This window comes from Callospermophilus lateralis, chromosome 1, assembly GCF_048772815.1.
Source record: "Callospermophilus lateralis isolate mCalLat2 chromosome 1, mCalLat2.hap1, whole genome shotgun sequence".
Lineage (NCBI taxonomy): Eukaryota > Metazoa > Chordata > Mammalia > Rodentia > Sciuridae > Callospermophilus > Callospermophilus lateralis.
The window spans coordinates 210566299-210687419 of NC_135305.1; the positions used below are offsets into that span (position 1 = coordinate 210566299).

Genomic DNA, 121121 nt, shown 5'->3' on the forward strand with positions numbered 1-121121 from the left:
TCCAAAGCATAGCACATGCCCCGTGGAAATCTATTAGTCCACGTTCTGTTGCTATAACAAAGTGCTCAAAGCCGGTAATATAGGTGGAGAGGTTTATTGGCTCATGATTCCTAGAGGATCCAAACAGCATGGTACCAAGGAGTGAGGGCCCCTTGGTGCATCACAACATGGCGGGGAAGAGCACTATGCAGAAGGGAACAAGAGTATGCCGTGGCCTCACTTTGTGACAATCCACTCTCTCAACTCACTCACTCCTTGAGACCTAAAGTAATGCCTTCCAAGGGTGCTGCCTCTCCTAGGCCCACCTGGGAGACGAGCCACACCTCACAACACCATCACACGGGGAACCAAGCCAGAATGCGAAGCTATGTGGGGCACACTCAGACCCTATCCAAACCACAGTGATTGCCCTACTTGGCAAAGGTGAAGGGATTTTGAAAGTATTCTTGCAAATATATACGAGTTGGTTTTGAGTTGATCAGAAGAGAGACTACTCTGGGTGGGCTTGGCCTAAAAAGGACATATTTAGAAGATAATCTGGAGATCAGAGACTAAAAGGGGCATGGAGGAGCGACCTGCTGGTGCCCAGGAAGGAACTAGCTGTTTGGCCGCCTGCCCATGGAGAAGGGCAGCTCTAGGAGCCTGAGGTCCAAGTTCTGCGGCACCAAGGAGCTCGATTCTGCCAACCACCTGAATGAACTTGGATACAGACTTTGAGCGTCCCCACGAAAACCCAGTTCCACTGACACCTTGTGAGTCACTGAACACAGAACCCGTTCAGGCCAGGCCTGTACTCTGACCTGAGAAGTTATGAGATAATAGATGGATGTTATTTGAAGCTGCTAAATTCATGGCCATTTGTTATGCAGCAATAGAAAGCTAATATACTGTGAGGTGTCCTCATGAAAAATGTCTACCCTGGTACAAGGGGGTATCGGTAGAAGTCCTTTCATCATAACAAATGTCCACTCTGGTGGGAAATGATAAATGTTGAGGCTGTGAATGTGTGGAAGTAGGGGGTTGGGAAATGAGAAACATTACCTAGAGCTGCTTAAAAAATAAATAAAGTCTATTTTTTAAAAATGTTCACCTTGAAGCCAGGCACAGTGGTGCAGGCCTGTAATCCCAGTGTCTCAGGAGGCTGAGGCAGGAGGATTGAGTTTGAATCCAGCCTCTGCAACTTAGCAAGGCCCTGTCTCAAAAGGGGAGGAGAGGCTGGGGATGTGGCTCAGTGGTTAAGGCCCCCTGGGTTCAATCTTCATTTTTTTTAACTGCTCCCTCCATTCTAAAGGTGGGGATCAAATAACTATGTTGTCATGGATGTTGGGGAGTTGGGAGACCTCATATCAGCTAGTCTTCTCTGAACCACAGTGAATGTCAAACTTCCATAGCAGCCAGCCAGAGTCTGTTGAATGAAAACTACTGCAAAAAATTATATATGTGTGTGTGTGTGTGTGTGTGCGCGCGCGCACGCACTCATGTGTGTGAGATATACAGGTGTATGCATATACAGAGGAATATATGTGCAGTTTGTGTATGTATGTGTATATATGCACACATATGTGTGTGTGTGTGCATATAAAAACAACCATTTGGAGTAGCACTTATTATTACAGCCACATGCTGCATGATGACATTTGAGTCCAGGATGGATCACATGTACCACAGTGATCCCCAAAGGTTGTATGGCCTAGTGACATCAGAGCTGTCGTTTGCATAAACATGCTATGATGTTCGCAGAGAACGCACTCACCTAACAACGCGTCTCAGAGTGTGCTCCTGTTGTCCAGTGAGACGTGATTGTGTTTACTGCGGAGCGGTTGCTTCTCACTGAACCCATCAGTGTTGAGATGGACACAGAAATTCTAAACCAGAAGTTGCAGAGAGATCTCACTGTGTTAAGCACCCACTTAGTTTCTGCAGGGAGTTAACACCTGAGGTACAGACACGTTGGCAAAGAGTCACTTTCCCCACTAAGGGTCCCCTCATAAGCTAAGTGTGTTCCTTAGTCAAATGGAGATGGTGAGGCGAACCTAAATTAGTGATTCCAACACTTGAAAAGCTGCTCCTAAGGTATGAACTCAGCCTAGTGCCCATGATGCATGTCGACAAAGAAAATGTGGTATACATGCACAACAGAGTATCATTCAGCCATAAAGAAGGATGAAATTCTTTTATTTGTGTGGAGATGGGGGGAACTGGAGGACATCGCGTTAAGTGAACCAAGCCAAACAGGAAGTCAAGGGCTGCATATTCTCTCTCATGTATCGAAGTTAAAAGAATAAAATAAATGTGCTGAGTGCAGTGCAGGGTTACTAGAGGTCAGGAAGGTTGGATGGAGAGGGTGGTTATGGGAGGCCGAATTTGATTCCTGCACACTATATTCCTGTATTGCAATATCCCACTGAACACCAATAATATGTACAATTAATACATGTTAATAAAAATAAAATCGAATTTTTAAAAACCTAAAAAGAAAGCTGATGCCCAATGCACCTGAGCATACATTTTAAGATCACCGTTTAGATATTTTAAAATGGAAGTGGATGTCAACATTCACAGAACTGCCAAAGCCCGACTTGGAACCCTGGTTTGGAAAACAAATGAACATTATAGTCAATAGAGTCTTGTCCACTCAAAAGCCTCATTTTGGGGGCTGTAGCTTGTCACTCTGTGGCATAGCACCCGCTGGGCAGCTGTGAGGCCTGCACCCACCCTGTTCAGCCCCCACAAGAAAAGCCTCACCCTCTAAGGTGCTCTTACTGAAGCATCTAGAATCCAGTGGAGGGGAGAAGGAGCAGCAAGCACCACAAAGGCTTGGACTCCTCCTTATAGCAAAGGCTTCAGAAGCAAGCAGGGCTTTCTGGAAGACTGTGGGCAAAGAGGAAAGATCCATTTGAGTGAAATGGCATCAGTTCAGCTGCTGAACCTGCACAGGCAGATGGTCCAAAAGCAAAGCAGAGAGATGTCAACAGCTCTCGCTCGCTCGCCTGTGCTCTCTCTCTCTCTCTCTCTCTCTCTCTCTCTCTCTCTCTGCCTGCTTCCAAGAGCCTCCAGTTTTCAAGATAAAAAAAGCATCTTTATCCTAGAGCTTGGGAGCCAGGGAATAGGGCTGGAAGAGTATAACCTGTTAACATGTTTATTACTTTAATGCAGCTTGAGTCCTGGAGTCAGCTCATGAACTTAGAGACAGGCCAAACGTGCCTCTAGATATAAATTTGAGCCAATTGCCAATTTTTAAAAGCGGGAACATTTTGCATAAAAGCCTCGATTTCTGGCTTTCAGAAAAGAAGATCTAACAATGGGGGGGGGGCTGCTTTTGCCATGGCCATTCTGGGCTACAGTCGGGGTGCTCATGCCCACCTGTGAAAGGATGTGTGTCTCCATGTTCCCAGGCTGTTGTTCCCTGATGTACACTCAGGTGTGTGGGAACCATCACTGACCAGCCCTCGTGGGCATTTGAGTGTGCCCCATGGAGGAGACACATCATGCTTCCAAGACTAAAGCAGGAGACGTGGTCCAATAGGACTGGGAAGGAAGGCTCCTGAATCTCATTTCTCAGAGCTTTTGTACAACAGGCTTGTGACTTGAAGCAAACCATGGTTACCTCTGCAAGGCTCAGTTTCCTCGCTTGTAAAACAGAGACAGCAGTTCCTGCCCTCCCTAAGGTATCAACCGTGATGAGGATCAGACGACAGCCTCTGTTGCTGCGTGGACTGTAAAGCTCTGTGGTCCACGTCAGTCTCACATTCTTCCATCCCTCCTTTACCTGGCCCTAGCATCCCAGTTTCCCTCCCAGGAATACCGTCTTCCGTTCTCAGTCGACACTGTGGAGTAGCCATTCTCTCCACCCTCATCTCTGTTCAGTTCAAGCCAGCCAATCGGAGCACTGCATTCTCCCGGAGCTCGTGATTGGTTCAAGGAGGAGTGTTGAGCCAACTGAAGCCACCAGAGCCGGGGCTAGGACTTAGGTGCAAACTCCAGGGACAGGGGAGTTGTCGTTTCTACTGAACTTGGAGAAGGCAGCGTGTTTGTTGCTAACCTGCGGGTGGCAGGTATGAGGCTGGAACCGAAGAAGGAGGAAAGAAGGATGGAAAGATGGAAAAGGTGAGGCCTGGTCTCACAATCGGAGGCCTTGGGTCCACAGGTACAGCAGCAATGCGGTTTTTGCTTCAGCCAGATCAAGTGGAGCCAACTCATTGGAACCTCACGCTCCGTGGGGGGTTTCACACCAACAGGCAGACTTGTGAATGTTTGTTTGATCTGGATTTGTTTCCCTGGGCTGACTTGGATGTCAAGTCCTGGGGTGTTTCTGCAGCTGCAGCCAGCTCTTCTCTCTGCCTGGACTTGACCATCCACACTGCCTTCTTGAAGTTCTTGAGGGGATCCTCCTGGGAGGCTCTTGATGAAGGACAGTGGAAACGCTCTCGGATGAGATAGCCATGTCTCGTGGGGGCAATAAAGCCATTGGAGGTGGGGACGATTCTGTTTACCACTGCATGGACAAACTGGACAGCCAGCAGGGTGCCTGGGGGATCAAAGGCAGGGCACAAATAAGAAATCCGAGGTGCAGAGGCCAATACTACACATTCCAGCGTTGGCTGCATGGCTGCCATGCTCCTTACTAGCTTAGACGGGACATTTAGCCTCTTACTTCATTTGCAAAATGGGAATTGGATAACAGAACCCATCTGCCAAGAGGAATTTTGAATAATGCATGTCAGGTATTTACCATAGGTCTTTGGCCCAGAACAAGCTTGGCCAATATTATTGTTGGAGGAGTAGAAAGAAAGGTTACGAAAGGTTATGAGGATGGGCTTTTAAGGTCACAGACCTCAGCCCTCAGCGTCTGAGCCATGTGTGACTTTTTGCCAGGCATCTTTGCTACAGTGTGTTGGAACTACAATGTATCAGATGACAGTGTGTTAGGTTGCAATGTTCTCAGATGACAGTGTTCCACTATAATATATCAGATGACATTGTATTAGACTCTACATGATCTTGGTTCAGCCACTTACTTGTTTTTTTTTTTTTTCAAAAATTTTTTTGTAGTCGTAGCTGGACAGAATGCCTTCATTTGCTTATTTTTATGTGGTGCTCAGGATCGAACCCAGTGCCTCACATGTGCTAAGGCAAGCGCTCTGCCACTGAGCCACAACCCCAACCCTTACTTGTTTTTTTGGTCTCTAACCCTGCTGAATCTCAGCATCTTTATTTGTCAAACAAGATTAGCGATGACACTGGCATGCCTACTGATGTCATAGGGAGATATCTCTGTAGGAGAGCCTTCTCTATAGGAGACTGCATAAGAAAGTGACAAAGGTGAGCACTGGAACCAGGCACAGTGGTGCACACCTGTAATCCCAGCAGTTCTGGAGGCTGAGGTCAGAGGATCATGAGTTCAAAGCCAGCCTCAGCAACTCAGTGAGACCTTGTCTCAAAAAAAAAAAAAAGAACATTAAAAAAGGGCTGGAGATGTGGCTGAGTGGTTGAATGGCCCCGGATTCAATCCCTGAGACAAAAAAAAATGAGGACTGGAATCAGGAGAGCCAAGTTGAAGCTGCTGCCTTCCTGTTGCCCACTGTATCACTCAGCCTCTCAAAGCCTCCGTTTTTGCTTGGAAAATGGGAGTGACTGCTGAGAGAACTCACTCTCTTGGGAACAGTCTCTAATTCATAGTGAATGCTAACTTGTGACTATGACCTTGGTGTAATAAAGAAAAGGTCAAAAGACACTGGGGTTTTCAAAGTGTATGGTCTTAAAATAGGTTGTCCCTGACACTTATAAAAATTGGGGCAAGAGAATGAACGAATCCAGGTCCTCTTCCTGTAAGACACAATATATAAGCATTGCAAAGCTAGCAAATAAACTAATAAAAATCTACTCTGCTCTCCTACATAGGAGATGGTACCTTAAGAACCACCTGGAAGGTCAGAGTTCATTGCTGGGAGGTGACAGCCTGGGAGAGCCAGCCCCCTAGTGTGTGGCTTGGCCCTCTTGTCTTCCCATCCACAGCTCCATCCACCCCTGAGGGGCCTCACATGAATCCCTCACCCCAGCTCTGACACAAACTCCATCCACACCTCCCCAAGGCCACCTCCCAAGCATAGGTGTGCAAACACGGGGGGCACAGTCCATCCCCAGAGGATGCCTGCCAGGCAGGAGGACAGTGCACACGCTCTAAAGAGGGGTCAAGTCCATTCAGAGCATGAATCTGACACATCCCCTTGGCCTGTGGACACCTCCCTAAGTTGAGGGACCCAGCTGGAGAAGGCCCCGAGCAAGGGCTCCAAGACCCAGGTGCTGAGCCAAGGCCCTTTCTGTCCAGATCAAAGTTCAGTCCTTCCCTGAGAGCAAAATAACTCACCATCCAGCACGCTCCAGACAATTACGGAGCGGTCCTTCAAGCCCACGTACACAAACTTGTCGTCCTTGGAGAAGCAAGCGCACTGGACTCCTCTGCAGAAGGAACTCTGTGGAAAACAGACCGTGCGATCCTGACTCCAGACTGAAACACAGCCAGGAGGCCGACCCCACAGAGCCAGGCTCTGAAGCCCTCCTCAGGAAATGGACCAAAGGGAAACCTGAAGAGATGGGGTGGGGGCAGGTTTCCCCAGGACCAAGCCCGTCCTCGTTGACAATGGATTCAGTGGTTATGCATTGAGTGGTTATCTCCATTCTGCATTGGAGACTGAATTATAAGATTGAGTTTCTTAAGTGGCCTTGCTTATACAAGTGTTAACTATGATCATGTTCAATTAAAATCTATGGCAAAAAAACATTCCCGGTTCCCAGGTTAGATCTTAGAATAAGAAGAGGGAATTACACATTGAGCATTCCTAATCCAAAAATCCCAAATCTGAAGTACTTAAAAATCTGAAAACTTTTTGAGACTTGACATGAAGTCACAAGGTATATGTGAAACAAATTAATTTCTTGCTTAAACTTGGGTCCCATGCCCAAGAGATCTCACTGTAAATATGCAAATATTCTAATATCTGATAAAACCCCAAAATCCAAAATACTTCCCATCCCAAGTGTGTTGGACAAGGGACACTCAACTTCTATTCCTCCTGATTACAGAGTTTTTTGACATCCCCTTAAACCCTGTTCACAAGGAAAGTGTCTCTCTCCCTTATGGCACCCTAATCCCCGCCCTTGACAGTGGCACCTGTATGCCCTTTTTAAATGACAGCTCTTTACCAATTCTCTAAAGCCAAGACCTGGTGTGAATGTGGTGGGGCAGGTCACGCACCGTGTAGCTCATCTTGAACGTCCACTTGCAGGCCTCCAGTTCCCAGAGACACAGCAAGGCTTCCTCAGACCCGCTGACCGCCAGCTGTTCCTGGTGGCTGACCTCCACGCAGGTGACTCGGCTCTTGTGGGCCTCCAAAGGGAACACCTTGGAATTTGCACACTCGTACAGAAACAGGTCGCCATTGGTCATGCCGTAGACCACACGGTAATCAGTCAAAACAGTCACACAGGCTATGGTCTCAGGCAGCTGGGTATAAAAGGTGTATGTTGGCCCATCGATGACGGGGCAGGGGTCTCCAGGGCTGATGTCCAGCACCAGGACAATGTTGTCATAGGCAATGGCCAGACGGTCCTCGTTCTTGCTCAAGGACATGCAGTTGATGGCCTTGCGGGCCTCTGGAGGGGGGATGCACATCACGTCCTGCCGGGAATTCAGGGGGAACACAAGGACAATTCCCGAAACAAGGCCCGTGAAGAGCAGCTGGGCTTGCTCGGCGACCTCCAGGCACTTGACCTCGTTGGAAGTGTCCAGGGAATCTTGCTCCTCACCTGCCACAGGGAGAGGACCACACTGAGAATGGATCGTGGAGGCACGGCTTCCCTGGTTTTCTTAATTTTTTAAGGATTTTAAAACTCGTTACCCATAATCTTCAACGTGGGGACAGCAAGCTTCCCTGACTCTGTCTTGCTCTTCAACAATGGGAGGTTTTTACAATGCCAAGGGCATCGTCTCCCTGTCCTGCCGCACACTGTCGGGTTTCCTACAGCCCTCAGAACACGATGCAAGCCACAGTCTCTGAGGCTCACGGGACCACCCGGATTTGACCCCAAACTTGTCCTTTACAAACTTATGGAAAGAGCCAGACCCTTCCCCTGTAGCTCAAAAGCAGCTGTAGACAGTAAATGTTCAAGTGTGGGTGTCCAAGCCAGGGCGGGACGTTTGTGGACTCCTGCCCCATCCCACACCCCTCTCCATTTATCGTGTCCTGCTTCGCCCCTTAACCAGCAGATGACCACCTTGAGAACAGTCGCCTTGTCTGACTTGACCTCTGCCAACCCCTCCCTCACCTGCCCATCGATGCTCGAAGGCCGTTTGCCAAATCAAAGAAAGAATGAACTTGAGAATGAACGAGGGTCAGAATTCCTCTCTGTATTGCTTCCTCATTAACAAGGAAGGGTCACACCTCCGCCCCTCCAGTGGGGAGGTGGGAGGTACTGTTGATAATGGCCTCAGAGACCCCTGCTCCAGCCAGTCCCCCCGGACCTAGAGGTGCCTGCAGTTTCATTTTTTCTACTGAGAATTGGCATCTCATGAAGGCAGCCACTTATGTGAAGATGTCTGCGGGGTCTGTCCCCTCCCAGGACAGCCCATAGTTAATGACTGTCGGATAGAGGGGCCCAAAAGCCTGGTGCCCTTGCCTAGAGGTAGAAAATCCTGTGGTCACTATCAACTAAAGTTGGTGTCCTTCCCCCACCAAATTCAGACGTGGAAACTGCCCCCCAATGTGCTGGTATTTGGAAGTAGAAATGACTAGGTCACAGGGTGAAGCCCTGGAATGGGATCAGTGCCCCTGGAAGAAGAGATACAAAAGCCTGCTCTCTCACGCTGGCCTCTGCCATGGGACGGTGCGAGAAAATGGCCACCTGCAAAGCCCCATCCGACACAGATTTGCTGGCACCTTGATGGCGGACTTCCTGGCCTCCAGAACCGTGAGCTGTAAATGTCTGCGTCTGAGCCCCCAGATCAAGGTGATTTGTTAGAGCTGCCTACCTAAGATGGGGGAGGGGGGTCTTCAGTTCTTACCCACAGAAATGATCACATCGTATCCTACAAACCTTCTGCCACGTCCCAGATGGTGACTTTGTTTTTGTCCCCGATTTTGGGGAAGTAGATGTAGCTTCCGTTGTGGGACACTGCAGTGAGCCCCGTGCGGTCCAGGAAGGGAGCCGAGGCCCGGGGCCTCTGCGTGCAGGTGAGGTCCCAGACTTTGAAGGATGAGGACTGCTGGGAGGCGGAGGCCACCAGGGCCCCTCCGCGGACCAGCAGACTCACGGGGGCTCCCACACCTTCCAGGACGTCCAGCAGGGTCCCCTGCTCTGACAGACTCCACACCTGAGCACAGAGAACAGGGAGGCAACGTTTTCCTCACGCCACCAGATCAGGAACATCCTTAGGCCCACTGTCCACCCAAGTTAAAAAAGGTCTTGGTCTGGGGATGTGGCTCCAGCGGTAGCGCACTCGCCTGGCATGCGTGTGGCCTGGGTTGCATCCTCAGCACCACATACAACAAAGATGTTGTGTCTGCCAAAGACTAAAAAATAAATATTAAAAAATTCCCTCTCTCTCTCTCTCTCTCTCTCTCTCTCTCTCTCTTAAAAAAAAAAAAAAAAAAAAGTCCCATCTCCCCAGCCCCCAAGCCCCCCGAACCTCACCAACAATCACAGCAGTTCTCAAAGGGTGTTCTGGGGAACTCCCAGAGGGGTGCCTCCGAGACCTTTTCAGAGGGTCTTCAAGGATCAAAATCATTTTCATAATAATTCTAAGATATTATGGATCTTTTCTGCTCCCTTCCTTTTTACAAACAAACTCGGGAATTTTCCAGAAGCTGTGTGACACTTGACATCACAACAAATGTAAGAATGCAGAGTCGAAGATGGGGATCCAGGCTGTCTTCCACTTCGCCAAGTGTTCAGGAGGTTGGAGAAAAACGGGAGACCGCCACACTCCCCATGAATATGCACACATACGGGCGTGGAAGTGTGTCACCATGCGAGCATGTCATGCTGATGCACTCCTGGCTGCATGTTTATGTATCGCCTCCTCCTTCACTTTTAAGAGGGTAAATATGAAGAGATCCCAAATGCAAGGAGGGATCCCAGGTTGAATCCCGGATGGAAAAGGGACTTTTGAGGGGAAACTGGTGAAATCAGATCAGAGTTTGCGGCTCAGGTGATAGGACTGTCCTGGCGCTGGTCTCTTGGTCTTGAGAAATGGCGAAACGCATGAAGGTGAGGCTTTGCGTGCACACTGGGGACTCTAAGGTCATTCCACAGGACATGGTTCATATGTCTGGTGAGCCTCAGCGCGCACACACACACCCACAGTGCTGTGGCTGGTCCCCAGGGCTTCATGTTTGGAAGCTTGGGGCCTTTAAGAGGTGGGGCCTAGCGGAGGTGCCTGTCATGGAGGCACCATCCTCCAGTGAGAAAAGAGGAAGTAGTTCTCAGGGGACCCTCATGATGCCGTCTGCCATGATATGACACAGCCTGGCAGACCTCCCAGAGTTGAGGGTCTTTAAAACGGAAAGCTAAATAGACCTCTGTGTGTGTGTGCGCGCATGCTACATAAATGCACACAAAATACCCCTAAACAACTACCCCAGGGCCCTTTTAAACATTTTTTTTTTTTTTTTTTAAGAAAACAGGGTTTCACTGTTGCCCAGGTTGGCCTCAGACATGGGATCGCCTAACTCGGCCTCCTGAGTACCTGATATTACAGGCATGTCCATGCACCCGGCTATGACCTCTTTTTTTAAATAAAGGATCTCGCATCAGCAGTTTCATTATAGCAACAGAAAATGCAACTGTAAAATATGCATATATATATATAAAATTCTACATAAACAAAAGCTCTCTGAGGTGCTTCATGACCTTTAAGAATGTCAGGAGGGGCCAGTGCAGTGGCGTGTGCCTGGAATCCTGGCCACTTGAGGCTGAAGCAGGAGGATTGCAAATTCAAGGCAGCCTCAGCAATTTAGTGAGATCCTGTCTCAATATCTCAAAAGGGGATGGGAATGTGGCTTAGTGGCAGAGCACCCCTGGGTTCAATCCCCAGTATGCCTAAATCAATAAACAAATAAATAAATAAAGAGGGCTTGCTGAGGGTGGCAGCACACACCTGTAATCCCAGTGGCTCAGGAGGCTGAGGCAGGAGGATGGGGGGTTCCAAGCCAACTGGAGCACAAAGTGAGGCACTAAGCAACTCAGTGAGACCCTGTCTCTAAATAAAATACAAAATAGGGCTGGAGATGTGGCTCAGTGGTTGAGTGCCCCTGAGTTCAATCCCTGATACCCAAAAAATAAATAAAAAATAAACAGTGCCTGAATCAAGGGATTGGAAAACTGATACGTGGCCACATGCTCTTCTCACCAGCCTCAACAACTTTGAACTCATTGAGAATTTTTCTTTGCTGCAACCCTGGTCTACCCTGAAAGACAAAGTTTTTTAGGTCTAATTAGGAAATGTACCTCCTCCGTTGGGTTTGTAGTAGTTCCCACCCAGGTCTGCTATTGGGGCCCAGCAGACACCTCCACACCCTCCCAATGAACTGCCCTATTTTGCCCAAACTCATGTTTGTAGGTTTCCTGTTGTGCAGACAAAAGATTCCTAAAGAATCACATTTTTTTTTACTCCAGAGGAAGAAATGGGGATGCGGTTCTGGATCCCCCCTCACCTGAATGAGTGCATCCCGGGACCCAGTGACAATCAGGTTGTTCTCAGCTCCAAAAACAGCTGTCTCTACCACGTCCTCATGTTCCAAGTCGTTGGCCATGAAACGGTGAAAGCCTTGTGAGTCGGCCAAGAATATTCGCACGGATCTTCCAAAGCCTGAAACGGCAGGGGCCGGGTTACACGTCTATGGTGGAGCTTGAGACCAGCAACAGAGACGTGGTGGAGCACCTCCTGCCTGGCAGCGGGGGTCCACGGTCCGCCTGGGTCCTCAGGGAGCGCAAAGCTTGGCAAAGAGCAGCCCTTGGTAAACAGGAGGGTGGGAGGGAGGAGGGAGACGGGGGAAGAGAGGAGGAGGAAGGAAGGAAGAGCTGAGACCCCTCCAGGGTCTGTGAGTCTAGACGGCTTGGTCCCAGGGTGTGCTGTTGGGAGGTGGAGGAGCCTTTGGGATGTGGGGGCCTGGCGGGAGGCCCCCGGTCAGTGGGAGCAGAGCCCCTGGAGGGGACAGGAGTCTCTGACCCGTCCTCTCTCTCTCTGTTTTCTTCCTGGATCATGAGTCAGTGGGTTACTGGGCCACCTGCTCCCTGCTGTGACCATCTGGGGTCCCCACTACAGGCCCAAAGCAATGAGGCCTCCAGAACTCTGAGCTCAAAGAACCTTTTCTCTTTATAAGTTCATCAGCTCAGGTATTTTATAATAATAACGTGGAAGCTGGTTAGTAGAAGAGGGGAGGGAGAAGGGAAAGAGGGACGGGGCTTACAGGTTGTTGTGAGGACACCAGGGGCAGGGAAGATGGCAGAGACCCGCCCAGAGGGGAGGTCAGTGTGAAGACAGAGGCCAGGACCGAACCGAGGGCGTTACAAGTCGAAGGGAATCTTTTGGCAGAAGCTGAAAGGACCATCCCTCTCCCCGCCCCCCCCCCCCCCCCCCCCCGGGTTTCAGGAGGGGGCAGGGCTCTGCCAAGGCCTCGGTTTGGACTCTGGCCTCCAGAACCACGAGGGAAGCTCTTTCTATTGCTTTAAGTCCCCAGTTTGTGTGGTGGGTTAGCACAGCTCAGGACGTTTGGCCTGGCCTTGGAGGGTCAGGAAGTGGAAGCCCCTGGAGACGGGGAGGTCAGGGGAGGCCCAGGAGGCAGCAGAGGCCGGGGTCGGCTGAGGGCAGCGCGGAGGCTGGGGGGACTGAAGAGGGTGAAGGGGGAGAGGGCACTGCAGGGCCACAGGGAACGAGCAGAACAGGAGCCTGGGGACCTGGATCCACACGTTTTTACTAGTTCATCTACGTAATCGCTGAGGATGCTTCCCCTGGACCTTGTTCCACCCGACGTGCAGAGCCCACTGAGGCTGCTGTGCGTTACCTGGCAGCCCACCCAGGGGCAGGGCGGTGGGCCAAGGCCAGATGGGAGGCCCCTTTTTGCTCACTGAGTGGGGGGTGTGCCCCACGGCTGGAAGAGTAACACCACTGTGTGTGTGTGTGTGTGTGTGTGTGTGTGTGAACACCTCCTTACTTTACAAAAAGAGTTCTGTTCCCGAACACTGTGGGTCCCAGAGTGAGCTGCTCATTCCCAGGGTCACTATCATGGATCTTATTCCAGGGGGCACCTGGCACCATCCCAGAAATTACTGCCTATAGAGTACGAAGGCCACCAGTTAATTCTTCCAGGTGACCAGAAACATAATATCGTGGGTAAGTAAATAGATATTCTGATGCAAGTCCCCATCACGTTTGAGAACATGGAGTTAAACCAGATCGTGGGCTCAAATCCCAGCCCCTCTGTGTGACCTCAGGCAAGTTACTTAACCTCTCTGGGCTTCAGTTTCCTCATCTGGAAATGGGAATAATGAAAGTGCCATCTTCCCGGAGCTATTGTTGGAGAGTAGAGGAGTAGATCACTCAGGCCGGGTTCTGAGCAGCCCTCAGCACCCTACGCATTAGCCACTGTTATCATGGCGGTGACTCTCGCGCTGAGGGTGGGCCTCACCGAGCCGTGCCAGCCTCTTGAGGACCCAGGACAAGCCAAGTCAGCAGGAAGGCGGAGTCAGCGCCCCACTCACCCCCTGCACAGCCTCTGTGAAGTTGTGGGGGTTTGTCTGTTTGGTGGAAGGCAAAGGCTCCCGCAGAAGAGCGTTATAAGAAACTTGCGCATCAGATTAGTGACCCCGAGGGCGTGTGTACCTATCCTGGGAGGTGAGGGTCAACCAGCGCCCTGAGCTGCCCACACCCTGCCCAGCAGATCCGGCCTTTGCCCAGCTCCAGGCTCTTGGAATGCTGCCTGGTAGGAGCGGTCTTTTTGTTTTTCTTTGTGCTGAACACTGACCCGCATCCCCAGACCTGCTCATTATCATTTTTTAAAATTTTGAAACAGGGGCTTGCTAAGTTGCTGAGGCTGGTTTGAACTTGCAATCCTCCCGCCTCAGCTTCCTGAGTTGCCGGGGTTACAGGTGTGCACCACCACGCCCGGCATGAGTGGTCTTTCTGTACCTGGGGGATCGGTGTCACATTAGACAGTTACAAAGTGACTTCTGGTGGGAGCTTTAGACAGGTGGCATCAGCTTGACCTTGGGAAGGTCGGAGACTAAGGTCAGCCATGCAGACGACCAGCTCCGCCCGTGTGACCAACAGGGCCTTGGTGAACCCCCGGTCAGCAGGACAGCAGCATACTGACTGCACCTCGCTGCTGAGAGAAGCGAGACAGGCCACCAGGAGAGAACTCGTGTCCAGTGTTTCCTGGGCTCTGCCCTGAGACCTCTTCTCTTTGCTGATTTTAGTCTGAATCCTTTTGCTGCCATTAACTATAACTGTGTGTGTGATAGGTTTTGCCTTTCCTGAATTCTGTGAGATGTGGAGTTTCATGGAACTGAACACAGTTTTGGGGACCCTACATTGCACTCCTATTCATAATCCTTAAAAGGGACCCTTGTCTTATCTTTGCTAAATTGGGCTGGTTTTGAGAACAAGAGACTGGTTTCCAAAACTGTGAATGGGGAATTGCCCAAGTTCCATCCACTCATTGGCTGCTGGAAGGAGCCAGACCTGAAGCCCAGTTGAAAGCCTTTCTAGGTGATTAAGGTCCTTGGTGCTTTGGCCTCAATCCTGATTCTATTTTGTGCCTCCAGCTCTGATATTCTTTCTTCTTTCCTTTCTACTTCCTGTGATGCAGTTTACACTTAAGCCACCAACAGTTCTTTTGAGAAGAGGAGAGAAGATATGTATCAATCAATCATCGGTCAGTCTATAATCAGTCAGTCTGCTGATCTGTACTGTCCAAATCAGTTCCCGTCAGTCAGAGGTGGCTGTTACTGTGGTTGGTGGGAATCAAGATATCCCATAAGTGGGAAATACACACCAGATTTCAAAAACCTAGTTATTTAAAAGTGAACAAAAAAAAGAATGTGAACTATCCCATTACTGATTTTCACATTGATTCCCTGCTAAGTCTTTGGGTTACTGGGTTAGGTAAGATATATGATTAACATGAATGCCACCTATTTCTTTTTTACCTCCTGTAAGAGGGTTTCTAGAACATTCACCATCATAAACATGGCCTGCATTACTGGTTGGGGCTGGCCCGTGTCTTTGGCCCCCAGAAATGTCAGGCTGTGGTGGTCATAGGATTCAGCCACAAAAATAATTACTTGTCATTCGTGACAATATGGGTGGCTCAGCACGGGTGGACAATCTTTCTTTTTATTAATTTTCTGGTAGTTGTAGATGGACAGCATGCTTTTATTTTGTTTATTTTTTTAATGCAAAGCTAAGGATTGAACCCAGTGCCTTGCACATGCTAGGCAAGTGCTCTGCCGCTGAGCTACAGCCCCAGCCCCGTGGGTGGACATTCAGCAGGCGCAGAAAGACAACTGCTGCAGATTCTCATCACGTGTGGAAGCGAGGAAGTCGGTCTCCTGGGAGTGCAGCGTGGAACAGTGTTGCTCAGGGCTGGGAAGGGAAGGGAAGGGGCAGGGGGCTGGACAGCAGGTACCAAAGCCATTCAGAGAGGAGGAATTCGCCCCTGTCTCCTACAGTGCACTGGGGTGACTACAGTGTTTAATAATTTATTACATATTTTATAAGAGAATTAGAAAAGATAGCTGAAGATTCCTGGCACTAAGGAATCATCAATGTTCAAGGAGATGGAGATGAAATTCCCCTGATTTGACCATTACCCACTGTATACATAACCGGATTCTCACAGTGTGCCCCATAGTATGTGCCATTATTATATGTCATTAAATTTTTTTTTTAAGATTGGGCTGTGGGCCAGGGGTTGTGGCTCAGTGGTAGAGTGCTTGCTGTGTGAGGCACTGGGTTCCATTCTCAGCACCACATATGAATAAATGAATAAAATAAAGGTCCATCAACACTAAAAAATATTGAAAAAAAAAAAAGACTGGGCTGTGGAGCATCCGTTGGTCCCCTCTACCGGGAGTCCTCCTTGACGTCCCTGGAGAAAGGCAGGGACCCTGTGACATGCTCCCCAGACCCTGATTCTCGCCTTGTCAAAACACCAATCCCAATGGCTTTCAATGACCCGATGTCCTTCCTGGAGGCTGCCAGACCCTAACCCCGGGGATTGCACGGACGGGCTCAGCTCTGGGCACAAAAGCATCGCCATCTTCTGCTGTCCCTTGGTGCGCTCGGCCACTGTGGTTGTCCCGCAGGGATGCCTACTCCTGAAGCCTAAAGCCATTAGGAGATTCCCAGGACCCGGGCATCCAGGGCAGCTCAGGGCCTGTTTTTGTGTGGTCCTTGAGCCAAGGACAGTTTCTACATTTTCAAATGGGTTGAAAGAGATGAAAGTATAACTCGGATTTCAGGGCAGATGAGACTGATATGGAATTTCAAAGCCAGTGTCCGTGAACTCATGCGGGCACAAGACCACGTGGGCTGCACAAAGTGCCCAAACTGGCTCTTGTGCCCTAGAGGCAGACTAGAGCCTTGCGACACTCGGCTCTTGGTGGCCCTTTGCTAAAGCCTGCTGACCTCTGACTTAGGGATCTTCCCTGTCCCCAAGCCCTCCCCACTTCCCACCCAGTTTTGAACGTCTCCCTCAACACTTGAAAATGAAAGTCAAACGCTACCTGCAGCAAGAAGGGACTCGTCTTCAGAGACCACCAGGAATCCCACAGCTTCTGGAAGCTTCTCCAGCAAACTGTCTCCTCCAGGGGAAACCTGTCCAGAGCCAAGGACAAAGGTCAAGCACTTCCCCGGAGCTTGGATTTGACCCAGGGCCGTGATGCTGAGCAGATCCTCAACCCCTGGCCCCCCAGCTGCCCCTTATTAAGTGGGAGACGCAGCCAGGGGGAGGAGGGCGTGGAGTCACCCTGCCACAGCGGCCATGGTGCGGACGCCGTCAGAACCGCTCAGGGACCCAGGGAACATTCCAGCACCATTTGCTACCCTTGCAGGAGCTCTGGAGATCTCAGATAAGACAAGCATTGGTGGGGACGGGCAGGTGAGGCAGCACACTCCCGGAGCTGGGGAGCCTGAGGCAGGAGGATCCTGGGTTCAAAGCCAGTTTCAGCAAAAGCAAGGCCCTAAGCAACTCAGCGAGACCCCATCTCTAAGTAAAATACAAAATAGGGAGGGGATGTGGCTCAGTGCGCGTGCCCCAGTCCCCCCTGCACCCCCCAAAAAAAGATAAGACACAGGTTGGAGCCAGAGGAAGCCATGTGGTGTGGACACGGTTTGAGTGTGTCCCCGGGGCTCATGCGTCGGCTCCTGGGGTGGTGGTGCTGGGAGACGGTGAGTGGGGCCTGGGGGCAGCCTTAGGTCAGTGGGGGCGTGGCCTCCGCCAAAGTCTGGGAATGGCCTGGTGGGCCCCAGGGTCCATGTATTGAGATTCGGTCCCCAGGGTGAAGTATTAAGAGTGGAAACTCGACTTGACTTGGGGTCTTTGAGGGGTGACTGGAGTTAGATAAGGTCATTATGGTGGGACCCTCATAACTGAATCCCAGTGGCTTTATGAGGAGAGGGAGAGAGATCACACACAGACACACCTGCACACACACACACACACACACACACACGCAAGCTCCCCGGCACTGACGACAGACCCTGCTAGCAGAAGGCCATCACTAGCTGATGCCTTACAAACTAGACCTCAAGAACCATGAGCACAAATAAACCCCTTTTCCTTACAACCTCCCCAGTCTGTGGTATCATGTTATAGAAACAGAAAAGGGACTAACATACCCTCACAAGGTGTTGTGGGACCTCAGACACCACTCTTTCCCTTTCTGTCTGTCGATGCAATCTCTTCCTCTCCCTTGCATTCCTGCCAGGATGCCATTCCATGGGTCACCTGACCTTGGACTTTCAGCCTCTAAAACTCTAAGCCAAGTAAACTTATCTTCTTTATCAAGTTCCCGGCTTCAGGTGTACCAGTACAGTAACTAACCACACACTCTCCATTTCTGAAGGGAAAGGTTTATTCCTCAATCCTGATATTCATCCCAAATCCGGCTACCGATTTTGAGCACCTGACCCACAACAGGTCCCAGATTGAAAGCTTTACGTTCATTATCTTGGACAGATGGGCTGCACAGATAACCCTAAAAGTGAGTCATTTGCACCAGTTCAATATTGTAAAGATAAGTTGTTCAATCTGTATTTAGTACAGGCAGGACCAAGTGAATTTCTTCTTCATGATTGCTATTGCTTATTTTTTTTAGGTGATAATCCTCCTCCTCCTCCTCTTCCTCCTCCTCCTCCTCCTCCTCCTCCTCCTCCTCCCCCTCCTCCTTCTTTTTGGTGCCAGGAATGGGAGCCGGGGCCTGCGCATGCTAAGCACTCCCCTCGACCACTGAGCTAGATGATTCAACAATGATACTGTTTAAGATTCTAAAACCAAGAACTGCCTGGAATGTGTCCCCCGTGGTCCCCCTGCCCAGGGCTGACTGCTGTCCATACGAGTTTTAATGGTCACTTGCATAATAACTGCCCACCTCAGGTCCTGGACATAAGCTGCCCTTTTTCTATACCATGTGTCTGGGCAGCGGTCCTCCACGGGTGACTGTGCCCCAGGCAACACTGGTCGGGGCCTGAGGACATCTTTGGCTGTTAGGATTGAGGATACTCTGCACTGGGCGAGTAGGGGTCAGGGATGATGCTCCATGTCCTACAAGGTCAGGGCAAACCCCAGAGTAGAGAGTGGACAGTCCCTAGACGTCAAGAATCTCAGGTCCAGAAAGCCTCGCTCTGGGAAGCTGGGCACAGCCGCCGGAGCACAGGGCCAGAAACTCTCCCCAGGGGTGCGGCTTTAGCAAATGGCTTCTCTGCGCCTCAGTTTACCTCGCTGTTACCAACGACAATAGCAACTGCATCGTGATGCTGTTTTCAGGGTTAGATAACGTTACAGACATGGAGTCCTCAGAGAGTGAGCGCCCCACGAGAATTTGTTATTTCCACGAAGGCACCTCTAGCCCAGAGCTCGGCAAACTTTTTCTGGAACAAGCCAGAAAGTAAATATGTTTAGCTTTGTGGGCCGTGCAGTCCCAGCCCTGTCACTGAAACCCAAGACTCCCATGGACAACATTTAAAAGAATGGCCATGGCTGTGGGCTAGTCCAACTTTTTCTGTGGCTTAGCTCGAGGCCCTCACCAGAAGCTGAGCAGATGCTGACACCATGCTCTTGAACTTGCCTGTCTCTAGAACTGTGAGCCAAAATAAACCTTTTTTCTCTATAAAGTTCCTATCCTCAGGCATTTTACTAGAGCAATGCAAAGTTTCCCAAGACAGGGCTCTTATGTTTCTACAGTTCATCCCCTGTCTAGCATGGCACCTGTGCTTCTCCATTACATCTCCTTATGTGACTTGCTTTTGCAATCGCATCTAGGTCCCCATAATGGTTTTCTGCCTTTCTGAAAGCTTCTTGTTGGAAACAGGTACAACGTCATAGCTGGGGGCTCTTCCCCTCCCAGCTTACGGAGCATGTTGGTCCATACATAAATGTCCATGGGAGCATCTGTCCACCATGTGGAGCTGGGGGATAGCATTCAGCTGCTGGCCTGTCAGAGAGGATGCCTACCAACGGCTCCTGGAAGGACCCAACTCTGACCATTGCCACATCACCCAGGCCCTGGGAAACACCCACAGAGGTTTCCTGAACTGTGATGAATCAAGAAGCTGCATGTCACACAGAAAAAGCACAAGGCAAGGTCATTCTCCCACCTCTGGAGTGTCTTGATACTCTTGAGGTGAACAGATGCCGGCATCATGAGCAGCAAAGTGACTTACCAAAGAGATGGAGCCGTCGCTGAACCCAGTGACCACCTTGCCTTGCGTCTGGACCGAGACGGCACAGGTGGGGGTCTCCTCTTTGATGCTGGACAAACGGTGCTTCCCCTGCAGGCTCCCGGTGGCCGAGTTCCACAGAGTGACCTCGCCGCCCCTGGACACGGTCAGCAGCCTGGTCTGGGAAGGCAGCACGGCCGTGCTCACCCAGGGATCGGCGCCGTCTCCCAGGATGCGGAAAACCAGCTCCGCCGTTTCTAAACTCCAAGCGTTGATCTAAGGGAACAGTGAACAGGACAGCCGTCCAGCAGCGCCCCCGCTGCGCCTCCAGACGCAAATCAGACCATTGTTTCTACCCCACTTTTCCCTCCCTCCTTCCCTCTCCTCCCTCCCCGCTTCCTTCCTTCCTTTCTCTCCTTCCTGTCTTTCTTCCTGAGCTGCCCTGGCTGGCCTTGAACCCTTGATTTAAGCCCCTTCCTGCCTCTGCTCCCAGTAGCTGGGACTCGGGCACAGCCACCACGTGAGACGAGAGCCATTCCTTTCTGTGGTTCATGCTTTCTATTTCATAATATTTCATAATATTTCTATTATGGATCTTGTGTCGGATCTTGGGAAAACAAAAGGACACATGTGGACAACTGACGGACTCCCAATAGAGTCAGAGCTGAGCTGATAGTGATCATCAATATTAATGTCTTGACTGTGACCTACTTACTCTTGTTATAGAAGATGTGGTCAATAGGGAGGCTGGGTGGGGGGTTAGGGGACGCTCGCCTCGACGCAGCTCTTCCCTAAACCCAAAATTGTTCCAGAATTTAAAAGTTTTAAACACAGAAAAAATGTCAGCAGGGCCCCAGGCATTGACATACCTGTTCATTATAAGTGATCATTGAATAAAGCAGCTTAAAACTCAATTTAACTTCCTCAAAAGTGTCCTTTTAATGGGCATTAATCATCTGATTATTAAACTTTTGATGTTCATTCCACCTCCAAAGTATGTATTAAAGAATTAAAGGGTGAGCCAGGCATGGTGCCTGTGCCTGGAGTCCCAGGTACTTAGGAGACTGAGGTAGGAGGATCTCTTGTCCCAGCCACTCAGGAACCTGAAGAAGGACTGCTTGAACCCCAGGAGGCAGAAACCAACCTGGACAGTATAGTGAGACCCCATCTCCAAAAAAAAAAAAAAAAAAAAAAGACAGACACAATGGTGTGCATGTATGAGGAGCTCCAGTGGGAGTTAAAGACTATACACACACATAAAGTTATTCGGTTATTTGTAAGGGCAAAGAAATGGAAACAACCTCTATGTCCAACAATAAAAGATTAAATGAATTACATGGAGTCACATAATGGAATCTTACCCAACTGCAAAGCACATGGTTTTGAAGAATGTTTAGTTATTGGCAAATACTCAGGGGCTTATAAAATAGTAAGTGGGAAAACAGTTTCATAAAACTGCATATCTGGTTTAATCCAATTTCACTTTATACATGTGCCCACACAGAAAAACTCATACGCCCACACACACTGCACAAAGCAGAATCACATGATGTTAACAGTGATTATCTTTGGGGTTACTTCTTTATACTTTACGGTGTTTTCCAAACTTTTGCTAATCCCAAAGATGATTTTTATAATCAATTTTGGGATGAATTTTTCTCAAAGACTTAAACACTCCCTCTCTACTAAAAATATAATTTTAAATTTTTATTAGCCACTTTAAAAAGGTCAAAAGAAACAGGTGAGATCAATTTTTAAAGTGTATTTCACCTAACCTGGCACATCCAAATGTTAGCAGTTGAAGGTGTAATTGCTATAAAATTATGATGGCAATAGTTTATACTATTTTTATCATACTAAGTCTCTGAAATTCAGCAGGTGAGAACAGCCACATTTCAAGTGTTCCCACAGCCCTATCTGCCCCGGGACTCCTGCACTGGACAGGACAGTTCATAAGCACCAATACTCCTGGTAACAACTACCAATTGCTAATGTAATATAGTAATTAATAGATACCAATCACCAATACTATAATGCCTGTGCACATAGCATGTTCACTGTATTTGGTAAATAAGTTATCTAGAGATGATTTTAAATATGCACAGGTTAGATGCAAACACTACACCATTTTATATAAGAGACTTGAGCACCTGTGAATTTTGAAATCTGAAAAAGTCCTGAAACCAATCCCCCTGGATACCAAAGGATGAGTTTACAGGTTTTTTTCCCTTGCTTTAGTTACTGAGCTTTTATCCACTCTGCTATTGGGTGTCTCCATTCATAAAGCATGGATCACAGGGTTGTGACTAACATAATGGAAGGACATAGTGCAGCATGCATCGTTTTCAGATTTACATGAACATTGCTAAGAGAGATCATAAAACTACCTCAATAAATTTGAAAGGATTCACATCATAGAAAAGAATCTAAGTAGAAAAAAATAACAGAACACTATCTGGAAACCCCAGAATTTTGGGGAAACTGACCGCACACTTTTCTAGAGCATATGGGTCAAGCAAGAACTCAAAAGTGAAATCTGGAAGCATTTTGAGCTGAACGTAAATGAAAACACAACATATTAAAAGTGTGGGTCGGGGCATAGTGATGTGCACTGGTAATGCCAGTCTCTTGGGAGACTGAGGCAGCAGAATCATGAGATTTGCCAACCTGGCAAGACAGTGAGACAAGTGTTAATGGGATGCAGATAAAGCTGTACTTAGAGGGAGACATATAGCCTTAACATATTCTATTAGAAAAGATGGAAAGCCACAAATGTTAAGAGAAAAATACTCTCGATATCATTTGGAACTTCCTCTGATGCCTTTTCAAGTGGTGTGTCCCCGTTTGCACCCCCCCCCCCATATCAGAGAGCCCTTCCATATGGGAAGAGCCTACTCTATCAGCCTTCCTTTACAAACAGGGCCGGTGCTCATTACCTTGGAGCCAGAGGTTGAATACATGATTTTATTTGTCTCATCCACATGAAGGTTCCAGATCTGGGGTTCAGTGGAATTTTTTGAGCCTCCATCCCAAATGGTAAATTTCTCCTGGCCAGAAAGTAAGTTCCACACGCGCAGAGTGTGGTCCTTAGAGGCAGAGATGGCAAGAATCCCTTCTGCAAAAACTTTAACACACCTCACCTCTCCTGCAGCAGAATGTGAAGGGAGGGTCTGTTAGCCAGAAACATTGTGTCCTTATAACCATCAAAGTAGCCGCCAGTTTGTAAATACCCTGCTTTACCAAAGAAAAAATGGATGGCTTTGAACCAATCCAAACTGAAATTAATGGATGGCAACTGAACAAAATTAAGAGTGACAAAATGGGTTGGGATTCAATCAATTGTCCCAGATGTTGAATTTGTAATAAGCAGAGACAATTGAATTTTACAAAGGTTCAGCATTCAGAGACTATTTAAAATTGATAAACATGCTTTAAGAATAGTGTACAATTCTTGAGAATTCTTGAATTCTCCTGTAATTTTTATAATCTTAGAAAGACACATCCCAAACAAAACATAAAATTTTGAAGAAATAAAAGGAAGAAACTGACCAATTGATTACCTGAATATGTAAAGCTTCAGGAATATAAAATGTAGTTGAAAGACAAGTGACAGATGGGAAAAAATATTTACAACATAAAACTGACTAATAGACTTTCCTTAATAAACAAAGAGTTCTTACAAATAATCAAGAACTAATGCAAATGATCTACTCACAACTTGGACAAAGAAAATAAATAGGATTTTTACAGAAATAGTGCTGGTAAACAATAAACATTTGAAAATCATGTTTGGCTTCACAAAAAAAATGCAAACAAAATTCCAATATGTCCTAATTACCTACCATATTGGTAAAAATTCTAAAGATTGATCATCTGAATGTGGCAAACTGATACAAGAAATCAACTAATTCCTCAGTTGGCTGATAAAGTAGAAGTTGGTATTACTTTGTATCCATTTGTTTATTCTTGTGGTGCTAGAGATTGAACTCAAGACCTCACACATGCTAGGCAAGGAAGAACCTTTTAAAGTAACATCTCTTTCTTTTTTAAAGAGTAACATTTCTTTCTTTTTTAAAAAAAATATTTACTTTTTAGGTGTAGTTGGACACAGTATCCTTATTTTATGTATTTATTTTTACGTGGTGCTGAGGATTGAACCTAGGGCCTCCTGTCACCTGTGAGGCGACTGCTCTACTGCTGAGCCCAGCCCCAGCCCAGTGACGTTTCTTTCTATGAACCCTCACATTAGCCTACTCTTGGCCGATGCCATCTAACACGGGCCTATTGTAAAATGAAGTGTTGAATGTCACATGTAACGTATTGAATACTGGACTGAAAAATGAAAAACATTAGTTTTATGGGCAGGTTCTGTGCTGGGGATGGAATTCAACCATCATTGTTGAAAAGTCACAAGTCAAACTTACATAAGCCAGGGACATCTGTGTATGATGTGGACCAATTTAACGGATCAGAGATCCGTCACCAGACGTCGAATCCCTGAGGCCTTGATCTTGGACTTCCCAGGCTCCAGAATCGTGAGAAATAAATTCCTGTTGTGTCTAAGTTACCCAGACGGCGGCATTTTGTTATAGAAGCCCAGAGAGATGAAGATAATGAGCTTTGGGGAACAATGAGCTATTTTTGCTGCCTTTAAGCGTCATAAGTGTAAAGATTCCATGGCCTACGGCAGCGTCGTTCCTGATCACCAAGGATTGAAACGATGCAGACTGATGAACGGAGAAGCAAACTGTGGTCGGTTCTCAGGATGGAGTACTACTCAGCAGTTATCGGGCTGGGGCTGGGGCTCAGTGACAGAGGGCTTCCCTAGCCTGGATTCCATCCCCAGCTCAGAAAATGATAAGAAGTGAAAAAGCCAGGTTGAGAGTGTGTTCACCTTGGGTTTTTTGCATTCATTTTGATTTTTCACGAATACCATATTAGAAAGGTGTTCGCCGTGGAGCTGTGGACGGTGAACGTGTGCCTAGCCTGGGGGAGGAGGCCTGGGTTCCACTCAGATCAGCCTTGCTCCGTCTCCCTTTAGCACCTAGGACAGGGCCTGGCACAAGGGACGTGGGACCAAGCTCAGTCAAGGATTCAGTGAGCGAATCGCGTGTGGAAGACACAAGCAGAATGGAAACCTCATTTAGGATCTGCTGTGGTCTGGAGGCCCCTCTCCCCAAATTTGTCTGTTGGAAACTTAGCCCCAAAGCAGTAGTGGGGCAGGTGGAACCTTCCAGAGGGGAGCGGGTCATGGGGGCTCTGATCCTCTAAAGGGTTGGGTCAGTTAGAACACGGGAGGCGGGCTCCCTCTTCCTTTGGCTCTCTGACCACGTGATGCAGTGAGAAGACCCTCACCAGAGGGGCCCCTGGGCCCTGGACTCCCCAGCCTCCATAGCCACGAGCCATTTACAATTTACCCAGTCCGTGGAGCCCTGCTATGGCAGCAGAAATGAACCAAGGCAGGCTCTGAGGTGGACACAGAAAGACCACAATTCTTTACCCTCGGTGCTCCAGACCCTTGACGAGGTGACTTTGCGGGTCCTCCCATCCGGAGAGGGAGCCCATGTTCCTACCCCCGACTCTGGATGGTTCTTGACGGAGCACCACCTCCATGTCTGGAACTCGGATATTGTGAGCTCCATTTTGCTTTCTGGAAACCCTGCCTTTGCTAGACCTTGGCTGCAGGAGGATGAGGCCCACACAGAGCAGCGTTGAGCCATCCCGGTTGAGGACACCCTGAACCAGCCAATTGACTTCCAATGCATGAACCAGTCTGGCTGGCACCAGAGGAACTTCCCACAGAGCCCAGTCTGAATTACCGACCCACAGAAGATGAGCTGAAGAAGCAGCGTATCTGTCACTGTGTATTGTGAAGCTTTGTTACGCAGCTCTGGCTGCCTGATGCAGGAAATGAGATCAGCTTTAATATAGAGAAGTGAACCTGTGGGGAGGTTGCTGTGGGACACGAGGAAGATGCTGACCACACCCCACCCTTGCTGAGCCTCACCTGTGTGTCCTGTTAGAATGTGGACCACTTGCTGCTCCTCCATGTCCCACACAGCCACGAGGCCATCCTGGGTGCCGACCACCAACAACTTCTCTTCCAGGCTCCACGCCATGGCGGTGATACCTGCAGCCATGCAAAAGAGACAGTGATGGCCTCAGGGCCCATGTCCAGGTGCCCAGCCAGGGGATCCTCTAGAGAGCCCCCACTTCACAGTTAGGAAAAACCGAGGCACAGACAGATTCGGCCCCTTGTCCAGAGTCACATGGGAGGAGGCAGCAGAGCCAGGGTTCTGTAGCTGGGGGCGTCAGGTGCCAGACCAAGGGGCTTGCTGTGACTTTGTGTTGCCGTTGGTAAGAGGAAGGACTAAACCCAGCCTGTCCTTGGTGGTTCTCACCCAGGGTGATTCCATCCCCCAGGGGACAGTGAGTGATGTCTGGAGACATATGGGGATGTCACCCCTGGGAACAAAGGTGCTATTGACATCTGGTGAGTGGGGATCTGCTCGACACCCTAGGACACAATGGGGTCCCCAAGTCGTGGAGTGCCTTGAGGCTCTGTGATGCAGCCAGCTGCGGGCTTTTCCCTGGAAGCTTGAACCTGGGCAGAGCTGGAACATCGCCAGGCCCTGATAAAAGTGTCCAGGTTCCTGTCCAGGCCTTAAAGTTGGGACTATCAAAGTGCTAGTCAATAAGACAAGAGCAGAAATGATAGTTTCTGCCTCCAGGTCATTCTACTTTATTTAAGTCACTGTTATTTTGGTCTCTGTCACAACGTGTGAACCTGTATCCTGACAAGGGCACAGTCTATCCCACTAAACCAACTTCAGCCTCGGACTCCTCAGCCCAGCACTCTAGTGGCCGCCCTGAAGGATTCCTCCACGTGTCCCACTCAGCATCCCAGGACGCCTCTTTTGGAAACAAGGGCCTGGGAAGTGTGACTTTCTCTACCGAGTCCTGGGGTACCGAAAGAGCCTGGTTGGTAACAGCCCGGCGTCTGACCCCTGAGCTGATAGAGATGTCACAGTGAGAACAAGGAATCAATCGTAGGTGAGCAGATAGAAGGAAGACAGCGGAGACGGGTGGGTGAGCAGAGCGCAGGTCCGTGGATGAGGCGTGGTGAGTGGAGAGGTGGGGGCAGGAGAGGAAGAGTCAGGTCATAGGTGGCCTGCAAGCTGACATGGGACAGGGTGTGGCTGGTGGGGGCAGGTGAAGATGGCAGAGGAGGGGTCGGGTGGACAGACAGATGAGTTCGTGGGTAGGAGGGCAGGATCAGAGGTGGCTTGGGGAGGGTGGGTGGAAGGGAAGATGGAGGGCAGGTGGGCGGTGGGTGGACAGGAAGGTTGGTGGGGAGATGGGAGGGAGGAAGGATGCATGGACAAATGGAAGAACCAAGGATAAGGAGTCAATGACCTGCCCTGGGTCCTCTTCTCCGGTGACCCTCTGGGGCCGCCTGCAGTTCTGTCAGCCTCTGGGGGCCACCAGGCACCCATCCCTAGCCCCCAGGCTTCCCAGCACAAGCCTGGGAACTGCAGCCGCTCAGGGCAGTGGCACCAGGCTCTCTGGGAGGGGACCTTGGAGGCACCCTCTGGCAGCGGGCTCATTAGCAGCACTTACACCAGTAATCTCCAGCCGCAGGGGACAGAAGCCGAGCCGGCAGGAGATGGCCAGGACTTGCGCTGATAGCGCCCACGGGGCTCCCGATGGGCAGCAGGCGCAGCCCCAGCACCTGCCGCCTGCCTGGTGGAAGGCAGGGGCCTGGCGGGATTTGCTATGCTGGGGACACTCACCTTTGTGACAGCCCGTGAGGGCTGCCCGCAGGGGTCCCCCCGGGGGCTGGAGGAATCCTGCAAGGGGCACCAGCACAGGATGCGGGCACACCCGGAACCAGCTCTGGGCCTGCTGGCACAGCTGCCCCACCAGCGCGGGGTGGGACGCGGCGAAGAAGTGGAGTCTGGCCAGGAGTTCGGTGTACAGGACGCTCCTGTCTGCAAGAGGGGGTGCGTGGAGGTCGGGTGGGGCCGCCCGTCCACCCCAGGCTCCGCCCCTCCAGCCCAGGCCCCGCCCCTCCAGCCCCAGGCCCCACCCCTCCACTCCAGGCCCCGCCCCTCCAGCCCCAGGCCCCACCCTCCAACCCCAGGCCCCGCCCCTCCAGGCCCAGGCCCCGCCCCTCCAGGCCCACCCCATGGGTTAGACCTCAGTTGCGATTTGCCATTTTCTCTGGGTTTCTTTTTGTTGTCAATGAACACCCATCCATCCACCCACTCACCCATCCACCCACCCACCCACCCATCCATCCACCCACCCACCCATCCATCCATCCATCCACCCACCCATCCATCCACCCACCCATCCATCCATCCACCCACCCATCCATCCATCCATCCATCCATCCATCCGCGGTGCTGAGACTTGAACCCAGGGCCCCACACGTGCTGGGCAAGCGCTCTACCACTGAGCCCAGCCCAGCCTCTGGGTTTCTTTTGGTCTCCCCACCACCCTAGCCCTCAGCTTCCCAGAACAAAGACAGCCTCTGCCTTGTCCGTGGCTGTGTTTGAAAAGCCCAGAACAACGCAGGCCCCAGGGTAGGGCACAGTGCTCCTCAACTTACTGTGGGGCCTCACCCTTGAAACCCATCGTAAGTGGAAAATGCAAGTGGGAAGCGCGGGGAGCCCACCACACCCCTGAACACCCCGCTCAGCACACCGTGGGGACCCCGTTTCTCCCCGCGGGACCGCGGGGCGGCTATAGAGCAGTATTATGAGAGGATCAAGCCGCTGCTCAATGACTGGAAAAAAAGATTGAGATTCAAAGTGTGAAGTAGGGTGTCTGCGGGTGTGCGTCAAGATCGCACCACCTAGAATCAAACCAGCACAAGTAGGGGACCGTCTGGAGGCCAGGGGGTCCTGTACCAGGCTGGACGACTGAGAACGGCAGTACTGCACCCCCTCACAGCTGTGGGGACAGCAGCCTGAGATCAGGGGTTGCATGGCAACGCCCCTCCACGGGCTCCAAGGGAGGATCCTTCTTGCCGGCTGTCACTGTCTGGTGGCTCCAGGGGCTTCTTGGCTGTAGCTACATGACAGTCACTTGTCCAGCGATTAGCAGACACATATATCCTTTGTGGGGTGGGCTGATTTTCCTGCCTGCTACACACAAGTACTATCATTATTATTCCAGATTTATAAAGGAGGAAATTGAGGTACAAAGAGGTTCAGTGACTTGCACAAGGTCACACAGACAGTAAGAGGAAGAAATCTGACCCCTAAGAGTTTGATTCCAATGCCCTTAGTAACAAAGACCAGGTGCTAGGTGGGATATGCTGAGTGAGTCACCCAAGGTTTTAGGTGTTGAAATTGATGCCGACTGTGAGGTATTACAGAAAACAGAATCTGACCGTGTTGTTTAGAGGTGGGGCCTTTGGCAAATGACTTGGATTAAATAATGCCATCAGTGGGAGAGCCCCATGGTTCAAGAGGGAGGAGAGCCAGAGAACACATCCCATTCCCTGTCTCTCCCCATGTGATGCTCTGAACCACTCCAGGATTCTGCCAGCAAGAAGGCCATCAACGGGCTGGGGATGTGGCTCAAGCGGTAGCGCGCTCGCCTGGCATGCGTGCGGCCCGGGTTCGATCCTCAGCACCACATACAGACAAAGATGTTGTGTCCGCCGATAACTAAAAAATAAATAAATATTAAAAATTCTCTCTCTTTAAAAAAAAAAAAAAGGCCATCGACCTTGGACCAGAACTATGAACCAAGACAAACCTCTTTTCTTTATAAAGTGGCCTGTTTCAAGTATTTACAGTAACAACAACAAAGACTAATATACCAGATATGCTGAAGTTAGATTGTTCATTCTGAGCCTGTCGTTGGCACTTTCTGAGCATGGAGCCTGGGAAAATGACAAGAATTCCTTGGGCTTTGGCATGCTGGTGGTTCCATGGGTGGAATGGGGGACAGATCTGGGACCAGAAGTGAATGTGCCATTTACTGCAGATGCAAAATTTAACGTACAGCCAATCAGCTCAACTATCAAGATAATACTGCCTTAATTCATTTAAAAAAATCAAAATCAATGGTCCTCAAACCTGTGATTAGCAAAATAGTAACTTCCAATAAGATCAGAGCAGGGGCTATACAGGAAATCTCTAACTTCTACTCAATTTTCCTTTAAACCTAAAAATGCTAAATAAATACATAAATAAAGTCTACTGAAACACACACAGGATCATAAGCGACTCTGTTAGACCCTGAGGTAAAAGGGGGCAATCAGGATGGACGGTCTTGGGGTTATTCAGATGGGTATCCCTGTCCCCACCTTGTGGAGCGTTCAGGGTTGTCCTACAGCGCCCCCTGGTGGTGACAGTTATTCCTACACCTGTAGAGGGTGAGCCACAGGTTGTCAAGGGGTTTGCAAAGATCTTGCTGGGATTTGGACTTTTAAATCTTCCCTTGGACTAGGAAGTCACCCCAGGGAGGCTTACAGTTCCTGGGGAGCACCTCTTACATTGTCATTCTTTTTAGACAGTTCCCTGTGCTGTTCCATGGGAGAGAGAAAAAGTGGTAAGTGAGCCGGGACAGATCTTAACCATCCCTGGACCTCAAAAGGAGCTGGCTCTGCACCTGGGATGTCAGTAGAGGTTGCATGGTGCACGAGACAGGTGCAACCAAGCGCACAGACAGCTTCTGTTTAATTCTGCATTTTTCTGATGATGAGAACCCTGGCCAGGTGCAGCAATGCCTCATCCAAGATCTTTCACATCAGCAATATTGATGCTCTCCTGGGACAGTGACAGAACCCTGATGGCACCGCAGGGACAGGCTCTGCATGAATGGACTCACATGCCCTTCCACAAAGCCCTAGGTGGGACGACTGATGAGCATTCTCGTTTTGCATATGGGAAAATGGAGGACTGACCAGGAGGTAAATGCAAGAGCACTTCCGTAAGTGGCAGAGCCAAGATTTCAACTGACACCATGGGGTCCGAAATCCATGTTCTATGGCCAGGTCTGGCCTATGGGACAGGGGTGGAAATGTGGCAGTGAGCAAAGGAATGATGCCGTTATTCTCATTAAGCACAGAGTCCGGCATGGCAGATATGATGCAAAAGAAAACCATTAGCAAGGATAAGTAAGAGTGAGACAGGTGTGGTGGTGCACGCCTGTAATCCCAGATTCTTGGGAGGCTGAGGCAGGAGGATTGCCAGCCTCACCGATTTAGCAAGGCCCTCAGCAATTAGCAAGATCCTGTCTCAAGAGAAAGAAAGAAAGAAAGAAAGAAAGGAAGGAAGGAAGGAAGGAAGGAGAGAGAGAGAGAGAGAGAGAGAGAGAGCGAGTGCATGAAGACAGATGGAAACAGGGCAGTGGTTGAAAATGCAGAGGCCCCGGAAAAAGGAGGGTGTCAAGCTGGCAAATCCCAAGCAGGACCCCCAGGATGTCATGTGCTATGGCCAGGCTTGGTCATTCCCAGCACTGTCTGGAGAGAAGCAAACAACTCAAGGACTTTCACAGACCAAGACGAACAGCTCTGCAAGGGAGTCCCAGGCCACCACTCATCCATCCCCAGGCCACCATGGAGAGGCGCTTTGGATATGGGGACTTAAACCCCTGTAACCCCCTCCTTCCTCCACACACTCCCTCCACAATTTATCACCCGTTGTTAAATTGGTATAGAAGTCCCTGGATCTCGCCACATCTTTGGGTTTTTTCCTCTTTTCTGTGAAGTTTTCATGCACATGCAGTTAATATTTGTATGTCGTTTCTCCTGCTCAGCTTTTGTTAGTTTAATTCCCAGGCCCCCAGGTACTGAATATCCAAGGGTAGAAGGAAAGTTGTTCTTGTTTGATGGTAAAATGGTACATCCCTGGGGCTCAGTGGTGGAGCGTTCACCTGGCACACATGAGGCCCTGGGTTCCATCCTCAGCACCACAGAAAAATAAATAAATAAAATAAAGGTAGTGTGTCCATCAACAATTAAAAAAAGTACAGTCCCTGTGAGAAGTGGTGCACAATTCCTCAAAAAGTTAAACAGAATCACCCTAAGATCCAGCAAATCCACTTCTGGGAACAAACTCAAAAGGGTGGAAGGCAGGGTCTCAAAGAGATATTCATGCATTTGTCACTTGACAAGTTCAGCATACTCACGGCTGCCCGAGATCGAAGGAAGCCAAGCAACCACCTCGGACAGATGCATGGATACACAAAATGCAGAGGGCACACGATGGGTGTGATTCAACCAGAAAAAGAAGGAAATCCTGACTCAGGCTACCGTGTAGATGAACCCCGAGAACATGCGCTCAGTGACGTCACTCAGGGAGGGGACTAGGCCATGGCCACACCGTAGTGTGAGGTGCACCTCGTCTTGGACACTAAGCAGGTCCAGCCAGGCTGGCCCTTGGCTGGGAGCAGGAAAGGACAGTGCCTGATCCACTCACGGGAGGGCCCCGGAGTCATTGAAGCCACACAGACAGGATGTGAAATGGTGGGTGCCCCAGGGCTGGGAGGAGCCTGGGGAGCCCGAGTCTCCTGGAGACGGAGTTTCAGCTTGGGAAGTGAAAGAAAAGTGCAGATGGTGGCGGAGTTGGTCAGACACACGCGCGGACTCCTAACGCCACCAAACCGAACACTTAAAAATGGTTAAGGTGGAAAAATTTGCTACATATATTTTGCCTATGTTTTTTTGATGTTTATTTTTTAGTTGTAGTTGGACACAATACCATTATTTTATTTACTTATCTTTATGTGATGCTGATGACCAAACCCAGGGCCTTGCACGAGCTAGGCATGCGCTCTACCACTGAGCCACAATCTCAGCCCTGGCTATAATTTTTTAAAAAATGGTGCTTAGCGTGTGTGAGGTTCTGGCTTTAATACCACAGCACTAAAAACATTAAATTAATTTCAAAATGAAACTTGAAAAACACACAAACAAAACAGCATCACAGGCAGAGCAACAGGATTTAGAGAGATTCTCCAAGGTCTGGGGAAGGGTCGGAAAAATGCAGCCTGAGGTCCAGACCCAGGCCGATTCAGCAGTTAAGAACAGTTTTTGTAGATCCCTGTGTTGCTATGCAACCGATGACAAGAAACCATGAGCCCCAATAAAGCACAACGTTGTTCCCCAAAAAAAACAATTCACATCTTTCTCATTTTCGTAATTTTCTCTGAGTTAATCATTGTCCTTGACGGCTGTTATCATATTTTGAATTTCACCAATGAAAAATCTGTGGGGATCTTTTTTTCTCTTTTTAAGAACAGACATGCCAGGCCGGGAACAGACCCCCAGCCGGGCAGCTGGACTCACCCATGCCTCGGAGCTCCAGGGCAGGGCGGCAGAGCTGGAGGGCCTCTCGGACCAGGCCGACCTCGGGGGAGTCCACGTGAGGGGCACACATGTCAAAGTCATCCAGCAGGCTCTCGATGCCCCCAGAGACGCCGCGGCAGCAGATCCAGCTCATGCTACCTGTGGGGAGGCGCGGACAGCGTGGGAAGCACGCAGCTCCCGCCGGCTCCCCGGAGGGGGAGAGGCCCCTCTGCGTCTCTCCCGGGGGCTCTCAAGCTCAGCAGCACTGGCACCGGGGGCTGGACCACCCTCCTGGGTGGTGGGCAAGTGTGCACGGGCTACAGAGCACAACCCTGGCCTCCACCCCCAGATGCCAGCAGCATCTCTACCCTCAAATGTGACTAATGTCACCCTCAATGCGTCTCCTGAGGGGCAGAAAGCCCCTGGTTCAGAATGAACAAGTGAGTGGTAATGCGTGGACAGACTGGTGGAGACAGAAACACGGATAGATAGTGGACCTGTCTTGGCAGGTGGATGGAGAGATCCACAGAAAGATGGACGGATGGATAGATGGACAGAAAATACAGAGATGGTTGGCTGGCTAGTTGGATGGGATGGATAGAGAGGGGTAAGGGGACGAGTGGAGGGAGCCAGGGATGTGCAGAAAGACGATTCAGAAAGATGGCTGACTGGCTGGCGAGACAGATGGAGAGATAGATGACGTTTTTGTGATGCTGGGGATTAAAGTCAGGGCCCCACCCATGCTAGGCAGGTGTTCAACTAATGATCCACATCCCCACTGCCAGCCAGACAGGCAGACAGGCAGAAAGATGGACAGATAGACATAAAAGAATGGATTGGTGGCCTGGCGCAGTGGTGCATGCCTGGAATCCCAGCAGCTCAGGAGGCTGAGGCAGGGGGATCGCAAGTTCAAGGCCAGCCTCAGCATCTTAGTGAGGCCCAAAGCAACTTAGCCAGACCCTGTCTCTAAATAAAATAAATAAATAAAAAGGGCTGGGGTCTCGGCTCAGTGTAAAGCACCTGAGTTCAGTATAAAAAGAAGAGATGCTGGTTGGACGGACACATGCACACCTGGGTGGATGGACAGACAGACCGACGGGTCTCTCATGCTAGGGTATGTTTTCTCACCCTCCGCCTATCAGCGCTGGGAGCAGTCATCCTCTGTGGTGGGGGTGTCCTGTGCACTGCGCAGTGTGGAGGGGCAGCCCCGGGTCACTAGGTTTGAGCAGCACCCCGACACACAGACACATGTGACAACTGTGGACCTCTGCAGAAATGTCCGGGACCCCAGAGTGCCGAAGCCCCCTGCTGCAGAACCTCTGCAGGGTCTCTGCCCTGCCCTCTGCCCCTCCCAGAAGGTAGGCGCCTGGCAGAGCAGCGGGGACCTGCGGTCCCCCGGCCTTACCCAGCACCTCCTGCTTCAGCTCCTCCAGACGCCCCGAGTGCAGCAGGTGGTAGGGCAGCTCCTTCAGCTTCCGCTGGTTTGCCACCGTGTCCGAGAACCACAGGGGCTGCGGGGCCACCTGGCGGAGGAGAAGAGAGGCTGGCAGCTGGCGCCTGGGTGCAAGGTCACTCATTCACTCCACAAACACGGGCCAGGACAGGCACCAGATGGGGCTGGGGCGGGGGCACAGAGATAGCCCACAGCCCCCCACAAACAGGGCTGGGGCAAAGGGAGGGACCTGGGCTCAGCAATCCAAGCCCCAGGGAGGCAGCCCTTCCTGAGAGAATAAGGTTTCCTGAAGATGCGGGCATCCGACCTGGGCCTTCGAAAATGGGTCGGAAAACAATGGCATTATTGGGAGCCACGGCCAGGCCTGCAGACTGGGGAGGGAGGAAACCTTGGAAGGCTCCCCGGAGGAAGAGGTTTTTGGGCTGAGCCTTGAGATGGCGGAGAAGCAAAAACAGGGCATGACATCCATGCTAAGGATGCCCAGGCTCCTGCTCCGGACATGAGGGAGAAGACCAGAGGAAAAGCACAGAGGAACGGCCACGGCAGGTCTTCCCGGGCGTGGGCACGGGGAGGTTTTTATTCTCGACTTCAAGAGTCTCTGTGCTTCAATAATTGCAAGGTACTCTTGTCACTAGAAAAATCACATAAGCGGGCTGGGGATGTGGCTCAAGCGGTAGCGCGCTCGCCTGGCATGCGTGTGGCCCGGGTTCGATCCTCAGCATCACATACAAACAAAGATGTTGTGTCCGCCAAAAACTGAAAAATAAATATTAAAATTCTCTTTTTTTTCTCTCTCTCTCTTTAAAAAAAAATCACATAAGCATTATTTTTTTTTAAGTGCCTGATACACTTAGGAACCTCGTGACTGGAAATAAGATTGTATGGAAAATATCTAATCCCCAAGAAACAGATGGACAGACAGACAAGAAAAAAAAAATAGCCGCAGTGGTCTCTCGTGTCCATGGGAGATTGGCTCCAGGACCCCATGGATACCACAATCCAAGGATACCAAGTCCCTTAACAGAAAATGGCAGAGAACCTACTGAGTCATCTCTAGACGATGTAGAACACTGGGTTTAAATTCCACGCACACAGTTGTCACTCTGAATTGTTCAGGGAATAGTGACAAGAATATGAAGTCTGCAGTCCACATGGTCAATACAGGTGCCTTTTTTTGGAATTTTTATGGTACTGGAAATTGAGCCAGAATCACTCTACCTCTGAGCTACTTCCTCAACTCTTCTTTTTAAATGATTTATTTTGAAGCTGGGTGGGGTGGCACATACCTGTAATCCCAGTGGCTTGAGAGGCAGAGGCAGGAGGATCGCAAGTTCAAAGCCAGCCTCAGCAACTTAGTGAGGCCCTAAGCAACTTAGCAAGACCCTGTCTCTAAATAGGATAAAAAAGGGGCTGGGGATGTGGCTCAGAGGTTAGACTCCCCTGGAGTCAATCCCTGGTACCAAAAATAAAGAAGTGAGTGATATATTTGGAGACAGGGCCTTGCTAAGTGGCCCATATTTTCAAATATGTTTAAACTGTGATCGGTCGAACCTACAGACGGAGAACCAGGCTGCGGATTGAGGGCGGGGAGAACGGTTAGGCTTCAGGAGGTCAGTCCCAGGGGGTGAGTGTAAACCCTGAGATGCCAGGACTTGGGCAGTATTAAATGTGGGGGTTCCCCCTTTGGAAAGTTGGGCTGGGTCGTTTCTCCGTCATCCGCTGCTCCTTGCTCCCCAAATTATGGAGGAGGCAGCTCGCATGGGGAGGGAGGAGAGGTCGTCGGGAGGGCCTGCGAGTGGGAAGGACGGGGCGGGGGGAGTCCAGCAGGCACGGCCAGGCGGTGGGGGCAGGCCTGTCACCTCACCTTGCGGTCCAGGTTCAGGGGCTTCCCTACAGGCGGCAGGGTGATGAGCTTCTTGGTGCCCTGGCTCCAGGCCCCTGAGAAGAAGTCGGCCAGGACGCGGTGCCTCTTGGCTTTCTCAGGCCCAGACAGGTAGCGCACCCAGACCACCTCAGCCAGCTGTCTGCAGGGAGGGACACAGGCTGACGGCCCCGAGGGCACAGCAGGCTCAGAGGCAGCCGCCAGTCTTCCAGGAGCCGCTTCCAAATGCCAGTCCGTCCCACTCCAGCCTTGGGTGCGTGCAGGGTCTGCTGCCTGCCTGCCAGATGCCTTGCTCAGTGCGTATCTGTAAATGGGCCATCTTGTTTTCCCTTAAATAAATGTGCTTTTAAAAGAAGCCTCAGGGTTAATAGGGTTAAAAATAAAATAATAAATTATCACATACCCAACAAGCCCACGGTTGGGTATGGACCCCAAACCGAGTTCAGACAGAAACTCGAACAGCAGGCACAGTGGCACCTGTCTATGGTCCCAGCCACTTGGGAGGCTGGGGCAGGAGGATCGCTTGAGCCCAGGAGTTCAAGGTCAGGACAGTCTGGGCAACATGACGAGATTCTGTCTCAAAAACGTAAAATATTTAGACAAGCACACATGTTCCCTAAGCACTGTCTGCGATAGTTAAAAAGTGGAAAGAAATTGCTGTCCGTCAGCAGGTGGCCGGGTTGACAGAGTGGTGCAGCCACACAGGGAACGTCACCCGGTCATAAAAAGGAGGAAGCGCTGACACAGGCCACAGCGTGGACGAGCTTTGAAAACATGACACTGAGTGACAGAAGCCGGGCACAGTGTGTGGCTCCATGGACATGACATGTCCAGAACAGGTGAATCCAGAAAGACAGAGCCAGACCAGTGGCTGCCAGGGGCTGAGGGGGCAGTGGGAGGGACTGCAGGTGGGGACAGGGGTCACCTTTTGTTTTTTTCCCTTTGGTGGGGGGATTGAACCCAGGCGCCCTTTCCCACTGAGCCACATCCCCAGCCATTTTTTATGTTTTATTCAGAGACAGGGTCTCACTGAGTTGCTTAGGGCCTTGCAGTTGCTGAGGCTGGTTTTGAACTCATGATCCTCCTGCTTCAGCCTCCCAGGCTGCTGGAATTACAGGAGTGTGCCACGGTGCCTGGCTCTGGGGGTCTCCTTCTGGTGTGATGGAAATAATCCAGAAGGACATGGAGGCGATGGCTGGCAGCATAGGGAGTGCACGAAACACCACCGAATCGTGCCTTGTAAACGGCGAATTGTATGTTCTGTGGGTTTCATCTCAATTTAAAAAACGAGGGGCTGGGGGCACAGCTCAGAGGTAGAGCACTTGCCTGCCATGCTGGACGCCTGGCTTCCATCCCCAGCACTTTACCAACCACAAAATAAAAGAGAGGAGGAGGAGGAGGAGGAGGAGGTGGAGGAGGAGGAGGAGGAGGAGGAGGAGGAGGAGGGCAGCGGCAGGAGGTTAGGTGTGTTAGAGGCCCTGGGGTGGGGGCCCTGGAATTCTGAGCTAATTCCCTGGGAGTGGGAGGTCAAGAAGGAGCTGGTCACTGAGTCCTGTTTTAGAGACCCCAACCAGACGGTGTCACTGGACCTACCTGTGGGCGATGGCCAGGAGCGTGAGGCCGTCCACGGGTCTCCGGGCCAGGCAGTGGCCCAGGTCCCGACGAAGCCGCACCCACAGCAGGGGGGGGAAGCGCAGCAGCTCCTTGCTGGGGGGGGTCCAGTCCCGGTACACCACCTGCAGCACCTCATCGTCCAAGGACAAGACGTCTTTCAGCTCCGCCTCCGAGAGACCGTGCCTGTGGGGAGGCCAGACAGGCTTGGATCACCTGGGACTTCTGCACCGAGGACGAGGGAGGCAGGCGCCCCGGCTCGGCGCCCCCACAGGCCCGGGATCAGCATTCGGGATGCCCGGCAGGCACAAGGCCCCTGGGGCTGACCCACCTAGTAACGGGTTTTCTGATCTCTCCCTGCACATCTGCGGAGCGTGGACCATCTGCCCTGCTCGGGGCAGCCTGAGACCCAGCCCAGGGAGGGAGGAAGCGGAAACTCAGGAATTAACTCAGGAAACAACTGCTCCCGTTCCAACCCACCCTGGTCTTCCCTGGCCTAAGAAAAGGCCAGTGTCACCGTTTGGATCTGGAATGTCCTCTAAAGTGCCACGTTGAGGGCTTGCAGCAACCTGGGGGGGCCTCGTGGGAGCTCCGGCCTCATCCGTGGACTAACCCACTGGTGGATTCCTACTTTGGTGGCGTTACTGGGAGGTGGTGCTTAGTAGGAGGACGAGGTCACCAGGGGCGAGCTCTGGAAGGCACATCCTGTCCCCACCGTTCCTCCTTCATGGCCGCCACTACACCCTTCCGCCCTCACCTCAGGGCCAGAGCAACAGAGCCAGCGGACCCCACACCGGAGCCTCTGGGACCAGGAGCCAGCCTTCCCTCCTCCACGTTGTCCCGGGATGAAGGCTAACTGATCCACCGAGTTAGAGGCAGGGCCATCTTTAAGTGGGCTGAGAAGATGAGTTCGGGGGCTAGGACGAGAGCAGGTTGTTCCAAGTGACAGACGAGAGCGACTGCAGGATCTGTCAGAAGTCTCATCAGCGATGGAAACAATCGAATGGGGGTCATCTCGGAGCAGGGGACAGGAGGCAGTGTTTTCTGTTTCCACTACAAGGTGTGGGGATCGTCCACTAAGGGTCAGCACATTGGTTCAACAACCACTGATGGAGCACCAGCTGTGTTGGAGGCATTGATCTCCCAGGGACAGAGAGTTAGACACTTGTGGTAACCCATTTTCTGTGGCCAATAACATGACACCACAGACTGAGTACCTTGTTTTTAAAAAAGAAAGAGGCTTGTCTTGGCTCATGGTTCTTGTCCAAGGTCAAGGGGCCACCTCCTGGGATGGTTTTGTTTTGTTTTTGTGGTTCTGAAGATTGAACCCAGGGACACTGTATCACTGAGCTACATCCCCAGCCCTTTTAATTATAAGAAAGGGCCTTGCTAAGTCACGGAGACTGGCCTTGAACTTGCGATCCTTTGGCCTCCACCTCCTGAGAAGCTGGGATTAAAGGTGTGCACCACTGTGGCAGAGCCCTGAGGGGCTGGAGACAGGGGGTGTGCCTGCTGGTCCCGTTCTCTCTCCTAAGAAGGCCCCACCCTGACGACCTGGCTAATCCTAACCACCTCCCAAAGGCCCACTCTGAACACCAGAGTCAGGTGAAACTTCCAGTCTTCTAATTCTGCACGGCGGGATCAATTTCAATACGGGAATCCCCGGGGACCCGCCAGCCGTATCCACACTAGAGCAGAGCCTGCCTTGGTCTCTCTGGGCTGTAGCAGAAACACTGTAGACTTGGGGCCTAAACCACAAACACTCTTTCTCATAGTTCTGGAAGCTGGCAAGGCCAAGACCAAGATGCCGCAGACCTGGTGTCTGGTAGGGACCGGCTTTCTGGCTCATGAATGACATCTTTTTGCTGTGTTCTCACATGGCAGAAGGAGCCAGCAGCTCTCTGGGGCCAATGTTATAAAAGCACTAATCCAGTTCCTGACCCGGTCACCTCTCAAAGGCTCCGTCTCCTAATCCCATGTCCTGGGGGTAGAACTCCACTGGTGAATTTGGGGGAGACCCAGACATTCAGACCATGCAGCTTCCCGGGGTGCAGGGAGCCAGGCGGGAAACACGCACCAGGCAGCCGGGCACTGTGGCCATTCCTGCCCTCCTAGGTCCTGAGGAGGCGCGGGGCAGGAGGATCAGAGGTTTGAAGCCATCGTGGGCAACTTAGTGAGACCCTGTCTCAAAGGAAAGTGTCAAAAAAGGGGCTGAGGGCGGAGCATTTGCTGAGCAAGCCCCTTGCCCAATCCCCAGCAGCACAAAATCAAAAGGAAACCAACCAACAAAACTATAGAGAGCTTGAGAAGCTCCAGGCACCAGGAGGAGGACTGTCAAGTCCAGTGAGCCACAGGCAGGGTGAGGGGCAGAGGGGCCCAGCCGGGCTGGGGTGGGAGGGAGGAGGGCAGGAGCAGGCCTCAGGTCACAGCGCTCCAGGCCAGGGACAGGCGGCAGAGCTGCAGGACCTTGGGAAGGGGCTTAGATCCTTTTCTAAAAGTGCCGGAGGTCCCCGCGTGCTTCTCCAGGGCAGACGCTCCATCTGGTGGGTGGTCTGAAGTTCTTACTTTTAAGTGGTCAAGTCGAAACGTGCGCATGCGCATTCCCAGCTAAAGTGGGCGGGACCCAGCTGTTGGCGGGTTTCACGAGGAATCCCAGATGAAGGGTGAGCAGGCGCCCACGGCGGGTTTCAGCCAGGGAAAGATGCGGGCTGCGACCTGGGTGAACCTCGAAAACGTGAGGCTGGGTGACAGAAGCCAGAGGCCCAGGCCACCCGGCACAGGACTCCGTTTGTGTGAAATGTCCAGAGCAGGATCCAGCCCAGGACGCAGACCAGGGCCTGGGGTGATGGGAAAGCAGAGTGATTGCCCAATAGGCGTGGACTTTGTCCTTTTGGGGATGGAATGTTCTGGATCTAGGTGGAGGTGGCAGTTGCAGGACACCGAATGTGCTCAGTGGCACTGAGGTGTTCACTCTTAATGGTTAATTTTCAGTTATGTGAATTTTTCTTTAATTACAAAGAATTAAAACCAACTTCCCCTCCTGCTGAATGCAATGAGGATTCCTGCGTCAGGGACAGGACTGGACTGGGATCCAGGCTTCAAACTCAGCAGGGCAGGGAATGCAAGGCTGAGCCTGGCCCTGGACTCCCTGCAGCTGCCCTAGGGGGTGTGCACCCCCACATCCATGGCCCCTTCCCAGGGGAGGGAGCAGGGCACCAGGGGAGGGCGTGCCCTGACCACAGCTTTCCTCAGCTCTGTGCTGTTGACATTGGGGGCCAGATCACTCTTCAAGGTGGACATCCTGTGCACCATAGGAAGCTTCTGCATGCCTGGCCTCCCCCACCAGGTGCCAGTAGCATGGTAGATAGACAGGAAGATAGACAGATAGATAGGTAGACAGACAGACAGACAGGAAGATAGATAGATACATGGATAGACAGACAGACAGGAAGATAGATAGAATGGTCTACATTTGGGATCTTAAATGTTCCCCCAAGAGCCACGTGTTAATGGCGTGATGCTTTGGGAAGTGGTGGAACTCTAGAGGAGGGGCTGTTGGGAGGTCCTGGAGTCGCCTGGGCATACGCAGCCCTTCACTCGCCTTCTCCCCCCACCACGAGGTGGGCAGCTGTGCTCTGCTTCGAGGGCTGCCTCACCACAGGCCCCAAACAACACAGCCGACTGGTCGTGGACTAGACTTCCAACCATATAAGCCCAAATAAACCTTTCTTCTTCTGTCTTTCATCTTTGAGCACCTCAGGTATTTTGTTACAGTGATGAAAAGCCAACTGACACAGATACACACAGACATAGATAAATACAGACAGAATTGCTAGAAAGACTGACAGATGGTCTCTAACATGGTCGCTCATGGGTCCTCACTCTCTATACTGACAACATTTGGGCTGGATCTTTCTCTGTGGTGGGGCTGTCCTGTGGACCATAGGGTATTGAGCAACTTGCTGGCCTCCACCTACCATGTACCAGGAGTATGATAGACAGACAGGCAGATGGACAGATAGATAGACTGATAGATGGAAGGATGGATGAACAGACAGATGGATAGATGAATACATAAATAGAGATAGAGATCATAGATGGATAGAGAGACAGAGATGGGACACACACACACACACACACATATACATACACAAACTCTCTGTGGCGGGGCGTGTTCCTGAGCACTGCAGAATGCCGACCAGCATCCCTGGCCTCCTCCCCAACACTCTGGAGCACCTCCTCCTCTGGGTGTGCAGGACAACTGGAAATGTCTGCACTTTCCCTCGGTGAGCACCTCTGGTTTGGAGCTACCTCGCGTCTGCCCGTGAGCCTCAACCATCCTGCCCCACCAACCCGTGTGAAAACATGACACTTTCAGGGAACTGCAGGTACCCAAATCATCTCCCTGACAGTCACCTTTCATATATCGCCTCCCCACCAGCCCTGGGAGGGGGATCCTACACCCCATGAAATGCCCGGCTTTCCTGATTGGACCAGTCATGGGGCCAAATAGGCCAACTATTTCTGTCCCCCTTGGATTTTGGCATTGGGACGCAAAGATCAAGCCACTGAGATGATGTCAGGTCCATGCAGCCACCTGAAGCTCAAGGCAAGCAGAAGTTCTAAGGGAGAGAAAGGAAGATTCTAGAAGAGGAGCCAATGTCCACAGAGGACCCCAAGGGTGAATGGGCAAGAAATTAATACTCATGACTTTCTGGCTTCCATGGGAGCCCTGCTTCCTCCGTGTAGACTCCGCAGCGTGGCCTGAGGGGCACCCTCTACCTGGGAACGTTCCCGTCTTGTCCACTTGTAGAGTTCAGTGCAGCCATGACATCTCCCCCAACATGAAATCTGGTGTAGCCCTGGGATCAGCTGCAGGTGGCTTTGGGTCCCCCCACCTTCCCCTTGGAATAAAGCCCTTAGTTCTCAACACTGGCATGGAGGGGGGCGGGGGTTCAGTTTCTGGTGAACAAATTAAAGACCCCCACCAAATCGAGGAACTGTGGCAATGAAGAAAGACCTAGAATAGCAAAGACTGAGCGAGAGAAAACTGCCCGAGGAACGAGCGGAGCCACGCGGTCCAGGCGGTGCACTGGGACGTCTGGCCGGCCAGCCCGGCCGAGCTGCTTTGTTGCTCGGTGTCTCTGCTGACTGGCCTGACCCGGCCTCCAGGGGACGAGCTGGGTGCCCGGGTGCTTGTGGGGAGCACCCTCCACTCCGCAGCTCCTGGCCTCCGACTCCCGCCCACACCTGGGCTCTCGGAGCAGGGTGACGCAGGGTGCTGCTGGGAGCCACAGCCCTGAGCACCTCATGGGCAGAGCCACCATCTAAACAGTCCTTCACACAACGTGGTGATTTGACACGTGTGGGCTTTGGGTCATGGTCACCACGACCAAATAACCAGCCCTGGTGGAGCTTCCAGTGTGTGTGTGTGTGTGTGTGTGTGTGTGTGTGTGAGAGAGAGAGAGAGAGAGAAAGAGAGAGAGACTTAAGTTCTGCCCTCAGCAAATTCCAAGCCAACAGCACAGTATCATTGACTGCCGTCACCATGCTGAACATCACAACATCAGATTCTCGTTCTCAGAACTGAGTCTCTCTTTTTCAATTGAACACAGAGGCACTGTACCACTGAGTCACAGCCCCATCCCTGTTTAACACAGTTGCAGAGGCTGGCCTCAAACTTGAAATCCTCCTGCCTCAGCCTCCCCAGTAACTGGGATGACAGGCAGGCACCACCACAGCTGGTCCGATCCATCTTATGTCAGAAAGTTGACACCCTCTGACCAACATCTCATTATTCACCCACGCCCACCCCCACCAAGCTCCCGGCACCCACCACTCTTCTCTCTGCTTCTTTAAGCTTGATTTTTTTTTTCTTTCTTTGACCCTACAAACACATTGGGATTGGACTCTCCTTTTTGCCTGTGGTTGGTTCCGGTGCTACGAGCCTGGAATTAATCTTAGACACCTCCTTGTGGTCGAGTCTTTGGAAAAGTGTGTTTTAAAAGTTTTTTCCTGAAACCTCTCTGTGTACGTCTGCTTCATTACAGAGGGGGACATTGCAAAGTCTCAGGAGGAAAACCAACCAACCAACCCTCCCAAGAAAGGCTGAGCCTCGCCCAGGTTTGGCTGGAGGTGTCCCCATCAGGCCGCCCGGGAGGCTGGCGCCACAGGCTCCCAGCGGAGGTGTGATCCTGGGTTTGCAGCGTGGCCAGGGAGCTCGGGAGAAACGGCTTCCCGGGATCAGAGTCTAATTCAATGGCAGAGCCCGGGAGGGCGGAAGGCTGACTGCAAATAACAGGCCTGGACTCTTCAAGCAAAGACAGAAGAATGTTCCAGAAGAGAGGCTTCAGCAGACCGAACGTTGGTCTCCTCTAAACCCCATGTTGAAATGCTAACCCAGCGGGAATGAGACTGGAGCCTGGTGGAAAAGACCCCGAGCTCTCTCCCGCCCTTTTGCCACCTGAGGACACAGGAAGTCAGGGCCATGCTGGTGGCCCGCCTCGGACTTCCAGCCTCTAGAACAGGGAAAAATGCAACCGTCCCTCAGGACCCACAGTGATGGTGTCCAGACCCCCAAGACACCAAAATACGCAGGTGCCCAGTCCCTTCTAGAACAGGGCACAGCGTTTGCACAGCCTCCGTCATCTCCCTCAGTGACTTAGGAAACCTGAGGCCAGTGCGCTGGGCTCAGCTGCCACACTGGCCAGGACGCCACGGCAGGACAAGGTCCGCACAGTCGGCCGGACGCGTCCTTCTGAACACCTGCCGCTGGCGTTAACCAGAGACACGGAACCCACGGCACAGAGAGCTGGCGGTTCCTTTGTTAGGACAGGCCACTCAGCCTGTGACACTTCAGTACAGCAGCCTGAACAGACCAACAGAGAACAAAGAGTCCCAACACCTAAATGGGATTCTGGGTCAGGGTGGGAGAGGGACAGCAAGGAAGGACATTATGGGGACCCTTGGCAAGTTTGGATTGTGAAGTGCGTACTGAACATCATCGTGTCCACACTGATTGCTTAACTTCAGAACCGTCCCGTGGCAATGTGGGATTCTGACTGCCTTTGTTCTTGGGAATTGTGTGAATCATTCAGGAGGAAAACATTCAGGGAAAATTACGTATGTGTGAGTGACAGACCGCAGACAGATGACAGATGACAGGAGGATGCTAGAAAGATTAACAGATTGATACAGGATGGAAAGATGACAGCTAGGTAGATAGAGGAGGGAAAGATACAGCTTATGTAGCCAATTGATGCAAACCGGTGATTCTGGGGGACTGTTCTTGACCAAGGCCTATTCTGCCTATGGGGACACCTGCCAATGTGCTGAGATACTTTGGGGTGTCACAGCATGTGGTACCACCAACACCTGGGAGCTTGCTCAGTAAATGCAAGGCACGGGGGAGCCTCCCCTGCAAAGAACGGGGGGCTCCATGTCAGAGCACCGAGGCCGAGAAACCTGGTGTCTAGGAATTCTTTGCGCTATTCTTGTCATCATCGATAAATCTGAAGTTATTTTAAAGTAAGAATTTTACAAAATAAATGCTATAGGCAGATCCATAGAGACAGAAAGATGAGTGCTGACAGGGACTGGGGAAGGGACACGGGGAGTGACTGCTAACAGGGACAGGGTGTCTTTTGTGGGTGATGGAAATGTTTTGGTGACATTTGTATACCATTGGGAATGCGTTAAAAACCACTGAACTGTATTCAATTTCCTGAGTCCAAAGGCACAGCTCGGGAGGAGGATGAGTCCTGGAGTACTGCTCCCCAGCAGGATGAGAACGCTTAACAATATTGTGTCGTGTAAATGAGAACAGCTACAAGAGAGGATTTTGAATGTTCTCACCACGAAGAAATGATCAACATTCGAGATGACAGACAGCCTAAGTATTCTGAGTTGGTCATTATACAGGTAGTGAAAGGTCACACTGAGACCAAAAATGGGTGCAATGATTGTCTGTCAGTTACAAAATTAATTAAATTTGGGGGTTACTGGGGATTGAACCCAGAAGCGTTCTACCACTGAGCTATATGCCCAGTCCCTCAGCCCTGTTTTCACATTTTATTTTGAGACAGGGTCTCACTCAGTTGCTGAGGCTGGCCTTGAACTTGGGATCTTCCCACCTCAGTCTCCCAAGTTGCTGGACTTCAGGCGTGCCCACCACCCTTGGCTAGAAATTAATTTAAAAATTTTAAAGATTTTTAAAAGAAATAATTTACATTGTGTGAATTGTACTGGGCTGAAGAGTGTCCCCTCAGGGTCTGTGCCCACCAAAAGCCTGGGAATGTGAGCTGACTTTAAAAAGCCTCGCTGCCCTCTTTGGAGGTAACCAAGATACAACGACACTGTGCTGAACCAGGGTGGGCCTTAACCCAGGGCATGGTGTCCCCCCAGGGAGGAGGAGGCTGTGTGGACAGAGACAGAGACCGGAGCGTCCCACCCACAGGCGAGGGAGCCAGGCTCGGCTGCATCACCAGAATCAGGGAAGAAGGCATCCGGCAGGCCCACCCCAGAGTCCCTGGAGGGAGCACGGCCCCACCCACGTGGACTTCCAGCCTCCAGAACCATGGGAGAATGACTCCATCATGCCAAGCCCCCCAGCTGCAGCTTCTACAGCAGCCCAAGAAACCAACGATGAATTAGATCTCAATTTTAAAAAGAGCTGAAGGGCTGGGGTGCAGCTCTGGGCGCAGCATGTGCTGAGCCCGCCCGAGGCCCTGGGGTCCAGCCCAGCCCACCGCGACCCCGACCACTCGTAACAAGACAATAAAGCCACACGGCTGGGCCTTACCGGGAAGACACGATGTAACCCAGCACGTGGGCCACCAGGAGCTGCCCGTGCGTCTGCTCCAGGCGGGCACAGAGCTGGTGTGTCGCCTCCTCGGCGGTGGAGGCCAAGGGCGCGGGCACGGTGAAGGAGGCCCATTTCCGGGCCTCCTCAAAAGCCAGCCTCAGCCGCCCTGGGTGGCCGCAGTCTGGAAGGCTGGCCCAGAGCAGGTCCCTCTGCGTGGGGCTCAGGGTCCTCCTTGCTGCCACCAACAGGAGCTGGATCATTTCTTGTCCTTGGTTCCCAGAGAGGGGCCTCACCTCCCAGTAGGCCTCCGGGTCAGGGACTGTCCTCCGCACGGTGTCCAGAGCCCCCCGCTGCCCCGAGCAAGCTGAGAGGATGAGGTGCACCTTCGGGGGACACCTGAGAGGCAGCCAGGGGATCCTCCGGGAGCCTCGGACAGAGTCCAGGTCGTCCACGGAGTCCAGCAGCAGCACCAGGGACTCGAAGTTCCTGCGGGAGACGGTGTGGAGGAGGCCGAGCAGGAGCTGGGCCACCCTGGCCTGGGCCTCCAGGACCTGGGAGGGCGGTGGGGGCAGCCCGAAAGCCAGGCACACTTGGAAGCAGAGGCTCTTCAGGAGGCTGCGGGCGTCTGAGCTCATCTGCGACGTCCCCAGCAGCCGCAGGACCGTCACCGTCTTGTGGCCGAGCAGCCCGGGCATCTGCTCAGCCAGCTTGCACATCAGGGCAGACTTCCCGACGCCCGGGGGGCCGAAGAGGACCACGGGGCCGTGGGGCTGGCTGTCGTCTCGTCTGAGCCGCTGCCCGAGCTGAGCCAGCAGCTCCCGACGGCCACAGAAGGTCCCGGTGGCCTCTGCGCTCTGCCAGAGGTGGTGGCGGATCTCCTGGTAGAGCCAGGCCAGGTCCTGCCTGGCCAGCTCCAGCTCCCGGAGATGCTCGAGGACCTGGTGGTCAGCCCTGGCCACAAGCTGCTCTCCCAGCTCCCGGAGGTAGCGGGCGTGAGCCTTGCTCTTGGGGTTCACCAGGTCTCGGCTCCACGGCAGGCGGTGGGTCTTGAGGACCCCGGGGTGCGTGTCAGCGACGCGCCCCTTGAGGTCCCTCAGAAGGTTCTGGGCGTCCGTGTCCAGGCAGCCGTCTGGGAGCCGGTCCACCATCTTGAGGGCGCAGTCCTCCAGGATGTGCTTGTTGAGGTCCTGGATCTCCCGAAGGAAGACAGTGGCGCCCCGCTCCCCGGCCGCTGAGCCCAGCAGGCCCCGCTCCATCTCCCACTCGATGACTGCAAAGCAGAGGGGTAGAAAGGCCGGTCAGCACGGTCACCCGCTGGCCCGCAGGGGGTCCCTGGGTCCCGGGTTCAAGTTCAGCATGTGGCGGAGCTACCTGGGCATCTTCCCCAAACCCGCAGGGCAGGACCCACCTCCAGAAGTTCTGATTCAGAACTCACGGGGGCCTGTGGGTCTGCACGTCCAACAAGCCTGCAGGTGACCGCGGTCCAGGACCAGCATTGATTTAGCCACCATTATTAATCAGCTGACCTCTGCAGCAGGCAGCGCATGTGGAAAAGCAGCCCATCATCAAATAATTCAAAAGTCAGCCCCGAGTCCCCACAGCACCCAGCTATCCAGCAGTTCCACTCCTAGGACTCTGCCCCGAACTGAAAACAGATATTCAACAAACACTCACACACCCTTAATCACAGCAGCCCAAAGGGGAAGACAGTCTAAACGTACAGCCATGGATAAAGTGATGTGGTTCAGCCACACGGTGGAATATTGTACAGCCATGAAAAGGAGTGAAGTACTGACACCTGCTGCAAGGCAAAGGAACCCTAGAAATGTGATGCCAGACGCAGAGGCCACAGGGTGTGTGGTCTCTCTGAGTCCAGGGTCCAGACCTGGCAGACCCATAGAGCTGGAAAGTGGATCAGTGGCTGACAAGCACAGGAAGAGGGCAGTGCAGAGCGACTGCTAAAGGGGATGGGGTCTCCTTTCAGGGGGATGAAAATATTCTGGCTGCACAACATTGTGAATGTACTTAATGCCACCAAATAGTTCCCTTTCCAAAGGTGAATGCTTACACTATGTGAACTCAGCTCAATTAAAAAAAAAAAAAAATCCAGTGTGTCTGTTTCAGGTGCCTCCTTCACATATTCGATCAACAAACATTGATTGTGCTTCTACTTGTGCCGGCCTCTGCTCTCCACGCTGGGAACACAGCGTGGAACTGCCCTGGCAAAGTGGACATTCCTGTCTAAATGAATAAATGGCAGCATAAACGGACAGACAGCTGGTGGAGAAACAGCTGGTCTTTCCCAACTGAGAAGGACAAGTGGGTATTTGAAGCTACAGGAAAAGTGTGTGTGTGTGTGTGTGTGTGTGTGTGTGTGCGCGCGCGCGCATCTGCAAAAGCTGGGGAGCTGGAGGAAGAGTTTCTAATGAGACTGGCTTCCGTGGGGAGACAGCAGTTCATTCTGTTCTAAGAGCAAGGATCGGTGCCTTTAAGCATAAAGGGCCAGAGAGTAAGTGTCCGAGGCCCCCACAGGCCAGGTGGTCTCGGTCACCAGGGCAGACCCTGCTGCCAGGGCACGAGTGCAAACAGACAGCGTGCGGACGAAGGCACCTGGGCACGTGCCAGCAAAGCTGCATTGACAAAACCAGGCAGCTGACGGAGCTGGCCGCAGGACCACATTTTCCAGGCCCGGGGCCCACCCTGACTTCCTTGGAGGCTGTTGTTTTGAAGGAGTCCGGCGGGAGGAGTTATTTTTGAAGCTGCTCTGGGCTCAGCAGAGGCTCCCAGTTCTCCGCTGCTGAAGGCCCCGGGCCCTGGGGACCGGAGTCAGAGTTAAGAGCCGCGGGCAGGGGTCGGGCTCAGGGGTGGAGCCTCGTCCAGGCGCGTGGAGCACTGGGCTTGATTCTCAGGACCCCATAAAATAGATCAATCAATAAAATAAAGTCATTGTGCCCATTTACAACTAAAAAATATTTTTAAAAAGTTAGGAGCCGCCCAGATGTGGCAGATGTGGTGCACACCTGTCATCCCAGCTACCTGGGAGGCTGAGGCAGAAGTCTGAGATCAGCCTCAGCAACTTGGTGAGAGCCTATCTTGAAATAAATTAAAAAAAAAAAAAAAAGGCGGGGGCTGGTGATGTGGTTCGGAGGTTAAAAACCCCTGGGTTCACTCCTCAGGACCAAAAAAAAAGTAGAAAGAGAAATGGGAGAAGGCTGGGAATATAGCTGAACCCCCCCACCACCACCTGGTTCAATCCCCAATTACACACACACACACACACACACACAATCCTCCTTTGAGAGCCCTCACGACCCCTTGGCCTCAAGGGAGGAAGGTAGGGATGAAGGCAACTACACTCCAAAATGGGATCCCTCTCAGTCACTGTGTGGCTTTGGGAAAATCTCTGTACCTCTCTGAGCCTGTTTTCTCCCCTGTAAGGTGGGTGTACTACTCCATCCTGATGGGGGCGCTGTTGTGAGACTTTTCTATGGAATAAAGCTTGGGAGAAGCCGAGCATTCTACGTGGGAGGGAAAGAAGCCAGTCTCAAAAGGTTAAGATGGTGAGCTTCCACTGTGTATTGTTCAAGTAACAAATTAGAGAGATGGCTGCCAAGAGCTGGGGGTTCAGGGGAAACAGAGTGTGGTTATACACAGGTAGCAGGGAAAGGCAGCGGAAAAGGGGGTGCAGCAGGAGAGAGAGGGAGAACCCAGACCCTGAGTCCCAGCCTAACCTCAGGGAAACAGCAGACCAAGGACACGCTACAAAAGGCCTGGCCAGATTTCCTCCAAAGTGTCAAGGTTGCCAAGCACGGTGCCAGCCTGCAATCCCAGCTCTCAGGAGGCTAAGGCAGGAGGATCACAAGTTCAAGGCCAGCCCCAGCAATTTAATGAGCCCCTGTCTCAACATAAAATAAAAAAGGGGCTGGCGTTGTAACTCCGTGGTCGAGCGCTTGCCTAACACGTGTGAGACCCTGGGTCTGATCCTCAGCACCACATAAAATAAAGGCAATGTGTCCATCTACAACTAAAAACAAAATCTTAAAAATAATGTATTTAAACTAAAGTAAAATTAAAAAGTCTGAGGGTGAGACTCAGTGGTGCAGGACTTGCCTAGCAGCATGTGTGAGCCCTGGTTCCATTCCCTGAACTCTGTGTGTGTGGCCGGGGGTCGGGGTGGGAGTCCAAGAACAAGGAAAGACTGTGAAACTGTCACTGACCAGTTTTGGCAAATGTACAGTAAAATCATATTTATATAAATTTCTTCTTTCAATATATTGATATGAATCAATATATTTAATGTTGAGAATATAAATTCATGTATTAAATATGTTGATGGTAGAAATGAATATATTTAATATTTTAGTTAATAGTCTTCCTTTTTCTGTGCTTTCAACTACCTGAGGTCAATGGTGGTTTGAAATAAATTCATGTTTTAAATCGCACACCATTCTGTGTCCTGACACAAAATCTTGTGTCATCCTGCTCCATCTCTCCCGGCACCTGAATCATCCAGGCTGTATCCAGGCTGTATATGCTACCCCCCCATTAGTCACAGTAGCCATCTGGGTTATCAGACGAACGCCGGGGTTTCACAGGCTTGTGTTCAAGTAACTTTCATTCTACTTAATAATGGTCCCAAAGTGCGGACTTTTATTAGAATCTATGGTCATGAATGGTCGTATATTGTTATTTGTTAGTGTTAAGCTATTGCTGTGCCTAAGTTTAAATTAAACTTGATCAGAGATATGTCTACAAAGGGGAAAACACGGCCTACGCAGGGCTTGGTGCTATCTGCAGTTCTGGGTTCCACTGGATGATTGTGGGACGTACCCCCTGTGGATAGGCGAGGGCTACTGTGATATAAACCAACCTCCTCAACATCTACATGCTGACCTCCTCCTAGCTCATAGATAGAGAAGAGCCCGTCTCTGTTGGACGGCAGGCAGTGGTGGAAACAACTTGGTCATGTTGGGTTTGTAGAAAAATCTTTCTAGCAGCGAGTGTGGAAGACGGACGAGAGTGGGGGGTGGGGGGCTGTGGCCAGGAGGGCGGGGAGGGCACAGAAGTCCTCTGCAGTGGAGGGATTCCCAGGGACAGGGACCCTCTGGGGAGGTGGAGCCACCACAGGCTGGGGATAAACTCAGTGTCCCGCCCCGCCCCCTCGGGGGACCACCACTCCTCCCTCCTGTGTGCGCCTGCTTCCACCTCAGAGGCAGGTGCCAGGAGCCTGGAGACACACACACACACACACACACACACAGGGCTCAGCGCCTCTCAGCAGGGGCTGCTCTTGGGCCACCACGGGGGTCGATTCTTCTACTCTGCCTGAGACTAAGCTAGGTTTCAGCACTACAAATCTTTTTCTCGTTTTTTTGGTACTGGTGATTGAACTTGGGGCATTCAACCACTGAGCCACATCCCAGCCCTATTTTGCATTTTATTTAGAGACAGGGTCTCACTGAGTTGCTTAGGGCCTCGCTGTTGCTGAGGCTGGCTTTGAACTTGTGATCCTCCTGCCTCAGCCTCCTGAGCTGCTACAATTATAGGCTACAAACCTTGCATCCTGCGAAGCCCTCTATTCCAGGCACATTGGGATGGTGGTGACCCTAGAATTCTCCCCCCACCCCACACCAGAGGCCTTTCTGGGAGAAAGGCTGAAGGATCCAGGGAAATGAGGAGGGTCCCAAGGTCAAGACCCCAGAGGACTTGTCTGCAGTATCTTGCAGCAGTCAGATCCCTTTTCCAGAGCGCGCGTCTGGGCGCCAGGTGGGATTGGCAGTGACGGCAAGGCTGTGTTTGGGGCCCTGGGAGACGCACATCCTGGGTACACGGTCCATTTCACGTGCACCTCGGAGGGGCTCCCCGTAGCCTCACCTGACCGGTGGTGGCGGTGCCACTGCTCCTGGCTGATGAGGCCCCGCCTCCAGGCCTCCTGAGCTCCAGAGCGAAGGACAGAGGTCAGCGTGGCCTCCTCAGGCCCAGGGGCCTCCCTGCCACCTGTCGCCTGCAGGACGTAGGTAGGAGGAACTGAGTTCTCGTCTCTCCGGAAGCGTCGTGCCACCAGCTCCAGGTCACGTGGCCTGGCGGTCAGCTGGGCCCTCAGTGCCTCCCACTCCTTCTCCTCGATCACGGAGGGGACTGGACAGGGGCCATACTGGTCACCTACAAGGGCCTGGGCAGAGAGATGGGTAGAGGGGAGTACAGCTGCAGATCTCCAAGTGGCACTCAGCTCTGTGCCCAGAGAGGAGCTCATGAGCCCCCTGAGCGTGGGCCTGGGGTGATGCCAAGCTTGATGATTACTAAGTGCAGCCTGAGCTCGGTGGCGCCCGCCTGCCATCCCAGTGGCCAGGAGGCTGAGGAAGAAGGATGGTGAGTCCAAAGCCAGCCTCAGCAAAAGCAAGGCGTTAAACAACTCAGTGAGACCCCGTCTCTAAATAAAATACAGAAAAAGGTTGGGGGTGTGGCTCAGCGGTCGTGGGCCCCTGGGTTCAATCCCCAGTACCCCCCCCCCCGAAAAAAAATCCCTCAGGTTGGTGCCCAAGTCTTGAATTTCCTCATGGTAAGATGGAAGCAATCACCCACCCCATTGGGTTGTTCCAGAATATTCCAGGGGTGTGCACCTGGGAAAGCTGGATCAAGGGAATCGGTGATGATGAAGGACCTCAGTCCCTTCGACGGTCATGGTCTTGGAGGAACCAGAAAGATTGGGAAAGTCACCACCAGTGGACCCCAGAGATCAGGGTAGGGAGCCCTGGCTGGTGGACGGGAGCAGGGAAATAGGAAGAGCTCCCAGCAGGAGCGACTCGGGGCTCTGGAGACGCTGGAGCTGCTGGTGTCCCAAGAGAGACCTCTAAAAGGGAGCGCCGTGGGGAGCCGTCCCCTGCTGATGTGCTGCCTAATGGCTTGTTTACCAGAGCCACCTCCACGGCTCCCAGCACAGCTGATTTTCATGGAAAGTCCCCCAGATCAGAGCCTTGGAGGACAACAGTGGTGGGCATCTCGGACAGTGGAGGGGCAGGGCCGGGTTCAAGAGGGAAGCAAGAGCCAGCAGAGGTCACCCGCCCTGGAGCCCTTCTGGAAGGTTCCAGGCTGGCTGGTTAGACCTGGGGAGGCCTGGAGCTCATCCTCCATCTCCCAGCCATCTGGAGGCCGCGATGTGCTTTTTGCTGCCTGCAATTTGGATTGCAAAACCTAATTCCTCCTAGAGTTCTTTCCCCCTTCTCTCTCTCTCTCTCTCTCTCTCTCGCCCTCTCTCTGTCACTCCCTCGCTCTCTGTTTTCTGTTTTCAAACATTTTTCCCCCCTTGGAAACTCAACAGCATGATCACAGAGCTCCTTTGGAAATTAAATTTTAAAAACCAGAAAAATGATTTTGAAGGGAATTTCTAAGCAGGGCTGTGGAAACTTCCAGATGTTAGAACACATTTTAAAGCAAGAGTCATTCAAATAAATCAGTGCTGATATATGAAGAGAAGAACCCAGAAAAAAATAGGCCCACACAGGAGCAGCCTACCTACAGTAATGTATAATGCAGAAGGCTTCTCTCAGCCCGCCCTAGGTCTGAGTTTGGTTGGTTGGTTGGTTTTGTTCTCCAGGGAGGTCTGATCTATAAGGCAGCACTATCCAATGGAACTTTCTACAAAGCTGGGAGAATATTAATCTGTGCTGTCCAACATAACAGCCTCTTGTTGCAATGCGATCAGTGCAAAGGAGGAACTGAAATCTTAATTCTATTTGATTTTAATTAGTCTAACTTGCATTGCTCACGTGATTCTTGATCCCTGCATTGGACCCTGCAAGGCTACAGCCAGAGAGATTCTGTCCATTCGTCCCCCATCCCCACCCCAGCAAACAGCTCTCTCTCCTACATTTTTTTTTTTTTTAATTTATCTCTGGGAGAGTTTCTTCCCTCTTATTTGGAGCTGCTAAAAGCTTCTTCGTGATTTGATTAAGGCGAGTGGGGCAAAGATACTTTATTTTTTTCCTTCTTTGCTAACTAGAATAAGGGCTGTCAGACTTTTTCTGGAAAGTGCCACACTGTCGGTATTTTAGCCTCTGCAGTCCAGTCCAGAGGGTCCAGGTCAAGGAGTCCTGGCTTGCTATCATTTAGTCCCAGACTTTATGTAAATAGGTGGGAGTGGCTGAGGGACAATAAAATGTATTTACAAATACAAGCCAGGGGCCAGGTTTGTCCCACCGGCTGTAGTTTTGTAGCCTCGGCTCTAGGGCTTGAGAGTAAATGTCAGACTTCTCAGACGGATCTGGAACTTGGTGTGGCATTAAGCCAAGGTGCTGAAATAGAATCCAAGGATAAAGGTTCACACTGTTCATTGTGAGCTGGGGATTGTTTTGATGAACAAGGGGCACACCTGTGAAGCCATGAGAGAAGGCCAGCCATAGAAGGTCACCTGCCATCCGTGGGTACATGGAGAAAAGAATTCCCCAATCCCTGTGGGTTCCCACTTTCCCTCTGGCTTCCCAGAGTCACACAGACATGAGGCGGGGGGGCGAGGAAGGTTCCATCAAATTCTAAGATTCTTTCCAACTTTAACATTCTATCCTCCAGCTCCTCTGCTGCCTCATTTGACTAGTAATGCCTGGATCCCAGCTAGGGCTGCAGAAAGAATGGCAGGATCCATTGGCCATGTCTGCCCTGGGCAGGCTTTGGGAACAGGTGTGACAGAGAAATGCCACAGGCTTCCCTCCTCTGTTTGCTTTGGCTGGGGATCAGGGCCCACATCCTGGAGATGGAAAAGGCAGTAAGGTCTCCCCGTCCCTCCCGAGGGACTCACAACAAAAGCTGGCCCGATGGACGTCTTGCGACACCGGTCCAGCTCTTCCAAGCAGATTTCGGTGGTCATGTGGTCAGTGGCCTCCGTGTTCTGAATTCCCCACCTCAGATCAACAACCTGGGGATTATAAGGGTGGGGGTTGTCAGGGGGGTGACATGATGGGTGATTTTTTTCCACTCCCTTGGACAAAAGCATAAAGTTCCTTTCAATAATTTTTTGGGGGGAGGGGGAACCAGGGGTGGAACTCAGGGGCACTTTACCACCAAGCCCCATCCCCAGCTCTATTTATTTAGAGGCAGGGTCTCACTGAGTTGCTCAGCACCTCGACTTTGTTGAGGCTGGCTTTGAACCCGTGATCCTCCTGCCTCAGCCTCCCGAGCCACTGGGATGACAGGCATGTGCCACCGAGCCCAGCTCCTTTTTATAATTTTTGACACTAGGAGGATTTCGGGATTAAAAGAATTTAAAACAAAATCCATAATCTCTGCGTGATCATGAGAAAATCATCAGGTAGACCCAGGTTAGGGGGCAGGGAGTGATCCAGGGTGCCCAGTCGGTCCTCTGTTAGGCAGCCACAGCCGGGAACGACAAGGAAAGACTGAGGACTGTCACAGACCAGGGCAGCCTGCCAGGTGGGACCCTGGGTGGGATCCTCCACCAGAAAGAACTGGCCGTGTGGAATAAAATCTGGAGGTTGCTTAATAGCAATGTGCCCACGTGGCTTTTGTAGTTGTAAAAAATGTTACAACTATGGCAAGGCAGTTGTTCCAGGCGGGTGAGATCTTAACAGTGGGAGAGGCGGTGCAGGGGGGCTCTGTACTGTCAGGCAAACTTCCTGTCGCCTAAATCCCAAAGTCAAAGGTTTACTTGAAAATGACATTTGAAAACCATTTTGAGAAAGATGACCGGGTGTTTTCAAACTGCTCCTTTTTAAACGAAGATGGGTCCATGCCCGCTTCCAGATCCTTCTCTGTAAAGGAGCGTATTTAGTTGGACCGAAATTGGGTGCAGCCAGGTCTCCTTGGCAACCGCAGCTTGCGGTCCATTTTTGAGGTCCAGAGGGAGGCGGGCAGGATGGTTCAATTCAAGAGGCAAAGCTGAGCCTTGGGGAGACGGGAATTAGGGGAGAAGGGGACTCGGGACAGCCCTCTTCTTCCTAACCTCTTTAGCTCACAGAGCAAGAAACACAAACTCATGACCAACTGCAGCCAGGGGTGAACTAGCAATGGGACTGAAGGTGGCCGGAGGGAAACGAGGCAGGATCCTCAGTCATGGGTGCCGACAAGGGAGAAGAGTCAGGACCAGCTTAGGAAGGGCTTTTGCCTGGGGCCACTGTCTCGGTCCAGCACTCAGCTCGGGTGTGGGCATCAGACAACCACAGGGATCTGAGCAGTTTGCTGTCCGCCTGTTTTCCTGTGAGTGCCTCTGACATTGAACTCTCTGTCTCGCAATCAAGGACAGAGCGGGATTCCCAGCATGACTTCTTTCTTAGTACTCTCTAAACGGTGCTTCACCTTCTAATCAAACGGGACTTTGATGCCGTGAATCACTGTCCTACATCCAAGGAGGCAGCCTCAGTTCCAGCTGAGACTCCAAACTCGGTTCCTCGGTTTCTGCATTGAGAAGTTCAAGAAACCGAATCCCCAGACTGGGATTGGCCCAAGAGTCATAGAAGACCCTGTGTGGGGACCGTGGGGACTGGGCCCAGTGAGCAAAACGTCAGTGCTCCAGGAAAAAAGAACCTCCCACCGCCATCCTCACCCCCAAAACCAGCGACAGTCTTGACCTCCTCCTGAAGCTGCCCCAGGACACGGAGACCCCCAGGGCAGGACCAAAGCTGACACTTAAATGTCATGCTCAAGGCCACACCTGGAGGGAGGCAGTGGTGGGCCCAGGCTCCAAAGCAATCTCTCCTAGCCATGTGCCGTGCCCCCCGCAGGGCCAGCGCCAGGCCCATGGCCCTAACACCCCTGTCTGCTTCGTCACTGTCCCTTTTCTGCGCAGCCACCTCGAAACGGGGGTTTGCAGGGCCCAGGGCAAAAGCACAGCTGATCTCTTGTTTTAAAATCACTGTGAATTTCAAGACCCAACCAGGAAGGCGTTAAGCCGGCCTGGAGCCCTTTCGGCTCAGGGTTCCGTGTGGCTTCCCGATGGCTCAAGGCAGCCCTTACCTCGAATGTCAGGCCGTGCTTTTGGCAGAAGGTCTGCACTTGTGGGCAGGCGGCAGACTGCAGGGCCTCCCTCTCTGCATCCATATCTGCAAGGAACGCCGCGAGGCTGTGAGCGGGAAGCAACCAGAACTCCCCCCTCCCAGGCTCTGCTTATCGCCTCCTGTGTCCCCACCAAGGCCAGAGCCGCCTGGAGCAAACCAAAGATTCAAAAACCACCAAGTAAACTCAAGGAAGGGGCTGGGCTGGGGCTCAGGGCAGAGCACTTGCCTGGCAGAGCGAGGCACTGGGTTCCATCCTCAGCGCCACATAAAAATAAATGAATAAAATAAAGGTATTGTGTCCATTTACAACTATAAATAAATAAGCAAACTCAGGGAGGCCGGCCACTCTGGTGGCCTGGGACTTTCCCAGGACAGACTATTTAAATCCCATATCCCAAGAAACCCCTCTGTCCTGGGCCAACCAAGACCATCGGTCTCCCACCCTAGATGAGGGTGGCCAGGTAAAACACGGGATGCCTGGCTGAATTTGCCTTCTACATAAGCTACGGAATACCTCGTTAGCTAAGTACGTCCCATTGCATGCAGTATTTGGGATATACTGATGCTAAAGGATATTGGTCATTTATCTGACTCGCCGTTTGAACTGGACCTCCTGGTGGTGCGGGTTGTTGTGTTTCGTTTTTCTCAATCTGGCAGCCAGGCCCAGTATAAGCTTAGAGGCTGAGACCGTCCCCACCAGTGACTGCACCGTGTAGTCTTGTGCCAAGTGTCAGGCTATCCTCAGTTTCCCTTTCCATAAAATGGGGGTGGTGCCTCTCTTTGCAGAGCGGCAAGCTCCCCAAAGTCAAGGACTTGCCTTGGACATTGCTGAAGTCTCAGCCCCCAACCCAGGAAGTGCAGTTGGATCACTGAGTCTCCCAAGTAGCTCTGAGTGAAGAAATTTCTGTTTTCTGTGTGGCCAGGGGGTTGTCACTCTGGTGAGGCAAAATAAATCAATAAATACATCTGTCTAGGGGCCTTAGCATGGTGGCTGACCCTGGTGTCCAGTCTCGGATATGCCTCCTTCCCACCTCGTCACCATCCCCATCTGCAATGAAGTAAGGTCACGTCCTGCCTTACCAGTGCCTCGGGCTATTTAAATGTGTCCATAAAATATTTTTCAGACAGTCACGTTGCGCCCAGGCCCTTGGTAAGCATCAATGGCACAATAGCCAGGGAGAGAGATGTAATTAACCTGTGTCGGGTCTCAGGCCTGGCATCCCAGCGACTCAGAGGCTGAGGCAGGAGGATCGCGAGTTCAAAGCCAGCCTCAGCAACTTAGTGAGGCCCTAAGCAACTCAGTGAGACCCTGTCTCTAATTAAATACAAAATAGGGCTGAGATGTGGCTCAGTGGTCAAGTGGCCCTGAGTCCAATCCCCGGTATCCCAAATAAATAAATAAAATGAAAGAGCTGGGGATGTAGTTCAGTGACAGAGTGCTTGCCTAGCATGTGAGAAAACCCGGGTTCAATCCCCAACACTGCAGAGAGAGAGAGAGAGAGAGAGAGAGAGAGAGAGAGAGAGAGAGAGCTACTAACTAAAAAATGTCAGCTGGTTGTTCATAGTCATATTAACATTAAATCAGATTGTTTTAAAAATTAAAAAAAAAAAACTGAACTTACACCAGAAGACAGTAAACTAAAAGACAAGATTGTGAAGTACGAAAACTCATCACCTCCAAATTATTTGACTCCGTTTTTTAAAATTTACTTTTTTAGTTGTAGTTGGACCCAACACCTTTATTTCACTTGTTTATTTTTTTGAATGTGGTGCTGAGGATGGAACCCAGGGTCTCGCACGTGCGAGGCGAGTGCTCTGCCACTGAGCCCCAGCCCCAGCCCCTATTTGACTCCATTTACCATGAGCTTTGCACTTGAAGCTGTTAAAAAATATGAACCTGAGATAATAGAAATGGTAGATCATGGTGTGCTTCTTCATGGTTTCGTAAATCCGATTGGCAGCTCGAAGCTGTAGGGGGAATATTTACAGCACAGAAATTGGCAGCCAATCTGGATCGGGTGTCTTGCTGCGGGTGGTGTTTGTGGGTTTGCTTTCTCTTTTGGAGAACAATCAGGAACCGCTCACCAGGACATGGCTCTATGAGGTTGTGGCTCTTGTGAAGCTCACGGCCTGGTGGCAGGGGACACAAACTCAGTGATTGCAACTTATGAAAAGTGTTGCTTGAGAAGCCTCGGTGGGCTGTGCTGGAGAACAGGGTCGACCACTCTCCACAGGGCCAGAGGGCACTCCCTGAAGAGGAGGTGTTTATGCCGAAACCCAAGGATGGGAAGGCCAAGGGAAGGGGAACTCAGGGTGAGGGTCTTGACGCGAGGCTCAGGCTTCGTGGGTTCCAGGACCTGCCAGACATGAGTGTGGCTATGACACTCGGACGAATTGAAGATCCTATGAGACACAGTTAGGGAGGTGGACAGGGTCCTGTCACGCAGGATCGTGTCGCTGTGGCAAGAATCTGGCACTTTTTAAGCCCAGCATATGCACATGTGTTATGGATATTAGTTGCGATATCATATGCCACTCACAACGACTCTGTTAAGCCGGCTCTCAGCCCAGCTCACGGAGGAGGAAACAGAGGGTCCAGGAGGCTCCCGCTCACGGGTTCCCATGTGGGTCACTAGCTGAGCTGATTCACATGTAGGTCTCTTGGAGGACCCTGTGAACCACGTCCATTATTACCCTGGCACCCCCAAGACTGCCCACTTGCCCGGGGCCCTCAGTCCTGCCCTGCACCTTACCTGAGACCGTGGAGCTGATGAAGATGGCCACGCTGCTGGGGGGAGGCTCTGGGAGGGGACCTGGCTGCCCGTGGAGGAGCCGCCGGCGGGTGCCTGGGCTGAGGGGCTCCAAGCTCATGCTGCCCACCCACCTGGACGCTCCCTTCCTGGGAAGGGGTCTAAGGCCCAGGAACCTCACGCCAGTGGCCAGGGCCAGGTGACCTTCCTGGGAGGCCAGATGGCAAAGCCATCAGGGGGTCCGGCTGTGTCACCCTCCATGGAGCCCTCAGCCGCTGGCAGCCCCGTCCCCTCGGCGCCCAGGAGGTGGCTGCTGCTGCCCCGTCTGCTCTCCTGGATCTACGAGCGCTAACGGGGCTCTGGCCAGTGGCCTCCCAACTGCGGCCCCTGGATGCCGCCTCCTCCACACCCGCAGCCTTCCCAGGTCCCCGCCTGAGAGCTCAGTGGTCACCACAGCAACTGCAGTTTCCTGGTGCTGGGTTTGGGGACCCAGGGACCAGCCAGTCTCTCCAACACCTGGGTCCCCTGGGGCCTCCGCGTAAGCTGAGCCTGGGCCCAGGTGTGCAAGGGAACTGGAGGGTGCCCGGAGACAGCCTGGCACGGCGGCAAGAAGGATAGCCCAGGGCGGACCCCACTGCACCCGCCACTCGCCCTCCCAGGTCCAGACACCTTGAGCACCGTTCAAGCCAGGCCAGGGGGCCTGCTGCCCCACCCCCAGGGACACGTGCACTGCCTGCAGACTCTTGGTGGTCACCAACGGGGATGGCCAGAGATGCAAAACAGACCACAGTGCACAGGACACCCCCTCCCCCATGAAGAATGGTGTGTCCCCAAGTGTCGCGGTGCCCAGACACTGAGGAACCAGCCTTGAATAAACGCCAGCCAGGCACCCTTGACAGCAGGGGACTTGGAACCTGAGATCAAGGCTCCTAGACAAGAGGGGGGATGGGGGAGTCTGTGGGGAGGCCAAGGACACCCCAGCATGCACGGGCTGGAGGCGCAGAGAAACTCCCCCACGACGGGACATTACTGAGGCCACCCTGGCCATTTACTGTGTCCACCCACCTTGGCAAAGTCGCAGACCACCCTGAAAGATGAAGAGAACAAACTTACACCTTGGCCCCTGCGGGCCGGCCTGCGGGGCTCCGTTGTCTCCTGGGGGAGCTGGGGGGCTTCCTTTCCCGGTGTCTGCAGCAAAGCCAGGACCCCTCAGGGCGCTCGCCCCGGGGCCTTTCGTGAAGGGAGGACAAGTTAAGGGCCAGTCTCCAGATGACAGCCCCGTGGAACAGGGCTGCAGGCAGCGGGGTCTGCCAACCCCAGGCAGCGGGCTCCGGTGGCACCTGCTCCCCCACCAGGGCCCGCTCTATGCTGCCTCTGTGCCTGCTCTGGCTGTCCCCTCCTGCCTGGTTCACCCAGGATCGCTGTCATTCAGGAGCCCCAAGACCTTCAAGGTCTATGATTTGATGGAAGAATTTATAATTTCAGAAAAACCACCATAGGTTATGGTTATGGTTGATCAAAGTGGACAGGCCAGAACCAGCCACAGGAGAAGGTAGAGGGAGGAGGGTAGTGGCCAGGCCTACAGCTGGAGAGCGGACTTCATCTCTTCTTCATTTTTTTTGGTACCAGGGATTGAATCCAGGGGCGCTTAACCACTGAGCCACATCCCCAGCCCTTTTTATGTTTGATTTATACACAGCATCTCATTGAGTTGCTTAGGGCCTCACTAAATTGAGGAGGCTGGCTTTGAACTCACGATCCTCCTGCCTCAGCCTCCTTGGCTGCTGGGATCACAGGTGCACACTGGATAGGGGAAATAATTTCTAACGTTCTATAATGCAGTGGGGTAGCTATGGCTGATAACAACTAATTGCATATTTCAAAATAACTGATTTTGAATGTTCCTGACACAAAGAAATGATCGACGTGAGGTGGGGGGGTATGCCAATCACTCTGATCTGCTCTTTGCACATGGTATGCATGTGTTGAAATATGCTGTACTCAGAAGAATTTATAATTATTAGGTGTCAACTGAAACTTTTTAAATATATGGATATTGTTGGGTGTGTGTGGCTCAGTGGTAGAGCACTTGCCTAACAGGCTCAAGGCTCTGGGTCCCATCCCCAGCCCCACTGGGGGGAAACATATATATATATAGAGAGAGGATCAGCCAAGGGTACAGTGCATGGGGCAGGGTCCGGGAGAGATCGGTGCCAGCTTCCCTCCGTCCCCTCCCAGCGTTGATGGCCAGCATCTAATTCTTCCAGGAACAGTGGTGGCAATACACAGGGTGTGCTGCCAAGCAGGGATTCCACCCTAACCTTGGTGCCCAGGTTTTTGCTGGAGGTGGGACAAAGGGACAGGTTTGCCACCTGCATGGCTGACTGCAGTCCCCGCCCCTCCTGAGGTCGGCTCTGTGAGGCAGAGTGCCCACCAGCAGTCACCTGGTCACAGGCTGGTGTGACTGTGCTCTTATCAGCCAGGCCATTCCCAGGGCTGAGCCATCACCTTCCAGGAGCAGGTCAGGGCTGAAGTTTAACCCATGGAGTCCTGGTTCAGCCCAGGATGGCGGGCACCCAGAATAATGTGCAGGTGTCCACGGAGTGGGGGGCGGTTCATCTTAACTGTAAAGGTCCAGTAACAGAGGTGACTGTCACCATTTTACAGATGAGAAAACTAAGGCTTGGTGTGGACCTCCCCACTCGCCCTGGAGGAGCATCAGGGACAGAGCACTGGCCTGGTCCCTTCTTCTCCAGAGACCCCAAAGCCAGCCTGGTCCTCCAGCCACCTGCCCACCCTCCACCCAGACCCTCTGCATCAGCCTCACCCTATTGACCTACCGGGGCCCCTGCTCCGGATGCTGGTGTCTGCCAGCTCCCTTCACCCGGCCTCACCAGCCTCCTGACCTTGAAGTGACCTCCCCCACAATGGTGTCCTTTTCTCCATGGCCTTGGGCCCTATCACACTCCAGCAGTGGCCACCCTCCCCGGATTACTGCTTCCTCATGTCCCTAGGGGATCAGCGTCCTTTGACCGTGACACTCCCCCCACATTTCTGCATATTCTCCAGCCCAGGTTTTCTCACTCTCTGTGTGACTGAGATTTAGAACCGGGTCTCACTCTTCTTCGCATGAGGGCTGTCTTGTACGTTCTTGGTTCTACCCACTAGATGACAAAAGCAGTCCCCACCACACCAAAGTCGAGATAATTTAAAGTATCTCCAGAGCTGGGCACAGAAGTGCACACACCTGTGAGCCAGCTACTTGGGAGCTGGAGCAGGAGGATCACAAGTTCTAGGCCAGCCTAGACCATTTAGCAAGACCCTGTCTCAAAATAAAGCAATCTCCAGACATTGCCAATGCCTTGCAAGGGGCAGAATCACTCCTGGTTAAGAACCCCTGGCCATCTACAACTAAAAATATTAAAAAAAAAAAAAAAAAAAAAACCTGGCCTAACACATGCAGCTTATTTTAGCCTCAGGACCTTTGGACATGCTATACTGAATTCTTTCATGTCAGTTACAATTCAGCTTAAATGCTACCTCCTGAGAGGGTCTCCCTGAATGTCCCATTGCTCAGTGATCCTTTTAGTCACTTGAGTCCCAATGCTGTCACCCTATTTTGATTTTCTGCCCAGTACTCACCACATGATTCTACATGATGCACACTGTCTCTCCTGCAAGAACGTGAGTTGCATGGTGCAAGGATCTTATCTGCCAAGGCCCGGTTGCCTGGCACATAGTAGGTGCTCAGTAAATAACTGTTACCTCAGTGGGTTCATCCACAATCGTCCATCTTTCTCAGCTGCTATCTGTGGCTGCAGAACACTGAGCAAGACCAGGCTTCCCCAGGAAGGGAACAGACCCTGGCAGTATCTGTCTTCTGGCTTTCCCTGGGGACTTCAGCCTCCCTCTTCTTCTTGCTGGTGCTAGAAAGGCCAATTTAGAATCCTCTGGAGAAGCAGGTCACAGAAGAAAGTTTTCCGAGCCCAGAGCCACCAGAAGACAAGCCTCCTGCAATTCTAGTAACTTTTGTCTTAGGCACTTTCTGGGTCTTTCCCCGCCCAATTCTCCCAGCAACTGGGATAATGAAAAGAATTATTTGGCTTTCAGGCACCGGCTTAGCTGGGCGCTCAGCCAGGAGTGGCGGTTAACTGTTGTGTGCCAGGCTATGACCGCTCATCATAGCAGATGCCATCTGTTGAGGGTCTGGGAGGTGCCAGCCAGTTGGCATTCAGCATCAGCCGTCCAAAATACAAGCCCAAGAGGCAGATATTAGGTTCCTGTCTCATAGATGCAGAAAACAGGTCCAGAGAAATGAGGTCACATGTGATTTCCAACAACCTCCTGGCCTAGTAAGAATGTCATGCTTTTTTATTTTTAGTTGTTGATAGACCTTTATTTTATTTATTTATATGTGATGCTGAGAATTGGACCCAGTGCCTCACACATGCTAGGCAAGTGCCCTACTGCTGAGCCCCAGCCCCAGCCCCAGACTTATAATGCTTTTATGAGAGAGTGAGCCTGCACCACACCTGGGTCATAGGAGGGGCCCATGAGATGTTGGCCGTGACTGATCCCCATCATGACCACCACCACCAGCTTCCCTCAATAAGCGGCAGTTAGGAATCAAACCCAGCTCCGCAGCCAGTGTCAAAAACATTCTAGCAGCTGGGAGCGGTGGCGCACACCTGTAATCCCAACTACTCAGGAGGCTGAGGCAGGAGGATAGCAAGTTTGAGGCCAGCTTCAGCAACTTAACAAGGCCCTGAGCAACTTAGTGAGACCCTGTCTTAAAATAATAATTATAATAACAATAATGGGCTGGGGATATGGCTCAGTGGTTAAACACCCCTGGGTTAAAAAAAAAAAAAAAATCAGCAAGTGTTCATGAAATCTAAGTTGCTAGACCAGGGTTTCCCGAGTTTGGCACTGATGACATTTGGGCTAGAACATTCTTCATCGTGGGCAGCCGTCTAGTGCTTTGTGGACTCTAGGGCAGCACCCCTGGCCTCTCCTTGTTGTGATAACCAAAGATGTGTCCTGACTTTGCCAAGGGTCCCCTGGGGAGCAAAACCCCTGACCCCTCACTAAGAACTACTGATCTGTCACTAGTGATAACGATATCACTGTAGTTTTTCTTTTCTGAGGGTTCTGGGGGTGGAACTCCAGGCCTCAGGTGTGCTAGGCTCTGCCACTGAGCCCCGCTCCAGTCCATTGTTATTAGATTTTGATGGACTCAAGTTTGGGGTACAAATACCTATACTGTCTCCAGTTCTCCAGGCAAACTTGGGGACTTCAATTTGCTCCCCTGGTTGATCAATGATGAAAACAAGCTTCAGAGAAGTTACATAACTTGCTCAAGTTCCCATGGCAAAGGAGGTAAGTTGAGAGTCAAACAGAAGCATGACTCTAAACCTGAGTTGTTAGCTGAACAGGAACTTGCAGAATTGAAGAATTCTTGGCAGAGGTTTTGAAATGTGATAATGGGATTTAGATTAGTTCTCTAAAGCGTCTCTATTTTTTAGAGACACATAATACAATACAGTCAGTCCTCCATATCTGTGGGTTTGGCATCTGCAGATTTAACCAATCCCAAGTCAAAAATATCTGGAAAAAATTGCATCTGGGCTAAACGGATATAGATCTTTTCTTTCCCCTGACAATAAAATAAAAACACAGCACCCAACTACGTCCACAGCATTTGCATGGCTTAGGGATTCTAAGTCATCTGGAGATTATTTAAAGACCACAGGAGGATGTGTGTACGCTCTAATCAAATAGCATGCCGTTTTATATCAGGGACTTGATCATCCCCGGAGTTTGGTATCCGTGGGGGTCCGAGAGCCAATCTTCCTTGGATACCAAAAGAAATTGCATTTATGGAATGAAGAGATGACTGGGGTTTGCTTCAAAATAATTGATGGGATGTAGATAGGGCCGGGAGGAGTAGGGCTGACCAGGGGATAATGGTGGTCCTGGCTGAGGCGAGTGTTTGAATCTCTCCCTAGGAAAAGAATGCAATATTCATCAATTAGTACTCTGAAGGAATAGCCATGAAAATCCCTATGTGCTGAGCCGGCCCTGAGCCTCAGGCATTTCTATGTCTCTGAGCCACCTGTGCATGGTGAGCGTCATCATTCCCACCTGACAGAAAGGAAGTCCAGGTTGAGATGTGTTAATAAGCCCTTTCAACCTGAGGCCGGGAAGAGCCAGGCTCGGCATGAGCGGGGCAGCAGCGCCCTCTGGAGGCCAGCACAGGAAACGCTGCGTGAATGGAGCGAGTCTTGGGAACCCAGGTGGGGTGCAAGGGGTGGAGGGGAGGAAGGAGAAGGCCAGGTTTCAGCGTTTGTGGGAAGCCATTAAAAAAAATAATAGAAATCAAGATAAATAATATGATTTCAAATTTTAAATTGCGGACAAAGGATAAATAATATTTAATGCAATACTTCTGAAAATCAAAATGAACACAAAAATCCACAATGAATAAAATGTCAAAATTTTATCAAAACTATAATAATATACCAACTCCCACTGACTCATGCAAGTATTTAAAAGTGTAGAGGGGGCTGGGCGCATAGCTGAGTAGTAAAAGCACCTTCGCACCAGGCTCGAGGCCTTGGGTTCCATCCCCAGCACAAAAAGCCAGGGTGGGGGTGGGGGAGTAGACAGTCCCAGGCCTTAGCAAGGATGTGGCGATATCTGACCTCTATATATTGCTGGCGGAATGCAAAGTGTTTCAGCCACCACGGAAGACAATTTGGTGGTTCCTCAAAAAGTTAAACACAATATGCTAAATTACCATATAATTCGGCTTCTACATCTATGTGCAGAAGAATTGAAAGCAGGTGTTGAAGCACTCCTGTTCCAGGGCAGCACTATTGATGGTAGCCAAAAGATACAGACAGCCCAAATGTCCATCAACAGAGGGGTGGACAGACAAAATAGGGTCCACCCATACAGCGGAATATCTTTCAGCCATAAAAGGCAAATAAGCACTGGCCCGTGCTACAGTGTGAATAAACCTGGAAAACACAATGCCAGAGTAAAACCCAGACACTCAAGGCCACCTGGGGTGTGATCCCATGGGGGTGAAATGTCCAGTGCAGGAGAATCCAGAGGGACAGAAGGCGGAGACGAGGTTTCCAGGGCTTGGGGAGGGGCGTGGGGAGTGGTTGGTGACAGATAGTTTCTTTTATGGATGAGGCAAAGGTTTTGGTATTTTTGCAGTTTGAATGTTTGTCCCCTCCAACACTCATGTTGAAATGCAGTCGCCATGGTAACACTACTAAGAGAATAAGTTCTAGCGCTCTGTAGCACAGTGGGGTGACGCAGCTGGCAACAACCTAGGGAAGACCGAGCTCAGACACAAAGAAGTGATGAGGAGATGGAAATTCGAATTAACCTGATGGATCATCCCACACTGCACACACGTATCAATCATCCCACTCTTCCTCCAAAACGTGCACAACAACGTGTCAATTAAAAGGAAGAGGCGGAGCCTTTAAGAAGTGACTGGGTCATGTGGGGTCCACCCCCAGGAGAGGAGTCCCCTCATTAAAGGGGTTTGCCCCCCGGACCCTCGCGTCCCCCGCCTGCCACCAAGCCAGACTTTTTCAGTACAAGGACAGGTGGTAAATATTTTCAGCTCTGGGGCTCAGACAACCCTAACTCAGCTCTTAACTCTGTCCCTGCAGCCAGCAGCCAAAGACTATTTGTAAACCAGTGGGTGGGACTGTGTGTCAGTAAAGCTTGGCAGACACTAAAATTGAATTTCACAGTCATTTTCACATCATGTGTCCTGAAATAGTCTCCCTCTTTTGATTTTTCCCCTCCTGTCATCCCAGCAGCTTGGGAGGCTGAGGCAGGAGGATCTCAAGTTCAAAGTCAACCTCAGCAACTTAGTGAGGCCCTAAGTAACTCAGGGAAGTCCCATCTCTAAAGAAAATATTTTTTTTAAAGGGTTGAAAATGTGACTCAGTGGTAAAGCGCCTCTGGGGTCAATCCCCAGTACAAAAAAAAAAAAAAAAATTCATTCTCAGCTTATAGGTATATGAAAAAGAGGAGATGTTGATTTCTCTTAAGAACTAGAACATTTATAAATTTCTAACCCAAGCCTGAGGTGCATAAAGACTATTGGTCAACAACGGACCTCAGATACGACAATGATCCCACAAAATTAGAGTGGAGCTGAGTAATCCTGTTGCCCAGTGACATCGCGGCCACTTAATACACTCTGCACCTGTGCAGTGATGCCGGCGTGGACAAACCTACCGCGCATCCAGTTGTGTGGAAAGACACACAGACGGTGCCAGGCGGCAGGTGCTGCTTGATCAGGAGATGTTACTGGCTTATGTATTCACAGCATGCCCAGATGGGCAGGGTGCCACTTCGCGGTGGAGGGGAGACATAAAGAATGTCCGCGCGCTTCTGCCCTTTCCAATGCTTTATTCCCTCAAATCACTCGGCACAGTTTCACTCTATAGGTTCTTCATCAAGAAGATGACGGTCCCTGATGCTGGGCACTGCGGTGGACAGAATCAATTCACAGCAAACAATTCCAGATCAACCCTAAGCTCTGCAAACACACTTCATCATGACAGGCTCATGGCAGATGGTCCCTCTGCACACTAAGCTCAAGGGTCAGATCTAAAGTCTTGGGCCTGAAGTCCGGCCAAAGGAGGCTTCTCCTGGTGTGGAGCTGACGGCTGGCTGAGGACACGGTCACATGGTCCTCTTCTCACCAGGGTCAAGAGGCTGCTGCAGAGTTTGAGAGGGTGAGGACGACGCAGAGGATCGGGCAGATGAGGAGAGCTGGGGTGTCCGTGCAGCTCCTCCTCAGGCTCTCCGCGTGTGGCACCGTGGGGGCTGGCTGAGTGTCCGTTGGCTCCATCATTTATACTAAATTTGGGGGCTTCTGCCCGCCCTTTCAGTCCCTATCAGCCGTTTCCAGGGTTCCCAGTGACGTCTAGAGTCAGGACATGTGGTTTGGTGATTTCCGTCCTGATCTTACACCTCGGACTCCTACCAGGGCGAAGGCAAATGACATGTGACTTCACCCTGACTCATACCAGGGTTGTGGAAAGTGGCTTGTCTTTATCAGGCTAGGCCCGGTGACACGTTGGAAGGCTCTGTAGGCTGTGCCTGGTGGGACTGCAGGGGTATTTTAAAATGGAGTTGCTTAGGCTAAGGCCGACCTTACACAGCACTAGATTTTTTAAAAAAAAATATTTTATTTTTTATTTGTAGTTGGACACAATACCTTTATTTTATTTATTTGTTTTTATGTGGTGCTGAGGATGGAACCCAGGGCCTTGCATGTGCTAGGGGAGTGCTCTACCGCTGAGCCACCACCCCAGCCCAGCACTAGAGTTTTAATCATTATTTTAGAATGGACCTCTTCCACTTGTAAACAAACTTTTCACTGAGGGCTGGGGGGTAGCCCAGGGGTAGAGCACTTGCCTGGCACGTGTGAGGCCCTGGGTCTGATCCTCAGCACCACACAGAAAGGAAGGAAGGAAGGAAAGAAAGAAATTGCATCCATCTACGACTTAAAAAAAAAAAAAAAAGTTAAAAAAAAAAAGTTTGCTGGAAAGCAGCATGTGATGTCCTGTGGCGGCAAACTCTCCATCTCGTTTTCTGCGTCTCTCGCTAGAGAGGTCTCTTTTCTCTCGGGTCCTGTTCCTCTCGGCTCTTGAAGCGACAGGCTGTACCTTGTAGCCACCCAGCCTTCGTGTGGAGTGGCCTCTACCACCAGGGTTCCTGTGTGCGCACCCTGTTGGCACAACAGTGAAATCGCCTGGTGACACAATCCTTGGAGTGTGTCCTTGTCATTAAGTGATGTGGGACTGTATTTGGAAGCCTCTCCCTCTCCACTCAAAGGGTGACTATATTCTGCTTCTTGGGATGCCCATTCTCTCGGTTTGTGAGATGATTTTACTGAATAAATACAATCCCCAAACAATAGATCATCAGTTTTGTATCTTTGGGATCTTTCTATAAAACCATGCTGTGGGGATTCTGACACAACTTGCTTTTTACACTCAGCGCGTTTGACATTTGGGTACCCTAGAATTTGTGCCCTTTTCAGCGCTGGGTAGAGCCCCAGCACATGATTACAAGGGATGTGCTCACCCTCCTCTCGATGGACACTTGTGGGTTTTTTTTAAGTGTTTTTTTTTTTTTCCCATAAGAAATAAGTGCTTCCTATAAACATTCTGGAACATTCTGGAGATGTTTGAAGCCAGAGCTGAAGGTAAATGGGTGGATTAGAAAAGGGGGCCACCCCTGGAGCCGTTCGTCACACAGGTGTGGATAATCAGGAGAAGATGTGGCTTGTGGCTGAAGTTGGTGAGAGCACGTTGGGGAAGCTGAGGCTGGGCGAAGTTAAGTGACCCCCAGGGCCACATGGTGTTCGTGGGTGTGGCGGGCAGCCTCCCCCATGCCCCCGCCTCCTGAGATTACAGGAGTGCCCCGTTGCTTTCCAATCTTGAAGGCAACCTTGTGAAAATCTATCCCAGGACTTCCCTACTCAGTTACTTTCAGGTAGACACTCAGAAATCCCAAGGAACAATAAACATGCCTGCTTTCAAACTGCTATAACTGGGGGACAGTTGGCACATAGCAATAGCTAACAGACACACAGGGACAATGAGGCCCTCGTAGGATGCTCAACTCTTACTGGCGTGGGTCTCCGTGCCTTTGCTCCACGTAGACTTTAATAACAATTTCCTGCCATTTTTCAGCAGCAGAGACACATTTCAGAGGACCCCAGACCACAGATGCATCAGTGGGGGTGAGACCTTTCACCTCAGCCCTGATGCAGGAGGGGCCCACTAGAAGGAAATCTGTCACACCAAGGAACAGGACAGGGACACCAGGTGCTTCTCAGTCTGTCCAGCCAGAGATTCCTTGAATATGTATTTTCTAAACATTCCTACCTCCAGCCTCTACCCATTCTGAGATCTCCATCCAGGACACTCTTCCCTACATCTTCTAATCCTCCTGTGTATTTCGAGGCTCTAGACAAATCCCTCTCCTCCAGGAAGCCCTCCTTGATCTCCCAGTCATTTTACTCCCTCTGAAGAGCAAGAAATGGGTCTTCAGGACTCAGTGCCCCCTGGGCCAACATGGATGAGCTAAACTGCAGCAGTGTTTGCCGAATAAACTGGTACTCCCCAGATATTTTGGGTTGCAGGTTTGTGTCCTCCTCCTTTCATAAATTGAAATGCCCCAGAGTGATGGTCGTTGGAGCGGGGACCTTTGAGAGGTGATTAGGGTTCAATACAATCATGACGGTGGGGCTTCCAAGGTGAGATGAAGAGTTTTGTGGCCAGGCGTGGCGGCGCACACCTGAAATCCCAGCAGCTCGGGAGGATTGTGAGTTCAAAGTCAGCCTCAGCGATTTAGCGAGGCCCTAAGCAACTCAGTGAGACCCTGTATCTAAATAAAAAATAAAAATGGCTGGGGATGGGGCTCAGTGGTAGAGCACCTGGGGTTCAGTCTCTAGAAGGACTGAGGAGACAGCCCAGAGTGCCTGCCTAGCAATGGCAAGGCCTGGTACTGCATACACACACGCACACACACTCACACTCACACTCACACACACACACACTCACACTCACACACACACACTCACACACACTCACACTCACACACACACTCACACTCACACACACACTCACACACACACTCACACTCACACACTCACACTCACACACACTCACACACACTCACACACTCACACTCACACACACACTCACACACACACTCACACACACACACACTCACACTCACACACACACATCTTTATAAAAAGATCAGATCTGGGATTTCTCTTTCTGTTCTCTATCCTGGGGGGACACAGCAAGAATTATAGCTTTCAAACAGCTTCATTTTGGGGGCAATTTGGAAGCCCTCTCCAGTCCTGGATCTGCCTACACCTTGATCTTGGACTTCTCAGAATCCAGAACTATGAGCAACAAATGTTTGTTCTTTAAGCCACTTGGTCTATAGTAATTTGTTCAAGCAGTCTGTATTAGGTTCTCAGAGAAAGAGGATCAATAGGATAAACACAGATGCAGATACCTAGAAAGAGAATTCTTTTTTTAATAAATTTATTTTATTTGTTTATTTTTTCTTTTTATGTGGTGCTGTCGATGGAATCCAGGGCCTCACATGTGCTAGGCAAGCGCTCCACCACTGAGCCACAATCCCAGCCCCTAGAAAGAGAATTCTTAGAAGAAATTGGCTCATGCAATTATGGCAACATGATCTGCTGTATTCAACGTGGAGCCCAGGAAATCCAGGATTGCAGTTCAGACCATACCTACAGTTCTGAGGACCACTGGGAGCTGCTGGTAGAATTCAAGTCTGAGTCTGAAGGTCTCAAAACCAGGAGCATCAATGTCCAAAGACAGAAGAAAGTGGATATTCCAGCATAAAGTGCAAGAGTGAATACCCCTGCCTCCACTGTTTGGTTGTATTTAGGGACTGTATTAGTTAGCTTTCCATCACTGTATCAAAATACCTGAGAAAAACAACTTAAAGGAGGAAATGTTTATTTGGGCTTGTATTTTCAGAGGATTCTGTCCATGGGGGGCTGACTCCGTTGCTTTTAGGCCTGTGTTGAGGCAGAACTCCATGACAGGGGGCTCATGGGAGAGCAGAGCTTCTCTCCTAAGGCAACTGGGAAGCAGAGAGAGAGGGGAGAGGGGAGGGGGCCCTTGAAGCTACCCCAACTATCCCCCACCCCCATAGTCCACTAAGTTCTGAACCCGGCAATGGCTACTCCATCGTGAGGTCGGAGGACCTGCTCACCCCGCAAAGGTCCCACCTCTGATCACTGCTGCTCTGGGGACCAAGACTTCAACATGTGAGCTCTGGGGAGACAGCCAAGACCAAACCGTAACACAGGCCTTCACAGGACTGAGGAATGCACTCACCAGGGGGGGCTCTTCCTTATGCAGGTACTGACTGAAATGCTACTCTTTCCCAGACACCCTCCCAGACACCCTTGGAAATAAGGCTTACTAGCTAACCGGGCGTCTCAGTTAAATCAACACATATGGGGCTGGGGCTGGGGCTCAGCAGTAGCGCACTTGCCTGGAATGTGTGAGGCACTGGGTTCGATTCTCAGCATCACATATAAATAAATAAAGGTCTATCAACAACTAAAAAAAATGCCTTCGAAAAAATTAACACATAAAATCAACCATCCCAGCAGCACCAACTGACGGTGATCTGTTTTTATCGCAGAGTCACTGGTCACTTGAGGCAGGACGAGGTGCCCATCTGCACAATATAGTTTCAAACTGCTCCCTGGGTTTTGCCTGGTTAATAGCACTGTTCATTCTTCCACGGATCATCAAGTTTTTAGTCAGAAAGAATCTTAAAAATCATCCAGTGGGGCCGGGGAGGCAGCTCAGTGGTGGAGTGCTAAGATGGTTAAGGTTCTGGGTTCCATTCCCAGCTTGAGGGGGAGAAACCATCCGGTCCAGGAGTTGTCAAGTTTTTTTGTCGTTGTTGTTGCGGGTGTTTTCAAAAAGTCGGTCCATATTTTCAGTTGTGCAGGTCATTTGGTCTATAGAAATGACTCAAATGACTCAACCCTGCTGTTGTAAGCATAAAGACCAGGTTTAGACAACGTGTAAACAAATGATCATGGCTGTATACCCATAAAACTTTATTTAAAAACACAGATGAGGGGCCAGATTTTTTTTTTTCCAGTGCTGGGGATGGAGCCCAGTGCCTTGTGCATGCCAGGCAGGCCTCCACCACTGAGCCACATCCCCAGCCCTGGCGGCCAGATATGGCCCATGTTTACCTTCCCTTCACCTAACCCAACGTTTTCATTCGCCCAGGAGGGGTTCACCCAGGCTCACAGTCAGTTAGTAGCAAAACCAGAACTCATGCTCAGGCCTGCCAGCATCCTATCTTTGTGACTTGACTTTGACCTCTCTGCTGGCTTCCATGGGCTCCATTAGATGTTCATTTCCTCCACTAATTGGCCTGGGACTTTTCCCAGGTGCCTGGAGGCAGGTGCTAACCAGAAAGCACAAGGTAAACACATTGAGAACTGCCCACGTCTGTGGTGACTGCTGGAAGGCAGCCTGGGAACAACGCAGTGGATGGAAAAGAACGTCGGCTCAGCATCAGAGATGATGCTCAACTCGTTGTTCACGGAGAAGTGAGGGTAAAGGAAGAAGCTGGGCTTTAGAACTGGAATCAGATGGGCCTGGACGTCATTCTGCCCCACTGTCAGCAACATCTGACCCGTGCCGACTGACTTCACCGCTGAACTCGTTCTTGTCTTCTGTGAACGAGGGACATAGACCCACTGGAACACAAGGCATATGTAAAAGACCTGCTTATGAGCTTGGCGTGTTGGGAGGGCTCAGTAGAACTTTCCAGGTGCAGTCATGGCTTGGATTCGCTCACAAGTCATGGTAGGCTGCAGCTAAGCTGGCTGCCGTGGGTCCCTGGGCCCCATTCTCACCTCTGCATAATTCTTTCCCTTAGGTGTAGCGACCTGCGATCTGCTTCTAACAAATATAATTGCCCCATGTTCCAAGTAACGGCACTCCTGTCCACAGTGGGCCACAGGTCTACAGAGAGCCATGACATAGGTTACAATGGAGCCGAGATACTCCCACTGCCTGGTGACCTCTGGCTGCTGTTCCTCATTCCTCACACTTGTGGTGACTCAGGTGTGACCAAGCCTACCGGGCTGCAGACTTGCAAAAGCATAACATACAATTACGCACAGCGCAGCATACTTGCTAATGATAGTAAACAACGATGTTACTGGTTTGTATATTTACTGCACTATATTTTATTTTATTTTGAAGTGTTCTCCTATTTATTAAAAAAAAAAAAAAGTGTAATGTAAGGCAGCCTCAGGCAGGCCCCTCCAGAGGGACTCCAAAGGCACGAGGGAATACGGCTCCACGTGTATTGCCCCCACCAAGACCTGTGGTGACAGCAGGTGGGGTAGGGGAGGTGGGGCAGTGTGGATCCTGGCCCTGTATCGTCCTAGGCTCATGTGTGTGTTTGTGTCTTTTTTTTTTTTTTTTTTTTTTTTTTTTTAAGAAAGAAAGAGAGAGAGAGAGAGAATTTTTAAATTTTTACTTTTCAGTTTTCGGTGGACACAACATCTATTTTATTTTTTATATGGAGCTGAGGATTGAACCCAGCGCCCCACACATGCCAGGTGAGAGCATTACCACTTGAGCCACATCCCCAGCCCTGTGTTTGTGTCTTAGTGTTTAATAAAAAGTTTTAAAGCCAGGCATGGTGGCGCATGCCTATAATCCCAGTGGCTTTGGAGGCTGAGGCAGGAGGATTTTGAGTTCAAAACCAGCCTTAGCAACTTAGTGAGATCCTAAGCAACTTAGCAAGACTCTGTCTCAAAATAATAAATAAATAAATAAAAAGGGTTGGGGATGTGGCTCAGTTATAAAGCACTCCTGGGTTCAATCCATGGTTCTAAAAATATTTTTTAAAGTAAAAATAATAAAATAGGTCCTGGGGTTATGGCTTATGGCTTAATGATAGAGCACTCAATGACCTAGCACATGTGAGGCACTGGGTTCAATCCTCAGCACCATATAAAAATGAAATAAAGATATTGTGTCTACCTACAACTAAAATATAAATACTAAAAATAATAAAAAGTAAAAATGTTAAAAGAAGGCTATGCCTTTTAGGCATACAGTGTACAATAAGTGAACAGTACATAAGTGTACAGAAAGCTGCACCAACCAAGTTCATTGTAGCACCATTCATAATAGATAGCTAAAGCATAGAGGCTACCCAAGCATCTATCAGTGGAAAAGCAATGGACAAAGAAACATGGTCCCTCTACATAATGGAATATTATTCAGCCTTCAAAAGGAAGGAGCTGACCCATGCTACAATAGAAAGGAAACTTGAGGGCACTCTGCTAAGGGAGATAAGCCAGATAAGCATAAGAGGTGTACACTTCTGCTTTGACTCATAGGGGGTCCCTGGAGACATCAAGTCATCATACCCATAGACACAGGAAGTAGAATGGTGGGTGCCTGGGGCCGAGGGAGGGGAGAACAGAAAAATTAGTGTTTAAGGGGTGCGGGGCTTCAGTTTTGCAGGATGAAAAGATTGCTGGAGGGATGGAGATAGCTCAGTGGTACTGACTTGCCTTCCTGCAAGAGGCTCCAGGCTTCGTCCCCGGCTCACAAAAAACAAGTTCTGGAGATGGACAGTAGTGACAGCAGCCGTTGACAACAGGAGGTAGATTCTACGCTACGCACTTCACCTCTCTTGTTTTTGTGTGTGGTGATGGAGATGGAACCCAGAACCTGCATGCTAGTCAAGGGCTCTGCCGCTGAGCCACATTCCCGGGCTCATTTTGTCACATTTTTTTTGGAGGGGGGTACCAGGGATTGGGCCCAGGGGCACTTAACCACTGGTCCACACCCCCAGTCCTTGTTATTTTTTCTTTTGAGACAGGGTCTCGCTAAGCTGCTCAGGGCTTCATTAAATTGCTGAGGCCCGCTTCGATCGTGACACTCCTGTGCTACCCTCCCAAATTGCTGGGATTGCAGGCATGAGCCAACTCGCTGGGCTTGTCACAATTTTTTTTTTTTTTTTAAGGATGAAAAGAACCTTTCTCTCAATGCAAGACCAAGGAGGCCACTGAGAGTGACTCCTGCAGCTAAAATTAGCCCCATCTTGAGATCCTGCCTGCAGAGTTCTCACACCTCCGTGAGGTTGGCCAGCCTCTCCTGCCAGTCAGCCCTGGTCGGCCAGTGGCCTGCAGGCCCCCTTCCCAGGATAGGCTGGGAGGCTACTGCAGTACAATATGTTCTCCCAGAGAATGAGATCCCAGAATATTCCCACTGGAGACAGAGAGCCCATTCCGCAAACTGCCACCTGAGTCAAAGCCAGCTCCAGTTGCAATCCCAACCCTCATCCTCACCTTGTGCCAAGGGATTTCTGGATACCCGCTTACCCTCCCCACTTTGGTGACTCTGAATAATGCTGCGATGATCAGGTACAACTGTCTCAAGACAACAGACCTGTGCCTGGCGAGGGCTGGCTTCCTGGTTTGCAGATGGCCGCCTCCTTGCTGTGTCCACACTGAGCACAGGGCAGAGAGAGCCCTGCTCTCTTTTTACAGAAAACTTAATCCCACTGTGGCATGCCACCCTCGTCACCTCCCAAAGGTCCTACCTCCAAATACTATCACACTGAGGGTGGGATTTCAACTACAAAGGGGGAGGACGCCAGCATGCGAGCCTTAATGTGAGGATTAACGTGGATTCACTCAACACACGCTGGCTGAGCTTGGTGCCTGTGTCCCTGGCTCACTCTAGGGCTGCAGTATGGGAAGATCCGTTCCTCACAAGCCCTTTCTTTCTCTCTTTCTTCCGACACAGGGTCTTGCTATGCTGCTCAGGCTGGTCCTATGAGCTCACGTGATCCTCCTGCCTCTGTCTCAGCACTAGGGCTCCAGGCGCTGCCCCTGCATCTGGCTACTGCTTTTTTTATAACCATCTACTCTCTCAGGAACTCACTGCAAGACCAGCATCAAGCCCTTCAAGGGAGACACCCATAATGACCTTATTTTCTACCAGGCCCCACCTCTTACGGGTACCACCACTCTGCCCCTGCCACCCTGGCATCAAACCTCCAGCAGTCAACCTCTGGGGGAAAGACCGTTTCCAAACCACCCAGGTGTTCAAGCCTTCTGCCCAGTTTTCATGGAGCTTTTCTCTTAGAGGGTTTTAAAAAATAGCCTTATTTATGCAACTGGTATACAGTGAGCTGTACATATGAAGCAGGTAAGTGATAAGCCCTAAATTGTACAGACCTGTGGACACGGCACCACCATCAAGCCGGCCCACAGATCCATCACCCCGACTGCCCCACTATGTTCCTGCATCTCAAGGTCAAAGAATGAGCCAGACAAGCCTGAGGGTTCATTCACAACAGATTTATTGGCGGGCCCTCATGCCGAGCTTTGGCGGACATGCAAGGGATGAAATTGGGGGGCTTGAAGCCTCAGGACCCACCCAACTCCCGGGCATCACTGGAACAAGGCACTTGCCCAACAGATGGGTGATACTCGGGACCCCAACCTGATCTGGGCTCAAACCCAACCTGAGACTGGACATGTCCACCCTATCCACCCCTCTCAGATGTCTGCTGACCTCGGCTTGGGCCAGGGAGTCTGCTCACCCCATACGGGTTCCTGGCCTGCCCGGCAGCAGCACAAACAGCCTAGGAATCAGCCTGTTGAATGACTGAGTGAGCGACGGTGACGGATTTCAGCATGAGGAAGGCCTGACACTTCCAGGGACCAACTGTGAGCACCTAGAGCTCCTTCACAGAGCTGGATCTTGGGACCCCCACCCAGATGGCTGCCAGTCTTTGGTTTGGAGGCAACCCAAAGCCACAGATAGCTGCTTGGATCCTTCCACGATTCAGAACTGCCCTGATCTCCCCTCCTGACTGCATGGTGCTGACGAGCTCATAGATCTTTTCCATCTTGCTTCACAGAAGCCCTTCTGTACAGAGGGCCAGGGGTCTCCACTCTACAGATGGGGAACTTGAGCTCAGAGAGGGAAGGAACTTACCCAGGGATGCCCAGCAGGAGCCAGAAAGTTCTGGGCATGGAAGGTCTAACCATTGAGGAGCCTGGGCAAGAAGACTTTGAAATCACAGCACCTGGCTCACAGCAGGTACTTAGGAAATGCCCACCAAATGGATAAGTCTTGACATGGCTTGAAATTCTCTGAGTCAAGATGCAATTTCAGAGAAGAAAAACAAAACCAAAAAAGAACAAAGAATTAAATGCCAGGATTTTTAGTTGGAGCTGCTACCGGGACTCTGTGTGCCCCTAAAAAAGCTGTGACTCAACAGAGGGCCTCACAGAGAGAGAGGGACCCTCCACTCCTATAAAAGTCCATCGTCATCTCATTTAATCCCCACCTCAGCCCTGGAGGATGAGCTGATGGCCCCAATTTGCAGATGGGGAAATCAAGGCCCAGAGACGGGCAAGAAGCTCAGGATGACCCCCAGCTGTGAGGGTCCTGGGCCTGGTCCTATCCCTGGTGCCCCATGGGTCCCCTGGGCCACCCCCTAATCTGCCTTCTTGGTCTTCTTCTTCCTGGAGCCCTCGCTCAGCTCCTCCTTGGACTTGGCAGGCAGGACGGAATGCTGGGCACCTGGCCCGCCACCATGGGAACCGCCATGAGATGCACCGTGGTTGTCATGGTGATGGTCACCTCCCCAGGCTGCTCCAAATAGCACAGGGCACATGTAGCCCTCCAGGACATCAAATGGGGAGTTGTGGGAGTGAGTGGCTGTCAGGAACACCTGGGGTGGGGTGGCAGGGGACAGCAAGAGTCAGAGAGGGACCAAAACAGAAAGCAAAGCCAGAGGAAGAGAAAGGAGGGAAAAGAGAAGGTCAATGAGGTCAGGTTAGGGCCCAGCCTTAAGGCTGCATGCACCTCCAGGAGGGTGATCGACCACCCCGGTGTCCGAGTGATGCGTAACTCCGGTGGTCAAGCTTGGACAGTCCTGGGCATACTGGGACAGTTGATCACTCATCCGCACGAGTTCCCCCCACACATGGGCACTAAGAGATGCCAAGGTTTCAGTGTGTCCCCCCCATCACCAAGGTCATGGTATCAGGAGATGAGACCTCTGGGAGGTTCCTAGGCCATGAGAGTACACACTCACGTGGAGGATGAGTGCCTTAATAAAAGGGGCCAGCGAGCTGACCCGGGCCTTCCACCACGTGAGGACACACTGAGACTTCGGCCATCTGCAGTTGGGAAGAGGACCTTCAGCCGCCCTCAATCATGCTGGCACCCTGAACTTGGACTTCTTGCCTCCAGATTCCGAGCACCACAATTCTGTCTGTGAAAAGCCCCGTGGTCTCTGGTGTCCTGCTCCAGCTGTCTGAATGGACTGACACACTTGGCCTGGCGTCGACTTGCAAACAGGTGGAACAGACTCAGCCCTGTTCCCTCCCCCGCTCCTCCCTGAGGCAGGGAGACACTTCCTTTTGAGGGGGAGACACAGCACTGAGCTGAGGCCTTCCGTGCTTTGTGGAAACAGTTGCAGAGTTACCCATCTCCTTGGGACAGAGGACAGTGTGGCCCCGAAGACCCCTCCTGGGCGGGATGATCCTACAGACCAGCATCATTCCTGGTCCAGCCAGCTCTGGATGGCCGGATGGTGCCTTCGCAGCTTTGTGGGCCTCTACTCTCCATGCCTAGAGCTCCCTCGGCCTTTGCCCAGGATGAACCCTCTGCCTGGGAAGGCCTGTCCTTGGCCTGGAACTGCAAACAGGTGGAACCCCACCTAATGGACACTGCACCTTGAAGAGCCCCTTCCACTGACCTATGGGCAGGCTTCCCTGAGTGGTCCTTTCTGGGCCACATAGACTGGGAATATCCGGGTCCCTCCCATATCCCAGGAGGTTCAGGGCAGCATTGGTTAATGCAGGAAGGCCTCGGGCAGAGGACGGCTTACCTTACAGGACACCATGAACATGGTGAAGATGAAGATGAGGCTGGCCTTGGACACCGGGAGCCAGCGGGTCTGCTGGAGGGTGAACAGGATGGCTCCGTACAAGCTGGCCTTGGTGGGGCTGGGGGGGCAGCTGCCGTTACCAGGAGGCACCCGCAAGACCAAGGTCTTTGTCGTACCCAGACGCCCCCACCCCAGCCTGGAGTGTGACGATGCATGGGTGGTGGGGATCAAGGGGCCCCTCTCTGTACAGGTGGGTTAACTTGGCCTGAGGAAAGATCTGGTCTTTGTTCAGCTCCTGGGAGATGCCCTCTAAGCCCTTGAAACTCTGGATGCTCAGAGCACCTTGGTTTTCTTTTTCTTGTGTGGAGGGAAGCATGTCGGGTTTTTTTGTTGTTGTTTGTGGGTATTTTTTTTTTTTTTTGCCTTGGGTCATATCAGACGGTGACAATACAATTCCAGGTGGGCGTCTTGGGCTGCGTGGTATCTGCTCAACCTCTGGAGGGAGGAGTGGAGACTAAGGCCATCAGCAGGCAGTTCCTACATGACTGAGCCCCAATAAAAATCGGGGACCTCAAGGCTCAGGGGAGCTTCCCTGGTTGGCAGTACACCATGCCTGTTGTCACACACTGGCTCAGAGAATTAAGTTTGTCCACGTGACTCCATGGGGCGAGAACAACTGGAAACTCCCATCTGGAATCTTCTGGTCTCTGCTGTTACCTCTGCTGATGTGTCTATGCCCTCTTGCTGTAATAACTGTGGCCCTGCATATAACAGCTTCGCTGCGTTCTGTGAGACCTTCTAGCAAACCCATGAAACTCAGGATACTCTTAGGGATCCCCAAACAGCTCACCCACTGGCCCCTGAAAATGTGACTACAACACAAGCTCTTCTTAGCTTTCCTTTCTCCACCGCAGAGTATGAACATCTGCCACTACACTGGATGATATTTCCCAAGCACCATCAGGGACCAGGACCAAGTGGCTTACATGTGCGACCCCACGGAACCCCCTGAACCCAGGACTCAGCTCATGAGGCAGAAACAGAGTCTGAGAGAGAGGAAGGCACTTGCCTACTCAGGAACAAGCTGCACAGGGCTCTGGGACCCCACTTTGCTGTTGGCGAACTCGGGGTGGGAAGCAACTTTGGGGGGGCAAAGTCATATTTTTCATAGTATGAAATGGGAGGTGATTTTCACTGGCCTGTGTGTGAGTGAGCCTTTTAGTTTTGTCTTATTTTTATGGCTATAGTTTTACTTCCTTTAAACATAAATTAGGCCAAATGTACCATGGGATCATGCGTGGATGCTGGACGCTGCTGTCTGGTCCTGCTTACCACCCTCTCCTTGGCTCTAGCTGTACCCCCACCCATACTCTGCCCCTCACTCCCATCCAAGCCCTCTATCCTTCTGTCCCCCTCACACTACACACCCTGACCCTGGAGACCTGGTTATATCACTGCTCTTTTCTGACTTGACAGTTGGTAGAGATGCTGGCCTCTGGCCAGAGGCTCCTTCTTAGCCAGAAAACTCCTACTCACCCTTCAAAACCCAAATCAAAGGTCATCTCCTTCTTGCTCCCACCCTCTAGGCAGAGCTATGTCTCCCACTCTGGGTTCCCCCAGACATAGCCTCTGGAAACTTCCAAAAGGCAATGTCAGGGGCTGAGGCTTCTCTAAGTTATCAACAGTATCCACCTAGAGTGGGACATCTGTATACACAGATAGACGGATGGGGCGGGCGTGGGGTACTCACAAGGACATGTGCAGGATCTCATTGGTCTCCGGCTTCCAGACTCCTCGGAGCAGCTGCTCCAAGTTGGACATGAGGGCGACCCCAGAGCCTACGGGGAAGGGCTCTGTGAACAAGCCAGCCATCCCACATCTCCCTTTCTTCCTGTCTAAATTCCCAAGGAAGCCACCTGTCTGCTGCTGGACACTTCATTAGGGGACAGTGGGCCTGACCATCAGTTGCAGGTAGAAAAACAGACTCAGAGAGCCAGAGCCTTGCAAAGATTTGCGCAGCACATTCCAGCAAAACCACGTGAAGGAATCAGCGCCCCCACCCCCAGCCCCCATGCCACCAAGGTGGTCTTAGGCCTTCTCAACCTGACTCCTGTGCATGAAGCTTCTGGAACCCCCGCTTCTAGCCCTGACCTCTCTCTTCCTCAAGGCTCCGAGTTCTCAACTGTTCCCAAGTCTCCCCACCTCTGTTAGACCTGCCGTGACCCTGGGGATCTGCTCTGTAGCGGTTTCCTGGGGTGAGAATAAGGAGACTCACGTGGAGACGCAAGGGTTACATTACTGAAAAAAAATCCTCTCACTAGCCGGATTGGCTAAGGAGGCTTACACACTCACCCCAGGAACCAGAGTGTCAAAGGGGGCACCTGATACATACCACTGGACCAGAGGTTCTCATCTGGGCGATCCTGCCCTCAAGAAGGCATCTGACAACGTCTAGAGACACTTTGGGTTGTCACAACTGGGAGGGGATGCTACTGGCATCTAGTGGATTGGGACAGGGATGCTGCTCCATATCCTACATGCACAGGACATCTCCCATAGCAAGAAACGACCCCACGTCAAATGTCAGAGACACTCAGGACTGAATGAATGGAGGGTGATTCTGGCCCTGTACACTGACTCTTTTTAAAAAAAAAAAAAAAAAATATATATATATATATATATATATGTATATATATATAAATATATATATATATTTATATATTTATATTATATATACAAAAAATATATATTTTTTATATATATAAAATTTAGTTGTAGATGGATACAATACCTTTATTTTATTTTTTTTAATGTGGTGCTGGGGATGGAACCCAGTGCCTCACATATGCTAGGCGAGTGCTCTACCACTGAGCCCCAGCCCAGTCCCTGTACACCGTCTCTTTACAGGCAGGAAACGGGATAAAGTGGCCAGAGACTTTTTGCACATTCACGTCTTTTTTCCTTAAATTCCTATTATTCCTTGGTTTACCTCTCCAGTTACTAATGTTAAGCTGTCTCTCTCTTAGTTTTGTCAGTTTTTGCTTTAGATATTATGGTGCTGTTTTAAGGGCATGTGTTTATAATTGTATCTTCCTAGTACATTGACCCTTTTATCATTATAATAATGTCACTCTTTATCTCTGCAACCTTTTTTTTTCCAGAACTAGGGATTGAACCCAGGGCCTTATGCTTGCTAGGCAAGGCCTCAACCACTGAGCTGCATCCTCAGTCCCATTTTTTCTTTTAAAGTTCATCTTGGTTTGCCTTTTAGTATAGATGGTGGAGGGGGACAGAACTTCAAAAAAATTAAGAACACGGACACTGGGTTCACAGGACCTGGAGCCAAACCCAGCTGTACCTCTTAGCTGTGTGGCCCTGGGAAAGTCATTTCATTTTCCTCCTCAGCAAAAGAGGCTGAGGCTGCTCTCTCCTAAAAGAGGCTCCTAAGGATCAAATGAGATAAGACATACAAAGGCCTCAATTCAAAACCCGCCCTGCATCGGGAGTCTTAACCTGGAGTCCAAGACACCGGACAGGACTCTTCATTTCACAGCCTCCTACTGAAACCCGCCTTTCCTTCCATGGGGAAGGGAGGCAGTGATCCCAGCAGCATCTCCAGGCTGTCAGCCACCACCCAAATTCATGGATGTTTTTTCTTTCCATATTCCAGTTGCTGCAAATGGTTTTAGAATCACTTCAAAAGTTCAATAGTTCCAAGTAGCTAGTGGAAAGTCTGTGGTTACTGCATTAATAAAGAAGCATGAAATTGAGATGTCATATTTAAAAATCATTTTGATAACTGCATTTTAAAATAATGAGCTACCTTGTTAGCCTATATATTTTATTTTATGCACTTAAAAGCATACAATGGGCTACACACGGTGGCACACACCTGTAATATCTGTAGCTTGGGAGGTTGAGGCAGGAGGATCGAAAGTTCAAAGTCAGCCTCAGCAACTTAGTGAGGCCCTAAGCAACTTAGGGCCAAATAAAATAAATAAAAGGGCTGAGGATGTGCCTCAGTGGTTAAGTGTCCCTGAGTTCAATCCCTGGTACCAAAACAAAACAAAAACATCGGACTTGGGAGTGTAGCCCAGTGGTAGAGTGCTTGCCTAGAGCATAATGCCCCGAGTTCCATCTGCAGTATCAAAAATAAATGAATAAATAAATAAACAACAACAACAAAAACATTACAAGGGTCTGTAGACTTTACTGGGCTGACAGAAAGGACTGTGGTCCCCAAAGATCAAAGGCCCCTAGTCAGAGCTCTGGAGAAAGGGTGCTCATCTGGAGTGACATGGCTCTCGAGGAGGTGACTAGCAATGTCTGGGACATCGTTGGTCACCCACACTGGGCACAGGTGCTACTGGCACATAGTAGGAGAGGCCATGATGTGGCTGAAACTCCTATAGTTCACAGTGCAGACCTGCCACAAAGAATAAGCTACCCAAATGCCAGCAGTGCCAAGGCTGAGAAACCCTGCTCTAGGGTCACTTGCTTTTTTTGCTGTCACTGATTCCTATTGACTAGGAATTGGCTATTGATTAGGTATTGGCCACACACCTATCGACTGGGTATTGGTTCATGGTGAGGTTTGGACTCCTGCCCGGAGCAATGGCTGTGCCAACTGGGGTGTTACTTCACTGTCTTTGTCACCCTGTTTACCTTTGACCCACCCCGTTGCAATCATGACGAACCACCCGTGGTGGTAGTGGTGATGTGCGTGGTGGATGCCCACCGCGATCTTGCGCACTCTCACCACCTCCTTCATGGCCACGAAGATGAGCTTCACAGGCAGGAAGGAGACACACTTGTAGAAGAGGTCCAGGGGGCAGAAGAAAATCAAGTACCTTTGGGGAGAGAAGGTCTAGTGTTGGGGGAGGGGCGGGCCATGGGGTCACAGGAGAAGTGTCCACACCCTCTTTCCCACTGCCAGGCTCAGGGTGGCTGGGCACGGAGGGCAGTGTGTTCAGGGCCACCCTAGAGGTTGGGTGAGTGGGTCCTGATTCCTCTGACCTACTGCTTCCCACCTCCCTGGTGCAGGGTCATCTCTGTCCCCTGCCTGCTCTCTCCCATCCCATCCTGGATGGCTTACCAGACAGCTGAGGCCAACAGGACACTGGAGTTGTTGCTGAAGTAGTCAATCAAGGGCTCCCCGAGGAGCAGGTCAGCCAGGATGTAACTCCCAAAACAGTGCAGCATGGCACACAGCCAGGAGGCCACCGGGTGGCGACGGGACAGCTCGACCGCTCCTGCGAGGCACAGGAATGTACTCCTTCTGTCACCAGAGCACCCCTAGCATGCTTCACCCTATGCCTTCAGGTCAGTCTGTCCCCATCTGGCTGCCTTTCCTACAGCACCCACCCCATGCCGAGCAGTGAGCCAATTTCAGTGGGGCTCAGGGAGGCTGCGCAGAAGGTCTGCGGAGCTGAGCTGGGGCTCTTTCCACCTTGCTCAGAAAAGTGTGAGGATGATATAGTAAAATACAGGAAATGAAATGGAAAAAATAAAGCAAAGTAAAAGCAGGACCGGGTTTCTGTGGGTGAGCTGCGCTTCCTCTTCCTGGGAATGTGCCTCTGCTGGGAAAAGAGCGCAGCTTGGCCCTAGGAGGGCGGGGTGCAGAAAGGGCAACAGCTGGAGCGCCCACCTGTGTCACTCGGGCCAAGCCGCCAGGGCAGGGCAGCCAAGAGCAGGTGTTGGGATCGACAGGGAAAGACAGGGCATGTGCTTAGGGGAGTCCTGGAGGTCTGAACTATAGAACAAGGGAACACAGGGCAATCAGGTGGTGAGGCCATTTCCAGAGGGTGGCAACAGAGGAACAAGAACCTAAGAGCAGGAAAAAAAAAAAAAAAAAAAGACAAGCACAAACACTCCTCCTCCAGGGAGGCCTCCTGGCTCTGCTGAGCCCAGCAATCCTGTGCTGTGGATCCCACCCTGCTGTTGATCTTGGCATTTCATTCAATGTTGACAGATGCACATCTGTCATCCCAGCGGCTCGGGAGGCTGAAGCAGGAGGAACGTGGGTTCAAAGCCAGCCTCAGCAACAGTGAGGCACTAAGCAACTCAGTGAGACCTTGATATAAAATAGGGCTGGGGATGTGGCTCAGTGGTCGAGTGCCCCTGAGTTCAATCCCTGGTACCAAAAAAGAAAAAAAAAAAAAGATAACAAAGCAGATTAGTGGTTGCGAAGGGCTGGAGGAGACCTGGGGATAATGTGAGCTAAAGGTGCAGATTTCTCCCTAAGGTGATGCCTGCACACTCCAAATGCAGATGCCCCTCGACGTATGATGGGGTGACGTCCTGATAATCCCACTGTAGGCTGAAAATACAAGCAGAAAATGCCATGAGCCCGCCTCACCCACCACACACCCCCGCGTCACCACACGGCCCACTCTGGTATTGGTTCCTGCGGGCCACCACACACAGCCCAGGGAAAGATCCAGATTCACAACTCAAAGTACGCCTCCTACTCAATGAGCATGGCTTTCCCACCTCCGCCATGTGGAAATATCTCCAGGACGTCATGGGGAACGAGAACCTGGCGATCTCAGAAATGCTGTGTGATGGGATTTATATAACATTCTTCTAGTGACAAAATCATCGTGATGAGTGACAGAGACCAGGGGTTAGGTTTGGGAGGAGGCAGCATGAGGGAGTTTGTTTACAGGACGGTGCTGAAGTCGCTCTGTGTTCTGACTCTGATATGGTTATTCAAACCCACATGTAATACAGCTGCATAAAATTGTGTGCACACACCTCATACACACACACACACACACACACGAATGTGAGAGACGGTGCAGGCATGGTGGCATGTCCTGTACTTCCAGCCACTTGGGAGCAGGAGGCAGGAGGTCAAACTTGGGTAAGGCAGTAAGATCCTATCTCAAAAACTATTTTTAAAAAACTACACCAAAAGCTGCCAGCTCGAATCTGAGGTTGATCTTTCGGTACTGTACCAATGACAATTTTCGGGTGCTACTAACAAGCTGTTGTTCTGTAAGATGTTATCATTATAGGAAGTTGGGTAAAGGGTTCTTGCAAACTCTCTTGCCATTTTTGCAACTTCTCATTGAGTCATAAACTCTTTCAAGATGAAAATCACTTGAAAGTTCCATATTATACCCACCACACACACACACACACACATACACAATTTCCACATTAAGAAGGGGGGGTCTATGGGGCTGGGGCTCAGTGGTAGAGCGCTTGCCTGGCACATGTGAGGCCCTGCGTTCAATCCTCAGCACCACATAAAAATAAAAATAAAGGTACTGTGTTCACCTACAACTAAAATAAATACATATTAAAAAAAAGAAGGGGGAGTCTAACCCTTTAAAAATAAGTCCACAAGAACACACGAGAGACACAGGAATAATAGCTATTCATCAAATTCTTGCACTTTGTGCTACCCATTTAAAGTCTTCATGATCTTCATAACTAGTTAGGTTCTATCTTTATGCTAATATTGTCTCAGTCCTCTGCTGCCATGCCTGAGGCAGTCCCAGTGTAGCCACTTATTTCATCATCTCGATTCCCTCCCTGACTAGTTTCATTTTGCAGAGAATGATTTTGGACCAAGTTGTATGGCACAGCTGCTCTGCTCCCTCAGCCACAGCTGATACCCAGGATGCCCCCTTGCTATGCTTTGGACATGGTTTCTCTGCCAAAGGTTCAAGTTTTGGAACCCTGGTCCCCAGTGTGGTGTTTTTAAGAGTTGGTGAGGCAACACACCTGCAATCCCAGCTATTTGGGAGGCTGAGGCAGGAGGATTGCAAACCAGGGTAAGGCCAGCCTAGGCAACTTAGTGGTACCCTTTTCAAAATAATTAACAGTAAAAAATGTCTCTGTGTTAGACCGCTTGCATAACATGATTCCATTCGCAACACTACAAAGAAAAAAAGAGAGATACTGACTCCTGAGTCTCTACTTACTCATCATGTGATCTCTCCCTTTTGAAGAGCTTCTCCACATGCCATTTGCTAAGAGACCCTCAGCGGAGGCTGAACCCATGAGGCCTCCTGATCTTCTACCTTCAGCCTCCAAAACCATGTGATGAAAGAATCTTCTCCTTATCAGTACCCAGCTCAGGCATTTTGTTATAGCAATGGAAAATAGAGTAACTACAGCTTTAAAATGGTTGTGCTTAAATAAAAACTTCCCTCAGTATAGACATAGGACAATGAGGTTACATACGTGATCTTTTTTTTTTTTTTTACATTTTTTTATGCCTTCATTTTGTTTATTTATTTTTATGTGGTGCTGAGGATTGAACCCAGCGCCTCACATGTGCTAGGTGAGGGCTCTACCACTGAGCCACAACCCCAGCCCATAATCTCTTATTAATAAAAAGAAATATTCAGACAAACTGGGTAAAATGGTGTGTGCCTGTAATCCCAGCTGCTTGGAAGTATGAGGCCAGAGGATTCCAAGTCTGAAGTCAGTCTGGGCAAATCTGAGACCTTGTCTCAAAAATAAAAATAAAAAAGGGCTGGGGATGTAGCTCAGAGGAAACCCTACCTTCTCCAGTGTGATGGCGCTATGAGGAGGAGCCTTGGAGGTGGCTGGGGCATGAAGGGTGGGCTCCTCGTGGGTGGGGTTAGAGCCCTTTAGGAGTCCTGAGGGGGCTGGCGGTTCTCTCTGCACCATGAGAGGTTACACGAGTCAGCAGTCTGCAAACTGGAAGAAGACCCTTGCAAGAGCCCCACTGTGCTGGACCCCAACCTTGGACTCCCAGCCTCCAGCCCGGTGAGGAGCAAGTTTCTGTGGTTTACAAGCCACCCTGTCAATGGTATTTCGTTACAGCAGCCCAAGCAGACTAGGATACGTTCAGCAAGTGAATGATGCCTGAGGTCTCGAAGTTATCCAATAAACAGCTGCAAGTGAAGGGAATTCCCGTGAAGGTGCACCCTGCTGTATCCTGACGTGACAGTGATGAGCGAGATAGATTAGGTCCCTGCCTTCACGGAATTGACATTCCAGAGCTCTCTCTCTTGCCATACTCCCAGCCCCAGTACAGTTTATATTCAAGCAAATGAAGAGACATCTTGTTCTGGGCACCTTGGGTTACGTTTTAAGATTGTTATGAGGACAATAATCTCCCCTGTCCATCCTTTTATGGAGAAACACAGAGTTCTACTGTCTAGAAGGAGCTACCTTCTTTACAGCTTGGTCAACATCACAGAGATGAAATATCCTCCAATGCATGAGATTCTCATGCAGAAACAGGTGGGGACATCGTGGGCATGACCACCCTGGAGGCAGCTGGGTGACACTGAGCACATCAGAGGCCAGGCATTCTGTGCTCCATGGCTAGGGTTTGGATCTTAATGTCCCCCAAAGGCCTATATGCTAAAGACTTGATCAGCAACCTGTGGCATGTTGGGAGGTGGCGGAGACTTTAAGAGGGACAGCATAGTAGGAGGAAGTTAGGTCACTGTGTGGTGCCCTTGAAGGAGATACTGGGACCCTGGACCCTTCCTGTCTCTCCTTGCTTTCTGGTCTCCAAGAAGTGAGCAGCTTCCTCCACCATGTCATCCTGCCACGAGGCACTATGCTGTCACCCCCTCCCGCCCTCCCATACACTGTACATCACCTCTAGGTGACTTAAATACCTCATGCAATGTAAATGCCACGTTAGTAAATTTTATACTGTATGTTTAAGAATAATGACTAGAAATGAGGTCTGTTTGTGTTCAGTCTGGATGCAGCTTTTTTCCATTGGCTTTGATCCATGGTTGGTTGAATCCTCGGACACTGAACCCAGAAGTAGAGGGGGCTGATTTGCATTTCATATAGATGGGATCAGAAAACACATGTGGCTTCTTTTACTTAGCACAGGTAATATTCATTTTCACTGCTGTGTAATGTTCCAGAGGGAATATGTAGAATCTGTGGGTCCCTCTCTTCCACAGACTACATTTTATGATCCTCACCCATGCCCAAGTAGCTAGAGTAAGTGATCAATACACTCTCCTATTATTCCCACCAACTAACCACATGACCCTGAAGGAATAATTTCTTCTCTCTGAGTCTTATTGTCAGATGGGAACCCTAATCCCATCATGGCCTAACTCCAGATGAGGGCTGGGATAAAATATCCCATCTTCTCATCTCATCCTGGGGTTACGAGCCCAGACTGCATCTTCTCCCTGCCCCCAGTGTTGTCCTAAATCTCAACATTAACCAAGTCCTGGATACGAGGCCAAGTGCTCTCCTCTCCCATCCTGGCAGTCTATTTGAATCACAGCCTTCTCTGAGAGTTGATCCCCTGGAGCAGCTGGTGGGTCCTTCCTGAGCCAGGTCAGGTGAGGCACCCATGTTTTGCAGAAATGGATACTTCTGCATCTAAAAATAACCCCCAGGGTTTGAATTCTTTCCAGGGTCTTTGTGTCCTTTGGGATCCTCCCAGGGCCCAAGCTGGGGGTGGGGGCTGAGGGCCTGGGTTCCGTAAGCAACACTCTGACAGGCAGCCTCGTGGGTTTGTCCCACAAGTGTGCCCTGAACAGTCACAGGCCCAGGTTCTGGCTCCAGCATTCACTCTGGTGTGGCCTGGGGCAAGTAACTGTCCCCCACCCCTACTCCCCAGTCTCAGTTTGTCCTACTGTCCAAAGACCAGGACGAGCACATACCCCTCCCTGAGGTGGCACTACCATCACTGACCCCTCCAGCAACCTTGGAAGGACAGGATGAGTTTCAGGAGACAGCCTGCTTCAAGGTGATGGCTCAGAAACTGTCCCCCTGGCTCCAAAGCCCAGGCACAGTCCTTTGACCAAGTCCTTGGTTCCTCTTGCTGGGTTTGGGGGCAGTACCAGGAACCTGGAGAATCTGGGTTTCGAATTCGAATGCTGTGAATGCACTGCCCTCTCACTGACTAAGCTCAGGCTGGCCTCGTGTCTCTCCAGGACTCCCTCTGCTCCTGTGTGTAATGAAGACGGAGACCAACCATCACGCTTTGCTTAAGATCAGGGGGTCTCCTGGGACACTGGACTTGTGGAGCTTGACTCAGGCAAACCTAGCCAAGATGGGCCACCCCTGTGTTATCAGTCATCCCAAAGGGTGACTGAGAGGGTCAAAAGAAATTGCTTAGTGCTTAGCAATGATGCACTGGAATTATGTAATCTTGGAATTCAACAGAAATGGAAAATACTTGGGGGTGAGAATTCCACTGGGTGTTATTTTCTTTTTTTTAATTGTGCTGGGGATGGAACCCAGGCCTACCTCACACATGCCAGGCAAGCACTCTCCCACTGAGCCACACCTCAGTCCCACAGTGGGGCAGGTTCATGAGGGAAGAAGATACCTTGGTCCTCTAGTGCTAGTCTGCAATGGACCTGCGGCACGCTCTCTCATTTGTAGGGAGCAGCACAGTGCTCGAAGGGTCCCCAGTGCATCTCAGCACTGCTGTTCTTGCCACTTAATTTGAAGTCTAAAACGTGGGGTGTGTTGTCTGAGTCTTCAGTGACTCTACGACAAGATCTGTTCTCCTAACCCTTTGAGCTCAGTTCTCTGTTTCCTTCCACTTAAACTGCAGATCATGGACTCAGCCTCAAGGTTGAAGGATGAAAATCAGTTTAACCTCAGAAAACCTAAAGTTCAAACCAGAGGTCTCAAACCAGGAATCGATGAACTGCTGTCTTTGACTCCCCAGCCACCACTGTCTTAGAAACAATCAAACTCTAACCAAGAATGACCTTTGGTAGGTGAGGGGATAAACAATGGTGTATTCATCCGCACTGTGGCAGAGTGTTCAGAGTGCCAGCAAGACGCAGAGACAGGGACATGGGCCCTGAATGTATACTGTTGAGTGAAAGAAGCCAGTCTGAAAAGGTCACCTACTATATGAGTCCACCTCAATGACATTCTGCAAAAGAAAAAGAGATAGATAGTAACAACATCAGTGGTTGCTGGGAAGGGAGGGATGAATAGGTCAAGTACAGAGAATTTTTTAGGGGGGATACTGGAGATTAAGCTCAGAGGCACTTGACCACTGAGCCACATCCCCAGCCCTATTCTGCATTTTATTTTGAGACAGGGTCTCTCTGAGTTATAGTGCCTCACTTTTGCTGAGACTGGCTTTGAACTCATGATCCTCCTTCCTCAGCCTCTCAAGCTGTGGGGATTACAGGCTTGCGCCACCACATCTGGCAAGTACAGAGACTTTTTAGGGCAGTCAAATGATTCTGTAAGATACTACCATGGTGGATCCGTGTTGTACAGCTATCGAAATCCACAGCACACACAACACAAAGGAACCCTGATGTAAACAGACTTTGGTTGATGGTGATGTTGATGTGGATGATGATGCTAGTGACAATACTGTTGATTCACTGATGGTAACAAACATTTCACTCAGGCAAAGGACACTGGTGACGGGGGAGGCTGAGCACAGGGTGTGGGGGGGTAGCATATGAAACTGCGTACTTTCAGCTTAATTCTGTTGTGGACCTAAAACTGCTCTGAAAAAATAAAATCTATTTAAAAGAGGGAAAATGTTTGGACAGAATGCCTGGAACATTGTAGAAACACAAGGAGCTACAAGTCTACATTTCTAGTTTCCCTTGGGGGAAAAAAAATAGCTCTGGCAGTTCTAGCTTCAACAAGGTGGAGGTGCTCCTGACTGGTTCTCACCTGGCCCTGGTCTTTACCTGGCTTACTTCCCTATGTATAGCCTGCCTGTCCCTAGGGGCACTGGAGTTTGAGATTTGGTCTACATTAACCATCCTCGAGCCCCTTCCACCCACTGGCAATGTGTGGCATTTTTGGTTGTCATTATTACGGGGGGGCAGGGGGGTATTGTTAGCATCTGGAGGGTTGAGGCTGGTAATGCTGTACATATCTCATAGGGCAGCCAACATCCTAACTGTCTAGTGCTGAGGCTTGGAAACTCATGTAGAGAAATGATTTTCACCTGGGGAATCTCAAGAAATACACTCAGTCTTTGTGGATTTCACACCTGCAGATTCAACTAACCTTGGACTGAAAATACTCAAGGAAATAAAAACTGCACCTGTATTGACCACGCCCAGACTTTTTTCCTTGTCCTGATTCCCTAAGCAATACAGAATTACAGCTGTGCACACAGCATTTACATTGTTTTAGGGGTTATAAGTAATCTAGAGGTGATTTAAAGCTTAGGGAGGATGTGTGTAGTTCTATGCAAATACTGCACCGTTTTATAGAAGGGACTTGAGCATCCTTGATTTGGGTATCTATGATGGTGGGGAAGGGGTCAAGAAGCAATCCCCTGTGGATACTGAAAGGTCACTACACTGATATTGGTGCCATCCCTGATGATTCTGATTTAAAAGACAGATTGGGGTTGCCTGGATGAAAGATTGAGTTACTCAGGTGAGTCTGATGTGCAACCAAGTGTGAGAATCACTTTCTGAAACTTTCTTTGGGTAAATCAGGGCTTTAGGTAGCCAGGACTGTCACTCATTGATTCATTTGTGCATACAGCACCTACCAACCCTTCCCCTTGTGTGCATTTTTGGGCTCCAGAAATGAGCCAGATTCCAACCTCCTGCCCTTAGGAAGCTCTAGTTTAAATAAGCCCTGCCTCTTTTAGTTCATCCCTTCTTGAACTTCAATATGCTTACAGATCACTTGGGGATCTTGTTCAAATACAGACTCAGATTCAGTAGGTCTGGGTGGAACCTGGGACTTTGCATTTCTAACCAGCTCCCAGGAGACACAGATTGAGAACCATACCCATAAGCTTCATTTTGGCCCAGAATTCTCCAGATAGTCTGACCCAGATAACACATTTCTCCATAGGCTTCCAAATAAATATAACCACTTCTCACAAATGCCTTGGACCCAACTACTGACAAAGTTCTCAACAGATCTTCACATTAGCCAGGAAAGAGAGTCCAGAATTATTTTACTAATGATTCCATGTCACAGATGAACAAACGAAGTACAGAGGTAAAGTAGCCAAGTTACTACCTGTGCCAGAGGTGGAACTGACTTCCATGTAAGAGGTTTTTCCTTCAAGCTGGCTGGGCTTTCTCAGCTAGGGTTGGTTTCTGGGGATCCTGAGCTCAGAAGGGCCCCAAACTGAATGATTGGATGTCACCATGTTGAAATTTTTCATTTCTGCACAAGAGGTCCCATACTGTCATTTCATACCTCGCTATGCAAATTTTGTAGCTGGATTCAGAGAAGAAACATTATAGAGGCTCAGCCCCAAATGAGGGGGACTAACAGTGTAAATCAACCAGCATGTTTTTCTAAGGGAAGAAAAAAATCATACTGATTCTTGGAGTCTAAACATACCTGGGTTTGAGTCCTGAGACTACCAGCCACAGAGCTCCGTGTGATTGCAAATTTAAATTAGCTTACCCTCTATTTCCTATTTCCCCATTTATGAAAAGAGTTGAAATGGGCAGGTATCCTCCACCTGGATGGCACCAGAAGTCACTAGGGGAGGGGAGCTAGGGGATGGGAGCTTGGGACCCAAGCATTCAGATATTCTGATTCAGTTGGTCTGGAATGGGGATGGAGCTTTAAAAGCCGCCCCCCCACCCCCAGCATCTAAAGTGCAGCCAGAGTTGAGAATCACTCCTCAACCTTCTAGAACCTTCAGAGTCTGGGAATTCTAGAGCAAATGATTTATTCTGAGATTCTTGGAGAAATGTCTAGACCTTTTCTTCAGGCTCCCAGCTAACTGGAGACCTCCTTCCTCTAGTCACTTGTGTCCTACATCCATCCCTCCAGGTACCTACCTCCTCACATTTTAGATTTTCCAAAGTGTGCTAAATTCTGAAATTGCCCAGGGAACTGGCATGAGCCACCAGGAATTCTCCAGGCAGGAAATACACAGTCCCACAATTACACTAGGACAATACAAAAGCTTATTTTGCTTTGCAAAGTAACTGCTTTCCAGAAGAGGTTTTAAAGAAATAGGCTTTGGCATGTGGATAGGCAAAAATAGAACAGAGCTACCTGACAGAGTGTGATCCTGTCTGTGTAAGACTGTGCATTTATGCCTACCACTGGGTACAAATGCACAGAAGAGAGCTCTGGAAGGGTGGCTACCATGAAATTAACTGTTCCCCCTTTTTGCTTCTCAGTTCTATTTTTTAGAAAAGGTGAGTACCTATTTTTATCTCCTGAAAAAAAATAAAGACACTTCCATTCTAAGATATGGGGGTAATTTACATCTAACTGGGAGAAAAGGTCACAAAGTTTCCAGTGATTGATTTTTTTCTAAAGATAAATTCTCTTGTCCATTAAGTTTGCTGGTGTATTAGAATAATTAAAGTACTAGCAGATGAATGAGAAACATTTGCTTTCCTGAACCTTATATAAAAGTAGAACACATTCTAAGGGGGTTGTTCATCCTCATTAAAAAAGAAAAGAAAAAAAAAAAGCTTAAAAAATCGAAACAGAATTGATCTCCTGCGATTCCCCCAAGAAGGTCTGGAGTTGGGGAGGAGGCTGACCCCAAATCACCCAGCCTCGAGGCCTGATCTGGTCCATAGGTGGAAGGATCCCAGGTCAGGGCTGGAAAAATTCCCACAGGGCTCAGAGATCCAGCACCACCCGACCGAAGGAGAAGGGAAGGCAGGAGAGGGTGCCTGACAGAAGCATCGGGGAGGGGGCCCCCGGTGTCACTTTCCCTGAACCTGATCTCAGCCCCTAGCACAGCCAGCCTTATATAGACACTAAGCAGCCGCTCCCACTCCGTGTGCCAAGGGCATTAAGGGAGGTCACAGCAGCAAGCGGCGAGGACGTCTGACCCTGCCAGCAGCGCCAAGCCCTGTCTGTCTAGGACCCTTGCCCAAGTTCATGCAGCCTTGCCCCAATACGACCCCCAATTTCTCCCCGTCCCCCGCAGATGTTCCCCCTCCTCTAAACAAACTCGCTCCTCCTTCTCCTTTCCTCGCACCCCCAGCTGCTCCCCCTCCCCCAGCACCACCATCCCGGGGGCTTCCTTCCCCAGCCCGCACCCGCGTGGGAGAACCCCCAGATCTCAGCATCCGCCTACTCCCTCGATCCAGTCCCGGGTCCTGTCCTACCCACTCCCGCCTTCATCATCCAGGGCTTTTCCTTTCCTGCGACCCCAGAGTTCACCGCCGTCCCCCGACCTCCGACGCCAGCCCCTGCAGCCCCCGGCCCGAGCTCACCTGGTTCATACTTGAGGTAGAGAATGGAGACGATGAAATAGCTGAGATCAAAGACTGGGAAGAGCGGCACCCGCGAGAAGCTGAGCGCCAGCTCGCCCAGGCTCAGGGCCGACAGCAGGTCCATGGCGCGCGCCGGGTGCCACCGCGGCCCCCGGCCCTGTCCGTCCCGCCGCCCGCGGCCCGGCGACTGCGCCCCCGCCGCTGGGCCCGCCCCGGCCCTCCAGGCGCCACCCCCAGCCCGTCCCCCGCGGGAGAGGAGGGGCGACGGTTCACCCCGGGGCGGGTGGCGGGCCGCCCAGTCCCACGGAGTTGGACGACCGGGTCCCGTGCCCCATCCCTCGGGTCATCACGACCACCCCCGGCCTCGCCAGCCTGGGAGCCCAGCCCCATGGAGGGCGAGTCGGCCGGGAGAGGCTGCCCACTCGGGGACCTGGCCCTCACCGAGCCCACCCAAGCGACACGCCCGTCCCTGCGGGCCTGGCTCGGCTAGGACACTGTTTCCCGTAGGACTCTGTCGTTTGAGGACCCTACTCATGACCCCTGCTCCCCAAGAGGCCCCCTCAGCCAGGACATCCGTCCCCTGTGGAACCCAGGGGAAACCCCCAAGTCCCACAGGACCCGTTCGGTCAGGATTTTCATCCTCCAAGGGACCCACCAGTCAGAACCCCCTGCCCTGTGGACCGCCCAGCGGGGGCCCTCTCCCCGGCGGTGCCGGCTGAATGAGAGTCCCCGCCTCCCCCGGGGCCCAGAGGACCCCCTTTTGGAGTCCAGTCAGTTGGAGCGCTCCGTTTCGGGGGAGCCCACTGTGACAGAACCCGCCTCCGGGCAGCTCCTCAGGCATCCGGAGCTTCCTTTTTCCAGAAGCCCGGACCCAGCTAGGAGGAAAGAACTGCAGCTGCACAAATCCTCCGGCGGCAGGTCACGCATGCGCAGCACTCTTCCAAAGCGCCCCCACCCCTAGAAGGCTTCACTCTCGGAGGCGAAGAAGCATTTTCGCCCCGCCCTTCCTGCCCGGACGCACTGGGCCTCCCCTGCGAGGAGGGGCGCTCGCTCGCTTGTAACGGGGTCTGGCCTGCAAAGGGCGGGACCCTGCCTGCGGCGGCCTTCGATTGGCCCAGCCCTCGCCAGAGTTGTTCCAGGATTGGTCGATGAGTACTCCTCTCCCCTCCCTTCGTGGGGCTTCCGTTTCCGGTTCTGACGGGTACTTCTGCTGTAACGATGATCGGGGACATCCTGCTGTTTGGGTAATTAGAGGGGCCAGAGGATGGGGAGAGACAGCCAGATGGGGCGAGGGGCGGCCTTAGTAAACGTAATTCTCCTTCTGCAGGACGCTGCTGATGAACGCTGGGGCCGTGCTCAACTTTAAACTGTGAGTAGGCCGCGCTAAGACTGCGCCTCCACCCGGGAGCTCGTAGTCACGCCCCCGCGGCGTAAGCCCGCCCCACGTTGTAGGCCCCGCCCCAAGCCCTGGGTCGCCCTCTGGTCACGCCTCCACCCTGGTTTTTCTTCCTTTGACCCTCAGCAACACTACGGAAATTTAAATTCGGTCTTCTGCTCATATCCTCTGGGAGCCTCAGCCTCCTTCTCCCAGAAACAGCCCTGCCCTAGACCCTCGGCCACACACTCGCTGCCCTTGGACTACCCTGTTCACCTTGTGGGTGTGGCTTATATGGGCCGTGCAGGTGGTGGCCCAGAGACACGCGAGGTCACACAGCATGACAGCGGCGGGAGTGTCTGAGGCTTAGTAATCACGGCCTTCTGAGCTGTGTTGCACGGTCAGGGGACCAAGTGTTCTTTATGTCCCGTTGAAAGTGGACATGGTCTGTCTTCTCTTTATAGGAAAAAGAAGGACACGCACGGCTTTGGGGAGGAGTCGAGGGAACCCAGTACAGGTAAGGTCTTCTTTCTGCACCCTGCAATCGCACTGTTCACTTAGGAGAGTATGGTTCTTTCTCACCATATCCTACCTAGTTTTCCTTCTAACTGAGCGTATGTGAGTGAGAGTGGGTTGAACTGAGGATGTGTTCTTCCATCTGCCCACTTCTGGCACCTCCTCCTTTCTTCTGTGAGACCCTCTCTGATAGGTCAGCACTCATCTCAATTCCTGTTTCAGTGGTTATAATTTTTCATTATGTGTGCTATCATTTGGCTAATGTCTGCCCCTAGCACTGGATTGTAAACTCCAGAGGAGGGGCCCAATCTCGTTTTGGTTCATCCCTTCCCTGTGTCCTTAGAGAGCGGCATGTTAATGCCTGTGAGTGAATGAATGAATGAATAGCTCCACCCATCACTGTTGCATTCAGAGTGCCTCAGACTTGTGTGCTTTTTTTAATTAGTTGCCAAATTGGGAGGTTTTATATAAAAGTTCAGATACCTAATTATTCTTTTAAAAAAAGATCAGAAAATCGATCCTGCAGCTTGGGATTTAGGAGATCTCTTGGCACCCATTGAGTAGGGTTGAAAAGCAGAACCTCATTGAGACAGGGTCTGGGACTCCACCTCTTTCTAGACCCAAGCCCCTTCATGTATGTATCCTCTTACCTACACAGCTTCTGGAGGCCCCAGAATTTTACATTTCCTACTGAATTTATTTGTGTGACTCTTGGGAATCAAATGAAAACTGTATACAACTTGTATTCATTCATTCAATCAATCAGACATTTTTTGAATATCCACTACATTGCCAGCCACTGCTCTGGGTGCTGGGATAAAGCAGGGAACAAGGCAGATGTAGTCCTTACCTCATGGAATTTACCTTGGGGCAGGATAAATATTTATTAAATAAGAAATAGGTGGTAAAGGAGGTGATGTCAGGAGTCACAGGATGTTGATGGGGTTGCAGCTCCATTTGGAGTGTGTGCCGGGAGGCCATTTGAGGTACCACAGCCAAGGTGAAGGGTGCTGATGCCTGGGGAGCAGAACTATAGACAGTTTAAAAGTTCCTCGTTATTGAGGACCCTGCTGGGTGGCTGCCCTGTTAGAATTTTTCGGCTAGTGTTTCATTCCACCTCCAGCCCTGAAAGGTACGGCTCATGTTCCCATTTTACAGATGAGAAAACCGAGGCCAGAGGTAGACATGGCTCAACTTGCCTGTGGCCACACAACAAATGAGTGACAGAATCGGGATTGGAAACTGGTTTTTTGAACTGCAGAGGTTGTACTCTCAGTCACTTGATCAGCTATCCATTCATTCATTCATGCGTGCATGCATTCTGCAGCCATATATTGCCCACCTACAACATGGGAGACACTATTCAGGCTCTGGGATTGTCCCTCACACTTCTGAATCAAAGCTGTGGTGGCACAAGGGCTCAGAAATGGTGTCAGAGACAGGAATGGCAAGAAGGGCACCTGGACAGGAGTTTGCTGTGTACTTCTGGATCTGCCACTTTGCCACACGCTTTGCCTCCCTCAAGCCTCTTTCTATCTAGAACCCTCCCTCTGTGCCCTGAAGGGAGTGCTCCTCATCCCGTTCTCCTTGCCGGGCTGACCCCTGTATGGTAGTGGCTGCATTTGTTCAGAGCTCCATGTGTGCCAGGTACCGTGCCAAGGTCTTCTCAGCTACCCACCCATACCTGTACAGGAGGAAGTGAGCAGAGACAGTTCAGGGACCAGCCCAGGTCACCTGTGCAGAAGTGCAGAGCCAGGATTTGAACTGCAGTAAACTTCATGGTTGCAGTCAGAGCTTGTAAACTTCCTCAAAGCAGTTTGACCCCTTGTCCCCAGGTATATGTGCCTGAGTTTGGGAGCTTTCAGTTGAAAATACTTCAGAGTCAGCTCAAAGTGGTTAAAGTAGAATTGACTTTAGTACTCCTGGGTCCAGGTCTCACACCAGCGCTCTAACTTTTGACTCTCTAGCTCTCAATTCTCCTTTCTCCTGTGTCACTGTCACCAGACTTGTGTTGGCAAAGATGATCCTTGAGCAGGGAATGGCAATTTTTTTTTTTTTTTTTTTTTTGGTACCAGAGATTGAACTCGGGGCACTTGACCATTGAGCCACATCCCCAGCCCTATTTTGTATTTTACTTAGAGACATGGACTCACTGAGTTGCCTAATGCCTTGCCATTGCTGAGGCTGGCTTTGAACTCTCAATCTTCTCGCCTCAGCTTCCTGAACAAGGTTTTCTATGAAGGGCCACAAGATTTGAGGCTCTGAATTATTTGGTCTTAAGCACAGGACAGTTCTGCTGTGATGGTACAAAAGTAGCCAGAGGTGATTTATAGCTGCATGGGCATGGCTGTATGCCACTTGTCTCACAAAATATTGATGTTTTTTGCCAACTGAAAAAAAATGTAAAAGCCATTCTCAGCTCACAGACCATACAAAGAAACAGGCAGCAGGGGCCAGATTTGGCCTGTGGGCCAGTTTTTTGACCCATGTCTTAGGGCCCTGAGCTTAAAACTTCCCAGCCCAGCAAACCTGACAAAAAATGAGAGATTTTTTCCGAGTAGTTGAGGCAAAAGTCCCAGGGGAATCTCTTACTGGACTGACTTGGCCACATGACCCTCTTTGAGCCCATCAGAGGCATTGGGCCTTGTGCTGTCAGGTAAATGGCCTCAGAGCTAAGGGTGGGGGAATGCGGAGAAAAGCCACACAGCCACTGGACGGTCAGGATTGGGGGTGCAGGCTGGGCAGAAATCTCAGAAGCCCACTGCAGTGGACAGTGCCATAAAAGTGCTCTCTTACTCTCTAGGTGACAACATCCGGGAATTCTTACTGAGCCTCAGATACTTTCGGATCTTCATCGCCCTCTGGAACGTCTTCATGATGTTCTGCATGATTGTGTAAGTCTGGCCCCGCCATCCCCTTCCTGTATTCTCAGCATCATTCACCAGAATGAGAATGCATGACCTCACGGGCGTTCTGTGGCATTTCATTCAGCACTTTTGGGTCATGGTTTTTGCTTCTAAAATAAGAACTCTTGCCAGAAACAGTGGTGCACACCTGTAATCTTAGCGGTTTGGGAGGCTGAGGCAGGGTAGCAAGTTCAAAACCAGCCTCAGCAACAGCAAGGCCCTAAGCAACTTAGTGAGACCCTGTCTCAAAATAGGTTATAAAAAGGGCGGGGGGGCTGGAGGTGTGACTCAATGGTTAAGGACCCCTGGTTTCCATCCCTGATACCAAAAAGAAAACAAAAAAGTAAGAACTCTCCCCCAAGTGAGAAAACTGGTCTGAAGTCCTGCCTGGCTGGTTGGAGTTTCTATTAGAACATGGTGTTCTCCAGGTCCCACATGGCTTTGTCCCCTCTTGCCACTTCTGTTGGTCTCAGCCTGTACTTGGCATCTGCTGAGGTGGAAAACATGACTTAAAAGGTCCAGATCCTACTCCAGCAGCTTTCCTAGAACTAGAAGAACTATATCCAGAGTTTATTTTTGTTTTTATGGTCACCTTCACTTTTTTCTTTAGGCAAAAAAGCCCAAGCAGATTGCTTTTTTTTCCAGTCTTGGGATCATGATTCCAGCACTTTTGTTAATGAATCATGAGATTCACAGTAAATGGACTTGAAATGAATGCTAAGTTCTAGGCCTCACTGGGTCCATCCCCACATGCTTCCCCTGAAAAGGACGAGGACACAATGTTAACTATCTGAGCAATGGAGATACTGAATTCAGGGGTTGCTGGGTGGTCCTTGAGCCAGCCTTGTGGCTATCTGGGGGTGGTTCCAGGATTTAGCAGCTCTGGGGAGAAGGGATTCGACTAGGTCTCTGGAAAGTTTTTAGATCCCAGAATGAGAACCGTGACATATTCCCAGAGACACCCTTCTCCAGGTGTCCTGCTTGGCCAGTCAGTTTGGGAGCATGAATGAGTCCTGCCCAGAAACAAAGAGGGCTTGTGATTGCAGATCAAGGAATTTGCACTTGAGTGTAGGAAGTGTAACCAGGACTCACAGAAAGTGGAACCGAGTTGGGTGACTCCATCCTTTGTCTCTCTAGGTGCCCATGTATTCTCTCTCCATCTGGGGCTGTACTCTGAATTGAAGGCTGAGGCCAGGACAGCCATAGTCCTTGCCCTCAGAAAGTGCACAGTAAAACTGGTGGGATATGGAACTAAAAAAAAAAGGCAAAAAGGAAACAATCGGTTGAGGTGGCAAGTGGGAAGGGAGCTCCCAGTTTCAGAGATGAGGGAAAGAAAGACTCTGGGTAAGTGCTTCTTAAATCAAGACCTAAAGGACAGAAGGAATCTGCCATTTGCAGAGCTAGAGAAAAAGCATGGCAGCACAGAAAGTAGCATGTGTAAAGGTCCTGAGGCCAGTACTGTTTACTTTGTGGCCCCTGACAGAGAATGCATGTAAACCCCTGATTTAGGCCAGCTCTTTCAGTGAGGGCTTTGGGTGAGAGAAGATTCTCTTAAGAAAGGGCTTTCAGTTGGGGATGTAGCTCTGCATCCCCAGCACAAGGAGAAGAAGGAGAGACTTTATGCAGGAAGGCAATGAGTGACTTTTCTAGTATATTAGAAAGTAAAGTTGGGTGCTGTGGTGCATGTCTATAATGTAGGCTGAGGCAGGAGAATCTCAAGTTCAAGGCCAGCCCCAGCAGCTTACTGAGACGCTGTCTCAAAATAGAAATTGAAAAGGCTGGAGATGTGGCTCAGTGGTAGAGCACTCAACCTAGCATGTATGAGGTCCTGGGTTCAAACTCTAGTACTGAGAAAAGGGCAGGAGGTGGCCATGCATTATCCCTTTATGAAGATGACAGTTTCAAAACAAAAAGTCTAGAAATGTCCAAGAACAGGGGAAGGGTTGGGTAACTTGAAGAACTCTTGTGCTATGAACTGTCATGATGCTATCAAAGGTTGCTAGCAAAGATTCTGTGAGAATGCAGAAATGTTTGGAAAGTAAAGAAGGACAGATGACTCCTGGACAGTTTTTCACTGGTGCATGTTGTAGGAAGTAAACATGGAATAAACCCTGACTGAGCACCTGAGTATGGGAGGCAGACCTCCATTGTGGGGTTGAAAGGATCCACTCTTGGGGTCCATGACAGTGACTGCTGCAGTCACTGAGGAATTTGGCAGAGCCCAGGGCACAGCTCAGTATTCCCTGTACCCACTTCTGTATCAGTTGAGCTAAGCTACTTTGGAAATTTTCGGAAATCCTAAAGTAACTTGAAATATGGGGAGAAATATCTGTGAGTGTTTAGGGATCAGTGGCGCTGATATCTGTAACTTACTTTGAAATGCATTAAATTTCTTGGCTGAGCATGGTCGTGCACGCCATAATCCCAGTGACTGGGAGGCTGAGGCAGGAGAATTTCAAGGATGCCAGCTTGGGCAACTTGGTGAGACCCTCAGCAACTTACTGAGAACTTGTATCAAAATAAAAATAAAAAGGGCTGGTGGTGTAGCTTAGTAATAAAGTGCCCCTGGGTTTAATCCCTAGTACCAAAAAAAAAAAAAAAAAAAAAAAATTAAGAAGTAAGTAAATAATACAGAATGGTTGACTACGTTCACATATTGTGCATGAGCAGAGAATTATATAAAATAAAATAATCTCTAAGAATATTTTTAGACCAATGGCTTCCCATCCTCACAGTCATTCTGCCCTCTGCCTTTTCCAGACTCTTTGGCTCTTGAGCCCCGAATACAGAACCCAGGATTCTTTTTTCCGGATGTCAAGTCTTCATTTCTCCGTTCCTGATGACTTCAAGAATGTTTTTGATCAGAAAACCAGGGACCTTCCCAGAAAGCCTAAGCTCGTGGTGGGTGGAAAAATATTCATCAAAATGCATGTGGCTTCCCAGCCATGTCACTGTTTTCAAAGATAATTTCACTTTGGCCTCTGAATTGGAATTTTATCGACTTAAGGGGTCTCAGGAGGGTCTCTGTAAGGGGCCTGATAAGGTGACATTCCCCTTAGAGGAGAGAACGTGTCTGGGTCATTCCATCGCATTGGAATCCTTTCTGTGTCAAGCTTTCACAAGAAGTCTGATTTGGGATATTTCTTGCTTTATTTTTAATAACCATCCTTTTGGTTAGAATTGTATAAATTTTTAAAAATCATTTTAATCCAGGGGTCTGAGCATAAGAGTTGGCTTTTAAGTTTGAAGCATCCTCTTTCGGGCGGTGTTTATAAATAACAGTGAGTTCCGAGTTCCCTGCTGGATCTGACAGTGGCTCTGGGGCCAGCCAGGGTCCTGATTTCAGATTCTTCCCCCGTCCCAGTGATAGTCTGCTTGGTCACTCAGTGCAGCTGAGGTCATCCCCAGGACTTTAAGGAGCGGGGCACCTGTCACAGGGACACCAACCTTCCTGTTTAGACACTAAACTGTTAGTAAAAGGGATGGGGTGGGCCACTGTCCAGTGTTGCAGAAGAGGAGTGGGGATGGCTGGCAGTGTCTGATGGGAGTGTTAGGAGAAAATTTTCTTTGCTTTGAAGCCTTTGTTAAATAAAGTGACTCTGGGAGCCACTTGTACACCCGCACAGACGAGAGTGATTTCATTGTGTGATACTCACTGCATTCTGAAAGCTCAAGTTAAAGTTGCTTCTCATATAGGTGGTTTTGAGTTTGAAAAACAGTGAGTCTTGATCTAGGAAATACAGTGTTTGCTCCAGAAGTTTCTCTGAAAGGGAGTTCTGGTTTCATTGCTAAAAGGATACATTGGTGGTTGACATCCTGACTCTGATTTGTTTTGGTTTTTGAAATCTTGACATGTAGGTAAACCTGGAGGGAGAAAAAAAGTAAATATGCAGGTTTTTAGAACTTAATAGCATTGAAAATAAAGCTCATTTCTAAAAAGGAACTTTTGTTTATACTTTTTACTTATTTATTGAGATGGAGCCTCACTATTTTACCTTGGCTGATTTCCTATTTTTGGGCTCAAGTATTTCTTCTGCCTCAGTCTCCTAAGTAGCTGGTACTACAGGTACATGTTACCACACCCAGCTGATCATAACTTTTTTTTTTTTAAGCCAAGACATCAACTTCCAACTTGAAGCATTTCGAATAATCTTGGGGAAAACACCCAAGATTCATTTTGAAGGCTGTCATGAAGTCAGAAAATAGTTGGTAGTAGATTTTCCCTTTTAGATTTCATTTGATAAATGGTGGTCAAGAATTGGGCACATGTGATTTTGACCTTCTCTAGACCAGGGTCAAGTTCAGTTTCATGGCTACTCAGTTACCAGCTTTGCCAGATCTGGGCCTTTGTTCCTGTCATAAATACACAGGCCAAGGTGTTGCCCACCCTCCTTCAGCCATGCAGTGGTGAGAGGGCCCCTTTCTGACTTTTCAGCCTGGAGCTGGGGCTTCTGGGAGGCGAGGCATTGGCCTGTGAGGGGGAGGAATTGTGTGCTAAGAAGGAATGCTCTCAGTGGAGGTTTTGTTTCAGTAGTTGTATTTTGTGCCAGAGAACTGTTATCTCATTGTTAAGTTTATATAAACAGTGGCTTTCTCACATTCCTGATGGCTGCTATACATCTTAGAAAGTGAACCTCATGAATGTGTGAATGTGTCTAGTTCTTTTTTTTTTCAGTGCTGGGGATGGAACCCAGGGCCTTGAATGTGCGTCTTTAGGAAGCTTTTCAGAAGCCTTCATTGGAATCTGAAGGCTACTGAAATTTGAATTTTGGGAGGCCCAGCTCAGTTGAATTGCTCATGCAGTTAGTTAGATGTGGGTTAGTGAGATGTGGCTTCACTCCCATCTCTGGGGCCCTGGCTAATTGCTTCCCCTTTGGAAGCCTCAGTTCCCACGACTCTAATAGGCCAGCAGCTCATGCTGGCCTGGGATGTGAGGTTCTGCAAACTTGAGCACAGGCCAGGAGCCTGAGGGCATGAGCTGCCTGTGAGCGCTTGACACAGGCAGGTGTTGTCACCCTGTGTTTCCTCTCTCCATCCACCTGCACTGGTACAGGCTGGCCCTAACATTGAAAACTGGAACTGCCCTGGCATGGTAAACCTTTTGTCTTCACTTTCCCGTCCCGGTTTACATGTGCAGGTCTGTGTGTGTGACACAGTTCTGATGTGGGTCAGGCAGTGTGGGTTCTGCTGGTTTTCATCTAGCATCCTTCCCTTTATACTTTCCCAGTGTCCAGAGAAATTTCTTGGTTCTCATTTCAATAACTCTTTAACCTTGACCTTCTTGCTGGACTTGACATTGTACTTTGGCCACTGTTATCAATGCGACAATTATTACCAGTGTTGTGACCCTCATTAGCTTCTCTCATGCTTGGGGCAGAGACCCTGGAAGGGCACATTGGAATCTACCATCACTGTGGCTTTAGTTCATTTTACTTGTTTGGAAGTTTCTTACACTGATATATACTTATTGTTGGAACATTATAAAATAGAAACTTGCTAGAAGGCAAAAAATCACCCATCTGCATATTGCCCCCAAAGACTCACCTGGTGCACATCCTTCTGGCTCTTTTTCCATGCAGTGCTATTTGAGTGTAGTACATCATTTTCTTTATGCTGTATATTATCTTAGTTATCTTCCTGTCTGCTTTTCTCACCTGATAACTTGACCAAATTTCCATATCAACAAATATACCTTTTTCTACAATATCCTTTTGTTTGTTTGTTTCCCTGTGGTGCTGGAGAGCAGGTTCAGGGCCGCCTGCGTGCTTAGGCAAGTGTTCTACCACTGAGCTACATCTCCAGCTGTACAGTGTCATTCTTGTTAACTGCAAATACTTCATGGTAAGGACATTATATGATTAGTTTAGCCAGTCCTCAGATGATAGACACTTGTATTATCTACATTTTTTGTCTGTTATAAGTAACACCTTGATGAACATCTCCGTGTTCCTCCCTAATGGCTTTTTGGGGATCACTTTTTTGAAAAAGTTCTACTTTGACAAGTTTTAGACTAAGAATCCTCAAAGAAAAATGCTCCTGGACAACCCACATCCTTGATCTTTATTTTAACCAAAGAACTTGGTTCTAGATCCTCATCAGCTGTGACTGAGAGCAATGTTAGTGTTAGGCTACTTCAGTTTACATAAACTGTGAATGAGGACAAGTTTTTCAGCTCCACCCAAATAACTCTTTCCCTGTGACAGCAGAGAAATGACAGCAGTTGGCTGACCTTGGCACCTCTGCCTCCCCCAAGTCTTAACCACTTCTGAGTAATACAGCCTGTTGCTGCTCACCCTGGGGTGTGTTGCGTGAAGGCACTCCCAGTGAGGAGCCGCACATGGCAAACTCCAAGACCACAGAGCTGTACCTGCTCTGACCATGTGTCCTTTAGGGTTCATGTTTGAACCCATTTTTGCTTCCTCTGCCTTTGTCATTTTGCAGAGTCTTTCATTTGTATGGGAGTCTCATTGCACTTTAGTTCCAGCTGCTCTAGAGCAGGGGTTAGCAAACTACAGCCCACCGTCAAGTCTGGCCCACTGCTTTATCTTGTTAATAAAGTTTTATTGGAACATTGCTATGCTCCTTTCTGTATATGTCGTCTACAGCTGCTGTGGCTATTCTTGCACATCAGCCACATAGTTGAAGAATTGTGGCAGAGACCATGTAGCCCACAGAACTGAAAATATCTCCTATTTGGCTCTTTATCAAAAAAAATCACCAACCCTTGAAGATGATGGCTAGAATATGACGGAGAATCTAAAGATGTTCCTTCTCCCCAAAACACTCAACTGAAATCTGCATTTCCTGCTGTTTGGATCTTAACAAACATTATTTGTTTGCAAACAGGTTTTATCAACTTTGCCAAAAATCTAGCCAGCGTTTTCAAGTGGTGTGGTTAGTAGACTGAAACCCAATTTTATTTTCTCTTGATGGTGGCGGAGACCCTTCGTGCGTTCCCCAAATTCTCTCAGAGCAGCAGTGCAATGTGATAACGAGATCAGTTGTCATCTGAAGTGGTTGGATTTGAAAAGCCAGCAAAGCTGTCATTAGCTGGGCATTTTCTTTTAATTCCAACTGTTTGATTACCTCTTTCTTAGCCAAATTTGAGTTTATGAAATATTTGACAAGCCTCCTGATGTTTTCCTGTGTTAATGGAAGATACATGCAGTATGTGTATAAAGCAAAAGGCATGCTCTTAAAAGAAAAAACAAGGTGTAAATTCTACTTAGGGTTTGTTTTCACCATTCCCTGGATTTTCATTATGATACAGAGAAAAGCACTTGATTTTCTTGAACCCCATCTCTGGCACTTGAATACCTGAAAATGAGAGTTCAGCAAGTATTCCTAGATGAGAAAAAGATCAGTAACAACAAATTGGAAATTCAGACTTTACATTTTTTTCAATGAGAAAATGGTGGGCAGGGGGGTGGAGGTGGAACTCAGTGGGAGTACTTGCCCAGCACGTGCAGGGCCTGGGTCCCATCCCCGCACTGCAGACAAAACAAGCAAACAAACAAAAAAGACAAGAACTATGTCATTATGTGGCATGTTGGCTTCCTTTTGGACCTATGGGTTGTTGATCTGGGATTGGTGAACTGTTGCCCAGATCTGACCCATAGCCTGTCTTTTTCACAGCCCGGAGACACAATGATTTTTTTATTTTTAAATCATGACAGAAGAGCAAAAGAAGAAAGTTAGAGTAGTCCTTCCTTATTAGTACTTCCTTTGGTTTCAGTTACCCAGGATCTGAAAATGTTAATTAGAAAAATTCTAGAAATAAATAATTCATATTAGTCCTAAATAACTTGAATTGCAGTATGCTTTTGTGGTGTTGGCGATAGAATCTAGGGTCTGCATGCTAAGCAAGTGTTCTATCATGGAGCCACACCCTCCGCCCTGGTATATTATTATATTTCAATATTAGCTATTGTTGATTTCTCACAGGGCCTAGTTTGTAAATTAAACTTTGTTGTAGATACCTATGTATAGTAAAAATCATAGTGTATATATAGAGGGTTCGACACTCTGTGGTTTTAGTCATATACTAGAGGTCTTGAAATGTTCCCCCTATAGATAACTACTGTGTAGGAAATTCAGAACAAATTTTTTTTGTTTTTGTAGTGCTGGAGATGGCACCGAGGGCCTTGCACAAGCTAGGCAAATGTTCTATCATTGAGCCACATCCCCAGCCTGAAATTCAAAATTTTTGGTTCATAAATCAAGTTATTGGAACACTGCCATGTGCATTCATTTACACATCATCTGTTCCAGCTTTCCTGCTACAAGGGCAGGTCTGATTTCTTGTGATAGACTATCTGTCCTTCAAAGCCTAACAGATTTGCTTTCTGGCTCTTTAGGGCAAAATTTGCTGACCTGTGAAATGGGCAATTAAAAAAAAAAAAAAAAAAAGGACATCTTACAGGTGTGGATCCTGTTCATTGGTGTCCAGTTCACATTATTGTTGTGCCAGTTGGTGGTCAGTTGTTGTGGGCATAAGAGTACAGACTGTTCAGGGCGGGGAGTTGTATAAGTTCTTTAGAGGAATTAAAGCTTTGGTGCCTCTAATTAGAGTTCATTGTGTACATAAGAATAAAGGGGGGTGCCCTGGTTAAGGACTGATTGTAGCAGAAAGTGAGATGGTGGTGTGGATCAGACATGGGCTTTGTCAGTTATAAAGTGTGATTTGGGACAGTGTCTTGGTCTTTTGCAATTCCATGTCCTCCTCTGTGATGTGGGGGACAGTGAAAGACAGAGCCACATCATAGAGAGTCTGTGCCTATACTCTGCCCGGCACCGAGCAGGCACTTAATTTGTGATTGCTGTTTTGTCAATTTTGTTATGAAAAGACCTCCTTGGCAGGGCTTGAGGGTTTAAATGAGTTGGTGTATTAATCAGCTCCAGCTGCTGTAACAAAATACCGGAACTGGGTGGCTTAAACATCAGAATTTATTCTGTCACAGACCGGAGGCTGGAAGTCCATCAATGTACCAGTAGGGTTGGTGTCTGGTGAGGGCTCTCTTCCTGACTTGCAGGCAGCCATTTTCTCTGCTCACCCCTTGGTACTTCTCTCTTGTAAGGACAACAGTGTATGGGGTTAAGGCCCCACCATTTTGAGTTTGGTTTTCCTTAATTACCTCCTTAAAGGTCCTATCTCCAAATGTGGTCACTTAGGAGGTTAAGGCTGCATGATAGGAATTAGGAGGGAGCATAATTCAGTCCATAACAGATGGCCAAGGGTCTGGCCTGTAGTAGATATTCAACAGCTGTTATTAGTCCATATCTTTGGCATAGTGTGTTTCAGGGCATTCAAAAACAAAACAAGCCAGCACAATGGCACACGGTTGGAGTTCCAGCTGTTCTGGAGGCTGAGGCAGGAAGAGTTTGAGGCCAGCCTGGGCAATATAGCAAGACCCCATCTCAAAAACAAAACGAAACAAAAATCCCTGGTGGGGTCAAGGAAGACACCTGAGAAGTGCAGTGAAGGGACTTGGTCTCCTGGTGCTCCGGGAAAGGGTATGTGTGTAAGTGGATGATGGCTTCAACTATAGCATCTGAGACCTGAGTAACCCTAGGGGTCCTTGGAGGATACTCGTGAAGTGTAGATTCTGCCTAACAGGTTGAGGGGTGCAGGGTGAGAGTCTAGATTAATTTATTTTTTCTCATTTTGGGTCTGGGGATGAGGACCTCATGCTAAATATGTTGTTGTGTTGTGCCGCTGAACCACACCCCTGCCATGATGGCCTACATTTCTAAGTTGCTCCCTGGTGGCGGGATGTTTCTGGTCCCTGGACCTCACTTTGAGTAGCCAGGGCCTATGCTGTCTAAAACAGTAGCCACTAGCTACACATGGATGTTTCAGTTAACTAATGCTAAGAAATCCAGTCCCTCAGTTGGAATAGTTGTATTTCAAGTATGTTAAATAACAGAGTGCTAACTGGGCTGAGTCATGTCTATAGGAGAGGCTGTTGGCTTTTCAGTAAAGAGCTGTCTTAGTCTATGCCATTATTAGAATGCATGAAACTGGAGTGTGTGTGTGTGTGTGTGTGTATATGAGAGAGACAGAGAGAGAGAGACACACACACATACTAAACAAAGACTTGTGTTACGCTGTTCTGGAAGCTGGGAAGTCCAAGGTCAAGGGGACAACATCTGGCCAGGGCATTCTTGCCGCATCATTCCATGACAGAAGGGCAAGTGTACAAGTGCCAAATAGCAGGGAAAGAGGCCAAACTCATCCTCTGTCAGGAACCCACTCCTGAAACATTAATGGCATGAATCCATTAATGAAGACAAAACTCTCATGATATGATCACCTCTTGAACATTCTTCCTCTCAATACTGTTGCTTTGGAAATGAAATTTCCAACATGTAACTTTGGGGGATACATTCAAACCATAGAAACAAAGCTGTATTAGTTTCTTCTTGCTGCTGTAACAAATAACCACAAACTTCATGGCTCAAAATAAGAAAAATTTATTCTCTTACAGTTCCAGGGGTCAGCAGTTGCAGATGTGACCTGCCTGGCTAACATCAAGGTTTTGGCAGAGCTGGTTCCTTCTGGAAGCTCTAGGGGAGAGTCTGTTTCCTTATCTTTTCCAGCTGCCACAGGTGCCTTCCTCCTTGATCCACAGCCTGTTTCCTCCATATTCCAAGCCAGCAGTGGCTTGTGCGGTCTTTTTTATAGTGCCCTATCTCTAATCCTGACTCCTCCCTATTTAAGAACACGTCTTGCTGGACTCGGTGGTGCACAACTGTAATCCTCAGGCTTGGGGACTGAAACCAGACAATTGAAAGTTCAAGGCCAGCCTGGGCAACTTAGCAAGACCCTGTCTCAAAACAAAAAGGGCTGGATATGTGGCTAGAGCAATTGCCTTGCATGTGCATGGCTCTGGATTCCATCCCCAGCACCGCAAAAAAAAAAAAAAAAGAAAAGAAAGAGAGAAAAAAAGAAAAAGACGAATAGAATTTGTAGACATTCATCCTTTCCTGTGTCCCTGGGAGTTAACACCACAGAGCTTGAGTTGCTCTCAGGGACAAGTGCAGTTGAATCTTCATGAGTGTGCATTGCCTAGACCTTTTCAAATTCAAGGAATCTTCATCTGCTTGCTCATGTCTCCTTACCTTGCCTTGTAAAATTTGATGAGATAAGACAAAGTGTTTAGCCTTGGGCCAACATTCCAGTTCATAGAAAGTGAACTGAAGTTCCAGAACTGTATGGGGAGAGGGGACTGCGAGGGGGTGGTGGTGGCTCCCTGGTTTTATGAGGACAAGTTCATGGCGTTGGAGAGCATACTGCAGGGTGAGTCAGGCCCAGGAAGGGCACAGGGGAACTTTGGTGAATGGCTTGGTTGTGTGTGTGTGTGTGTGGTGGGCAGAGGCAGGGTGGGGGTCTGTCTGGAATTTCACTTCCTCTCTTAAAACAAACAGAACTCCTCCTGTGCCCCTGCTTTTTGTATGCCTCCTCTACCCTTTGGCATACCTAACGTGCTAGGAGTATTGGTGCCATCTCAGTGTTTTCAGTGAGGAAGTTGAAACCAGGTCCAGGGAGGTGACTTACCAAAGTTGTGAGAGTCATCAGTGGAGTTGGCAAGACCCGGGTTCTCCTGACCCTTCTCTACTTCCTATGCCACTGCTTCCCCACCTGCAAGTGTAGAGTATTTGGCAAAGGTCTCTGTGTCCCATTATATGGGTTCACACCATTTGACTGATGACACAGATCCTTTGAGCTAGGGGAAGGCACTCAGAACGTGCCCAGCACACAGGAGGTCTTTGGGAGACGCCACTGACTGGTGAGGCCTCTTCTGAAGCTGGAGGCACGAGGGCCATTTCTGAGTTCAGAGCTTCCCTGGTTTTTGAGCAGCGCCCATTGTGTGTCCAAAAAATTCAAAATATTTTGAGCGCCAACGTGATGCCACAAGTGGAAAAATCATTCCATGAAACTTTGTTTCATTCATGAAATTTTTAAAAATCTTGTGTAGAATTACCTTCAGGCTATGTGTGTAAGATGTGTAGGAAATGTAAATGAAGTTTGGTTTTAGACTTGGGTCTGTCCCCAAGATATTTTATCATGAAATCCAGAATGTTTGTGTCCCAAGCATTTTGGATAAGGGATGCTTAGCTTGTATATTCTGTGTGTCATCTCATGGGACCTGGGTTGTGCTGTCATCAAAGCATCATATTTTCTAACAAAACATTTGGACATTCACATAGTTGGGAAGTGAAGACTGCAAACAGCCTCAGCACAGACTTTGCCATTAATTGAGTTTCCTTCAAGCTTAACAAAAATATTTTGAGCTCATGGAGCTTTTGGAGTTCAGGATTGTGGTGAGCCTCTGTGATGAAGCCTTGCCCCGCCCTGCCCTGCCCCTGTCTTGCTGAGAGGTTTGGGGGGGTGTTGTCATTCCTCTTTGTACGTCAGTTTCTTTGTGAGGAGGTGGCTCAAGACCAGGTGTGGGTGGCTCTCCACATTGTGGATTCAACCAACCAAAACTGTTTGGGAGGAAAATTGTGTATATCCTGAACATGCCTAGGTGTTTTTTCTTTTTAGTCCCTAAGCAATACAGTATCACAACTATGTATTTAGCATTTGCATTCTATTAGCTACTCTAAGTCACTTAGAGATTGTTTAAAATATTCAGGAGGACAGGTATGGTTCCTATGCTAGTACTACATCATTTTATAGAAGGGATGTGAGCAATTATGGATTTGGGTGTCCACAGGGAGTCCTGGAACCATCCCCCATGGATACCATCAGATAACCCTGCTGGCCTGTGGTTTGTTTTTGGAAATCCTTCTTTGGTGTATCCTTGGTGTTTCCCTGTGTTTGGGTACCTCACACCTTTGTTCCTAGAAAGTTCCACTGGTCCTGTGGGGTCTTTTAGTGTTGCTTCTACCCGTTCTGCCCTTCTTCCTGTGTCCTGGTTGGCTTTCAACACCAGCCCCTCGGCCCTTGTCTTTAGCTCTTTGGGGAAATGGCTTATACCAGGTTTGGCTCAGAGTCTGGCTCAGGACTGGGCATGGTGGCTCTTCGCATTCATGGATCAACCAACTGGATCAAAAATAATTAGGAAAAAGATTGTGTATCTTACTGAACACACCTAGACTTTTTTCCTTTTCCATGTTCCCTAAGCAGTGCAGGATAACAACCATGCACACAGCATTTACATTTTAGTGGCCATTACAAGTCACCTAGAGGTGGTTTAGACTCCACAGGAGGATGTGCAGAGGTTCTGTGCAAATACCGTGCTGTTTTTTAGAAGGGACCTGAACATCTGCAGATTTTGAAAACCCTGACTTCTGGGCTGGACTTATTGTCCTGTCCCAAATCCAGCCCACATGAGTGATCTGAGAAGCAGATCCCTTGGTTGCCCAGAATGGGAGGTGTGGAGAGAATACACTCAGGGGTGGTGAGGAAGAAGACAGGTGGGAAACCCAGGGAGCACAGGTGGATGGCACGCGCGTGCATGTGTGTGATAGTATGCACATTGGCTTGTGACAAGGACCTCATAGCGAGGGCTTAGGCAAGATGAAATGGAAGACCCCTGAGAAGCAGGGGGGAAAAAAGATTTAATTCCTGTGTCAGAAAGAGCTGCCTAGAAGTGTGTGTACCGCCCATCAGACAAGATTCAGGCCAGGTTAGGTTCACAGAAGGAGAAAAACCCATGGACAGATGACCAGGCATGAAGTGCTACACACAGGCTGCTGAGCACATGGAAATGGAAGGATCTGGCGAGGTGTCCAGCTTCAGTGGGGAGCTGAGTGACCTTGGGTGAGTCTCCTCTCTGGCCTCAGGCTCCCTCTTACGTGTAACCTGAGACTTGGAACACTCACTGTTATTCCTGTAGTCCAGCTACTTGGGAGGATCACTTGAGCCCAGGACACTTGAACAATGTGATGATGATGATGATAATAATAATAATGGCAGTTGTTGGGTTATGTAGTGCAGCATAACAGATGCTGCAACATTCAGAGGCTTCAGACCGCAAGTGTTTGGTCACAGCTCTGTGGGCCGGCAAACTGGATAGGGTGCAGTAGGGACAGGGCACATGGAGTCCATTGGGGTGGGTCGGGGGACTTGTCAACTCATACATCTGGCACTTGGCCATGTTGGACCAGGCTGGCCGGGTTGTGCTCCAAAACTGCAAAAGCAGAAGCCGCCAGGCCACCTCTTCCTTTTCATCATTTTTTTTTTCTTTGACAGTTTTAATGGGGTAAAATTCACATGTAGTTCACCTGTTTAAAAGTGCATATTTCAGTTATTTTGGGTACATTTACGATGATGGGCAACCATTACTATGATAAATCCAGAACATTTTTATGACGTCCCACCCAAAGAAACCCTTAGCCTATTGGCAGTCACTCCCAGTTTGCTTTCCCCGATTCCTGGCAATTACTGATCTGCTTTATGTCTCTATGGATTTGCCTGTTCTGGACATTTCTGCAGATGGAATCATACACTTTGTGACCTTTTGTGTCTGGCTTCTTTCACTCAGCATCATGTTTTTAAGACTCATCCAAATTGTGGTCTGTATCAGTGCTTTATTCCTTTTTATGGGCCAAATAATATTCCATGGTGTGGATGTGTAGACATTTACTCATTAATCTGTTCATGGGCATTGGGGATATTTGCAGTTGGTGGCTATTATGAATAGTGCTGCTGTGAACATGTACACACACCAGTTTTTATGTGAATGTTCATTTTCAGTTTTCTTGGGGGAGATTTCTAGGAATGAAATTATGAGTCACATGGTAACTGCCAGACCTTCTTAAGGTTTTAACCTGGACCAAGCAGAGTATGGTGTGTGCTGCATTCTCTTGGCTAAAGAGAGTCACATGCCCAGTCTGGAGTTGAGGGGGTCTGATAAAAGGACCTGCTTATCCAGAGTGGTTTCATCAGGGTCTTCATGTAAAGTCCTTACCACGGACCTTAAGGCAGTATAGGTGCTCAATAAATGTAAGTCCCTGTTGTTACTCCTTTTCACTAAAAATAAAGATACCAAACTGGGGCAGTAAGGCAAAGATAAACTGTGGGACTTAGATCTTTATCCATTAGTCGCCAGCCTGAGAGCAAATCCATCACCAGTGTCTCGGGGATTATGGGCTCACTGCAGATTAGCCAGTGACAATGATCGGTCAGGCAGTGAGAACTGTAAAGGCTTCTGAAGATGGGAACTATCCCAGCACTTAACAAGATGGCTAGAAGGCAGTACATGTTCCTTCTAGAAAATAGGATACTCCAGGGAAAAGTGTAAGAGAAAAATTTGTCTGTCCTTCTACTTATCAGAGAGAACTACTCATAATATTTTGGTTTCCTTTCTCCTAGTATTCTTTCTGTGTATCACATGCATAAGTGTGTGTTTGTGTGTATAATTTTAATAAAACTGAAATTAAGATCATAATGTATGTAGTTAATATACTTCATTTGATCAGTTTTTTTAATTAAATTTGGAGAATCTCACCCATCTTTATGCTATTCAGTACTGGTTTTTAATGACTGATTCTCACAAATACACGTGTGCATATGTGTGTGTGTGTTTCCTTTTATTTACTTTTTGAGATTTACTTTATTTTTTCTTTTTTGTGGAGGTGAGGGTGGAATCCAGGGCTCAGGCATGCTAGACAAGCACTTTTCTGCTGAGCTCCGCCCAACCTTGGGTTCACTTTACAGCGTTGTAAGGCTGGCGAATCTACATGTACATGCCTCAGGAGACCACGGCCCAGGTTGAGGTCTAGAGTGTTGCAGCACCCAGAAGACTCCCTGTGGCCTCTTCCAGTTTCTGGCCCATAACTTTCCCTTGATGTTGAATTGACCCTCAGTCCGTTTATACTCCCTCATTACTGGACACTTAGGTTGCTTCTAATCTCTTGCTCCTGTAAACAGTGCTGCCATGAACTTCTTGTACACGCCACATTCGTCTTCTGTGATTGCTTCCTTGGGAAAAACTTTTGGAACCTGTGAAACAACACATCAGAGAATATGAACATACTGCAGTATCTCAGTTGAAGTGCTATATCTTTATCAAACATCTTTCCTGGTTCTGCTGTTCAGAATGACTTTTTCCCTGCGTGGTATTCCAGGAGTACTTTCCTTGTATAGAAAAATCACACTATTGTGTTAATGGGCCCAACTTGGTTCCAGTGCTTGGCTTCAAAACTAGAACTTTAAGAGCAGACTGTGAGTGCCTTTGTGTCCCGTTTACTTGGAGATAAGTAGCAGACACTTCAGCGTTAATCAAAACCAATTAAAATTGCATTCACTTTTACAGTAAATAGGACTAACTGTAGAACCAAGCAGAACTTGTACACCCATCTTTAGGTGCTTCTGAAATTATGTGAATGAGTTAATAAATGAGAAAAGGTATTTTAAAAATCCCCACCCAACTCAGCAAACGAATGGGCCAAAGTAGAGTGATTGATTTTGTCACTTTTGTTTTTCCTGTTCATCACTGGAGCCCTCACATCCCTTACTGGGATAAGTCCAGTGGCTTGATCTTGAAATGGCCTGTCACCCAGGGGCTTGCTTCTGTATAAAAGTCTGGTGAACACATTCCTGCCGTTGTTCCATCACACCACGTGGTGCCACTGTTGAAGATGGACCAGTAAGGTTGTGGGGGTGGTGGAGCCTGCCTACTGCTCACTTCTCCCCTCTGTGATGCCCTTGTATGCCCAGGTTCCTGCTTGGGTCACAGCAGAGTGTTAAGGGGAAAAAGAGCCCACTGCCTCCCTGCCAGGCTTGACTGAAGATGCCCTGTGCAATGCTGCCTAAAACTAACTTTCCCTGCTTCTCATGGCAAGAGAAGTTATGGACTCAGCCATGTCCTCTCCCTTTCTCTCTGGAAGGAGGCCACTTTTGAGGTGAGTCAGATTTTCAAGGATATTAAAAACACAAATGATCTTGTGCTTTTAGGACAGTGGAGCTGTCAGAGGGGCTATCATTTGTCATTGACAACTATTTCAGCAAGAGGCTTTATGGCATGCTCTGCCTTTGCATAACTGATAGGAGCCATTTCAGGTGTCTTCATAGGAGCAGAAGATTGGCTAGGTGGACTGCAGCGCCTAGCTTGGACTTTAACAGAAGCTGCTAACTTGTTAAGATGCCCATTATTGGCTGTTTATAGTCTTGCTATTCTCTGTTAATTGTGAAATAAAACCATATATATCTACCTGTGTCTATGTGTATCCTTATATGTATAGAGGATTTGTTAACGTTTTATAAAAGATACCATTGAAGGAATATTAAAGGCCCACAGTGTTACTGGATCTGTGGAAATACATTTATCTGATGAGATATCCCTTATTCCACATTTTTTTTTTTTTTTTGGGGTGGGGGGGATGTGGTACTGGGGATTGAATCCAAGGGTACCCTACCACTGAGCTGAACTTCAGCCCTTAGAAACAAAAAGGCTGGCCTTGAACTTGCAATCTTCTTGCCTGGGTTTCCTGAGTATCTGGGATTAAGGTGTATATCTCTGCACCCAGCTGTTCCACAAATATTAAGAACTTTTCTGTCTACTGGGAATTCTGAAATGAGCCAGTGCCCTCATGGAATACAATTTAATGCCTAGTTTTTTGTTTTGTTTGCTGGAGCTTGAACCTAGGGTCTTACACATTCTATCTAGGCAAGCACTCTACCACTGAGTTGCACCCGCACCTGCTTCTTAGTTTAAAAACCTTTTTAAGGGGCCAGGGCTGAGGTTCAGGGGTACAGACAGTACTTGCCTAACATGTGTGAGACACTGGGTTCAATCTCCAGCACCACATGAAACTAAAGGTATTGAAAACCTTTTTAAAAATCAGGTAAGTTGTTTTCTAGCTTTTTCTTAAAACAGCCTGAACCATGCAAAACAAAATTGTTCATTTCTATGTAATCCTTGACCTAAAAGATGTGCACCTGAGTAGAAATTAAGACTGGAATATGACTGGGGAAGAGCTTGTTTATTTTGCTTATCTGAAGTGAGATAAAAGAATATCTCCAAATGGGCCAGTTTCCAACTTGGACCATGTACACAAAGCACCTCATTCCAGGGCAAAGAGAGCGAGTAAATCAAATAGAGAAGTATTTTGTTCGTGTTTATTTTTTCTACAAGTGTGATGTAAAACTTTTAAAATGTGCAGAAACAAGCAACAACAGCCACGTGCAAAAGTAGCTGTTTTTGCAAATAAAAATGCTTCCCAGAAGCATGACAAATGCAAGACTAACAGGTGTCCAGCAGTTCCAACGAGACACGTGGTTCTCATTAGCGGTCTCCCTCCTGTTTTACATCTAGGTCTTACGGTAACAACGAAAAAAGTCATTTCTCCCGAGGCCACGAGTAATCCCCACCCAGCCTGCCTTTCCCCCTTCTGCTAACAGTAGTTCCAACAGCTCTCGGAGGGGAGGCAGCAGATAGAGCCTGCACAACGGGGAGGAGGCTGGGAAGCCCTTAGACTTGACTTCAGCCGTCGTGGGTCAGACCTAAGGCTCCGGGTGACCTTGGCCTGGTCCTCGATTTCCAATTAAATGTTTGGTTCGGAGAATACGGGTTTCGGCTTTCCATATCTCCTCGTCAAGCAGGATGCTCGAATGGTCTTGAAAACCAGGGATTCTCCACGGGTCGGCCATTCTGCTCTTCACCCTCCGGGTCCGGCGGGTAGATACCAGGGATGGCGCCTGTCTACGACAGAACGCTCCTGCCCGAGCGCCCCGGGCGCGGGCGCTGAGACCGCCGGCCGACGGGTGTGCTCCGCGGGCTCTTGGGCGTCTCAGCTGGGATGACAGCTCCCGCCGGAGCTTCCTCGGCCCGGGGCGCGTGGGCATGCAGACCCCGGCTCCGCGCCCGTTCCCCTGGAGACGTAGAGGTGACCGCGCCGGCTGAGATCCTCCGATGGATGACCCCTCAGCGAGCAGAATCAGTGCGGACGCAGAGTCCCCTCGGCCCCAGGAAC

General features: G+C 49.9%; 3 protein-coding genes across 4 annotated transcripts; 1 reads left to right on the forward strand and 2 right to left on the reverse strand.

Moving 5' to 3' along the window:
- Positions 1-2158: 2158 nt before the first annotated feature.
- On the reverse strand, positions 2159-58040 carry Nwd1 (NACHT and WD repeat domain containing 1). Of its 2 annotated transcripts, none has more exons than XM_076870660.2 (18): positions 57957-58040; positions 55786-55902; positions 52869-53166; positions 46992-48264; positions 38174-38377; positions 36563-36722; positions 34651-34768; positions 33246-33404; positions 27730-27927; positions 25944-26066; positions 22873-23081; positions 19940-20212; positions 16783-16873; positions 11712-11866; positions 9094-9259; positions 7256-7806; positions 6368-6473; positions 2159-4528 (listed from the first exon to the last, which is right to left on the reverse strand). In XM_076870660.2, the coding sequence occupies exons 1-18, from the start codon at positions 58038-58040 to the stop codon at positions 4227-4229; spliced, it is 4587 nt and encodes a 1528-aa protein (XP_076726775.2). In that variant the 3' UTR covers positions 2159-4226. The 2 variants fall into 2 exon arrangements, with proteins under 2 accessions (XP_076726775.2, XP_076726768.2); XM_076870653.2 differs by having other exon boundaries at positions 9094-9370.
- A 20663-nt stretch (positions 58041-78703) lies between these two features.
- Positions 78704-97903, reverse strand: Tmem38a (transmembrane protein 38A). Its single transcript, XM_076846574.2, has 6 exons — positions 97401-97903; positions 86363-86519; positions 85933-86117; positions 83018-83105; positions 81268-81385; positions 78704-80103 (listed from the first exon to the last, which is right to left on the reverse strand). Exons 1-6 carry the CDS (start codon positions 97522-97524, stop codon positions 79867-79869), a joined length of 909 nt encoding a protein of 302 aa, XP_076702689.1. The 5' UTR covers positions 97525-97903; the 3' UTR covers positions 78704-79866.
- A 678-nt stretch (positions 97904-98581) lies between these two features.
- Positions 98582-106140, forward strand: Smim7 (small integral membrane protein 7). Its single transcript, XM_076846588.2, has 5 exons — positions 98582-98644; positions 98728-98769; positions 99240-99292; positions 102095-102185; positions 104958-106140. Exons 1-5 carry the CDS (start codon positions 98619-98621, stop codon positions 104971-104973), a joined length of 228 nt encoding a protein of 75 aa, XP_076702703.1. The 5' UTR covers positions 98582-98618; the 3' UTR covers positions 104974-106140.
- Positions 106141-121121: the final 14981 nt, after the last annotated feature.

Bases quoted from the DNA above. Each gene is read 5' to 3' on its own strand.
- Nwd1 (XM_076870653.2), bottom strand. From the start codon at position 58,040: ATGGATGCAGAGAGGGAGGCCCTGCAGTCTGCCGCCTGCCCACAAGTG. The intron at 36,723-38,173 runs GTAGGTCCAGTG...CCCTCCCTGCAG, and splicing joins CTCCTGGCCATCGCCCACAG to ACAGCTGGCTGAGGTGGTCT. The intron at 7,807-9,093 runs GTTTGTAGGATA...TCCCTGTGGCAG, and splicing joins CATCTGGGACGTGGCAGAAG to GTGAGGAGCAAGATTCCCTG.
- Tmem38a (XM_076846574.2), bottom strand. From the start codon at position 97,524: ATGGACCTGCTGTCGGCCCTGAGCCTGGGCGAGCTGGCGCTCAGCTTC. The intron at 81,386-83,017 runs GTGAGTACCCCA...CTGCCCCCCCAG, and splicing joins GAGATCCTGCACATGTCCTT to CCCCACCAAGGCCAGCTTGT. The intron at 80,104-81,267 runs GTAAGCCGTCCT...ACCCCACCCCAG, and splicing joins TGTTCATGGTGTCCTGTAAG to GTGTTCCTGACAGCCACTCA.
- Smim7 (XM_076846588.2), top strand. From the start codon at position 98,619: ATGATCGGGGACATCCTGCTGTTTGG. The intron at 98,770-99,239 runs GTGAGTAGGCCG...TTCTCTTTATAG, and splicing joins GCCGTGCTCAACTTTAAACT to GAAAAAGAAGGACACGCACG. The intron at 99,293-102,094 runs GTAAGGTCTTCT...CTTACTCTCTAG, and splicing joins GTCGAGGGAACCCAGTACAG to GTGACAACATCCGGGAATTC.